This window comes from Electrona antarctica (assembly GCF_951216825.1).
Source record: "Electrona antarctica genome assembly, chromosome: 14".
Taxonomy (NCBI): Eukaryota; Metazoa; Chordata; class Actinopteri; order Myctophiformes; family Myctophidae; genus Electrona; species Electrona antarctica.
This window is the reverse complement of record NC_136795.1, coordinates 21,029,223-21,173,401: the sequence shown is the minus strand read 5'-3', so window position 1 is coordinate 21,173,401 and position 144,179 is coordinate 21,029,223. Positions and strand designations below refer to the sequence as shown.

General features: G+C 42.6%; 11 protein-coding genes across 13 annotated transcripts in view; 6 read left to right on the top strand and 5 right to left on the bottom strand.

Annotated features, from left to right (window-relative positions):
• Positions 1–18,124, top strand: part of LOC306937066 (calpain-15-like) — a gene marked incomplete at both ends in the record, with an annotated part of 24,480 nt that extends 6,356 nt beyond the window's left edge. The window contains 13 exons of the mRNA XM_079520740.1: positions 1,640–1,981; positions 2,324–2,739; positions 3,018–3,505; positions 6,851–7,059; positions 7,679–7,862; positions 8,197–8,420; positions 10,455–10,580; positions 10,985–11,137; positions 14,253–14,414; positions 14,930–15,153; positions 15,771–15,916; positions 16,657–16,835; positions 17,947–18,124. Of these exons, the coding sequence (XP_079376866.1) occupies positions 1,640–1,981; positions 2,324–2,739; positions 3,018–3,505; positions 6,851–7,059; positions 7,679–7,862; positions 8,197–8,420; positions 10,455–10,580; positions 10,985–11,137; positions 14,253–14,414; positions 14,930–15,153; positions 15,771–15,916; positions 16,657–16,835; positions 17,947–18,124 (3,031 nt within the window). The remainder of the gene's footprint in view (positions 1–1,639; positions 1,982–2,323; positions 2,740–3,017; positions 3,506–6,850; positions 7,060–7,678; positions 7,863–8,196; positions 8,421–10,454; positions 10,581–10,984; positions 11,138–14,252; positions 14,415–14,929; positions 15,154–15,770; positions 15,917–16,656; positions 16,836–17,946) is intronic.
• An 8,160-nt stretch (positions 18,125–26,284) lies between these two features.
• LOC306937065 (holocytochrome c-type synthase-like) lies at positions 26,285–27,061 on the bottom strand (the record flags this gene model as incomplete). The annotated part of the gene is made up of 1 exon (XM_079520739.1): positions 26,285–27,061. One exon carries the CDS (start codon positions 27,059–27,061, stop codon positions 26,285–26,287), a length of 777 nt encoding a protein of 258 aa, XP_079376865.1.
• A 2,910-nt stretch (positions 27,062–29,971) lies between these two features.
• LOC306937064 (serine/threonine-protein kinase RIO3-like) lies at positions 29,972–31,687 on the bottom strand (the record flags this gene model as incomplete). The annotated part of the gene is made up of 1 exon (XM_079520738.1): positions 29,972–31,687. The coding sequence occupies one exon, from the start codon at positions 31,685–31,687 to the stop codon at positions 29,972–29,974; it is 1,716 nt and encodes a 571-aa protein (XP_079376864.1).
• A 1,904-nt stretch (positions 31,688–33,591) lies between these two features.
• On the top strand, positions 33,592–47,130 carry LOC306937397 (E3 ubiquitin-protein ligase CHIP-like). 2 transcript variants are annotated; one of them, XM_079521133.1, is made up of 8 exons: positions 33,592–33,738; positions 35,428–35,634; positions 36,855–37,053; positions 38,588–38,753; positions 39,536–39,623; positions 40,270–40,326; positions 40,591–40,707; positions 42,178–47,130. In XM_079521133.1, exons 2-8 carry the CDS (start codon positions 35,515–35,517, stop codon positions 42,301–42,303), a joined length of 873 nt encoding a protein of 290 aa, XP_079377259.1. In that variant the 5' UTR covers positions 33,592–33,738; positions 35,428–35,514; the 3' UTR covers positions 42,304–47,130. The 2 variants fall into 2 exon arrangements, with proteins under 2 accessions (XP_079377259.1, XP_079377260.1); XM_079521134.1 differs by lacking the exon at positions 33,592–33,738 and adding an exon at positions 34,066–34,144.
• Positions 47,131–51,375: 4,245 nt separating this feature from the next.
• LOC306937396 (tryptase-like) lies at positions 51,376–54,593 on the bottom strand. The gene is made up of 4 exons (XM_079521132.1): positions 54,436–54,593; positions 53,260–53,540; positions 52,511–52,650; positions 51,376–51,789 (listed from the first exon to the last, which is right to left on the bottom strand). Exons 1-4 carry the CDS (start codon positions 54,579–54,581, stop codon positions 51,481–51,483), a joined length of 876 nt encoding a protein of 291 aa, XP_079377258.1. The 5' UTR covers positions 54,582–54,593; the 3' UTR covers positions 51,376–51,480.
• An 11,664-nt stretch (positions 54,594–66,257) lies between these two features.
• On the bottom strand, positions 66,258–69,910 carry LOC306937063 (trypsin-like; the record flags this gene model as incomplete). Its single annotated transcript, XM_079520737.1, has 4 exons — positions 66,258–66,653; positions 67,875–68,014; positions 68,613–68,890; positions 69,795–69,910. The coding sequence occupies 4 exons, from the start codon at positions 69,908–69,910 to the stop codon at positions 66,363–66,365; spliced, it is 825 nt and encodes a 274-aa protein (XP_079376863.1). The 3' UTR covers positions 66,258–66,362.
• Positions 69,911–83,161: 13,251 nt separating this feature from the next.
• Positions 83,162–86,736, bottom strand: LOC306937398 (serine protease 27-like). The gene is made up of 4 exons (XM_079521135.1): positions 86,574–86,736; positions 85,412–85,689; positions 84,671–84,810; positions 83,162–83,454 (listed from the first exon to the last, which is right to left on the bottom strand). The coding sequence occupies exons 1-4, from the start codon at positions 86,717–86,719 to the stop codon at positions 83,164–83,166; spliced, it is 855 nt and encodes a 284-aa protein (XP_079377261.1). The 5' UTR covers positions 86,720–86,736; the 3' UTR covers positions 83,162–83,163.
• Positions 86,737–92,717: 5,981 nt separating this feature from the next.
• On the top strand, positions 92,718–121,291 carry taok2a (TAO kinase 2a). Of its 2 annotated transcripts, none has more exons than XM_079521098.1 (21): positions 92,718–93,375; positions 98,264–98,407; positions 99,628–99,699; positions 101,404–101,505; positions 101,622–101,667; positions 102,351–102,447; positions 103,197–103,310; positions 105,044–105,135; positions 106,255–106,348; positions 106,626–106,707; positions 107,206–107,376; positions 108,744–108,953; positions 109,353–109,481; positions 110,066–110,302; positions 111,149–111,277; positions 111,891–112,094; positions 112,695–112,934; positions 113,491–113,703; positions 114,883–115,065; positions 116,243–116,543; positions 116,748–121,291. In XM_079521098.1, the coding sequence occupies exons 2-21, from the start codon at positions 98,273–98,275 to the stop codon at positions 117,506–117,508; spliced, it is 3,612 nt and encodes a 1,203-aa protein (XP_079377224.1). In that variant the 5' UTR covers positions 92,718–93,375; positions 98,264–98,272; the 3' UTR covers positions 117,509–121,291. The 2 variants fall into 2 exon arrangements, with proteins under 2 accessions (XP_079377224.1, XP_079377223.1); XM_079521097.1 differs by having other exon boundaries at positions 113,491–113,712.
• A 1,329-nt stretch (positions 121,292–122,620) lies between these two features.
• Positions 122,621–132,350, top strand: jmjd8 (jumonji domain containing 8). Its single transcript, XM_079521136.1, has 9 exons — positions 122,621–122,857; positions 123,380–123,475; positions 123,992–124,040; positions 124,498–124,594; positions 125,002–125,070; positions 125,774–125,893; positions 126,229–126,296; positions 128,275–128,409; positions 131,518–132,350. Exons 1-9 carry the CDS (start codon positions 122,727–122,729, stop codon positions 131,596–131,598), a joined length of 846 nt encoding a protein of 281 aa, XP_079377262.1. The 5' UTR covers positions 122,621–122,726; the 3' UTR covers positions 131,599–132,350.
• Positions 132,351–133,479: 1,129 nt separating this feature from the next.
• cdipt (CDP-diacylglycerol--inositol 3-phosphatidyltransferase (phosphatidylinositol synthase)) lies at positions 133,480–141,242 on the top strand. The gene is made up of 6 exons (XM_079521138.1): positions 133,480–133,722; positions 134,110–134,244; positions 134,973–135,126; positions 136,258–136,339; positions 137,644–137,725; positions 138,200–141,242. The coding sequence occupies exons 1-6, from the start codon at positions 133,680–133,682 to the stop codon at positions 138,346–138,348; spliced, it is 645 nt and encodes a 214-aa protein (XP_079377264.1). The 5' UTR covers positions 133,480–133,679; the 3' UTR covers positions 138,349–141,242.
• A 791-nt stretch (positions 141,243–142,033) lies between these two features.
• The window catches only part of maza (MYC-associated zinc finger protein a (purine-binding transcription factor)), an 11,022-nt gene continuing 8,876 nt past the window's right edge, over positions 142,034–144,179 (top strand). Inside the window, exon 1 of the mRNA XM_079521107.1 lies at positions 142,034–143,226. Within this exon, the coding sequence (XP_079377233.1) occupies positions 143,194–143,226 (33 nt within the window). The 5' untranslated portion in view covers positions 142,034–143,193. The remainder of the gene's footprint in view (positions 143,227–144,179) is intronic.

Genomic DNA, 144,179 nt, shown 5'->3' with positions numbered 1-144,179 from the left:
TTAATTAAAATGGCATTGATTTCCTGACTGGTGCTTGGAAGGAAGCCCGAACATAAAAACGTTTCCATAGCAACCGTCGTTATGGAATATGTCTTTATGTCCGCCGTTCAGACAAAAGTGCCATGCCAATGCAAGCGGCATCCATCCAGGCAGGTTGTTCCATGATAGCGCTGGAATAAAATAGCTCAGCCCTTCTGCGTCAAAGGAACACCTGGTCTGGTTGGGGAGGCTTGCACCGACTGACTGCAGTAAACTAGCTCGGAAGGTTCAAGGTGCTGATGATGAGAACGGCTTCATGCCAGCCCCTTCCAGCCCTTGCTAGTAGAGACTGCTTGAGTTGCCAACTGCAACTCACCCACACGTGGGCACGCACACACACACACACACACACACACACACACACACACACACACACACACACACACACACACACACACACACACACACACACAAATTGACCTTGTTCGGTCATCTGACCTTCATGAGTGTAATAGCTGGTGGTACACACACACACACACGTGCACGCAGGCAAATGTACATACAGTACACGTGCACGGACACACACCACAGGTCATCAGGTCAGTTGGTCTGGACACATTATATGGTTCTTTCTATGCAATCTGATTACAATACACTACATACAGTACAGGCTATATTTAGTATGACAGTAACATCCAGCATATACAGTATAGTGCATGAAAGGGGTAAATAATAAATTTTTGTGTGGCCAGTGTTTCCAGTGGTGTAAAGTAACTAAGTACATTTACTCAAGTTAAGTAAACTTACTTTGTATATTTATTACTGAACATACTCTTCAGCCCTATACATTCCGGGCCACTTGAAAATAGCCCTTATACAAGCTCGCAATGTGTCGCAATGTGACACATTGCAAGCTTGTAGATCTGCTATTTTCAAAAGATTTGTATACATTTGACAACTTGAAATGGGACATTCTGCATAATGAGTACTTTTACTTTTTGTACTTTAAGTACATTTTGATGTCGATACTTTTGTACTTTTACTCAAGTACATTTTGAATTCCAGACAGGAAGTTTTGAGAGTCCTTGAAACAATGTCTTTTAGAACGACTGATTTAGAAAGGATTTGGTAGAATGGGCTTCAGGTCTTAGTCTTAATGGGTTACGGTCTTTGAGCTGCCACTGGCTACAGTAATAAGCACCGTGACATGCTGATGTGTCCCACTTTTATCTTCCCTGGCTTCTTTTTTTTACCTGGCCTCCCTCTTTTTGCGAATGTCATCAAAAGTGTGATTTTGGAAATGTTAAAACAAAGTTTAATAGTGTCTTTCAGCAATGTTGTTAGTGGTTGAAACCACGTTTGTGAGATGTTACATCTCTTTTGTCTGTCTGTCTGTGCGTGTTTTCTTTGACTGTGTAACTGTAAACAGAAAGGGAGATGATTTATGTAACAAGCTTATGTGTAACAACTAACAAGCTACGGCTTCAACGAACATATTTTCTTTTCTTTTTTGTCACACATGAATTATAACTGTGCTAAATCAATTATTTATGTGTACATTTATTTATTTTCAAGTGTATTTTGAGTATAAGTTGACAAAAGAAATTCAAAACAATTAAATGAAACCAAGTAAGACTCTCTCTCTCTCTCTCTCCCACAGCTTCTCGTCGGGGTCCGTGCCGATGCGGAGCGCCAACCAGTGGTCGTGCGTCTGCTGCACGTTCCTGAACGCCGCCGGCGCGCCCCGCTGCTCCATCTGCGAGGCGCCGCGCCAGAGGCCGCCCCGCTGGACGTGGCACCGCCCCCGGAGCGCCAGCGGTGCTGGCAGGGTGGAGGGGGAGGGGGAGGAGGAGGGGGAGGAGCGGCGCCGCTGGCCGTGCCCACGCTGCACGCTGGCCAACTCCCCCAGCAGCACGGCCTGCTCCATCTGCGGCTATGCCGGGGCCGCTACGCCCCCCCGGTGGGAAGAGACCCCCCCGCAGGGCGACCAACCGCGTCCGCGGTAGGCCATTATTACTGTACATCGCTGTGATTATTATTTGAGATAAGCGCAATTATTTTTAGCATTATCGTCGTAATCGAAAATAGCAGAAATAGCTGATCTACAAGCTATTTTCACTTATTTGTATAATATAATTCAATCATAATAATTGATAAATAATAATAAATAATTAAATTAATTCAGTCATTTCTTTGTATAGTAGTTATTTGTCATTAATGCCCTGTGATTATGAAGCCTAAAAGACCAAACAAGAAATGTATTTTTTTATTCATAACTTTTCAATGTTCCAACATCGTAAAAACACAATTAATTGTTAGGTTAATTGTTTGTGAACGGTGACAGGCCTAGTCCCCGGCGCTCCATCAGCTGCTCCAGCCCGCTGAAGCTGCAGTCCCACCTCCCGCCAGGCGGGGGGCAGCAGAGCCAGGAGAGACGCAAGTCGGAGGGCGGGGCCGCGGACCACCAGACCCCGGCGTGGGACTGTCAACGGTGCACGCTGCGGAACACGCCCATCTCCATGTCCTGCTCGGCGTGTGGCGGCCCCCGCAAGCTCTCCCTCCCCCTGATCCCCCCTGAGGCCCTGCTCGTGCCGGAGGTCAAGAGTCAAGCGTTGACGGAATCGCTGATGACGATGCGGCAGAAGGACTGCCCGGCGGGGGCGCTGTCCCTGTCCATCTCCGCTGTAGGGGAGACCTTACCGACGGACCCTCCGTCCGCCCAGCCCGCCCCCTCTGCCCTTAGCCTGCCCTCCATAGCAGGTACAGTACAGTACCTGCTGCTTTCTGCACGTCATGTCTAACCGTCATGAGCATACTTGCTACTAATTGCACGTCATGTTTAAAATCATGAACATACCTGCTACTAATTGTGTCTAAACTCAAACATAGTTGCTTTTGACCTGTTTCTTTCCTATTGTTTCTCCTTGCTCTCACTCTCTGTCCCCCTTTTTTCCCTGAAAACTACAAATGATTGACCTTGCACAAAACATAATTATCCACCACTTCTTTACACCTAAAGTTGATTCTGATTCTCACAGGACAGAATAACCCGGTCCCTTGCAGCCGCAGAGAGGTCCCGCCTCCGCCGGCTTGTCTCAACCAATCGCATAATTCCAACCCGCCCCCGTCGCCGACCACCACCGCCGACTCAGATATCCCCACCCCCCAGCAGGACGCTGCGCCCGCCGGCAGGAGGCTCAGCATCCTCAAAGAAGAGATGTCGCCCTCGACGCCGCCGTCGGAGACATCGAGGCCGTTCCCGCCCCATGCCGGTGTCGGCGCGGTGGCCGCGGGCGCCCATCGCCGGAGAGCGGAGCAGCAGTGGGCGTGCCCGGCGTGCACGCTCATCAACGGCGTCCGGGCCAAGCACTGCGTGGCCTGCCACACGCCACAGCGGTACCGCGCACGACTGGCGCCCGCCGCGGGGCTCAGGAGGAAGGAGAGCATGCTGGTGGAGGCGCGGCGGCAGAACGACGAGGGAGAGGCCAAGGAACTGTGGGAGAACATCGTCAGCTTCTGCAGGGAGGTCTGTACATAGAAGAGAGACGCTACAGGCCTAGTGCAGGGAGGTCGGTACATAGAGGAGAGACGCTATAGGCCTACTGCAGGGAGGTCGGTATAGAAGAGAGACGCTACAGGCCTAGTGCAGGGAGGTCGGTATAGAAGAGAGACACTATAGGCCTAGTGCAGGGAGGTCGGTACATAGAAGAGAGACGCTACAGGCCTAGTGCAGGGAGGTCGGTACATAGAAGAGAGACGCTATAGGCCTAGTGCAGGGAGGTCGGTACATAGAAGAGAGACGCTATAGGCCTAGTGCAGGGAGGTCGGTACATAGAAGAGAGACGCTATAGGCCTAGTGCAGGGAGGTCGGTATAGAAGAGAGACGCTATAGGCCTAGTGCAGGGAGGTCGGTACATAGAAGAGAGACACTATAGGCCTAGTGCAGGGAGGTCGGTATAGAAGAGAGACGCTACAGGCCTAGTGCAGGGAGGTCGGTATAGAAGAGAGACGCTACAGGCCTAGTGCAGGGAGGTCGGTATAGAAGAGAGACGCTATAGGCCTAGTGCAGGGAGGTCGGTACATAGAAGAGAGACGCTATAGGCCTACTGCAGGGAGGTCGGTACTCGGTACATAGAAGAGAGACACTATAGGCCTAGTGCAGGGAGGTCGGTATAGAAGAGAGACGCTATAGGCCTAGTGCAGGGAGGTCGGTATAGAAGAGAGACGCTATAGGCCTAGTGCAGGGAGGGCGGTACATAGAAGAGAGACGCTATAGGCCTAGAGCAGGGAGGTCGGTACATAGAGGAGAGACGCTATAGGCCTAGTGCAGGGAGGTCGGTACATAGAGGAGAGACGCTATAGGCCTAGTACAGGGAGGTCGGTACATAGAGAGACGCTATAGGCCTAGTGCAGGGAGGTCGGTACATAGAGAGACGCTATAGGCCTAGTGCAGGGAGGTCGGTACATAGAGAGACGCTATAGGCCTAGTGCAGGGAGGTCGGTACATAGAGGAGAGACGCTATAGGCCTAGTGCAGGGAGGTCGGTACATAGAGGAGAGACGCTATAGGCCTAGTGCAGGGAGGTCGGTACATAGAGAGACGCTATAGGCCTAGTGCAGGGAGGTCGGTACATAGAGAGACGCTATAGGCCTAGTGCAGGGAGGTCGGTACATAGAGGAGAGACGCTATAGGCCTAGTGCAGGGAGGTCGGTACATAGAGGAGAGACGCTATAGGCCTAGTGCAGGGAGGTCGGTACATAGAGGAGAGACGCTATAGGCCTACTGCAGGGAGGTCGGTACTCGGTACATAGAAGAGAGACGCTATAGGCCTAGTGCAGGGAGGTCGGTACATATAGAGACGCTATAGACCTATAGCATCGAGGTCGGTATAGAAGAGAGACGCTATAGGCCTAGTACAGGGAGGTCGGTATAGAAGAGAGACACTATAGGCCTTGTGCAGGGAGGTCGGTACATAGAGGAGAGACGCTATAGGCCTAGTGCAGGGAGGTCGGTACATAGAGGAGAGACGCTATAGGCCTAGTGCAGGGAGGTCGGTACATAGAAGAGAGACGCTATAGGCCTAGTGCAGGGAGGCCGGTACATAGAAGAGAGACGCTATAGGCCTAGTGCAGGGAGGTCGGTATAGAAGAGAGACGCTATAGGCCTAGTGCAGGGAGGCCGGTACATAGAAGAGAGACACTATAGGCCTAGTGCAGGGAGGTCGGTACATAGAAGAGAGACGCTATAGGCCTAGTGCAGGGAGGTCGGTACATAGAGGAGAGACGCTATAGGCCTAGAGCAGGGAGGTCGGTACATAGAGGAGAGGTGCTATAGGCCTAGTGCAGGGAGGTCGGTACATAGAAGAGAGACGCTATAGGCCTAGTGCAGGGAGGTCGGTACATAGAGGAGAGACACTATAGGCCTAGTGCAGGGAGGTCGGTACATAGAGGAGAGACGCTATAGGCCTAGTGCAGGGAGGTCGGTACATAGAGGAGAGACACTATAGGCCTAGTACAGGGAGGTCGGTACATAGAGGAGAGACACTATAGGCCTAGTACAGGGAGGTCGGTACATAGAGGAGAGACACTATAGGCCTAGTGCAGGGAGGTCGGTACATAGAGGAGAGACACTATAGGCCTAGTACAGGGAGGTCGGTACATAGAGGAGAGACACTATAGGCCTAGTGCAGGGAGGTCGGTACATAGAGGAGAGGCGCTATAGGCCTAGAGCAGGGAGGTCGGTACATAGAGGAGAGGCGCTATAGGCCTAGAGCAGGGAGGTCGGTACATAGAAGAGAGACGCTATAGGCCTAGAGCAGGGAGGTCGGTACATAGAGGAGAGACGCTATAGGCCTAGTGCAGGGTTTCTTCTGCAGGGAGGTCGGTGTATAGAAGAGAGACGCTATAGGCCTAGTGCAGGGTTTCCCAAAGTGGATTCCAGGGACTCTCAGGGTTCCTTTAGGGGGGTCTAAATTGACCCTTACAAGTCTGTAACTCTGACAGTATACTAATGGACTAACGGGTCTATTTGGTTCCATAACGGGTCCATTTGGTTCCATTTGTATACTGTCAGAGTTAGGGGTGGACCTTGAAATGTAAAGGTTTAAGAACCATTGGCCTAGTGCATTTACATCCACTTAAAGTGTCCAGGTGCAGGACGAAATAGGATGAACATAACACATAAGATGTACTGTACATAGTGCTTGTGTTCTGTTTATTTTGATTTGATTCGATTCATTTAATTCTTTTCGAGGAATGCATGCCTGAAGAAGATCTTTCTTGATCACAAGGTTGCAGTTCTAAACAAAACATGTCGTTGTTTAGAAAAGCTGTCAAAACAAAAACACATTTATGTGGAGTGGTTATTGTTCAAAACACGCAAGTGAAAGATTATATAAGAAAATATTAAAGTAACTTTTGTTTAATTGAAATAGCCGCACAGTATGTCTTTAATATCAAACTAACATAAACATGACGTGCCGTAGTTAATTTTGCACTGAATTTCCATTGTGTAGTATCCGTTGTATTGGGTGGTCTCATCATATCGTTACTGTCGGGCAGAAACCTTATCTCCATATTATAACTTGTGTTTTTCCATAAACTCTCTCTACTCCTACTTGATCATACTACAGCATCACACAAAAGCATCAAAAGTAGCAGTTCAACAAGCTTGAAACACAAATCGAAACGCAGCGTGAATGTGAAGCGTGTAGATCTGCTATTTTTGCCATTTTAGAATCTGAATCCTGATGATATTTACTGTTTTCTCTTTGCATACGTTCACTGTTTCTTTCGGTCTTTTGTGTGTGCTGCTGTGACCGTCCTCCCGTGTGAATAAACAAATCCACTGCATTTATTTGGGATTCTCCCAGAACGCGGTGACGTTCGTGGACGACAGCTTTCCTCCCGGACCCAAGTCGGTGGGCTTCCCTGACGACGACGGGGTACAGCAGCGCGTCAAAAAGTGGCTCCGCCCCCAAGAGATAAACAACTGCAACGTGAGAGACCGCGCCGTGAGGTGGTCCGTGTTCCGCACGCTTCGCCCGTCTGACATCTTGCAGGGACTTCTGGGTAATTGCTGGTGAGCCCAGATCACTGATTATAACTACTGTACAGAATGCAACAGAAAGGTTTTAAACTGTGATCCTCAAGGAATGTGAATATTAAAGGAGAATTCCGGATTAGGCTTTTTCTTACCTTAATCTCATGCTATTATATATCCCAGAAGGAGTGTTACAGGTGAAAGATGTTGTCCATCCTGAGTCCACTGCAGCTAGAGCTCACATTAGACTACAATGTTAGGGAGAGACGACTAGTGGAGAAGAGATCCAGTACAACTAAAAGACAAGTGATTTTATGATTGGTTGCATGCTGAAAATCTGATCTACAAGCTCACACGTCGCAGTTGTAGATCTGCTATTTTCAGCATGCAACCAAGTCAGCCATTACGACGCCATCAAGGCCTGCCAAAATACATTTTAGTCGACTAAATCAACTGTAGATTTAGTCGACTAAATTCTATGTGATATTCAGTCGACTAAAACTAGACTAACACTAAAACATTTCAGTTGAAAACAATGTGACTAAAACAAAATTAAAATGTATTCAAAAGACTATGACTAAAACTAAATAAAAATTTGCTGTCAAAATCAACACTACCGCAGGCTCTTATATATGTGAATGTGTTGGATGGAGAGCAGGTTCCTGAGTGCGTTGGCGGTCCTGGCCGAGCGTCCCGAGCTGGTGGAGCGGGTGATGGTGACGCGCCAGCTGTGTCCAGAGGGGGCGTACCAGGTCCGTCTGTGTAAGGACGGCTCCTGGACCACGGTGCTGGTGGACGACATGCTGCCCTGTGACCAGAACGGACATCTGCTCTTCTCTCAGGTGTGACAGACCACACTAAAACTGGGACAGAAAATGTCCGCCGACTACCCTTTTTTCACAGACGAAAACTAAAACTAAGATATGATAACTAAAACCAAATAGACCCATATAGATCTTTAACTCTTGAGAGTGTAATTTTACACTGGCTTTTTTGTGTTTTATCTTTATCTTTTGATCATGGTGTGACCATGATGTATGTGCAGTACAGTAACTACATAAAGTCAAGGTGAAGATCAATTATATGAAGATGCGGTTGAAAATGGTCTAAGTGCTCTTTCTAATGTGGTGAAATGTGTCCCCTCTCTCTGTCTGTGTTGACGGTGCGCCTGTGTAGTCCCAGAGGAGACAGCTGTGGGTGGCGTTGATAGAGAAGGCGCTGGCCAAGCTGCACGGCTCCTACTTCGCCCTGCAGGCTGGGCGCGCCATCGAGGGCCTGGCCACGCTGACCGGGGCCCCCTGTGAGTCCCTGGCCCTGCAGGTCAGCACCACCAACCCCCGTGAAGAGCCCATCGACACCGACCTCATCTGGGCCAAGATGCTCAGCTCCAAAGAAGCAGGGTGTGTGTTAAAACACTCTTTCCCAAACAGTGAGTCGGGACCATAGAGTTATAAACTAGAGGGCGGACCAAAATGTGGTTCCCAAAATGCGGAAGTGCTACTGCTAACCTCCATGAACGCGCCTGAATCGATTCATGGCCCATTTGTGGGTCACGGACCAATTTTTATGGGTCACAACTCGAGTAAAAATCCAATTTTCTTTTCCTACATTTAAAAAATATATTTTTCAAAGGTTATATATTTATTATTTTTTAATATATATTTAAGAATTGTATACATTGTCACCTGAATTCACATCATCATGTGTCTTCTGGCCCAAGCGCTGCATGGTACGCTTTGTAGAAACCAAAACGTGGAAAAGCCAATCAGTGTCTGTCAATCACAGGGCCCTGAGCGCAGACTCGGATGGGCTCTTCCACTTTTTGGAATGTTTAACCAGGCTATCAAAGTTTTATTATGATCCGTCTCACACCATTTCTGTCTACTCACCGCCTGTGACCTCCACCTCTGCTCGCTGCACGGGACTCGGTCCTATCAAAGTGCTAGATATCTCTGAGGGGACGATCAGCTCCTCAATCCTTGCCTTTCTGTATTGTATTAAAAAAACTCCCGACTGGAAAAGCTTTAAACCGGGTTTATAGCTAGCCTGCTTGTGCCTGTGTCAAAGTGTCCTTCAGCAAGACACAACTGCTCCTGGTTGTGGTTGATTGCATAAGTGCTTTGTATAAAGACGCTATATGCATAATTTTATATGAAAATAAGATTCCAGATTGCAGCTTTATATTAACCACTTAAACCATGTAGAATTCATCGACGGGGTCCCACGGGTGGCTCTGTACTTTCTTGACCCCTTATTTTTTTCCCTCTACACTAAATCCATCCACCGAAAATAGCTCACGGAACATCGTGTGCCCAGAATAGGGATGCTAGGGTTCATGCGGTTTACACTGTGTGACAAAATTCACCCTCTTTTATGTTTTTAACCCGTCTCATAAATAATGCAACGTGTTCCTTTGATGTGCGGCACTGCAGTTCCACTTTGCATCATGACATGTTGATGTAAAGTTGGGTTACATCATTACTGGTATGAGAGAAGCATTCTTCCTGTGTGTGTGTGTGTGTGTGTGTGTGTGTGTGTGTGTGTGTGTGTGTGTGTGTGTGTGTGTGTGTGTGTGTGTGTGTGTGTGTGTGTGTGTGTGTGTGTGTGTGTGTGTGTGTGTGTGTGTGTGTGTGTGTGTGTGTGTGTGTGTGTGTGTGTGTGTGTGTGTGTGTGTGTGTGTGGTGGGATGCCTGAGGGACTTTGAATTGTTACCACACAGTGGTTCTCAAAGCGGGTCTGGGGACCCTCAGGGGTCCTTGAGGGGGTTCAAGGGGGTCCCCAGCTAAATTAGGTAGTATACTGTCAAAGTCAGTTTAACACATTGACAAATACATATCGTTGCTGTCGGGAGGAAACCACCTAACTCCATTTATGAGGTTTTTGATTTACATCTGTGTGTTGGTTAAAAAAATATTGAACCAATGAAAAGTAGTAAAAAGCGCTACGGAAAAAACCTCTTAACTCCATTGGACCCTCAAATTGTCTGATAAAGCAGATAACTCCACCACCTCTCGCCCTATCATGCAAGTAATTGACAATATATAAAGTCACAACACCAACTTTGATTTGTTTTAAAAATATAAGGTTCTCTTCAATTCCTGAAAAATGAAAAATTTGTAGTTAGGTGGTTTCTTCCCGACAGCAGAGATATTATACAAAAGGTAGTTCTGACGAAGCAATCTGATTGGTTGAAATAGCTACCCGTGCTTCAAGCCAGAATAACAGAACACTGCTTCAAACGAGCAGCACACCTAATCAAAATATAAAAAAATGCGCCGTGCTGATAATCACGATAACACACACCCTCTCGTGTAATATTCCTTAATTCATTTGGGGGGGTCCTTGACATGAAAATGTTTGAGAACCTCTATGTTACACTGTGCCTCACTAAAGGACTCCTATAACCTTGTAGTTGACCTTTCTTGCTGCTCTAGGTTCCTGATGGGGGCGTCGTGCGGAGGCGGGAACATGAAGGTTGACGACGGCGAGTATGAGTCACTAGGCCTGCGTCCGCGACACGCCTACTCTGTTCTTGACGTGAGAGACATGGACAGCCACAGGTGAGCGGGGGGGGGGGGGGGGGGGGGGGTGTCATGGATGTATGGGGACGGGGGCTTTCATGTTCTCCCGGGTGAGCTTAATTAAACTTGTTAATGTCAAGGATACCCACATTGATGTATTTAGCAGTGGATCCCACATCTGAAAATGTTTTGTGCTAGGGACCCCCAGAAGAGAAGATTATGTGTAAAAAAAACACACACACTTTGCACTTGAGCACTTGCAGTATTGTTGAGAATGTAAGAACTTAAGTAACTGTCTAAGCCTGAGACAGATAAACATCTCCTTAGACACTAAGGAGTCATACTCCGTCACCTCTTCAGTTCTTCTGGGCTTTCTTGCATGAAATTATTTATTTCTATAAAAGTACAATACAATAGCTGCTTAGGTGTATCATTTCTTTCAGGCTGCTGCAGCTGAGGAACCCGTGGGGCCGGTTCTCCTGGACGGGATCCTGGTCAGACAGCTGGTCACACTGGCCTCTCCACCTGAAGAGGGAACTGTGTGCCCAGAGTGGAGAGGACGGCCTGTTCTGGATGGACTTCTGGGACTTCATAAGGTACAGTATGCCAGTTAGCTGGGTTATTGTCAGATGGCCATCGTTGATGGGACGGAACTCTTAGAGCTGCAACTAACAAAATATTAACTTTTCAGGAAATTATGTGCATGTGTCATTATTATATTATCATCACTTTGACAAATCCAGTTCAAGTGAAGTTAGGAGGTGTTTTTTGACCAGTGAATGTGGAGATAGTTGTTATGTCCATCATTGATTAGAATGATGAACTCAGATGAAAAAAAAAAAAAAAAGTTTTCAATACTTTTCATTGGTTTCAATATTTGTGAAACCCACACAGATGTAAAGGGTCTGTGTGGGGGGTCTCCTCCCTGTGGGACGTGCATAGAGGACCTCCCTAGGGAGACACTCGGGATGCATCCGTACTAGATGCCCGAACCACCTAAGCTGGCTCCTTTCCGAGGGAAGAAGCAGTGGCTCTACTGGGAGTCTCTCACAGCTGCGGGTGACTGAACTTCTCAACCTATCTCTAAGGGAGATGCCAGCCACACCTCTGAGAAAACTAATTTTGTCCGATTGTATCCGCGTCTCCGTGACCCGATTCTGTCTTTCATGACCCACACTTCATACTGTAGGTGAGAGTAGGACTGACGAATGAAGATTGCTCCGTAGATCGAGAGCTTTGCCTTCTGGCTCAGCTCTCTTTTCATCACAACAGTGCGGTACAGTGACTCCAATACCGCTCTGATTCTCCGGCTGATCTCCTGCTCCGTCCTCTTTTTAAACCAAAGGAAAAAAAACATTTACACTACCTTTAATTAAAGCACACCGAACCCAAGTAATAACTAAAAGTAATTTGTCCACAACCAAGCCCCTGGCTAAATGTAACCATACTCCATACAGTAGCACCACAGCCGCGGCATGGGATGAAAATGAGGTCACCTTTCCGCGTGCACAACCTCTCAAGGGTGGCCGTGAAGTGAGATGTTAAACCCAAAAAACTAAACAGTGCAACAGAAGATAATCACGCTGGACTTTGTGTTCCCACCACCAGGAATAGTTGGCACATTTCTTTGAGAATTTGCCTAACGTTACTTCCCCCATACTATTGATGCTGGTGTTCAACTGGTTAAGCCTCCTAGCTAGTAGGAGCAGTGGATGCTACAGCACCTGGGGCCAGATAGGGTTCTCTGTCTTGCTCAGGGACACTTCAACACATAGACCAGGGAATGGGAGACGAACCGAGGAACGGCCTCTCAACCCATGCATCTATGGTTGCCTTTCATTCTAGCAGTGTTTATGCTGCTTCGTTTTATTTAGACCGGGAAAACACACTGCAGTGTGACTGCAACACATTTATTTTTTGCAGTTTTTACCCATTTAGACTAGCCTCGGAAACTGAAAGACGTTTTTATTTCCAGGGAGAAAAAAAAGTCTGGGTCCGAGTCCACTTCAATTCGGTATAGAGTAGCGCAAACATCGCTCACTCTCTGCTGATTTCTGATCGTCTGCACCTTTGTTAAATTGACACACGCACACATGTACACACACTCCTCTCTCTCTCTGTCGCTCTAAGTAATTAGTCTCATGTCGCGCAGCTGCGCATAGTTTCTCCCGGCGGATCCTGCCGGGTGCTGCCTATGCCATAAAAAGCATAGGTGAGTTCCAGGCTACATTTAGACCTGAGGCCAATTCTAAAAACTCCTTCTAAATCCTAACAGTTTCTTTTCTGGAAAAACGTAGGCTATACATATCTTAAATATCGTTGCTGTCGGGCAGAAACCTCTTAACTTCATATTCAAACGTTTGGTGTTTTTTCGTAATACTAAAGCGTCACACAAAAGTACCAGATCTACAAGCTTTGAGCTTGTCGATATGCTACTTTTGCTGTTTTGGAAATTTAATCCATCAATCCACACAGTTTTGGACATATGAGGTTTCCACCTGACAGAGACGATATAGCAAAATGTAAAATGGCACAGATGGTAATTCTCTGATTTAATGTGTTAAATCTGTCTCTAAATAAAACTACCCAAACCAATTAAAATATAACGCGCTCTTCAGAAATTAAGTGCACATTTGTAAGTTGTGCTGTATGACGAAACAATTTCCAAGACATGAAGGAGTAATCTTCTGATCTTCACATGTCGGTCTACATTTATCTCCATGTTTGGTTTTCAGCTGAAGTCGGGGATGACTGTGAAATCATCCATGTGGTTTACAGGTTTTCAACACCATTTTTAGACCAACACTAACACCATTATTACTGTCATTTCTGCACTCTATTCCTGTCTCCATGTCTGTGTCTGCACCTGGGTTCTATATTTGTATCAATAGCATCCCTATTCTGGGGCAAACATTTGGCAAAAAATAGCTGATCTACAAGCACACACAACGTATCATGTGTGCTTGTAGATCAGCTATGTTTGCTGAAGAGAAAATATCAATTTGCCACAGACAAGTCTTTGCCTACAGACATATTGATGACCCTTGTTTTTATCAGCTTGCAGAGCTGAACTACATTTACTAACGACCGTAGTGACGAGGCACTTTTTCATGATTGGCTGCCTCTGCTCAGTTGCTCCTCTAGGCCGCACACAGAAGCCTGTGAAGTGTGAACATAGACATTTCGTGCATAGATGTGCCACGCAATGGTAGTATGGAGGTCTGAGGCCTAGGTCTGAGGCCTAGTATGGAGGCCTGAGGCCTGGTATGGTATGCCTCAGGTCTACCATTCTGAAATTTAATTTAATAATATTTGGACTGCTGGATAGCTGACAGTCGGCTCTCTTTACTCTTACAAATAAATATATATATATACATAGTATATATATATATATTTACATAGTACATAGTACATAGTAAAGAGAGCCTACTGTCAGCTGTCCAGCAGTCCAAATATTATTCAATTAAATTGCAGAATGGCCTACCATACCACAATTGCGTGGCACATCTATGCACGAAATGTCTATGTTCACAGGCTTCTGTGTGCGGCCTAGAGAAGCAACTGCGCATGTGCTGCACTACAAGTCTTACACCACATGCGTTCGAGAAACCCAGCCAATAACATTTCTGTGGAGTTATTTTGTTGCTTTGGAATTGCTGCAAGATGATATAATATAACTTTTTTCTTGTTTTTTCTCTTTGACTCTTCCAGGTACTTTGACTCGGTGGATATCTGTAAGATCCATTGTGACTGGCAGGAGGTTCGAGTGCCGGGCCTGTTCCCCAGAGGAGCCAACGTCCCTGTGACGGTAGTGTCCCTCACGGTGCTGGAGAGGACCACGGTGGAGCTGGCTCTGTTCCAGGAAGGCAGCAGGTACACAACGAGGTCAGGCTGCACCGGTCTAACCTGTGGGAGCAGAATGTAAATGAAGCGGCCACATTCTGAGCAGTCTTTGCTTTTTGGCCTTACGGTTTGGTATATAGGTCACTTAGTCAAACAAGATGACTTGAAGGCAAACCAGTCTATGCTATGGCCTTAAGCTCTAAGCTGGGCAAACGCCACTCCTTTTAGTTGTCAGAGTTGGAGTCAACAAAACATACAATACCATAGCATACTGTACATAACATAGTACTGCCACACAAAAAACACAATTCATTGCTCGATTTTTTTTAAATGTATTAAAAAAGGTCTTAAAAGTCCTTAAATTATCACTTCACTGTCATCTGGGGACAACCACCCACCCCAACAAAATAATGTGGGGGCCCACAGGTTGAGAACCACTGCTGTACGTAACATTAGAGGTAACATACTGTACACTGTAAGATAACACAATGTAACATCCCCGTCGTGTTCACCTTTCCTCCTCCTCCTCCCCGTGATCTCGTCAGGCGCTGGGACACGGCGGAGTCACACCTGCTGGACCTGTGTGTGCTGGTGTTCAGGGCGCGGTACGACCGGTGCGGCAGCGTGACGCTGGGCCGCCTCATGGCCCACAGCAGGCGCTCGGTCAGGAGGTTTGTGGGCTGCGACGTCATGCTGGAGCCGGGCGAGTACGCCGTGCTCTGCTGCGCCTTCAACCACTGGCACAGCAGCATGGAGGCCGACAGCACAGGTTAGCTAACTCTAACCACTGGCACAGCAACATGGATATACCGACAGCACAGGCAAGGACACAGACACCTCCTCATACGTCGCTGCTGTTGCAGATTCACAAGCTCAAAATGCGCCACGAAGCGACGTGTTTTGAGCCTGTCCATCTGCTACTTTTGATATATTTGAATTTGAATCCTGAAAGGTAACAGCTTTGGACATATGAGGTTTCCAACCGACAGCGACGATATGTTCACTGGTCCCTCAAGCCAGTCAACTATTCCACAACTTAGTCCGCTACATAGAGTCTGTAACTATATGCCTTCTGAAAGCCACCAACGGAAGCTTATAATGACATTAAATAGGAACGCCAAGCAAGGTTTAAAATGGTTAATGAATACACACTCATAGCTGTGTCAGTGAAGTGGAATGGTGTTTACAGACTGGCAAGAGTTCCCATACTTGATTGCTAACAATATGTCAGAATCACTCTTAACACACACTGTGACACGAAACGATTAAAATTCAATTCACACAGATTCAAGATTCGGTATTTGTTCTATTCTACGCGTGCACAGGGTTCTTTGACCTAAATGCAATGGGCTCAACGTCACTGATGTCATGTGTATATTTGTGCAGCGGGCGGGTGCAAAGTGGAACCACCGGGTTACACGCTGGCCGTCTACAGCTCTCGCCTGGTGATGGAGGAGCAGATAACGGCCTCCACCACCACCATCGCCGATGCCATCATCCAGCTGACCGAGACCAAGGGCGAGAGACACGAGGTGAGACGCACACACTGCAGCTGGCTCACTGAGTGAGTACACCTGGTAGCCAAAGAGTCACTGGTCGCGTGTCCTCTGTTTGAATCTAGATCCTTGGCCTGTATTATCATCGTTAACGCTACACCATATCACTTTGGGGTTCTTTTTTACGTATAGAGCACTATAGAGTTTCCTAAACAGTGGGTTGGGACCCATTAGTGGACCACTTGTTTGTTTGTTTGTTTGTTTGTTTGTTGTTTGTTTGTTTGTTTTTTTGGGGGGGGTTACAACTCGAGTAAAAATCCCATTTCTTTTTCCTACATTTAAAAATATATATTATTTCCTCTCGGGTTGCGACCCAAACTAGTGTCCTAAACCAGGGGAAATGTCTTAATTTCTCTTGGGTCTTGAGCTAAAACGTTTTGGAACCGCTGTGCTCCCTGCTCTTCTATTGAGACATTTATATCCTGTGGTCTTGTTTGACCACTACTGACTGGGTAACAAGTGGTACTGTCTGAACTCTTAAGGTGAAACACTATAACAAACGTGCCTATTTTCAGACAAAGTATAACATATGGTTAAAGTTGTTGCTCATTATTGTGATTCCATATTAATAACACTTTAACCCCCCTCTTGGGGACCCCCTATAACCACCACAAGGAACCGCTGCGCCCGCTTCCCCCCCGGACCCCACTTTTGAGAACCACTCGTTCTGACTGATGTTTCTAACTCAAAACACGCTGCTCTGCTGCCCTCTGCAGGGCCGGGAGGGGATGACCTGCTACTACCTGACGCACGGCTGGGCGGGGCTCATCGTCATGGTGGAGAACCGCCACCCCAGGCACCACCTGCACGTGTCCTGTGACTGCAGCGACAGCTTCAATGTGGTGTCCACCCGCTGCAGCCTCAAGACCATCGACAGCATCCCTCCTCTTCACAGGTACGCTGCAGCACTGGAAAAAGCACTCACTTTTATTTTTTGTAAAAGTAAAAGTATCAGTGCTGTAGAAACACTCCCATTACAAGTAAAAGCCCGGAATTCAAAATGAGTATCACGTTTTCAAAGTTTTCAAATATCATTTGAAAATCCAGATCTACAATGCGCATTGTGAGCTTGTACAGTAGATCGACAATTTTCAAATGGCCAAAATGTATATAGGGTTGATCAATGTATGGTTAATGTATGTTTTATTTGGTAATAATAATCAGAATCTTCAAAGTAACTAAGTTTTCAAATAATTGTAGTGGAGTAAAAGTATATATTTGCGATGAGATGTAATAGAGTAGAAGTGAAAATAATATATAATATAAGTATTATAGTATTATAGTATTATAGTATTATAGTATTATATATATAATAATATAATAATACTGAAAATGTAAAAAATAAATATCCAAATTGTACTTAACTCTATCTCTACCGCTAGCTGTTAGCATAAACCCCAGTTCCCAGTGCCAGCATACACGTTCACTTTAAATAGTCAGAGTTTGACTGCCCCCCCGCCCCCCACACACTCTCGCTACACACACTGTAGTATCATTGGAACACGCACGCACTCTTTACCTCTCGTCAGAAGCTTTCACATGGCGGCAGCGTTGCGGTACAAAGGCACAAATTAAATCCGAAATGTGGATGGCAGAAAATCCTCCAATAAAATAATTTTACATATAGTAGGCTATATCATCTCTGTCGGGTGGAAACCATCCAAAACTGTTACATTTCAGGATTCAAATTCAAAAGTAGCAAAAGAAGCAGATCCACTTTTGTGTGATGCTGTAGTATGATCAAGTAAAGGCGTTAATTTACATAAAATTAAATATGGACCCTGCTGCCCGACAGCAACGATATATACAGTATATTAAATAAATAAAGGCTCCCAGGGAAGCCCCCACAGTACCTTCGGTTACCTGTGTGTGTGTGTGTGTGTGTGTGTGTGTGTGTGTGTGTGTGTGTGTGTGTGTGTGTGTGTGTGTGTGTGTGTGTGTGTGTGTGTGTGTGTGTGTGTGTGTGTGTGTGCGCGCGCGTGTGCATGTGCGCGCTGCTCCTTCAGGCAGGTGCTCGTGGTGCTGTCCCAGCTGGAGGGCAACGCAGGCTTCTCCATCACCCACCGGCTGGCCCACCGCAAGGCCCTGCAGCCCTCGCTGGGGAACTGGAGCCCCGCCAAGGCCACACACTGTCCCGCCCTCAGCCCAGAGACCGCGGGGCTCCACCAGCCTCGCCCACTATGACACCCACTGCTCTCTTAGAGTTATAGACCTGTTAAGGGTCCATTTGGTTCCTAACTGTCAAGCTAGGGACCTCCTGGAACCCCCCAGGAGTCCTCAGACCCCACTTTGACCATCATTATGACCACTACCAGCCTTAATTGACCATGGGTGGCGGGGGTCTGTTTTGAAGAAGGGACCATCAGGTGGAGAATGTTTCGCACATCCCTTGACGATGACATAATGGGACATTTTGCCGATGTGGAGACCTCCCAACTCTCCAAGTCGGTGGATAGCATACCATCAATATGACGTCATAGTAGTGACATCATAGACCTCCCTGACAAACGGGTGCTGACGTCATACATAGTATATGTCATTGGTCGCTGTCGGGCAGAAACCTCGTATCTCCATATTCTAACTTTTTGTGTGTTTTTTGAGGGGCAATACTCAACGTCAGGCTTTCAGAAATTAAGTCATATGGCAGCCGAGTCTATGAACTTTAATGTTAGTTCAGAGCACTTTGAACAAACATATCAAGTACGATGTTTAAAGTGATCTTTTGTAAATGAATGCCCTACTTGATCGCCACACAAAAGCATCACGACGCATCTGGAGCTTGCAGACCTGCTACATTTTGCTATTTTTTAATCCTGAAAAGTAACTGTTTTGGATATGAGGTTTCCACCCGACAGAGACGATACGCCATATTATGTAATGTCGGCAAAAAAAATACCCTACTGTTCGGTATGTCTTCTGTGTATTTCTCTACTGCTCAATGCGAGACGTGTTGTATCCCCGACGACACCAAGCGCATTTCACAGAGAAATACACAAATGACATATAGGTATTTAGGTATACCTGTATAATATGAGGATCTCCTCATCAAAACAATGTGATTTCCATTCAGGATCGGCAGCGTTTCCCTTTAAAGAGCAGTTACTTGATCACTAACTCCATAATGCACTTTTACATGTTTCCAAAGATGTTATAAATGGTACAGTAGGACTTTACAGCACTGGTCAAATCATTATGTAGCAGCTGTCAGTGTAGACATACTGTACTTAGACTGTCTGTTAGTACGCAACACAAATGCCATATTAGGATAACAGGGTATAGTTCTCAGCACTGAAGTATTAAAAAACCTGTTTAGAACTCAGTCCTTACAGCTGTGGTTCTCTAACGTTTTCATGTCAAGGCCCCCCTGTTAATTTGTATTTAGTGTTTCAAAATGGTTCAAGACTTTCTTTTTTTTTAATCAGCCGGTTGTGAACTTTATTGTATGGTTGTTTGGATGTGGTTTTACCTCGATCGGTTTACCTTATCTTTGGAGGGCTGGATTCAGAGTTGGATCTCACCTGTATTCATATAAGCACTTTTAGCCTCTGCAATCTTGGGGGGCAACATTTTGATATGAGAGAGAGAAAACATCATCAAATTGTATTTACAGTAATGCCAGTTGTGAACTGTATGCCTAACTAACGGTACATGTATTTGATCATTTTGCTAATTAATCTAATTAAAACGTTAATAATAAAACTAAAATCACACCTGTGTGAAGTGAGGGGCGATCTTATCATCGTACATCATCATACATCATCTCATTCTGGCCAATCGGAATTTGCGTCCTCACCTTCGACTTCAATGTTTGTGTTACGCAATGTTTGTGTTTGCACGAACACTCAAAATTGTCCATTCATTGTCAATGGGATTTAATATTTGTGTAGGACAAAGTTTGTGCACATACACCAAAAGCTGGACCTCAAAAACAAGGGCTGAGACCAGAGCTGGGTAGACCAGTTAGGGGAGGCAAATGCCCCCTGGCCTCCCCCCTTATAAGATTGTCACTGCCTGTATCCAAATACAAAAGCTGCTATTCTGCCCCAGTTATGTGCAGGTGCTTATCTCTGGTGCAAGGGAGGGAGTCTCTCAGGTATTTTCAAATGATGACAACGTCGCATTTACAACAGAATGCCATGCCATTGGCAATGGCATTTTAACTGTTCCCCCTAAGTGAAAAACAGTCAGCTAAGTCACTGGTTCCAAAACAGTGGGTGGCACACATTTCTATGGGTGTGTACAATACATTTCAACTCTGAATACAGCCTCAGGGGAGCTAAACCATGCCAGAAAAACACACATCACAACCAAACAGGTTTAAAGTATACCTTCTATTTCTCATTTAATTAAGTGTTAATTTTATTATGGATGCGTTGCCTGGAAGAGGAGTTCAAACTAAAATATAATTTAGTAATAGAAATGCTACGGAAATGCATTGTGCACTGCAAACAGCACTTTATAAACATCAGTGTTTGTTACAATCCTGTGGAGTTTCTATAAAGTCGTGTGAGTGTACATCTGGGCAAAAGGTACCAGGGGTTCTCAAACATTTCCATGTCAAGAAGAAACGGGGAAAAAAAACGGCCACGGACCCTCATCTGAATCGTGTGCCACAGGGAGTCAACATCTGTGTTGTTAAACTGTTTCAAAAGTATTATTATTTTTTTACCCTTTGTAAAGATTATTTTTGAAAATAACAGATGTACAAGTTCACAGCAAGTTGCATCGCCACGCGGTGTGAGCTTGTAGATCGGCTATTTTAACTCGTTTCGCTGGGGACCCCCTAGAACCCCCTTAACGACCCCTGGGGGTCCCCGGGTCTTTTACCATAGTAGGCAGTACAGTATGTTCAGACTGGCAGCCCAAATCCCTTTTTTGTTTGGCCTATTTGGAAGTCAAAACACGAAAGAAACCCAAGAAACCCACAAATAACTCAGTTTTATGTTTTGATTAAATTAATTTCAATATGATTCAAACAGCCTTATAAAGTCTCAGTCTGGACACTGGGACACTGCAGCTTGATTTATTACTGCATGGTACAACAGTGTCACTCGCAGTGGAGGAAAAAGTACTCTAGTAAGTTTTACGTAAGTTAAGTAAAAGTTAAGTAAAAGTATCAATACTGCAATATAGAAATACTATAGTTTTTACTATAGTTTTTACTATACTATAGTTACAAGCGACGTGCGAGCTTGTAGATTGGCTATTTTCAAATGGCCGAAATACATATAAGGCAGAAGTGGTCAAAGTAACTACAGTAGTAACTAAAGTTTTCAAATAAATGTAGTGGAGTAAAAGTACAATATTTTGATCTGAGATGATGTAGTGAAGTAAAAGTATTGGAAATTGGAAATACTCAAGTAAAGTACAAATACCTCAAAAAAGTACTTAATGTACAATAAGTACAGTACTTAAGTAAATTTACTTAGTTACTTTCCACCACTGAACAGCCTCCGATCTAAAGATGTCTCTTTTTGGACACTGAAGCTTGATTTATACTGCACGGTACAACAGTGTAACTCGCCCATAATAGACTCGTTCATTTTAAGAAACACGTCAGATTTGGCTGCATGCAGTGCAGTCCATCTGACTCTGAACACACACCTATTGTTGGGGAGGACAAATCTATGCAATCATTTGAAAGCTTTGACTGCATTTCGTTGCTGTCGGGCAGAAACCTCTTATCTCTATATTCTAACTTTTTGCTTTTTCATAAATGAATGCCCTACAGTAGGGGTGTCCAAACTTTTTTTCAAAGGCGGACATATTAGAAAATATTAAAACACCCAAGGGCCAACTACATAATTTGTACCTTCGGATTTAAACGATTCTATTTAACTATCATGATCAATATTTAATATCAATGGACATGGTCTTTTGTCAGGTGTGTGCTGTGAACAAAAAGTGTATCTCAGCCTTTTGTCAGCCTTATGTCACATTACCAAATGTAACCAAGCAAGCAAGGTAAAAGAAATAAATAAATAAATAAATACAAGGAACACTGACAAATTATACTCTGTGAAATGCCCAGGTTAAAAAACTTTAATGTAAAAATGTCCCATAGTGTTGAGCATAACACAATAATACATTGGTTCATAATACAATTCAGGTATGAATCTGCGGGCCGTATAACATTGGACAACACCTTGGACACAGCTGCCCTACAGCGTGACACAACAGCATGAAAAGTAGCAGATCCGCAAGCTCGAAGTGTGGCGCACTTTTCAGCTTGTAGATCTGCTACTTTTTGCTAGTTTTGAATTCTCATACTGAAATGTAACATTTTTACATCCGACAGAGACTATTTGTTAATGTGTATTCCCCCTCTTCCTCGGTTTTGTTTTACAATCTCAACAACTGTTTGTATCATGAGTTGTGCTTTTCTTGTATAATTTATTCTTGTTTACATCTTTTTGAGTGGTGCAACCATAGGGTGCAGCCACTCCAATGCCCAGCAATGTATGTCCCCGTGGCTCTATGTATGTATGTATGTATGTATGTATGTATGTATGTATGTATGTATGTATGTATGTATGTATGTATGTATGTATGTATGTATGTATGTATGTATGTATGTATGTATGTATGTATGTATGTATGTATGTATGTATGTATGTATGTATGTTTAAATGAAGGTCAACAGTGGCACTGTTGAGCTTCACACTGTGCACAGGTGCATGATGGGAATATTCATATTTTGCCATTATTTCTTCCATTTTACTGTCAGTGTCTTCACCATGGTTGCCAATATCTGTGCTGTTAACAGGGTTGGTTTCACCACTTAAATCCTGTACGTAGTCAACAGGAGTCCCCCAGGGCTCTGTACGAGACACATTTCAAGTTTGAATCAGCTATTTTCACAGTCACAGAATGTTTGTCCCAGAATATGGACGCTGGGTTCCAGTGGTTCACTATTCCCCAAAATGTATGAACAAAGAAAATTAGCATGTGTACAAAATCCCCTCTCTGCTTGGGAGTGGGTGGAGTAGTTAGATGCTGTGGTGCTAATCATTTCACTGAGTGGTGGCTGGGGTCTGTGGTTAGCTTTATTTGCACACCTGAGGCAGGCCTATATTTTTTTTTTAATTTAACCTTCATTTAACCAGTAAAAACCACATTGAGACTAAAGTCTCTTTTACAAGTGTGAACTGGCCAAGAGAAGAGGCAAAATAAGTAACACGTACAGCTCTGCCAGTAACAATAAATACAGGACAATAACACGACAGACATGCAACGTTCATAAATACAGTACCCACTACCGAAGAAGCTCAAAGGAACGTCTAATAACTAATAAATAATTATAATATATAAAATATATAATATAATATAGGCCCAGGTAGAACCGTCAGAGCTCAGAACAAACATTTGGTCTGAAGAGTGAAGTGGTATAACTCTGTGTCTGTCTTGACTCTTGATGCATTACTAATTAAATCATCACTACCATGTATGTATTTACCATCATCATTTACATCACCGATGTTCATCACAGATGTTCATGTTCATGGAGAATAAACCATTTTACCAAACCCTGAAAACCTGGTCTTAATGCTCTAGTTGGCATACTGGTGTAGGAGTTACAATGTACAGCCAGTAAACTTTCCACCAAACCTTTAACGTGGTCCTTTGAGATCCAGAAACTCCGCCACCAGGTATGGCCCAGATCTAGTAATGCTCTAGCCGGCATACTGGTGTAGGACAGTAGGAGTTACAATGTACAGCCAGTGAACTTTCTTTAACAGCAGGGTTGGGGTCATGTCACTATAATCATGATTAAACCTAATGGACCCTAAAAAAAGATCTTCAACTTGTGTGTTGATCTTGTCTCATCACTTACAATTCCACTTGTTTATCTGTACCCTGACTGCGTTCTCTATCCCGACCTGAATATGCCTTTTCAGTTGAATAAAGAGCTGGAGAGACATGGCGACTCATGTTACTGAACACTGAACTGAACACTGATACTGAACACTCTGGCAATGAGTACTATCACAATATAGAGCTGTTTAACACTTATTTTAACCAACAATGAGTACTATCACAATATAGAGCTGTTTAACACTTATTTTAACCAACAAAAATCACTTACCCTAACTTTAATTGTTAGTAGCCTACATATGGCTTAAAGCTGCTATAAGCAATATGTCGACATTTAATGACCTTTATTTTTTTTATTTTTTGGTATTCAGACAGGCAGCAATGGGTAGAACGCTCCCATCATCATATTTCACTACAGTTTAATGCTTCAACCAGTCTATTTAGGCCGGGCATAGTTGTCATATTGAAAAAGCTTCACACAGTCTGTTCACCAACAGAAGCCCCAGTTTAACTGGTTCACTATTTTAAGAATGTTTTATCTTCATGAGTCATGCCACAGTCAACAGTCAACATGCACATGCACGTGGAGACACAACAGTAGCCTATGTTTTGTTATAAAAATCACACCCATGTGAACTGAGTGGTGTAAGGTCTTATATAGACTGATCAGCTGTGGTCTGACGTAATGTCTGACGTAATGAAATCACACCCGTGTGAACTGGGTGACCGTAGCAACCATGCTCATTTGAGCACAGACAGACAGACAGACTAACAAAGCCAGTTGTAGGAGTGGTTTACACCACTCAAAAATAACTGAAAGGTCAAATAAAGAATTTGGATTGATTCAGAATGGTCAGTTGCTGTGTACACTTATAGTGGCTCTCGTGCATTTTCATGTCAAGGAGGACCCTCAAATTGATGTATTTGGCCGCTGCGCAGACCCCCATCTGACAAGACCCAAGAGAAGGTTTGTGTTGTTAAACACAACATTCAAAATGTTTCACAACATTTCAAGATTATTTTCCCCCCGAAAATAGCAGATCGACAAACTCAAAATGTGTTGTGATGCAACACGTTGTGTTAAAATAGGGTTAAGGTTGTTAAACTGATTTTGATGCTATATTAACTAAGGCCTTACATGCCTGTGACAGGGCTGGTAAAATGTTAACATGACATGGCCATGCCACAGTGCTGTGAGAGGGCCCTGATGATTCTACTTTACCTATAGAAAGTAGGCTAATGATTACATAATATTCACATACTAACAGTCCAGTTTAAAATCTGATATCTGGAAATCGATGAGATGTTTTCTAAATTATACAGTAAGACACCTGAGGGCGAGAAGCTGGCCATATATGGAGCGTGTCTTGAGTGTACAGGGTTTGGTGATGTTGGATCAACATATGGAACGGGTCAGCTCCATTTATGGAGATCTAAGGGTGGCAGCGGTGGCAGTGTCTTGAGTGTACAGGGTTTGGTGAGGTTGGATCAACATATGGAACGGGTCAGCTCCATTTATGGAGATCTAAGGGCGGCAGTGTCTTGAGTGTACAGGGTTTGTTGAGAGCACAGGTAGGGCCGGGCCTTAATTTTCGGGCCTGTTTTTGATATAATTCTTGTTTTGATGTCTAAATCTCTGACACAACAATATGGGTTGTGAGTCTCTCGTGAGGAGCTTAGTAGATAATGCTTTCTCCTTCATCTTTAATGTTCTAAGTCTTTATATACTGTAGGGTTCGACTAGATGCTGGTCACGATGACAATGCCAGTCAATTGGATGCGTTTCACAATTCAATTCAATTCAATTCAATTTTATTAAAGTGTCAAATCACAACAAGTTGTCTCAAGACACTTTACAAACCAACAAAGATCCACCCAGAGCAAGCAATATTGCGACAGTGGTAACGAAAATGACAATGACGATGCCAGTCGTTTATATCCATATACCGGTATGTGGTTTCTGATGTTAACACTAAATGTCTCTGTCCGTCGTCTCCATATATGTAGATCTAGGTCTATAGACTTGGATAAGTTAGTAAGATATGTCGGATATCTCGGACCCCCAAAGGTTTAGGATCACAGCTTAACACTGCAGTTGGTGCTGCTACGTAGCCCTCACATCAGGGTCTCATGAGTTGGTGCTGCTACGTAGCCCTCACATCAGGGTCTCAGTTGGTGCTGCTACGTAGCCCTCACATCAGGGTCTCAGTTGGTGCTGCTACATAGCCCTCACATCAGGGTCTCAGTTGGTGCTGCTACGTAGCCCTCACATCAGGGTCTCAGTTGGTGCTGCTACGTAGCCCTCACATCAGGGTCTCAGTTGGTGCTGCTACGTAGCCCTCACATCAGGGTCTCAGTCTCAGCAGCCCAGCCTACAGCCTCCTGTTGGATGGCTTTGGGAATGTCGCTGTTTGGTTATTTCCTCAGTGTCACTTGCCTGTTCCCAGTGGCTTTTTTGGCCCTTAACTCTTGCATTCTATCCGCAGGAGTTTTATCCTTAGGGGAGTAATCTTTCCACTGCTAGCCTTGTTAGGAGGACCAGCGCCACCGGGCCACCTTCATGCGGTCCCAGACCGCCCCCAGGGAGTCTAAAGCCGGACGGACGTCCAGGTTGCTGAAGTGGTACGTGTCCTTGTTGATCTCTCCATCGTAGTAGTCGATGACATAGCGCACCTCCTTCCCACAACGGTCCACGACCCAGTCGTGGCGGTCAAACGGCAGCTCGTACCCCATCCAGTGACGAAGGCGTGCCCTGGGAGAATACTGTTGGGCTTTACCCTCAAACTGTTTGAGAGAGGGACCGCATGGGCACTCATGCGCGTGGAGAGCCTCCCACTTGAGGATCTCCTGCCAGGTCTGCTCGTTGTTCTGGTTGTGCATCTTAATGATGTTGGTTATGTCTTCAGGACACAGGCCGTTGTCACGCCAGCGCCAGCCCTTCCGGAGCATGGCGTTCCAGAAGATCTGTTCGGAGGGGTAGACCCAGTTCTTGTCGGTACCGTACTGGGGTATGGTGGACTCCTGCCGGTTGAGGCTCAGAGGGAAGGGCTGGTCTGGAGCCGGCACCTGGTTAGAAGGAGGCATCATGTTTGTTGAGTCGATGATGTGCTTTACCACAAACTCGTAGGCCCTGTCCTGATGGGTTCGACCTGCTGGTGACGCTGCTTGGTGCATGGGACATTCCGACAGAGATGTTTTGACATGCTGCGGGTGGTCCTGGTGCGTGGGACAGACCTGGGATGGGGCGTTCATCACTTCTTCGGTCTTCAGCGTTGGCGCAGCAGGGGTCGACAGTGAGGCTCCCATCCTTCCACAGTACTTGTACTTGTTTCCAATGTCTCTGCTGCCCTTTCACTACTTTTTCTTTGACTCCCTCTTCTCAACTTGAACTGAATTATCCCTACTTCTATACTTCTACTTCTATACTTCTACATCTATATTTCTACTTTACTATAACTGATTAGAGCTCTGGTCGATCCGATGTCACACCTTCAACAGTACATGTGACTGTGACCTCACGCATGACGTCATCGTGATATATATAGTGCCGGGACACAACCAAATTAGGGTGGTTGCCCTAACAGGCACTGTGCAAAAAACATGGAATACGGTTGTGTATGATAACAAACTCAGGTAAACCCGTAATGTACCATCACCCCAGGGGGGATGGTACATTACGGGCGATTATGCATGCTAAACTTGAGGTGCTGAACTTTGAGGGGAGGTTCATAATAATTACAAATAATAATAATTATTTAACATATATATATTATATCGGTCGGCCTCATGGTAGCGCTATAACAGCCCACTTTACATTTTGGCTTAGCCTATAACTCTTGAACGTAGGTTGTAAAGTAAATAATCACACCCTTGTGAAGTGAGGGGCGCTAATATATTAAAGTCTAACTCATGTTGATTAGGTGATGTAATGGTGATGTAAATCAAACGGTGCAAACATGCACAAACATTAAATGCCATTAACAATAAAGAGACAATATGACGAAAATGACACATGACGTACATTTTCCCTTCATTGTCAATGCGTACAAAACAAACATTGAACTAAAGACGAACAATAAACCTGTGTATAGGAGGGGCTAGCGGCTAGCGCCGCCCCTCAAAAAACAAAATACCTGGATTCCTTGGGTCATTTTTGGTCCTCCTTTTTGGTCCTCCTCCTACAGATTTTGTCCAAATCTCACAAAGGTTTTGATGTGCGTATCGTTCGGCCGTAATCGGCTGCCGAAGTTAGTGGGAGGGGCCAATTTTACAGAAATAGCCACAAATCATGAACCAAACCCCCAATCCAACCCACATTTGAATCACATGGGTGATGGCATCAACACAGGGCCTAAAGCAATTCCATTTGCATCCATAGGGGGCGCTGCGATTGCACATTTTTAACCGTTTTATGTAAAAACATGATTTTTGGGCGATAAATCCCCCCAGAAATACTTACAATGAACACAGGGGTGACGTGACATTGTAATTGGCTTGCAAAATTAGTGGGAGGGGCCTATATTAGCGATCGAGGCAACCACACTTTTTTAGTTAGTTTATTTTTGGACCACATTTCGAGACGATACGAAGATGACGCATGGTTATTTTCCATCGAGAACAAAATCAGCGACCCAGGGGATGAGCGAATAACGCCAGGACTTCGGTACTCTAGTTATGTCCGAAGTCACTATGACTCAGAGATGGATAGTAACTTGTTCTACAGAGGACTCAAACTATGGTTGAAATCAAATCAACTGTGCTCACATGTATAGTTTCTGACTGGTTACCTGAGTGATTATGTTTACTTTTGTTTTGCAGGTTAATGTAATGGGTATAATTTAATAATAATATTTTTACTATATTCCTTTTGTACATGATTGGGTTTTTTAAACTAAAGTGTTACCGTACTTCTAGAAAAGTCCTGTGGCCAGGTGGTGAAAACTAGCACTTGTGCTAACACTGTAAGCAATGCATCTTTGTAGCCTACTATTGTGATTGTGATATCAAATAAATAAACATAACATTACATAATATACCATCACATTCTGTGCTCAGCCAATCAGCTGAGCACATTCCGTGCTCATACAGAAAGCTGTGCATAGGATGGGCTAGAGCCCCTAAAAATATTGAACCAGTGAAAAGTAGTAAAAAGCTCTTCGTACAAAACCTCTTAACTCAATTGGACCCTCAAACTGTCTGCTAAAGCAGATAACTCCACAACCTCTCCCCCTCTCATGCAAGTAATTGACAATATATAAAGTTACAATACCAACTTTGATGAGGCAGTATTGCATTGTTTTACAAATAGGTTTAAATTAGTTCCAGGTATAGTCTGGTGACCACCGGAGAGACGGGTGACAGCCGGAATGTAGACGGCACCCGGGTGAGTAGTATGGGTTAGCGCCCCAGCCTGTGTCCTCCGTAAGGAGGAAGCCCAACAAACCCTCTGTGAGGCCTTTAGGAGGGCCATTCAAGCAGCAAGCGGAGCCCGCAGCACCACCTTCTGCTCGGGTGGAGTCTGCGGAACCATTGCCCACCACTCCTGACAGGAGTCAACCCACAGAGCCTAGTCCTTCCATGCGCCAGAAGCGTACCTCCCAGCCGTGGCAGAGTAGTTCTGGAGTAGCTACAAAGGATTGTGTGGCCCTGGTTTTGCCCTAATGGGACTGATTGAGGGTAGCTACTGGGACGTAACGTAAGTTGGGACTTGATCACCCCGGCTGGGTTGCCTGAGTGAGGGGTATGATGTTCGAGAGACCCGACACCCCGATGACCTTGGGATACATCACTGAGGATACGTACGTCCCAGGTGCATCCATGCGATGTTTTTTGTTAATTAAGGTTCTTAATTTCCTGAGAAATGTATATTTGATTTCTTGAAAACGTTTCTTGGGAGTCATTTCTTTCATTAATATTTTTATTAGAAGTTAGGTACCAAATCAGCTCAACGTGTCGTGTTGTGAGGTGTTGTGAGCTTGTATAGATCGCTTATGTTTTATCAATTTTTTTGTTTTGTTTCATATCATATTTCATATATTCTCCTCATTCAAGGGTGTATCTCGTGTAAAAAAGATCACAGAACATCATAGGTTCTAGAAAGTTTCAGGTTACGAAATGTTCTGGTGTTCTGGTGTTCGTCATTGCTGTGGTGCTATCATAGTACCATATACTGTAGTATCAAGTTTGGTGCTCGCTGTGGTGAACTATGCACGAAAACTATTCACCCACTTCTTTATCTTGTAAACCTAAAGCTGATTCTGATTCTGAGTCTGATTCTGAGTCTGATTCTTTTGCCAGAGTGAACCGGTGAGCTTGTCTGTCACTCATCTGGACATGGCCTTCGTTTATCTTCGCCAGAGCTACAATCTGGGATATGAACTCGCCTTGGTCATCGCCTTCAGTGACGGTGAGGTCCAATCCCGTTACGGCGTTAAACAGATCGTACTCGCTCATCACCTCTTCCACACCTCCCTTCTGGAAGAACGTGGAGACGTTGCGACAATCTCTGAAGAGGAACTCGAGAGCGTGAGGGTGAGTTGGTTCCACGGACTGACTCACATCGATCAGCCACACCTTGTAGTCGTGCCAGAGCATATTGTACTCACTGAGGTCAGCGTGGACCAAGTTACACTGCTTATATAACAACTGCATCATATGTAGGACCTGTTTGTAGGCAGCCTCCATATCGTTTGGTCCCAACATGGCGTCTTTGAGTTTGGGAGCTGGCACGTGGTCGTGGCCGATGAATGACATGACCAGAATGTGGGTCTTCAATGACACCACCTCTGGACACGAAATACCTGCCTTCCTCATTCTGGTCAGGTTGTGCATCTCTTTCTCAGCCCAGAGTTTGATGACCTTCCTGGGGTTGAATTTGCTGTAGTGCTTTATGAAGCGGTAATCATCTTTGATGTACCTCTCTCTGTTCTTAAACTCGTTCAGAGTCGTCTTGAAGACCTTCAGCACCACTTCGTCCGGAACACTCCGGCCCTCCGGGCTCCCGCCATTGGCATGGAATACGACAGACTCTTTCCCAGTGCTGATGCAGCCGTTGATGCGATCCAGGATGCCACTGCTCACCAGCTTAAACATCATCAGACGCGTGCGAGGGTCTACAGCTTGCTCGGCGGTGGAGTGCTCCTTCTTCTCGTGCAGACGTGCCCCGCGTTTCTGCTCGCTGTGACAGTGCTGCTTCAGAGAGTTATACACCGTATTGGACAGCTTCAGATCCATGTCCAGCTCATCGCCTACGTTAACACGGGAAGCAAAGTTGTCCACTCGGGCCGTGTTCTTACGTCCACTAATGACCGCATCGTGTTTGGTTGTGATGTTCTTTCCCTTTCCTATGTAACCCCTCCTGGACATAACCGGAGGTTTAGGTGCTCTACTGTAGGGATCATCCTCCTCCTGCCAGTCGTCCTCGTCCTCATCCTCTCTTTCACTGTTGTCCTCATATGGATGGACCTTACAATATTTCTCATACGAGATGGACAGCTTTCTGTTTCCGTTCAACTTCTTTTCCTCTGCACGCATCCGAGTATCGGACTCGCGGTCGAACTGCATCTGCAGCATCTGAGCCAACACAAGGTCACTGGCGGTGTCTGTTTCTGCACTGGACTCAGAGAGTGTGTTTAGGTTGTGGTTGTCACTCTCCAGGTCCTTGAACTTCCTCTCCTCCTGATGCAGCAGGGTATGAGACTGCTCGTGGTGAAACCTGCGGTCAAACTTAACCGGTGTGTTTTTGTCCTCCGTACGCGGCTGAGTATCGAACTCACGGTTGAACTGCGTTTGCAGCATCTGAGCCAACACAAAGTCACCGGTGGTGTCTGTTTCTGCACTGGACTCTGAGAATGTGTTCATGTTGTGGTTCTCATCGTCCAGTTGTTTGGCTAGCTGTTCGCTCATCACATCAGCGAGTGATACTGGGTCCATGTCCGTGAACCAAACAACAAGCTGACACTGTGAAGTACAAACAATTGATGTATGACACACAAGGTCTTATATAACGTGTTAAAGACAGTAAAGGGTTCAAATGTTACTGCAGGTGTCTAAGAGGGGGAGACAAAGGGAATGATTAAATCGGGGCAATGCTGAGTACTGATATAGACACGGTACTGATGTCATATACTGACATCATGCAGTTGTACATGCCTGATGCCATAGGCTCAGACATCTGTTGCATGATGTCAGATTAAATCTGGCCCATATTTGGGAAATCACATGGCCCTCACACCACCAATCCGACCGATGTCATGGTCAACGTACCTGACTGTCTGTGTCCCTTTTTTGCCCATATATGGAGATCCCGTGCCTGTGTCCTTTTTATACCCATATATGGAGATCTCTGTATCTGTCAAGCCTTATCCATCTTATGCTCATAAGATCCCTGATGACATTAGTATAAGCCATACCCTACATGACTATGGGCACAAGCGTTTCTGGATGAGTTTGAAGTTGGTCTGGCCCACATATAATATGCACATCACCATATTATGGGCATAGCGGTCGGATCTGTGGCTCTGGACAACCGGATCTCCATATATGCCTATGGGCTCCTTTGTTTATGGTTTTGGTGACATGCCTATATGTGGGCATATGTCTATAAGTCATATGAGAAGCCTATATATGGACTTACGGTATCTGGGTTGCTTATGGTTACGTCTGAGTCTGCCCGTATCAGGTTTGTTTATGGTTACTGTATGTCTGAGTCATAGTGACATGGCCGTTGTCCATCCACCGGACGGACGGCTGGCTTGCCCTCCATTTAGCCGTTTTTCTATATCCAGCCTTTAAATGCCATTGACAATGACAAACATTAAATGCCATTGACAATGAATGTTTTTTGATTTTTACCTTTATTGGTAGTGTAACGAAGACTCTGACTAGGACGTTGGGCTATATGACATATGACATGTTTAGTGTGACGGTCCCTGTATTTGGGCCTGAGCCGACCTAGTGCTGATGTCAGATAGATAGTAGAACCATATATGGATAGATCTAACTGGCTTAGTCATCGTGACAAGCCTGGTCGTAGAATATATAGAGGGTCGGCTTCAGGGAGAAGGCAGAAGTCGAAGCATCCTGGTTTAAGTTCTAACCGGACACCACTGCGGGGGTCCTAACCTAAGTAATCAGCAATAGAGCCTTGAGCTATTTTATAGGTAGAGACAGACAGGAAAAGGGGGAGAGAGACGAGGAGTGTGTAAGCAAAGCCGACAATGCGCTGTTAGGCATTAGGAGCCTATATTGCCCGGACCGCTAGGCCGGCCCGGGCCTAGCCAATTTTAATATATGAATTTGCCTCTTGTTTGGGAAATGAGTGCACTGATAGATATATATAGAGTATACTCTGATAGTAAATTTAGAACCATCCATACGTTTTTGTAGCTATTGTATCGGAATAATAAAGTGTGCTGTCACCAAATCTCAAGGCACACCTGGACTGGACACTGTAGGTCAGGACAATTATTGTTCTCAAAGTGAGGTCTGGGGCGTGGGGACCCCCAGGGGTCCTTGAGGGGGTCCCCAGCTAAAATGTTGATAGTTAGAAACCAAATGGACCTTTAATACAGATCTTTAACTTTGAGTGTAGAAATGGAACGAAGTGGACCCAACGGTCTATTTGTACTCGCTCAGAGCTATGGGGGTCCTATGTTAGGACCCCCACAAATCCTAACGATACCCATCCCTAGTCCTAACTCAGTGGACAGTGGAGGTCATGCAATGAATGCTATAGGCCTACAGTAAATAACTGAGGGTCCTTTAAAAAAAAAGTTTGAGAACTACTGCTGTAGTAGGAATGACTATCACTCTCACAAGGTGGCAGTAAAGCAACATAGAGGGTGCAAGCTGCTATCAAACCAAAGCGACAAAAGCTGCTTTGCTGGTTATAGTTGTCCACAGCAGACAGCACAGCAGTTGTATTGAGCACTATCTTCAACAGAGCATACAGACAGCGGTGGCATTAAACGCTAACTAACAAGGTAGCACAACCTTTTTTTATACAAACATTACAACCACTTTGCTATATAGAAATGTCGTTGTCTCTCGCATACAACAATTGAAATGCACGTTTACTAGACAGCGTTTAGCCACTGCTAGACTCAAATCGGTGACCTATCGAATTATGTTATTCCAGAGATCGCTGTTTTGCGATTTAGACAGTCGCAAATGGGGATATTATTATTATTATTATATTTTGTATTTTATTTAATTTTTTCTGGACACTAGAACATTTTCCTCCAGTGCCCACTGCCCGATAAAGTAAAAACGTGAAATGTCGCCGCCTTTCGTTACTCAATTCGATAGGTCACTCAATTCGGCGTACCGTGCACTAGCTGTCATGTTATCTAGTGGCGTCATGATTGGACATCTAGTTAGCGATCTCAGGTTGGTTTATGATTCATGTTAAAGTGTCTGCCTTCTCGACAAACGTGTCAAGGTAACTGTAATAGAAACAATCAACCTTTTAAACGGAGACCGTGCATTACGATGGGATACAGGCTTAGCCTAGCTATATTGTATATCAGAGGCAAAACTCATATTGACTGATTGTAAGAGCCATTTGATTTGATTTGATATTCCATACATTAAAGGTGGTATTATCCCCGGAATATCAACCATGCTAGGGCTACAGCAGGACTCCACGGTCATTGTGCTTCTGGGGTTTCAGGGGGTCCCCAGCCAAAATGATTGATTATGAGCCAAATGGACCCTTACCAGTTACCTTACCATGTCAGTCTGTAACCAAATAGACCCTTACCAGTTACCAGTCAGTCTGTAACTCATACATAATGTACAAATGTGACCAGTGGACCATTTGTCAGTTGTAGCCTGGCCCACTAGGATGTGCACCGTAAATATTGAGGGGGGGGTAGGGGGACGGAATGCACAGAAAACTAATAAACTATGCTATCATCTATCTATCTATCGATCTATCTATCTATCTATCTTCTCCTTTGACAAACAGTACTTCCATCAGCACCCTGTCGGTTAACAGCACTGAACAGTGTTCAGATGGGTCTAAATTTCTCTAAAAATGCTGCCCATCCAATCAGAAATGATAAATGGTACTTTTGTGGTGTTTTTTTTTATATTGGCTAAAAATAAATTATATTCTCCATAACTTTTGATTGGGTGGGCAGGATGCAAGTTTGCCTGTCCCCCCTTAGAACCAGCCTCCCTGAGTTAAATTAACACAGTCAGTGATGGTGATCTACAGTGTAGATTGGGGATTTCCAGAGATAGAAATGAGTATCAAAAGTTGTCTGTGGCCTGATCTACCAGGTTCCTTCCTTCCTTGAAATCTTAATATGAATGGTTTTGACAAATTCCACATAATTATCGTTACTTGAAATTCAATGGATGTAGGCCAGTACGTGCGTGTGTCTCAAAGTGGGGACCCCCAGGGGTTCAGCTAAATAATTGATAGTTAGAACCAAATGAACAATCGCAGGTCTGTAATTAGTCAGAAATGTAAACAGCACGTGGTACAGTAAGACATTAAAGCAAAAGGGATAACACACAAAAAGTTTGGGACGTGTTTCCATTGTGGTCCTATAGGCCTATGTCTATGTTCGACCTGTAATGGTTCATTTGCAGGTTAATAGATATTTTCGGACGTGCATGTGAATCCCCCATGCTTATCTCTCCTGTCTTTTCACGCCATGCAGGTCACCGTGGCACATTTAAAAAGCAGCAGGATAGGGAAGCAAAGCAGAGAGGCAGCTGCCAGCGGTGCAGCGCGCCTGGTGGATAAGATGGAGGGCAGCCCTGAGAAGCACGCCTCAGTGTCCGCACAGGAGGCCAAGGAGCAGGGAAACAGACTGTTCCTGAGCCGCAAGTACTTGGAGGCTGCTGCCTGCTACACCAAAGCCATCGTAAGTGACGCCCTTTACGATTATGTGCAACTTCAGCATAGGGGCGGAAATCTCTAGGTACCTGACGATTACATTTGATTCTGATTCAGAGGGCTACGATTCGATTATAAATCGATAACCGATGTATCACGATGCATCGCGATTCCAATACATACATTTATTTCCCCCTCACTGTGTGACTAATAAAATGCTTTCTATCCATCCATCCATCTTCAACCACTTATCCGTAGTCAGGTCGCGGGGGCAACAGCTCCACCAGAGCGCTCCAGACTTCCCTCTCCAGAGCAACATTAGTGACTTCCTCCTGGGGGATCCCGAGACGTTCCAAGGCCAGTGAGTCAATGTGTTTCCTCCTGGTCTGCCCGGGGGTCTCCTCCCAGTGGGACGTGCCTCGAGGACCTCCCTAGGGAGACGCCCGAGATTCATCCTAACCAGATGCCCGAACCACCTAACCTGGCTCCTTTCCAGGCGAAGAAGCAGTGACTCTACTCCCGAGTCTCTCTCGTGGGGGGAACTTCTCACCCTATCTCTAAGGGAGATGCCAGCCACCCGTCGAAGAAAACTCATTTTGGCCGCTTGTATTCGAGATCTTATTCTTTCGGTCATGACCCACACAATGACCACACCACACCATGACCATAGGTGAGAGTAGGAACGAATATTGCTCGGTAGACAGAGAGCTTTGCCTTCTGGCTCAACTCTCTTTTCGTCACAACAGTGCGGTACAGCGACTGCAATACAGCCCCTGCCGCTCCGATTCTCCGGCTGATCTCCTTCTCCGTCCTCCCCTCACTCGTGAACAATACCCAGATATACTTAAACTCCTTCACCTGGGATAATGCCTCATTCCCTACCCGGACTGCACAATCCACCGGTTTCCTGCTGAGAACCATAGCCTCAGATTTGGAGACGCTGATCCTCATCCCAGCCGCTGTACACTCTGCTGCGAACCGGTCCAGTGAGAGCTGAAGGTATTGGACCGATGGTGCCATCAGGACCACATCATCTGCAAAAAGCAGTGATGCAACCCTTAGCTCACCGAGCCGTATACCCTCTCCGCCACGACTTTGCCTCGAGATGAAGATCACAAACAATCCAAAAGCAATCTGGGAACACATCGGCAAAAAAATTAAAAACAGCGCCCTCTGCTGTTTGTGCAGCTCATAATCTGTTTTTGAGAGATTAATCCAAAAGTAACCATTTGCGCTCCCTCCTTCCAGAGCCACATGCCATCCATCCCGGCATACTACACCAACCGGGCGCTGTGCTACGTGAAGCTGCAGCAGTATGACAAGGCCCTGGCGGACTGCAAACACGCCCTGGAGCTGGATGGCCAGTCGGTCAAGGCCCACTTCTTCATGGGACAGTGTCACCTGGAGATGGAGAACTATGACGAAGCCATAGGCAACCTGAAGAAAGGTGTGTGTGTGTGTGTGTGTGTGTGTGTGTGTGTGTGTGTGTGGGGGGGGGGGGGGTCGGGGGTTGGTTTCCACTGTTAAGTCTAGTTTAGGGATAGGATGGTTAACCCATTAAGAAGACTCTACAAATGCCTTCTAAATCCTAACAATTTTCTGAAAGAACCTGCATTATATCATTGCTGCTGTCGGACAGAATCCACTCATCTCCATATTTTAAACTTTTTGTGTTTTTTCTTAAAATATCCTGTACTTGATCATACTACAGCTTCACACAAAAGCATCAAAAGTAGCAGATCCACAAGCTCGAAATGCGGCACGAAGAGACACATTTTGAGCTTGTAGATCTGCTACTTTTGAATTTGAATCCTGAAAAGTAACACACACAGTATATATATATATATATATATATATATATATATATATATATATATATATATATATATGGTTATATATATGGTTTCCACTCGACAGAGACGATGTACTGTATGTATATACAGTAGCTAAAATCTAAAATGACACAGATACTTTCCTGGTTTTGATGGGTTAACCTAAATGGGTTTTCAATAGCTAAATTATATGTAACCACCAAAAGGGGTTCCCGCTCAAAATGGGTTAATGGAATAATTCACTTAAATATATTAATCTATAATTGTTCCTCTTACAATATTTTACATTACAATTTAAAAATCACACCCGTGTGAACTGAGTGGTGTAAGGTTTTATATAGCATGATCAGCTCTGATCTGACGTAATGAAATCACACCTGGATGTGATTTCACAACTGGCTTTTTTTGTGCAGAGAAAATGACCACGGTTGCTACGGTCATCCAGTTCACCCGGGTGTGATTTTAATTACGTCAGAAATTATTTTGAACATAGCAACCATGGTCATTTTTTTATGCACACAAAAGCCAGTTGTAGGAGTGGTTTACACCACTCAAAAAACAAAACTCACACATAGGACTGCAACTTTATTTATTGATATGATGACGTCATAGGCGTCCCACATTCCAAATGTTAAACGTTTACAGAACAAAATGCCCATCCCTATAGATAATAGATTGTGTTGACACTATAGTCGTATGAAATGTGCTATGTAAATACACTTGACTTGACCAACTCAAGTGCTGTTTGACATTGATAGAACATACCGTGTACAGTATGTTGCTGTCGGGAAACCTCGTACTGTATCACCACCATATTTCAATTTTCATTTTATTTTTTTGCACAAAACTAGTGAAAATAACAGATCTACAAGCCCACAACACCTCGCAATGACACACGTTGTGGCATTTGTCACTTTTTTAAATTTTATTCTTTTCAAGGAACGCTGTTGGACATACAAGGTTTCCACCCGACAGTTCTATAGTGATGTAGTCCTCTTATAAGACACTAGAGATATACTTTATTCATATTCCAACGTTCAGTGCCGAAAAACGTAAATTAAATTGTTCATCGCAAAAATTTGTACAACAATTAATGTTGTAATGACTAAAATGTCTTGTTTGTGACGACAACCCTGTCTGTTGCTATAGCTTACAACCTAGCCAAAGAGCAGCGGCTGAATTTCGGCGACGACATTCCCAGCGCGCTCCGAATCGCCAAGAAGAAGCGCTGGAACAGCATGGAGGAGAAGCGTCTTAGCCAGGAGAACGAGCTGCACGCCTACCTCACCAAACTCATCCTCGCAAAGAAAGAGAGGTGGGTCTTCAACCAGCTACAATTTTCACATGTCTTCCCCTTCTCCGCTCCCTCCATTCAGTCCATTGGCTCCCGATTACTGCCCGCACAAAGTACAAAACACTGATGTTGGCCTACAAAGCAACCAAAGGTATGGCACCTCCATATCTTCAAAGTATAATACACCCCCACCCCCACCCCCGCTCTTCTCCCTACTGGCTCCCAAGCTATGAAACTGCAAAACTGCAGACTCACTCCAAGTCTTCCGCCGTAGTCTGAAAACTCACCTCTTCAGACTCCACTCTAGCCCGTAGCATTTCTATGTATTTTATGTATTTACCTTGTGTTGTTCTTGCTTACTGTAAATCGCTCTGGATTAAGAGCGTCTGCTAAATGCCTAAATTGTAAATTGATAAAGGCCTCCTGTTGTTGTGTTTTTTGTGTTAAAATGGCCGCCGGGAAAAACGTGCCCCTGAGGCCGGGGCGGCGATTAGCGGACCTGGTTATTCCGTCGGCTACCCATTCAGCACGGTGACCCTGGGCCGCGCCGACTCGCGGCCAAAAACTGAGGCGCCTTACGCCTTACTTTGTGTCATGAGTACATCCACACAGAATACTAATATTACACTGTGATAAAGTGACCATATTTCTATTCAAAACTAGGTTTTCACAGCCAAAAATCAACTGTATGAACAGTTTGATGAGAAATATTCACAGACTTTTATTCGGCACACTCGTCGTGTCCTGCAGTTCAAAGTGTTGGAGATGCATTGTGAATGAATTGGTCCATGTCTGCTCCGCAGAGAGCTGGAGGGCTGCAGACACAAACAAGATGACAAGTTGGAGGACGGCAGAAACCAACACAACTTTACCACCATCCAGTCCAAATATGTACGTTATCACCGTGATGCACACAAGTTACGGTCAATTTAGCAGAAAGGGAATGTGAATCATTCATAGTGACATTGCACACCTCTTCCGTTCATCTCCTGAATTGATTTAAAGAGGGTGTAAGTGATATGTTTTTCTTTAAAAAGTGTTTCTTCTTCAGTAGCAGGGGTCTCCCCATCGCAACCAGAAAACACATTTTCAAGGCTGGTATGACACTTTTATCCAATCAGGAGAGAGAACCGCACAGAGATAATTTATCACCTTTTATAGTGTTCCAGTTCCAAGTTTTGTCTGTTAATTTGGTCATGTTCCACTTCTAATTTCACATGTTCATCCTGTATTCTGTATGAGTTCTCTCTCTTTTGATTGGATACAATTGGTATCCTGGACCTAAACTGTCCAGGATACCAATTGGACACTAAATGTGTTTTTTGTTTTTCTAAAGAGAGGGAGAGATGTGAAGACCCCTGTGAACTCACTATACAATGATTACTAGCGGAATATAGAGCTATTTAAAATAACACCTCCTTTAAATCGGACTGCTCGATGCAGCACTAATTAAATAGTGTTAATAATTAAGTTCAGCTTGTTTAAATGATATCATTTCAATAAATTGATGATTATATCGATGTGCTTTCTCCTGTAGGATAAATACATTTCAAACATGGAGGAGCTGTTCTGTCAAGTCGATGAAAAGAGGAAGGTTAGTACTGGTGACTGCTGGTAACTGACACTATTATAGCTTCACTCTCAGCAAACTACTAATCCTGTGCAGCAGGAAAGCTCAGCTGGCTTTAAAAATAGGTAACTGTTCATATATATATATATATATATATATATATATATATATATATATATATATATACTTTTTAAATTTATTTCCCCCCAAAAAAGTTTTCAAAATATAAATTCATAATTGTGTGTGTGCGGGCGGCTGGCTTGCGTGTGCGTGCACGCACCCTGACAGAAGCGGGACATCCCAGACTACCTGTGTGGAAAGATCAGCTTTGAGCTGATGAAGGAACCTTGCATCACGCCCAGCGGTATCACCTACGACCGCAAAGACATTGAAGACCATCTGCAGGTTCTGTACCTATACTGTACCTACACATATTCATCCATTTGAACCATGGTCACAATCTCACTTGTTTGTCCTGTATCCCACATGAGTTCAGTTGTCATTTCCTGATTGGATGAGATTGGTATCCCGACCCAGGGTACTTTTTTTGTTTATTTAAAAAAAGCTGGAGAGATGGGGAAACCCTGTTACATCACTATGTAACCTTCCTGTTTGACCCTGGATTTGAATTTTGACCTACAGTACAGGTCAAAGTCGTGTCAAATCAGAAATGGGATTGTGTCAAAGAAGGTTGTGTCCAACCTAGACACAGGATCTAAATGTTTCAGTAGAAGAGCAGGGACACCAAATACAACCACGCCGATTGTAGTTCTATTGTACTGTACTGTAACTCGACATTTTTTTATTCACTAACAAATGTAATATTTGTATGACATGCCCTCCTAGAGTACACAAGACTGGTGACGTATTGTAGCTGTGCCACAGCGCAAATATAAACATAACCCAACAGAACTACAACTCTAAATTATTATGGAGATATCAGATTTTTGTCCCGCTGCTTCCGGTTCATCGTTTCTGCTTGAGAGAAATACATTTGTGCGACTGTAAAGACGAAACGGAAGTGGGGAGGAGGCTCCACTTCCGCTTTTATATTGTACTCATGACAGCGCTTCCGTTGCTCCAGACTGTATGATGGAAGCATTTGGAAATTGCGAGAGGGAACAGTCTGGTAACGCGAGACTACCCCCAGAATAGGGATGTGGTGGCTTAAGTGGTTAAACACCAATTACTTTCATTATTTTATTATCCTCGTGACATACTGTATCTTAGTGATTTACATATTTACTTACCGTTAAAGGAGAATTCCATGCTAGAAGGCTTTCTTACCTTTATTTGTAGTTGTTACGTCCCCACCAAAGAGTTCCAGGTGTTATTTTGTGCAAAAGCGCATTATTGGCTATTTCCCCTACCATAAGCCCTCAATGAAATGCATTGAATTGCATTGAATAGGGCTATGGGGTGTTATGCTAATTCGCTTATTTCCATCGCTCAAAAATCAATATTTTCTGTACATACAGTATATATCCTCTCTTCATAATGTAAATAGTATCCAGAGCGGCACACTTTACTACTTATTTCAATGGAAAAAAGCAAATTAGCACAAAAACCCAACCCCCATTGAGGGCTTATATTAGGGGAAATAGCCAATAATGCACTTTTGCACAAAATAACACCTGGACCTCTTTGTTGGGGACGTAACAACTACAAATAAAGGTAAGAAAGCCTTCTAGCATGGAATTCTCCTTTAACGGTAAGTAATGAAATTCTCCTTTAATATGACATGAGGTGCTATGAAGTAACAAGGCAATGCAGGGGTGCCGTGGATGAAAAGGTTATTTACAGGGGTGACCTGAGCCAAAAATGTTTGAGAACCGCTGCTTTATAGTCTAATAATTGTTTGATGTTTACTTACAGCGGGTCGGCCATTTTGACCCAGTGACCCGCGCCCAGCTGACTCAAGAGCAGCTCATCCCTAATCTGGCCATGAAGGAAGTCATCGATGCTTTCACGATGGAGAACGGCTGGGTGGAGGATTACTGACCCCAGGTGGACACAAGAACACGCTACACAAAAAAGAGCATCCCTATTCTGGGGGAGAACGTTGGGCGAAAATAGCTGATCATCTACTATATATCTTTGCTGACTGTCGGGCGGAAACTTTGAATCTTCATAATATTTCAACATTTGTATGTTTTGTTGTAAATGCACGCCCCTACTTCATCATACAAGAGTGTTGCACAAAAGTAGTTAAAATAGCCGATCTACAAGCCTGTAGATTGGGCTATTCTCACTACTTTAAATCGTTTTTTTTTAATGGAACAGTTTGGGCTTACAAGGTTTACGCCTGGCGGCTGCTGACAAACCCACAATTCAGTTATTGTTTTAAATCTGGAATAGTTTTGTCGTGGAATAGGAGGCGATACAATATTCTCGGTGGTGAATCTGGTGATGGTTATGCTTTATGTAACATGATATCATGGGTAGAAGTACAATAACACTCATTCAGTGGTACGGTAGTACTGCTAAGAGCACAGCGCAGAAATCATAGTTAATCATACTGTGGCTGCTTCATGGACAACTGAACCATAACAAGATGCCTAAACAATGTCTATTAGGCCTAGTAGTGGAGACATCTAGGCTCTTACAAGCTACCAAATATCACAATGAATGTATTGTATAAGTATCATAAGTGATGGTAAAATATAAAGGTTAGATATAAGCAACCCTATCGTTTCAGCCCATGCATTGGATTTAGACGTCAACACTCAACAGAGGCGTTGCTAGGCAAAAGAATCTCTGATTTTCTTGCTACGTGAGACTAGAGAAGAAGAAGAAGCATGCCATTTTTAAATGAATCAGCCAGCGACTTATTTTTGACATCCATGGAGTGTAAATCTAATATAGTTTCTTATCAAATAAGATGCCTCAGAATATATACCAAACATAAGGTAAAAAATGACACTTGCAGACAATCATTAGTGGGTGTGCCACCCTTTTAAGCCTGAGTAATAGAGCTCCGAAGTCTGACGTCACTTTCAGTAGAGGTCGTCAATCTCCAGGTTCCTGTATTTGTTTATTTGCATTGAGATCCCCAAACGGCGATTTTAGGTCGCTTCATATAAGAACTGTGTTTGAAAAATAAACCGACCACCTCGGCGTTTCTGTCAGGGGAGTGGCTGTGCGTCGTTAATGATGTCCATTCATATTTGATACAGCCAGTTTCTAGAGAAAATGGAATTAATGTGACCGCAAAAGCCTTGAAACTACATATGAATGCAATGTCGCTGAGCATATACGTCACGCCCAGCTGTCAACATATTGCGTTCCTGAGATTCCTCGTTGACGTAAGCTCAGCTGGTGGTGACTCGACTCGTACTAACCACGATACATTATATATCAATAAAATAAAAATAAAAATAAACGTAATTAACGTTCAGTTTCTGTTGTGCGACGGGCTGCGGGCAGAAGCAGCCTACCCGGAAATGTAGTCTCTGGGTTGTTTGGCTCGTTTCTAACGCTTATTTTGTTACTCTTTGGGTATATTTGTACATTTCCACCTTCAGTCGATGCTTCATATCCATATGAGTGAAAAGGCCGGGGTGATCGGTTTATTTTTCAAACACAGTTCTTATATGAGGCGATCTAAAATCCCCCTATGGAGAGTACAATGCTTGTAAAAACATACAGGAACCTTTGAGCTCACTGCCCTCTACTGGTAGTAGAGGGCAGTGACGTCAGGACTTCGGTGCTCTATACTGCACTTTGCGCATGGGTGTCATCATCACGTGAATAGAGCCCATCAACATTAGATCTGCTATTTTGAGTCAGGCATTAGAACTCAACATATGCCCTCTGAGAATGTGTTAGTCAGTTAACTACTAACGTTACTTTTCAAATGTGCTTCTCGCGCCACCTTTGTCATTTGATTATGTAAACCAGGGGTCTTCAACGGGGTCTGGGACCCCTAGGCGGTGGTCCATGGAAATACTGCAGGGGGGGCCCAGGCCACTGATGTAGTGGTCATGGGCATACTGTAAATGTCCCAAAACAAACAAAATAAAATAAATACTGCATGGGGGGCCACCCAAATATTTGTATGATAATTAGGAACTTTATTTAAAATGTTCAACCACTTGAACCCTAGCATCTATATTCTGTGTGGGGGGGGGACATTCACCGAACACCGTAGGCCTAAAGCCCTAACCACACCAAAGGGTCAAGACGTTTTTTAGCGTTTGTCCCTGCGGTGTGATATGTCTTGTTGCATGTTGACCCAGGTTGACCCTAGTGATTCAACGCATGGAATTCAATGGCCCAAACCACACCAAAGGGTCAAGACGGTTTTAGTGCAACCGTTTGGACCCAAGGAGTTGCATGGTGACCCTTTTTGGTGTTGTTAGGGCTTTAGGCTGTAAAGCTTGTAGATTGCGAAGAGGTTTGGTAGAGGGAAAAAAGAGCAGACCAAGTACAGAGCCAAAGGTCAAGTATTTAGGGTTTAATATAAGTGGTAAGGGTAAATGTCTGAAAACTTACTTTTAACATGAATCCAGTAAGTAGTGGGGGTCCTCAGCCTGAAAAACATTGAAGACCCCTGATGTAAACGGCTATACAGTTGCCTATTTTCTGTAAATTTTCCTTAGCGAACGACTACTTAGCCAAGCATACATGCTTAATTTATACTTGGTTGCAGGACAGTGTCTTGTGCCGAAGACGGCGGTTACATTTTTGAGAGCCGTGGAATGACCAAGTCATTCTCTCTAGATCAGTGGTTGCCAAACCTGGCAGGGTGCGCACGCTTATCCGACCTACCATAGGACCGACATGCGGAAAACGATCGGATTAAGGTTGGCGAACATGCGTTAAGGTTGGCGAACATGCTTGCGTATTTTTTTTTTAATAATAAAAGAAACATTAGGAAATGAAAAAGGGATATTTACCCACCAGTGGGTGGGCAGTGTTTGAGAAGCCCTGGTTTCTGTTTTTTCTCCTAATTTGCATGGATTTTTTCCGCCCTCTGTGTGTAGCGTTCAGTGAGACCCTTCCTCCGTACTTCGCTTCCGACTTCAGTCAGTATTACGGCTGAGTTATACTCTGTTGCCCGAGACATAGCAGATCCATAAGCTCGCAACCTATCAGGGCGCAAGCACGTTGCTGTGAGCTTGTAGTTCGGGTACAATCGGGTTAATTTCTAAGCATAAAACTCAGGCTTTTTAGACGTGTAGTCTAAGTGTCTTATGCAGATATGTCTGAATATGAATACAGTGTCTTCTTTGCTAGGGCCAATACTTGCTTCTTTTTGCATGTGACTTCAGCAATTAAAAAAAAAGGAAAAAAAGCAGCAAAGTTTTGACCAACAGAACTGAATGAAAAATACCCACAAGTGCAACAATCCATCTGACTTTGAATGTTAACTGAAAGAAGGCCAAGCTGCCAAAGCACAGCAGTGTTGTTTTAACCCCTACAGCAGCAATTCCTTATTTTTATTTCAAGGACCCTCAGTTTGGTAGACGTTATCCCACGGACCCCTATAAAACTCTTGAGTGTACAGAAATGGAACGGGTCCATTTGGTTCCTACCTATATTGATAATTTAGCTGGGGAACCACTGCCCTGCAGTATATGTATTTACAAGTTAAGCTCAGATAAATGTGTCCCTTGTGATATAAAACATGTGACTGTTTCAATCAAATTGTAAATGGTGTCTGTCTTAGTTCTATTTAGGTATAAGCAGTGCGGTAAGGAATTGCCGCCACCGTCCTTTGGGGCATTGTGCAAGTAAAGCATATCGTCACTGTCAAGTGGAAACCTCAGACTGTCAAAAATTTACTTTTCAGGATTCAAATTCAATCAAAGACAAAAATAGCAGATCTACACGCTCAAATCATGTTGTTTTGCGCCTTGTTTTGAGCATGAAGGTCTGCTACTTGTGATACTGTACTTTTGTGTGCCACTGTAGTATGATCAAGTTGGGCATTAATTTACATAAGGGGGGAAAAAAGTTAAAATATGGAGATTTTGGAGAGCTTTCTGCCCGACAGCAACAATATCATAAATGTAATTTTAAACATAAAACAAAAGATTTTGTAGATTACATCTCTGTTGTAACAATGCTTCTTGGCATTAACTTTTATGCTGTTAGAAAGCCTGTTTATTTCATTATTCAAATGGTGCCTCATTTGTTGGGAAGGGAACAAGCATTTTATGGGACGAGTGGCACAGTTGATTGTTGGTTGTGTCAATGAACAATGTGTCAAACTCCCCTGCCCCAAGTAAAAGTTTTTGACATAATTATTGTTTTCAGCTTGGTCAAATTAAGTTCTGAAACAGTTTTTTTTTAATAAAAACAAAGTTACTCTGTAGATGGGGTAGTAGGCAACTAGGCATAATATGCCTCGGTTTCAGCCTGCACCTCTTCGGTGCCATCTCTTTATTTGTAAACTAAACTGTAGAAGTTATAATAAACTATTCATTCATACTACAGCGTCACACAAAAGCATCAAAAGTAGCAGATCCACAAGTGTGTTTTGAGCTTGTAGATCTGCACATTTTGCTGTTTTTTTATTTGAATCCTGAAAAGTAACAGTTTTGGTTTCCACCCGACTGAGATGATATTCTATTCAATAATGGTTACTGCCGAGAAGCAACAGAGAAATAATCTACAGTAGCAAACAAAACACACTTTTTTGCTTTGTTTATATTAAATGTATGAATATCAAAGTGCTGTATTGGCTGTTGTTGGTTTGTGTTACATTTTAAACTGTAAATGCTTACTGTCACAAGGTGCTGCAAGCAACAGACCGAGCTGAATGCATCACACGTTACTGTTCTAACAAAATGTACTGTATGTGCAAATAAATTCCAGTTTTTACTTGAGTATCTCTTTGGTAACACTTGCCATGCAAGGCATTATAATCTGCTCATGAAACAGGTTAGTTATAGTTATAAGCGCTTATAAAGACACATGATGCTTTATAATAACGAGAAATACACTCTGTCGAGCTGCCAACTTGCGCTTTGCACACAAGTTGGCCATGAATGGCCTACTTGTGTACGAGCAGAGCGCGCAACTTACCTTTGACACCCCTGGTCTATTCTAGACCACCCAACGTGCGAGGATGTCTTGCCTATGTATATTCTCTTTCCCATTGTAAATTGCAAGCTTCTTTGGCAAATGGGCAAATAGAAACAGACAGTATCAGCATCTATGGACCTTTCGCAGGTTGCAATTCCATCATTATTGGCTACTGTTTGCCTCTCCAGTGCCTAGTTAGCACATGACATAGTCTATCTGAGCTCTCCCCCTTTCCGTACATGTTCCAGTAAGTTACCAGTATAACATCAGCATGGCAGTGGTGGCCGTAGCACCAGCCTGTTGGATTCTGACACCTCTGTTCCTCATCAATATGGTGGAATAGAAACTGTACTTTTAGTATAAACGTGTAAAAGGTCCTACCTATTAATAGGGTTAGAAGTTAGAACCAGCTTCTATTTTGTCCACATTCGCCATGGCACAAACTCACTACGGCAAAACACCATGTCCACACCAACGTGAAAACTGCGTTTTTATCTAACTTCACGTTGTGGCAATAGTTTTCCATTTTTTTTTTTCTAAGGATCAAAATATGTGTTAGCAATTAGCATGTAGGCCCAAACGCCAAATCTAACCCATGTCACCAGTGTGGACACGCCGGTGTATCTTGAGTTTACTGAACACGCTGCTGAAGCTCTTCTCACACCATTTACAGGGGTAAGGTTTTTTTTCAGCGTGGATACGCTGGTGTCTGTTCAGGTTAGTCAAATGACTGAAGCTCTTGTCACACTGTTCGCATGGGTACGGTTTTTCTCCAGTGTGGATGCGCTGGTGTGAGTTCAGATTACTTAAATCGTTGAAAGTCTTGTGACATCGCTTACAGCGGAAGGGTTTTTCCCCGGTGTGTATGAGCTGGTGTTTCTTCAGACTACCTGCCTCGTTGAAACGTTTCTCACAGTGTTGACAGTAGAAGGGTTTTTCTCCGCTGTGGATACGCTTGTGTGTCTTCAGGTGACCCGACTGACTGAAACTCTTGTCACACTGTTCACAGTGGAAAGGCCTTTCCCCGGTGTGGAGACTCTGGTGTCTTTTCAGGGAACTCAACTTACTGAAACTCTTTTTACAGGTTTTACAGTGGAAAAAAGGTTTCGCTTCAGTGTGGAGACGCTGGTGTCTATTCAGAGGACTGGACTCACTGAAACTCTTGTTATAGTGTTTACAGACGCAGGGGGGATCGGAGGGGACCTGTCCGTTCCTCAGCATTAGGCAGTAGTGGTCGTTGTGGCTCCTCTTTATGTGTTTATAGAGGAAGGCCTGAGACATGACGGCGTACGAACACTTAGAACAGGAGAAAACCTTTTGAGTCTGGGAAGAACGTGAACTAACTCCCTCCAGGAGTGGCGGTTCACAGCCGAAACTGCTGCTATACATGGACTGTGATGGCAATGGGAGATAGGTCTGTGGGTCCTTATATATGCGTACACACTTTCTCTCTGTCCTTCGCACCCTCTATCCGTCTTTCTTGTTAGCTCCGCTCTTTCTGCATCACAGACATATACTGTACAGTATGTGGCACGCAAACTTATACAACGCTTTAATGATTTATACAAATCTAAAGGCACTTTATCTAAAGACACCTTATATAGGCAGACTAGAGCTCTGGTTTGATTTGGCACAAAATAAACTGTTGCCATGCATGCCTAACAACGCAGATTTGCGCAGGCACCGTAGCACTGAAAAGGAATAGAGGGTGCTGTTTTTCCTTTATTTTTTTACGATGGGTTCTCACATTTTCTGAATAGGTGATAACTAGAAAGATGAATCTATTCACTTGGTAGAGTGCATATCTCCAACAACAAGTGTGGCCACAGTCTATTTATATACTGTGTATATATGCACGTGAGGGCTTTTTCATTTACCGTTTTCATTTATTTTTGATTGGTGCAACCACTCCCTTACGGACGGATGTGTGTGGGTGGGTGCCTGCCTGGCTGGCTGGCTGGCTGGCTGGGTAGGTATGAGCATGAAAACAGCATGGTTGTTTTTCACCACCTGTGCGCAACCTAACACACACACAAACACACACGCACATATTAACTGTATATATGATGATTTCGGGTGTGCCAGTACAGTACAGTACAGTACAGTACAGTACAGTACAGTAGAGGGACCGGCACACAGTAACTGTCATTTCTCAACCGTTTCGGACACAGGGCGGCACGTCGGAACCGGCCCGGCCCCCTGGGCGTGTTCCTGGGGGTCTGGAACTTTTTATTTACGCTAAAGACGAGAGGCTGGTCTGCATTCATGCGAGCGGTGGAAGTCGAGAGTAACATAGCTCTAAATGCAACGCATTAGAGATATGGACCAGAGCTAACTCAGATTTCCTGAGCCCTTCCCCCGCAGGTTTTTGTTTTGAAAGAAAAACGCCTGGGTTCTCGAGGCTACGTTTACTTTACAACTCCCTAATGCTCCCTTATTACTGACTCCCTACTGCCTTATTATTGACTCCACTGCCTTATTCTCGCTTATAACTGACTCCCTACTGCCTTATTTCTGACTCCCAACTGGCTTATTCTCACTTATTACTGACTTATGCAACCTTATTACTGACTTCGTACTACATTATGCTCCCTTAGTACAGCCTTATACAGTATGCTCCCTTATTAATCCACACCCACAACACCAGAGGGAGTGCAACAAACCATGTGCAACCCAGATTCAGCACAAACAAGGGACTAAATTATTTTTCTCATATGCCACCAAAATGTGGAACGCCCTACCAACAGTCATTAAGACATGCGAATCCCTTGACTCCTTCAAAACCGCTTAAAGGGCACCTACGGACGGCTGCAATTCGAAACTGGCCCCCGTAAAATCTGAACTGAAATACACACAAAGCCAATCGCAGACATATGACAGACATTGATGGACATATTTTAATTGGATATTGAACAATATAGAGGTAAGATGGAGAACTATTGCCGAAAGTGTCATACTGGATAACATGTACTTTATCTCAATGTACTTAATCCAGTTATGCACTTTGGGTAGTTGTCCAGGCTTTATCTCTCCATAAGATGGAGATAAAACTGGTTTAGAGTTTAGAGTTTTATTAGGATCCCCATTAGCTGGTGCATAGCAGCAGCTAATCTTCCTGGGGTCCACACAGAACATAAAAACATGGCATTCGACATGAATGACATTACAGGACAATGATATTTAAATAAAATAAAATAAAAAATATTTGATCAACAATTTCCTCATCCACCTTCTGATTCCCCATTTTTCAGAAAAACAAAAAGCATATCATTATATCTGCCTCAGTTACATATTAGCCTTCCATTCTCCTGTATAGAAAACAATAGTAGAGATAAAAAATTGAAAATAGTATCCTAATCATGATCATGACTGCTGTTTGTGTGTGTGTGTGTGTGTGTGTGTGTGTGTGTGTGTGTGTGTGTGTGCGTGTGCGTGTGCGTGTATGCGTGTCCGTGCGCGTTCGAGCGCCCTACAGTCTTTGGGTTTCAAGATGCCTCTTCAATTGTCTCTTGAAACTTGATTTAGTTTTTTCTTTTGTGATCATAGCTGGCAGTTTGTTTAGGGACTTGATAGCACCCTCTTGTGGCATGTCTAGTCTCATATTGATGTAATTTAGAACTATGTGTAAGTTGATTGTATAAACAGGTAGGATGTTTCATTTCATTAATATGTCTCAACAATGTTACACTATGAGGAATGGAAAAAATCTTGAGTATGTTCATGTATGTTAATGTGGGACGACCTCATGACCAATGCCCGTGGCAAATATAACTAGTACATGTGTGCAGTGGTTGGTGGTGGTGTCCTTGCTGTCGGGTAGGACACCAACTGATTGACACAATAACGTTATCTGATGGTGCCCCAGATTGAACACTATTTTCACTATTGTCAGGTTTATTGTAATTTGGACATTGTTGCAATTACCTCTCTCTGTTAGGACAGAGACGTAAAACGTTTGGATTTGTAACTTAAACATCGATAAGCCTGTGTACATATCAGGAGTACCAACATGACACATTGTGAGCATGTACTGTATATCTGCTATTTTTGCCAAATGTTCACCGCAGAACTGGAATGCAATGGAATGCTCCGAATGCTAGGATTCATGTGGTTGCATGAACAAACAAAACGTGCCCATGCCGATGCTTATGACTCTGAGCACAAATAGATAGAAAATACAAGGGGTAAAATCGATACAAGGAGAGAAACGGACATGGAACATAGACTGGATATACCATTGGAGGACACATCACCAGTGACAGCACTGCCGCCAACATAAGGTATAAATCCTGGCTGGTCGCTGGTGATTTCGCTGTTGATCCAAGTCTGGTACTGGGACACTCTGGCATAAACACCAGGGAAGTCAGGTTCCGCACAACCCTGACCAAAGCTCACAACTCCAGCCTGGATCCAGCTGGTATTCTGTTTGGAAACCATTGGGCCACCTGAATCTCCCTGTGTAAGAAACACAAAATGGATATTTGCTATCATTATCTCAGCTATAGGCTAAAGGCGCGGGATGGTGATTATATTTTGACCCTGCCTGTGCATATTTATGTCTTTGTACATATACATTTGGAATGAATCTTGGCTAGACCAATCAACGCCACATTTCTCATACAGAATGCCATTAGGTCACGGAAGTTACTCCACCCCAAAAGTTTCAAATCAGCTGCATGGTGATGCTATACGAGCCCACTTAACATGTCATGCATGACTCCAGTTTGTACAATTAAAAAATGACTCCCCATAGACCACACCTAGCCAAACAGTAGTATCCAGAATGCTCGCCTTAAAACACACTTTCCCTCGTTTTTGTCTGCCGACCTCATACCAACCGCTCGGTGGTGTGGTTCTTGTATTCTTGTATTTTTTTTTTGTGAGAATGGTTTAGGCATAGTTTTATTAGGGTTAGGTTTAGGAATAGGGTTAGGTTTTGGCACCATTTCATAGGATAGGAATAAGCCATAAGGTTATGTTTAACCGTTTAAGCATAGCTTACTTAAGTTACGTTTAGGAATAACAGGCTGAGCAGTTCCACCAGCTGTATGCCCGGGTAACGGGTTGACAGTGTTTTGAGATGAGCTTTCCAGTATTCAAGAGTAGAGGTATATCTGCCCCAGAGCCATTTCAATGGCATTTCCTCTGTACAAGTGTACAAACTTAGATGACATACCTGACAGGAGTCCTTTCCTCCTTCTGTAAGACCAGCACAAATCATGTTGTCAGTGAGGTAGGAATAGCTGACCTTACATTGATCGTTGGACACAACGGGCACATCGACCTCCTGCAGCCTCTGTGGAGAAGGCAGAGGCACTGGAAGAGAAGATATGTTGTTCAGTATAAAGTGAAAGGTATCAATTATTTACAGTATATGAATTGACAATTGATGTGTTGTCCCTTTGAGAACATCTTACGATGTTCCAGACCAACGATTGAGAAACTTTGCCACAGACCGTCTAGCTATACGTTTCATATAATGCATTCTCACATCCAGCTACAGTGACGAATTGGGCAACATCAACCACTTTGATGTGACAGGCTTACTGTTGTGTCACATGTTGACGAGGATGTCATAATTTACAATTCCAAGCTTATTTTTATGCAACTCGAACAGCGCTGAGTCAGCAGAAGTGGACATCGCACCGCTGAGTGTGGCCACTCAACTCAGCTAGTGTCTCACCTCACAGGGCTCAAGTCCACTTCTGACACCTACACCTGCCTACACATTACAAGCTGAGAGTGAGAAGAACGTACAATATGCATTCCATTGTCATGACGTTGGGATGTTGAAAAGTGATGGAATAGGGTTGAAGAGCAATGCGACACAGGAGCCTGAAGATGTTGCCCACCTCATCACCTGACCATATGACCTCAGAGTGAGAATGTGTAGTTTCAAAGTACAATCACTGAAAGATGTCTCACCACCGCTGTTGATATTGCCCCAACCGGTAACCCAGGTGATCGTGCCAGCGCTATAGACGCTTCCGTCTGCCGCCAGACAGACAGGTCGGATGTAATTGGTAAAATCAACCGAGGCGGAGAGTTCTATCAATGCAATATCGTTATCCTGGGTTGAGTCGGCATCGTAGTTAGGGTGATTGATGACCCGGGAGCCGGTTCTGGACTCCTCGTCATTATTGATGCTCTGCTGGGTGTCCCGTCCGAGGTACACTGTGATGTCACCGGCGCTGATGCCGCTGCCCCTGAATGAGAGAGAGATGTCAGTGGTATTAGGAGGAACATAATACTATAGCCTTATACTCTCTATTTATACTACCTCAAAGTATATAATTAGATCATGTAAACATGAACCCACCCAGTTAATTTAACATTTGTGATGTTATACTGGCTCCAGCAAAGGTCACCCAATCACCATTATAATAGTACTGTATATAGTATAGTAGAGCTTTCATGTGTGGACTGTTAAAAAGAATAAACAATCAAACAACACTTAGTTACAATAACATCTCACAATCTAATGGCACAAGTTTATTTTATTTACTTTAATCTGAATTAACACATTGGCTTGATTTAATTTGATTCTCAACCAACACCGTGTGGTTGATTATAATAAAAGGCAAACAGAAAAGCATGCCAGGCCTTGCATAACACATCAATAGGACAAATTTGATCTCTCGTCGTAACTGTTACTGTACATCAATCACATAAATCTTTGTAATAGTTTTGAGAAATGTTTAATAAAACAATGGGGGGTCTAAACCTTCCCAGCTCCTTACAATCTACAAGCTCACATCACAGTAGTGAGCTTGTAGATCGTATAAGGAAGGAGCTATTTTAGCCAAATTTATGTTCACCAGGTGGTTTTCTTGTGACCACCGCTTTCTGACTTCTGGTGTGTTATCCACTCAAAATAACATCATGAAAAACAAAGGTATTGGATCGCACACAGTGGCAAGAGTCACTTTCATTTATTTGTATTACATAAATAGCTGAGAGAGTTTTGGCTATCCAGCCTTCATCAGTGTCAGGTTTTTGCAAAATGTTTGCCTATAATGAGACATGCCCAGAATAATGGGGTCAGACGGAAAAGGAATCAGACAGTTAACATTATGTTTAGAGAGAAGCAAATGATCTCACGGTGCAAAGCAATGAGCAGCAGTCAGGATCCACTGGCTGTTAATGAGGGATCCTCCACAGCGATGGCTTCCTCTATAGTGCAGACTGGCCTGCCAGGGCCACGTTCCTGCTGGAGCATCAGCACCTCCTACGATCTTGGTGTTCATTGGAGCCTGGCCGCACACTACAAGGAAATGCAACGAGATAAGCAGACAAACAACATTGCTGTTCATGTCAAAATAGGGATGCCAGGTTGAAACCGGGTAGGTATGTCTGTGGGTTATACAAATACGGTAGAGGCCTATTTATAACCAATGAAAGCCTGTGCGCTGTGGGTACTTTTCCATTTCCTGAAAATAATGGTTTTGTACATAGGCCTACTGTATAAGAGTTCCACTCAGCAATGACAATTCAAAATGTTTTCTTTTATTTATTTTTTATTTTTTTCCCTTCCCCATCAGGTTTTCACATCATCCTCTTTGTCATGCTTGCGTTGCTGTCAGAGCTCATACCATTAAATGGTAAAAAAAATAGTGCACAGTAAATTAAAATATATGGGAGTGAGAAATATAGACAAATTTTGTCTATATTTCTCACTCCCATATATTTTCATTTACTGTGCACTATTTTTTCACTTGGACAGCCTGCTCTTGTCGTGCTCAGTCAAACCATGACCTGCAGACTATAATTGATGTTTAACCCAAATGTTCTTAATCTTGCAATTGTCCACACACCTTTTTTACTGTATGGTGTGTGGGGAGGTATGTCTGCATGATCTTATCTGTATGCGATTGGCATCATTAGCTGTGTCTTTAGTAAACACTGCAGACATAATCTGCAGCCAAAGCAAGGCATGAACCTCACTTGTGTCAGATGTGCTTTCATAATGTGTTTCTTGTATTGTTTATAATTTCCTTGTTAACATTATTGCTTTGCCTTTCTTTCAGGAGTGAAGTGCTCATGGGTTGGACACAGTTTTTTTCTACTTTGACCCACCACAAGTACAATTTCATTGTATGTACAGCACCTGATTTAATTTGTTTTACAAGCTCACAGCGTGTTGCATTATCACATGTTGTGAGCTTGTAGATTGGCTATTTTTGACAAACACATTTGGTGTAGACTGGGAAGTACAGAGTTTAAGTGGTATTTGACAAAAGGTTAATGATTGAATGAAAGCAGGACTCACCATCCACCTGTGCTTTGGCACCTGAGAAATTGCAAGAAATTATTGTTAGTATCGTAACACAGTAACACCAATACAAATACATACATAGGACTTGACCTGCATGCAAGTCATGAGATTGGCATGTGTTTTATCAACACAGATTATCTTGCAGGGAGGGGGGACAGAAACAAATCAAACAGGTTTTGTTTTCCTGTCATAAACAAGTTCTGGTATTTCATGGAAGACAACAAAGATAAGTGAAAGATAATATTTCACTTGTTTTACTCATATATTGCTTACTGTAACGATACAATGTACCTTGCATTGTTTGTTTAGTTTAGTTTAGTTTATTTGATCATCCTTCAGTTTCAAATACAATATTTAAAGACAATGAATGGAAGCTGTTACAAAAACAAAGCAAAACATGAAGTTGATCAAAAGGAATAGGCAGAAGCTAAAAGCTTATAAATGCCTATCCTACTTACAACAGAACATGATTCGTAATACTCATTACACATTAACATTAACAGATTCACAAAACAAAAGTCAGATACGAGAATTCCACCCTACACCAAACCCACCCCAGTGTCACCGTAGAGATCCACCAGGATCCATATGAGTTACATAGCACTATATAACCATTAGATTACACATTATTATTGTTATTATTCTAATTCACATTACCCTCATTACCAATGATCATTATCATTTATGTTGTTGCTGAGTAATGTCATTTTTGTTCACATTTTGTCACATACAATTTTCCAATTTAAACGTTCTCATGTAGCCACAGAGATGTGTACATAACTGTATACTATGAGAGGTCCCAGTTGATATTGTACATTATAGAATAATGTACATGGATGAACATTTGTCTCATTCTGCTATAGACAGTATCAATAGATAGACATTACATAACCTATTATGTACAAACCTAAGACTTCCTACATATGATTGTTATACTTTTTTTTTTTTTTTTTTTTTTAAGATATTTTTTGCGGCTTACGCCTTTTATTGGTTTTTGAAGGGACAGACAGTAGGCTGACAGGAAACGGGAGAGAGATGGGGGAAGACATGCAGTAAAGGCCGTGTCGGGCTCGGGAGTCGAACCCGCGGCACACTGCGACTGGATTACCAGTCGGGTGCCCAGACGGTTACGCCACCGCCTGGGCATGATTGTTATACCTTACATCAGATATTTTACTTACATTTTAAATGACTATTGAGAGATTAAACTAATATTCTTATAGCATTTAGAATATTGTGACACTTACCGTCAACCAGTAAAGCTAAAATCACTACAACACAAACAGTCAGCGTCGACTCCATCACGTCCCCTTTCCTTTCCCAACTGTGTGTAAACCACATTGCGAGGGGAGTAGTCTCTGTCAGTCAGGTGGAGGTGTGACAGTGTCCTTGCAAAACCTGTCTTCCTTTAAACAGCAATGGTTTCTGTGGTTTCTGTCAATAACAACTAACCCTGATGCAAACATCCGTCATCACTACCACTACAGTAGTCTCTCAGCAAGTTTACTGACCATAAAACAGACCATGACCAAATGTAATCTTTTATTACTTTACGATATATTAATTGCTTAATTACAATTAGGCATTTAACAGATAAAAACCTATCCAGAGCAACTTTCAATTATATAATGAGAAATTAACTGCTAAAAAGTCATTAGGATAGCATCAAACACTCTCATCACATATCTAAATAAAATCTTTTGGTCAAGAAAAAGTATAGCTTTAAAAAATATAAATAACATACATTTAACAAGTAACCTACAAATATGAGTTTAGTACAGTATGTAATTGTAGAGGAGTGCTAGAAATGAGGAGTGCTTCTTGACTCCTGACTGAGGGGTTGAGGTCAGAGGTCATTCCACACTACAGCTTAGGAGCCAGGAGGGAGAATAGACCAGGACACTTGCTGGATTTCGACTGCAGCTTTATAGTAGGGTCGGCCAGAGGCTCCACCAGCACCCGAATTACATTTTTTCGTAACCTGTTTTTTTAGGACCCTTATGGTGCAGTGCCGTTTCCAGGAATTACATTTTGGGCAGGCAAGAATTATATTTTGGACAGGCAAGATGTGTTAATTGTCGTCTCCCCGCACACAATCGTAGCACTAAAGGTTTTCAAAGAGATATACCTGCCAGACGAGTAGTATTCAAAGGCTGAAAGGCTTGCATTTACATTCCAATGGGTGATTGAGGGTCGCGCTCTACCGCGACGGCCAATCAGCTGTCCAATAATAGTTCTCATGTCTTGTTTTTGTCCTCTTTTTTTCTCATTGTATGGATTTTGGCCAGGCCAGAAATGGATTTGGACAGGCGGATGCCTGCCCTCGCCTTATTGTAGATACGCCTCTGTTATGGTGTCTAGTTAAAATGTAATTCGGGTGATGGTGGAGCCTCTGGCCGACCCTATACTATTAGCACCACACCACACGGCACTAAGCCACACATATAACGTAAATTCTCCATTCATTGTCAATGGCATTTAATGTTTGTGTTAGGACAACAATCTCTATAGCTGTATATAGGAGGGGAAGATTTAAGGACGGAAATGTATTGCGCGTGGAAACGTATGGATGTATTGCACGCTGTGATTGGCTGGAATCAATGTGTGCCATTCTGCGCCACGATTGGCTGAGCATCGCATAACGAGTGTGCCACATGGTCCAATATAAGTGGTAGAGGGGGAGAGATTTCATAAGACATTGCCCCTTTTCCTCAGTAGCTAGAGCAGTTGAACTGAACTTTCACCTGAGCATTGACAACGTGGTTGCCTATATATAGGCAATATAATACATATTTTGATTATATAATGCAATATAATGTATTATAACTGTTTAATAATACAATACAAAGTATTATAATGTATTACAACTATAATAATACACTCAAATAGATTATAACAGTGATTATAATACAATAATAATAATCTATTAAAATGTATTATACAATTATGATCCTGGTCTAAATAAAAGTCAGTGAGTGATCAGTCTTTATGAAGTGTTTGGCCATGTTTGGCCTAGCTCAGAGCCTCAGACCTACTCTGGAGTGGTGCCAAAATAGGCACCCATGCATTTCAGACCCCTTTGACATCACCAGCCTGGCATGACATGACATCAGGCCATGGCAGGTCCTTGTAGTAAAAAAGAAACGTTGACGGCGGAGTGGTTGTGCCATGCCAGTGGAATTCCTTGTAGAGTTTGGCCAGGGTTTAGGGAAGGGAGGGACATACATCCTGTGTTTAGCTGATCTAGTGAGCAGGAAAGGATGTAGGGGTGCATCATGTCCTGAAGGTATAGGGTCCCATTCCCTTGATTGCCATGTAGGTTATCATAGTGTTTTGAATTGGATGCGGACAGCAACAGGAAGCCAGTGAAAGAGAGCGGGAGAAGCAGCTGAACATTTAGTATATTTTAAGTTCCTAGTTCTGAAAGATCCTGCAGGGGACAGGGCTTTCCAGGGAAGATGGAAACTCAGACTAGGTTGTGGGAAGACATCCACTGCATATGAGATGCCAGCCAACAGGCAGCAATGTGCTCTTCAACGAGAGTGGTAGAGGGAGTGAACTTTATTTACTGCTGAAGATGATTTGCCTACACAAGCAATTTCATTATGTTGAATTTAGTGCCACCATTAGGACTATTGGCCCACAATGATCATTTGCCATTGGATTGTGCGTGCTTGTGTTTTGTTTATTTTCATCAATGGGACGGTAGATTTTGATTGGAAGAAAAAGTATTAACAACAGCAAGAATAACCAGAAATACAGTGTGCATATAGCTTCCCGGTCTCTTAAAAATAAAATAATACAATTTGAAAATAAATTCTGTAGACACGTTCAGCAACATGCCACAGAACACTTCCTTATTACGATGAGCTGGCAGAATCCTTTGTTTGACATTACATCACTGTTCCATGACGACAACAACAGAGGCAACCCCAGCATGCTGATTAATGACTGAAGAATGAGTGCTGCCATTAGCAGTCAATTGACTGATCATTTCAATTCACAAGTTCACAAGGCTCATATAGCTGAATTCTTAATTGTTAAAGGGATATTTCCGATTTTTTTAATTTAAGCTGTATGAAATACTTGCCATATAGTGGTTGCAACTGTATTAATTGATTGCCCGAGTCCCGTGGTGGGAGTTCTGCTCTGGTTTTGGTGAAATATTAAGTAGTTCTGGTCATTTTGTAGGGGGCACTGGGGCCACACAATAAAAGTAATTTGTATTACAATTTGTATTGTTGACCTATTTCTAAAATATTAGCGCAACTTTCGTTCAACTTTGACCCCTCTATCACATGGAACTATTAAAATAAACAACAATACAAATGACGTTAGTTTTGTGGATTAATTTACTTTTAATGCGTGGCCCCCTGTGCACCCCACAAAATGACCGGAACTACTTAATATTTCACCAAATCCAGAGCAGAACTCCCACCACGGGACTCGGGCAATCATACAGTTGCAACCACTATATGGCAAGTATTTCATACAGCTTAAGTTAAAAAAAATCTGAACTATCCCTGTTGAACAAAGCTAGCGTGTATAGCGTCAAACAAACAACTCAGAGCTAGCCGGAAACATGACGGTCGGAGGATAAATGAAGAGACTCAGAGAGCAGATATGCCTTTGCTTCTTAGACCATGGCTGAGATGCGAGTGTGTTTATTTCACGTCATTATATACATGTCAGACACAATTGGTACATCCGGCATCCAGTCATATGCTTTCAGTATAAAGGTATATATATAAATATACATACAATGATATATATATATATACAGGCAATTAATGATCATCTTAATACATTCCAACACCCCCACTTGATCGTGAATTGGTACACACAGAAATAACAAAAAAAAAGAACCCTTGAAGGAGAAACAAAAAAAAACTTTGGACTGTATGTTACTATCCAAACATGAAACCCTCAAAATTCTTCAATTGACACAGCTTGGCTGGTTTTGTCATAACATCGGCAACCATTTGTTCAGTTGGACAATACTCGAGAATCACTTTACCATCATTGACAGTTGATCTTACAAAGTGGTATCTTATGTCAATATGTTCTGACCTCTGTCTCTGTACAGGATTTTTAGCTAACGCTATTGTACCTTGATTGTCCTCGTAAATCTTTGGCTGCATGTAATGAAATCCATCAATACATTGTAACAATTGAATCAAATACAAACACTCTTGTAGAGTTGCCGCTAAAGCCATGTACTCAGCTTCACAAGTTGAAAGTGCTACGGTGTATTGCTTTTTAGACCTCCATGAAATCAAAGGGCCCTCTGGGTTTAGGCTGACACAATAACCACTAGTGCTACGTCTGTCACTTGCATCTTCTGCCCAGTTTGCATCACTATATGCTATCAAGCCTAGTTCCTCACATTTCCTATAGCATAAGGATTTTTCCCTGGTTCCCTTCAGATATCTCAGCACATGTTTCACTGTGATCCACTGCTCTTCTGTTGGTTTAGAAAAATATTGTGAAAGTTTTCCCACTACAAAACTCAGATCTGGCCTGGTACAAGTAGTCAAGTATATTAGACTACCCACAACTTCCCTGTATTTTCTCACATCCCCCAATGACTCACTGCTGTCAGTGTAGTTCAGTTTTGCCTCACAGGGTGTTGTTCTTGGCTTGCAGTCCTGCATGTCAAATCTAGTCAATATTTTGTCAACATATTTCCTTTGTGACATAGTCACACAATGTTCACTTTGTTCAAAATCAATACCAATGAAATGTTTCAATTTGCCTAAGTCTTTCATTCTGAATTTTGCTGTAAGCATCTCTTTGACATCAATCATCACATTGTCATCACTTGCTGCAATTATTATATCATCGACCCAAAATAAAATGAATACCTTTTGATCCTTCATTTCCCTTGTGTAAACACAATAATCAACTGGGTTCTGAATAAATTGATTTTTAGTTAAAAAGTCATGCAACATCTTGTTCCAATTTCTCCCTGATTGTTTTAAACCATACAAAGATTTATTTAGTTTACACACCAGCATGTCCCCATTCTCAGATGTAACTTCATATCCCTCTGGTTGTCTCATGTAAATCTCAAAATCTATTGGTGCATGCAAATAGGCCGTTTTGACGTCCATTTGGTGTAAGATCATATTCTCTTGTGCTGCCTTTTGCATCAATACCCTCACACTAGTCTGGTTTGCCGTTGGTGAAAAAGTCTCTTCATAATCCACACCTGGTTTTTGATTGAAACCTTTGGCTACATAACGTGCCTTGAATTGTTTAGATTCATCTGCATTTGTTTTTAAAGCATACACCCATCTACCCCCCACTACTTCTTTGCCTTCTGGCAGTTTAGTCAGGGTAAACGTGTAATTTTCCTTTAGTGATTCAATTTCCTCATCCATAGCTCTTGCCCATAACTTAGAGTCAGGTGATGCCATTGCCTGCTTTACTGTGTGTGGCACATCACAACATTTGTGATGTGCCACACACAGTAAAGCAGGCAATGGCAATGACTCTATAACAATAATCAAAGGTTATGTCATCTAGGTCATCAGATTTTACTTGACACTCATAATCCTTTAAATACTGAGGTGGTTTCACTTTTCTTCTGGGATATGTTGCACTCTGGCCACTGTCACCTGCCTGAGCACTGACCAAATCATCCATCTCCCCTGCTTCTTGTTCCTGTATCTCACTGGTTTGGCCATCTTCACCTGCCTGAACATTTGCCAAATCACTCATTTCAACCACAACCTCTTGTTCTTGTGTCTCGTTAGTTTCCCCATCTTCAGGGAGGTGATTTACAGTCCTTCCCCCACTGCAATCATCATCCCAATCTGTTTGGGTCTGAACCTCAATGATATTCCTTTGAATGAACTTTACCAATCTGTGCTTAGTTACCTTCCCAGTGTCGGGATAAAACACTAAATAGGCTGGGCTATTTTTTATCATATCCTACAAATATCCCTTTTTCACATCGTGAATCCAACTTTTTCTTATTTTGTTTATATGCATAGCATGGGGACCCAAAAGTTCTCATTCTTGAAAGGTTTGGCCTCTTTCCTGTCAGCATGTAATATGGGGTCTGTCCTACACGCTTATTGAAACATCTATTTCGAATAACAGCAGCCGTCATTACCGCATATGTCCACAATTCCCTTGGTAATTTGCACTCAATCAGCATACATCTGGCCATCTCAAACAGCGTTCGCCAATTTCTTTCAGCTGTCCCATTCTGATGGGGTGAGTATGGAGCTGAGGTCTCATGTCTAATGGACTTTCCGCTTAACAATGCCTGAAAGTGACCAGAAGTATACTCAGTACCATTATCCGAACGAATACACTTAATTTTCCCATAAGGTGAAACATCGGCAATGTACTTCTCTGTAGCTTGGACTGTGTCACTCTTAGATTTCAAGAAATAAACAAAAGTAGCTCCTGAAAAGTCGTCAGTAAATGCTAAAGCATATTTGAATCCGTCTTTAGCCGTTGGATTGGTCCAGATAAATCAGTGTGTACAAGTTCTAGTGCTGCTTTAGCTCTTTGGTCTGGTTCTCTATTTCGGCTCTGAGCAAATTTACCTTCTATACACACCTCACATGACAACTTGGAAATATCAACCTTGCCTTTAATTTCCATACCATCAGTTACATTCTGCAATTTTAACACATCTTCGTAGTTGCAATGTCCCAGAATCTCATGCCACGTCTTGATGTCATAACACCCATGACATTCATCAACATCAATACTCTCATCAACGGTGTTTACATAAAACAACCTGTCATGTACCTTAATGTCGAATGTCGTGCCGTCTCTCTGGATGAACTTGTTCTGTCCCTCTTTGAAGATGAATGTGGCTCCATTTGATGTTGCTGCGTTGACTGAGAAAATGTCTTGGGGAAAGGATGGAACATACAGCGCCCCCTTCAGCATCGTTTCCACCTCTCGACCCTTGGTATCTCTCAGGTTAAACACTGCAGTACCTCTCTTCAGCACTACGCCAGAGGCCCTCACTCCATCAGCCATCTCCAGAACATTCCTCCGTGGCTCGAAATTCTCATCGAAGTTTCAGAACTTCTTCACGTCGGTCACAATATGTGACGTAGCCCCGGTGTCGACCATCAGCCCTCTGCTCAGAGTATTACTCCGACAAAGTCTCTGCTTCGGTCTCCCGGCGCCGTCCGAGTCGCGGTTCACCTGGCCCACCTTGAAGGCGAACGTGTACTCCTCTTCATCCTGCGTCACATTGACGTTGTCTTTCCGTCTTCTTCGTCTGCAGTTGGTGTCGTTATGTGTTGGACTTCTGCAAAGACTGCACCACTGTCTCTGTTCTTTCTGACCAGCAGCATCTCCGCACTCAAACGATTTGTGCCCTCTCTGGCCGCAGTTATAACAGGACAGTCTCACGTCGTTGTCCTTGCTTCTTAGTCTCATCACGCTGTCATCCCCGGAACTGCTACTGAATCTTTCAGTGATCTCGTAACTCCTCAGTTTGGACTTAAAGTCGGCGAAGGTGATCCTGTCATCACTTTGTGCGATGTGGATGGAAAATGGCTTATAAGATTCTGGCAGCCCCTTCAGAACCATAGCTGTTAGCAAGCCATCACTCAAAGTCTCTTCCACATTCCTCAGTGCCGTGATAGCTATTTCTTCTCGTATAATATAGTCTGTCATTGTTTCATCTGCAGTTTTCCGGAGCGACGTCAGCTCTGTGTACAAACTGATCACCCTCGGTTTCCCCTTGCCCGCATAGTGATCTTTCAGAATCTGTAACGCCTTTCTTCCGTCATACGCATAACCAACGACAAACTTGTATCATCGAGCACTTGAACCAGTTCAGCGTAAGCGTTTTCATTTTTCTCGGCGTCCTCAATGGCTTTCACCTCGGCTGCAGCGTCTCTTGCTGCGGCTTCCTCCGCATCGAGTATTTCCTCGTAGTCGATATCAGGCTCGTATAGTATGGTGTCTTTCAGCCCTTTCAGCCGGAGGTAACCGAGAAATTTTACCAACCATAATTCAAAGTTCCTTTCATCTCCGTCAAAGCGAATTCGGCTCCATTGGTTGTTGTTGCTTCTAACACTGGGCTCCATGACCTGTTAAACAAAGCTAGCGTATAGCGTCAAACCAACAACAACTCAGAGCTAGCCGGAAACATGACGGAGGACAAATAAAGAAACTCAGAGAGACAGATATGTCGTTGCTTCTTAGACAATGGCTGAGAGAGCAGTGTGTTTATTTTCACTTCCTTATATGCGATCACATGATCACGTGACCGGTATCAGGTCACGTGCTCTCAATAAAGGTATATATATAAATATATATACAATGATATATACATACAGGAAATTAATGATCATCACAATACATTCCAACACACACAAAGCCAATCGCAGACATATGACACATGAGGAATAGACATGGACATTGATGGACATATTTTAAGATGGAGAACTATTGCCGAAAGTGTCATACTGGATAACATGTACTTTATCTCAATGTACTTAATCCAGTTATGCACTTTGGGTAGTTGTCCAGGCTTTATCTCTCCATAAGATGGAGATAAAACTGGTTTAGAGTTTAGAGTTTTATTAGGATCCCCATTAGCTGGTGCATAGCAGCAGCTAATCTTCCTGGGGTCCACACAGAACATAAAAACATGGCATTTGACATGAATGACATTACAGGACAATGATATATAAATAAAAAATATATATATATATTTGATCAACAATTTCCTCATCCACCTTCTGATTCCCCATTTTTCAGAAAAACAAAAAGCATATCATTATATCTGCCTCAGTTACATATTAGCCTTCCATTCTCCTGTATAGAAAACAAAAGTAGAGATAAAAAATTGAAAATAGTATCCTAATCATGATCATGACTGCTGTGTGTGTGTGTGTGCGTGTGCGTGTATGCGTGTCCGTGCGCGTTCGAGCGCCCTACAGTCTTTGGGTTTCAAGATGCCTCTTTGAGTACCACAGACGAAAAACAGTCTAAGTCCAAATTTCAGACTGACCCCTCCACGAAAAGGCCTCGTTGTCCTGAACCCTTATCTATCATTTATATATTATGGATCAATAGTGTGGACTTAGACTGTTATTCGTCTGTGGTACTTTTATTGTCTCTTGAAACTTGATTTAGTTTTTTCTTTTGTGATCATAGCTGGCAGTTTGTTTAGGGACTTGATAGCACCCTCTTGTGGCATGTCTAGTCTCATATTGATGTAATTTAGAACTATGTGTAAGTTGATTGTATAAACAGGTAGGATGTTTCATTTCATTAATATGTCTCAACAATGTTACACTATGAGGAATGGAAAAAATCTTGAGTATGTTCATGTATGTTAATGTGGGACGACCTCATGAGTCATGACCAATGCCCGTGGCAAATATAACTAGTACATGTGTGCAGTGGTTGGAGGTGGTGTCCTTGCTGTCGGGTAGGACACCAACTGATTGACACAATAACGTTATCTGATGGTGCCCCAGATTGAACACTATTTTCACTATTGTCAGGTTTATTGTAATTTGGACATTGTTGCAATTACCTCTCTCTGTTAGGACAGAGACGTAAAACGTTTGGATTTGTAACTTAAACATCGATAAGCCTGTGTACATATCAGGAGTACCAACATGACACATTGTAAGCATGTACTGTATATCTGCTATTTTTGCCAAATGTTCACCGCAGAACTGGAATGCAATGGAATGCTCCGAATGCTAGGATTCATGTGGTTGCATGAACAAACAAAACGTGCCCAAGCCGATGCTTATGACTCTGAGCACAAATAGATAGAAAATACAAGGGGTAAAATCGATACAAGGAGAGAAACGGACATGGAACATAGACTGGATATACCATTGGTGACAGCACTGCCGCCAACAGGTATAAATCCTGGCTGGTTGCTGGTGATTTCGCTGTTGATCCAAGTCTGGTACTGGGACACTCTGGCATAAACACCAGGGAAGTCAGGTTCCGCACAACCCCGACCATGGCTCACAACTCCAGCCTGGATCCAGCTGGTATTCTGTTTGGAAACCATTGGGCCACCTGAATCTCCCTGTGTAAGAAACACAAAATGGATATTTGCTATCATTATCTCAGCTATAGGCTAAAGGCGAGGGATGGTGATTATATTTTTGACCCTGCCTGTGCATATTTATGTCTTTGTACATATACATTTGGAATTAATCTTGGCTAGACCAATCAACGCCACATTTCTCATACAGAATGCCATTAGGTCACAGAAGTTACTCCACCCCAAAAGTTTCAAATCAGCTGCATGGTGATGCTATACGAGCCCACTTAACATGTCATGCATGACTCCAGTTTGTACAATTAAAAAATGACTCCCCATAGACCACATCCATTTACACCCACTTGCATTTTCTTCAGAACACACTTTTTGCTATCTGTATTTTGATGGGGGGGGGGGGGTTGTTTCAAGGAAGTGATAGGGAGGGAGGGACACTATTAGCCTGGCTAATAAGCCAGACTCAAATCAATCCGCCGGCAGGCAATTTTTTTTTGCCAACGGCTGATTCGGTCTGGCTTATTAGCCAGGCTAGGACACTATAGCCCAAGCCAATCATAGTTAGTAATGACTTAATTAACTCGGTCAAAGATTAGTCTGTAACATGTGCCAGATTTGCATTTCAATCTGGGCGGCAGTGGCTCAGGGGTAGAGTGGCTGGTAGGGAGGCCGGATGGGAACCGCAAGGTTCCCAGTTTGATCCCGGCTCACCCAGAGTTGTTGTCGAAGCTTCACCACATTGCACAACAACATCCTCTGTGCTAACTAATTTATAAACTCTATGCAAGTGCTTATATCAATCCATGTCATTACTTAAATAAAAGATTCACCTAGCCAAACAGTAGTATCCAGAATGCTCGCCTTAAAACACACTTTCCCTCGTTTTTGTCTGCTGACCTCATACCAACCGCTTGGTGGGGTGGTTCTTGTATTCTTGTATTTTTTTTTGTGAGAATGGTTTAGGCATAGTTTTATTAGGTTTATTAGGTTTAGGAATAGGGTTAGGTTTTGGCACCATTTTATAGGATAGGAATAAGCCATAAGGTTAGGTTTAACCGTTTAAGCATAGCTTACTTAAGTTACGTTTAGGAATAACAGGCTGAGCAGTTCCACCAGCTGTATGCCCGAGTAACGGGTTGACAGTGTTTTGAGGTGAGCTTTCCAGTATTCAAGAGTAGAGGTATATCTGCCCCAGAGCCATTTCAATGGCATTTCCTCTGTACAAGTGTACAAACTTAGATGACATACCTGACAGGAGTCCTTTCCTCCTTCTGTAAGACCAGCACAAATCATGTTGTCAGTGACGGTGGAATAGCTGACCTTACATTGATCGTTGGACACAACGGGCACATCGACCTCCTGCAGCCTCTGTGGAAAAGGCAGAGCCACTGGAAGAGAAGATATGTTGTTCAGTATAAAGTGAAAGGTATCAATTATTTACAGTATATGAATTGACAATGTGTTGTCCCTTTGAGAACATCTTACGATGTTCCAGACCAACGATTGAGAAACTTTGCCACAGACCGTCTAGCTATACGTTTCATATAATGCATTCTCACATCCAGCTACAGTGACGAATTGGGCAACATCAACCACGTTTGATGTGACAGGCTTCCTGTTGTGTCACATGTTGACGAGGATGTCATAATTTACAATTCCAAGCTTATTTTTAGGCAACTCGAACAGCGCTGAGTCAGCAGAAGTGGACATCGCACCGCTGAGTGTGGCCACTCAACTCAGCTAGTGTCTCACCTCACAGGGCTCAAGTCCACTTCTGACACCTACACCTGCCTACACATTACAAGCTGAGAGTGAGAAGAACGTACAATATGCATTCCATTGTCATGACGTTGGGATGTTGAAAAGTGATGGAATAGGGTTGAAGAGCAATGCGACACAGGAGCCTGAAGATGTTGCCCACCTCATCACCTGACCATATGACCTCAGAGTGAGAATGTGTAGTTTCAAAGTACAATGTCTCACCACCGCCACTGTTGATGGTGCCCCAACCGGTAACCCAGGTGATCGTGCCAGCGCTATAGACGCTTCCGTCTGCCGCCAGACAGACAGGTCGGATGTAATTGGTAAAATCAACCGAGGCGGAGAGTTCTATCAATGCAATATCGTTATCCTGGGTTGAGTCATCGTAGTTAGGGTGATTGATGAGCCGGGAGCCGGTTCTGGACTCCTCGTTATTATTGATGCTCTGCTGGGTGTCCCGTCCGAGGTACACTGTGATGTCACCGGCGCTGATGCCGCTGCCCCTGAATGAGAGAGAGATAAATGGTATTAGGAGGAACATAATACTATAGCCTTATACTCTCTATTTATACTACCTCAAAGTATATAATTAGATTATGTAAACATGAACCCACCCAGTTAATTTAACATTTGTGATGTTATACTGGCTCCAGCAAAGGTCACCCAATCACCATTATAATAGTACTGTATATAGTATAGTAGAGCTTTCATGTGTGGTCTGTTAAAAAGAATAAACAATCAAACAAACAAAACTTACTTACAATAACATCTCACAATCTAATGGCACAAGTTTATTTTATTTACTTTAATCTGAATTTTGGCTTGATTTAATTTGATTGATTGATTTAATTTGATTTAATTTGATTCTCAACAAACACCGTGTGGTTGATTATAATAAAAGGCAAACAGAAAAGCATGCCAGGCCTTGCATAACACATCAATACACATACATTTTTGTAATAGTTTTGAGAAATGTTTAATAAAACAATGGGGGGTCTAAACCTTCCCAGCTCCTTACAATCTACAAGCTCACATCACAGTAGTGAGCTTGTAGATCGTATAAGGAAGGAGCTATTTTAGCTAAATTTATGTTCACCAGGTGGTTTTCTTGTGACCACCGCTTTCTGACTTCTGGTGTGTTATCCACTCAAAATAACATCATGAAAAACAAAGGTATTGGATCGCACACAGTGGCAAGAGTCACTTTCATTTATTTGTATTACATAAATAGCTGAGAGAGTTTTGGCTATCCAGCCTTCATCAGTGTCAGGTTTTTGCAAAATGTTTGCCTATAATGAGACATGCCCATTCTGGGCATGTCTCATTATAGGCAAACATGGGGTCAGATGGAAAAGGAATCAGACAGTTAACATTATGGAGAGTTTAGAGAGAAGCAAATGATCTCACGGTGCAAAGCAATGAGCAGCAGTCAGGATCCACTGGCTGTTAATGAGGGATCCTCCACAGCGATGGCTTCCTCTATAGTGGAGGAAGCAAATTTTGTCTATATTTCTCACTCCCATATATTTTCATTTACTGTGCACTATTTTTTCACTTGGACAGCCTGCTCTTGTCGTGCTCAGTCAAACCATGACCTGCAGACTATAATTGATGTTTAACCCAAATGTTCTTAATCTTGCAATTGTCCACACACCTTTTTTACTGTATGGTGTGTGGGGAGGTATGTCTGCATGATCTTATCTGTATGCGATTGGCATCATTAGCTGTGTCTTTAGTAAACACTGCAGACATAATCTGCAGCCAAAGCAAGGCATGAACCTCACTTGTTTCAGATGTGCTTTCATAATGTGTTTCTTGTATTGTTTATAATTTCCTTGTTAACATTATTGCTTTGCCTTTCTTTCAGGAGTGAAGTGCTCATGGGTTGGACACAGTTTTTTGTACTTTGACCCACCACAAGTACAATTTCATTGTATGTACAGCACCTGATTTAATTTGTTTTACAAGCTCACAGCGTGTTGCATTATCACATGTTGTGAGCTTGTAGATTGGCTATTTTTGACAAACACATTTGGTGTAGACTGGGAAGTACAGAGTTTAAGTGGTATTTGACAAAAGGTTAATGATTGAATGAAAGCAGGACTCACCATCCACCTGTGCTTTGGCACCTGAGAAATTGCAAGAAATTATTGTTAGTATCGTAACACAGTAACACCAATACAAATACATACATAGGACTTGACCTGCATGCCAGATTGGCATGTGTTTTATCAACACAGATTATCTTGCAGGGAGGGGGGACAGAAACAAATCAAACAGGTTTTGTTTTCCTGTCATAAACAAGTTCTGGTATTTCATGGAAGACAACAAAGATAAGTGAAAGATAATATTTCACTTGTTTTACTCATATATTGCTTACTGTAACGATACAATGTACCTTGCATTGTTTGTTTAGTTTAGTTTAGTTTATTTGATCATCCTTCAGTTTCAAATACAATATTTAAAGACAATGAATGGAAGCTGTTACAAAAACAAAGCAAAACATGAAGTTGATCAAAAGGAATAGGCAGAAGCTAAAAGCTTATAAATGCCTATCCTACTTACAACAGAACATGATTCGTAATACTCATTACATTAACACCAAACCCACCCCAGTGTCACCGTAGAGATCCACCAGGATCCATATGAGTTACATAGCACTATATAACCATTAGATTACACATTATTATTGTTGTTATTATTCTAATTCACATTACCCTCATTACCAATGATCATTATCATTTATGTTGTTGCTGAGTAATGTCATTTTTGTTCACATTTTGTCACATACAATTTTCCAATTTAAACGTTCTCATGTAGCCACAGAGATGTGTACATAACTGTATACTATGAGAGGTCCCAGTTGATATTGTACATTATAGAATAATGTACATGGATGAACATTTGTCTCATTCTGCTATAGACAGTATCAATAGATAGACATTACATAACCTATTATGTACAAACCTAAGACTTCCTACATATGATTGTTATACTTTTTTTTTTTTTTAAAGATATTTTTTGCGGCTTACGCCTTTTATTGGTTTTTGAAGGGACAGACAGTAGGCTGACAGGAAACGGGAGAGAGATGGGGGAAGACATGCAGTAAAGGCCGTGTCGGGCTCGGGAGTCGAACCCGCGGCACACTGCGACTGGATTACCAGTCGGGTGCCCAGACGGTTACGCCACCGCCTGGGCATGATTGTTATACCTTATAATCAGATATTTTACTTACATTTTAAATGACTATTGAGAGATTAAACTAATATTCTTATAGCATTTAGAATATTGTGACACTTACCGTCAACCAGTAAAGCTAAAATCACTACAACACAAACAGTCAGCGTCGACTCCATCACGTCCCCTTTCCTTTCCCAACTGTGTGTAAACCACATTGCGAGGGAGTAGTCTCTGTCAGTCAGGTGGAGGTGTGACAGTGTCCTTGCAAAACCTGTCTTCCTTTAAACAGCAATGGTTTCTGTGGTTTCTGTCAATAACAACTAACCCTGATGCAAACATCCGTCATCACTACCACTACAGTAGTCTCTCAGCAAGTTTACTGACCATAAAACAGACCATGACCAAATGTAATCTTTTATTACTTTACGATATATTAATTGCTTAATTACAATTAGGCATTTAACAGATAAAAACCTATCCAGAGCAACTTTCAATTATATAATGAGAAATTAACTGCTAAAAAGTCATTAGGATAGCATCAAACACTCTCATCACATATCTAAATAAAATCTTTTGGTCAAGAAAAAGTATAGCTTTAAAAAATATAAATAACATACATTTAACAAGTAACCTACAAATATGAGTTTAGTACAGTATGTAATTGTAGAGGAGTGCTAGAAATGAGGAGTGCTTCTTGACTCCTGACTGAGGGGTTGAGGTCAGAGGTCATTCCACACTACAGTTTAGGAGCCAGGAGGGAGAATAGACCAGGACACTTGCTGGATTTCGACTGCAGCTTTATAGTAGGGTCGGCCAGAGGCTCCACCAGCACCCGAATTACATTTTTTCGTAACCTGTTTTTTTAGGACCCTTATGGTGCAGTGGCGTTTCCAGGAATTACATTTTGGGCAGGCAAGAATTATATTTTGGACAGGCAAGATGTGTTAATTGTCGTCTCCCCGCACACAATCGTAGCACTAAAGGTTTTCAAAGAGATATACCTGCCAGACGAGTATTCAAAGGCTGAAAGGCTTGCATTTACATTCCAATGGGTGATTGAGGGTCGCGCTCTACCGCGACGGCCAATCAGCTGTCCAATAATAGTTCTCATGTCTTGTTTTTGTCCTCTTTTTTTCTCATTGTATGGATTTTGGCCAGGCCAGAAATGGATTTGGACAGGCGGATGCTTGCCCTCGCCTTATTGTAGATACGCCTCTGTTATGGTGTCTAGTTAAAATGTAATTCGGGTGATGGTGGAGCCTCTGGCCGACCCTATACTATTAGCACCACACCACACGGCACTAAGCCACACATATAACGTAAATTCTCCATTCATTGTCAAAGGCATTTAATGTTTGTGTTAGGACAACAATCTCTATAGCTGTATATAGGAGGGGAAGATTTGAGGACGGAAATGTATTGCGCGTGGAAACGTATGGATGTATTGCACGCTGTGATTGGCTGGAATCAATGTGTGCCATTCTGCGCCACGATTGGCTGAGCATCGCATAACGAGTGAGCCACATGGTCCAATATAAGTGGTAGAGGGGGAGAGATATTAGATATTAGATATTAGATATACATAAGACATTGCCCCTTTTCCTCAGTAGCTAGAGCAGTTGAACTGAACTTTCACCCGAGCATTGACAACGTGGTTGCCTATATATAGGCAATATAATACATATTTTGATTATATAATGCAATATAATGTATTATAACTGTTTAATAATACAATACAAAGTATTATAATGTATTACAACTATAATAATACGCTCAAATAGATTATAACAGTGATTATAATACAATAATAATAATCTATTAAAATGTATTACAATTATGATCCTGGTCTAAATAAAAGTCAGTGAGTGATCAGTCTTTATGAAGTGTTTGGCCATGTTTGGCCTAGCTCAGAGCCTCAGACCTACTCTGGAGTGGTGCCAAAATAGGCACCCATGCATTTCAGACCCCTTTGACATCACCAGCCTGGCATGACATGACATCAGGCCATGGCAGGTCCTTGTAGTAAAAAAGAAACGTTGACGGCGGAGTGGTTGTGCCATGCCAGTGGAATTCCTTGTAGAGTTTGGCCAGGGTTTAGGGAAGGGAGGGACATACATCCTGTGTTTAGCTGATCTAGTGAGCAGGAAAGGATGTAGGGGTGCATCATGTCCTGAAGGTATAGGGTCCCATTCCCTTGATTGCCATGTAGGTTATCATAGTGTTTTGAATTGGATGCGGACAGCAACAGGAAGCCAGTGAAAGAGAGCGGGAGAAGCAGCTGAACATTTAGTATATTTTAAGTTCCTAGTTCTGAAAGATCCTGCAGGGGACAGGGCTTTCCAGGGAAGATGGAAACTCAGACTAGGTTGTGGGAAGACATCCACTGCATATGAGATGCCAGCCAACAGGCAGCAATGTGCTCTTCAACGAGAGTGGTAGAGGGAGTGAACTTTATTTACTGCTGAAGATGATTTGCCTACACAAGCAATTTCATTATGTTGAATTTAGTGCCACCATTAGGACTATTGGCCCACAATGACATGGGGCCATTTGCCATTGGATTGTGCGTGCATGTGTTTTGTTTATTTTCATCAATGGGACGGTAGATTTTGATTGGAAGAAAAAGTATTAACAACAGCAAGAATAACCAGAAATACAGTGTGCATATAGCTTCCCGGTCTCTTAAAAATAAAATAATACAATTTGAAAATAAATTCTGTAGACACGTTCAGCAACATGCCACAGAACACTTCCTTATTACGATGAGCTGGCAGAATCCTTTGTTTGACATTACATCACTGTTCCATGACGACAACAACAGAGGCAACCCCAGCATGCTGATTAATGACTGAAGAATGAGTGCTGCCATTAGCAGTCAATTGACTGATCATTTCAATTCACAAGTTCACAAGGCTCATATAGCTGAATTCTTAATTGTTAAAGGGATAGTTCCGATTTTTTAAATTTAAGCTGTATGAAATACTTGCCATATAGTGGTTGCAACTGTATTAATTAATTGATTGCCCGAGTCCCGTGGTGGGAGTTCTGCTCTGGTTTTGGTGAAATATTAAGTAGTTCTGGTCATTTTGTAGGGGGCACTGGGGCCAAACAATAAAAGTAATTTGTATTACAATTTGTATTGTTGACCTATTTCTAAAATATTAGCGCAACTTTCGTTCAACTTTGACCCCTCTATCACATGGAACTATTAAAATAAACAACAATACAAATGACGTTAGTTTTGTGGATTAATTTACTTTTAATGCGTGGCCCCCTGTGCACCCCACAAAATGACCGGAACTACTTAATATTTCACCAAATCCAGAGCAGAACTCCCACCACGGGACTCGGGCAATCATACAGTTGCAACCACTATATGGCAAGTATTTCATACAGCTTAAGTTAAAAAAAATCTGAACTATCCCTGTTGAACAAAGCTAGCGTGTATAGCGTCAAACAAACAACTCAGAGCTAGCCGGAAACATGACGGTCGGAGGATAAATGAAGAGACTCAGAGAGCAGCTCGTTTGAACAACCTAAATACACAACGAATCAAACTACGAAACAGTGTAACTGCCATGACCAAATCAGCTAAAAGTAACTTCATTAATGATAAAGCTCAGGAAAACAAAAACAATCCTCATGAGCTCTGGAAGCTACTAAACAATCAACTAAGCTATGGTCAGAAACTAAAAACCAGATTTTCGAACATAAACATCAAATCTGACAACACTCTCATCACTGACAACCTTGATGTGGCCAACTACTTGAATATCTTCTTTACAAACATAGCAACAACTCTGGTTAACAAACTGCCCTCCCACTCTGGGATCTTTGGTGTAGAGCACATTACAACCTTCTACAAAAACCTAGGTGTTTGTAAAAACGATTTTAAACTAGTTATGGTAACAACTGATGAGATAATTAAGAAACTGAGTGCCCTCCAACCCCACAAGGCCACAGGCCATGACAACATTCCCTCCAAATTTCTCAGAGACTCAGCCATCTCTATAGCTCCAATCATCACCCACATAGTAAACCTCTCCATCAAACAGGGACAGGTCCCCCAAGATTTCAAACTGGCCAAAGTAACCCCCTTGCACAAGAAAGGGAGTAAATTAGACCCCGGCAACTACCGCCCTATTTCTATTCTTAGTTCCATCTCGAAAGTGATGGAAAAAATAGTCTATGAACAGGTTGAAAAGTATCTTGCCACTAATAAATTATTGTACGAGTTCCAATCTGGCTTCAGAACATCCCACTCCACTGACACATGCCTTCTCTATTTGAGCGACCACATCAAACAAGAGGTGGACGCTGGCAAATACTGCGGCATGGTCATGCTGGACCTCCAAAAGGCTTTTGACACCGTGAACCACTCCATACTGGTTAACAAGCTAAAAGCAATTGGTTTCGATAGCACATCAGTGAGCTGGATGCAATCCTACCTGGAGGGGAGAGAACAGATGGTGGAAGTGAACGGAACACTGTCCCCCCCCCTCCCAGTGAGCTGTGGCGTTCCACAAGGAAGCATACTAGGGCCTCTACTGTTCCTAATATATGTAAACGACATGACTTCAGCCTGTGACTGCAACTTGTTCCTGTTCGCAGATGACTCAGCACTGCTGGTCTCGGACAGGGACAAACTGCAGGTTGAAAATGCCCTCAGCTCTGAACTCGGTAGAATCTGCACCTGGCTCGCTGATAACAAACTATCTTTACACCTGGGAAAAACTGAATCCATTCTCTTTGGCTCTATTAGTAATCTCAGCAAGGCAAATGGCTTCTTGGTTAGAGTGGGTGACAATGTTATCACACGTAAAGATGAAATTACCTACCTAGGTTCCATCCTGGAGGCTAATCTTTCCGGTGATAAAATGGCCACCAACGTAATCAAAAAAGTCAACCATAGAACAAGATTCCTCTACAGGATCTCCTCACTGGTCAACAAAAACACCTTGAAGACCTTAACAGGAGCCCTTGTACAGGGTTTCTTTGACTATGCATGCACCTCCTGGTACCACAGCACCTCAAAGGCCCTTAAAACCAGGCTCCAGACTTCCCAAAACAAACTGGTCAGGCTCCTACTTGATCTAGCCCCCCGAACCGACCTCACCCCTGCCCACTTCGACAGGCTGGAATGGCTTAGGGTCGACGACAGAGTACAGCAACTTGCAATGGGTCTGGTCCACAAGATTCGATACACCACCAAGATACCCATGTACCTGTCTAGATACTTCCTTAATGTTAACGAAGTCCACACCCACAACACCAGAGGGAGTGCAACGAACCATGTACAACCCAGATTCGGCACAAACAAGGGACTAAATTCTTTTCGCTCCTATGCCACCAAAATGTGGAACGCCCTACCAACTGTCATTAAGACATGCGAATCCCTTGACTCCTTCAAAACCGCTCTCAAAGGGCACCTACGGATGGCTGCAATTCGAAACTGGCCCCCGTAAAATCTGAATCCCCCCCCCCGCCCCCCCCTTTTTTCCCCTCACTGTATATATTTCTTTTCCCTTTTTACCTCCTTTTTGATGAATTCCTGTTCTGTCTATAGAAGTGTCTATTTGTACGTCTCTAAATGTTTTGATGATTTGAACATGGTGGACCCTGTTGGAAACAAGTGTAATGCTTAATTGGGTCGTCCACTCACAGTTAACAGCCTTTGTATTGAGTTTGTGCTTGAAATGTACTGTAATTCTGCAAACTGTTAATACATTCTTCAATCAATCAATCAATCAAAGCAGATATGCCTTTGCTTCTTAGACCATGGCTGAGATGCGAGTGTGTTTATTTCACGTCATTATATACATGTCAGACACAATTGGTACATCCGGCATCCGGTCATATGCTTTCAGTATAAAGGTATATATATAAATATACATACAATGATATATATATACAGGCAATTAATGATCATCTTAATACATTCCAACACCCCCACTTGATCGTGAATTGGTACACATAGAAATAACAAAAAAAAAGAACCCTTGAAGGAGAAACAAAAGAAAAACTTTGGACTGTATGTTACTCTCCAAACATGAAACCCTCAAAATTCTTCAATTGACACAGCTTGGCTGGTTTTGTCATAACATCGGCAACCATTTGTTCAGTTGGACAATACTCGAGAATCACTTTACCATCATTGACAGTTGATCTTACAAAGTGGTATCTTATGTCAATATGTTTTGACCTCTGTCTCTGTACAGGATTTTTAGCTAACGCTATTGTACCTTGATTGTCCTCGTAAATCTTTGGCTGCATGTAATGAAATCCATCAATACATTGTAACAATTGAATCAAATACAAACACTCTTGTAGAGTTGCCGCTAAAGCCATGTACTCAGCTTCACAAGTTGAAAGTGCTACGGTGTATTGCTTTTTAGACCTCCATGAAATCAAAGGGCCCTCTGGGTTTAGGCTGACACAATAACCACTAGTGCTACGTCTGTCACTTGCATCTTCTGCCCAGTTTGCATCACTATATGCTATCAAGCCTAGTTCCTCACATTTCCTATAGCATAAGGATTTTTCCCTGGTTCCCTTCAGATATCTCAGCACATGTTTCACTGTGATCCACTGCTCTTCTGTTGGTTTAGAAAAATATTGTGAAAGTTTTCCCACTACAAAACTCAGATCTGGCCTGGTACAAGTAGTCAAGTATATTAGACTACCCACAACTTCCCTGTATTTTCTCACATCCCCCAATGACTCACTGCTGTCAGTGTAGTTCAGTTTTGCCTCACAGGGTGTTGTTCTTGGCTTGCAGTCCTGCATGTCAAATCTAGTCAATATTTTGTCAACATATTTCCTTTGTGACATAGTCACACAATGTTCACTTTGTTCAAAATCAATACCAATGAAATGTTTCAATTTGCCTAAGTCTTTAATTCTGAATTTTGCTGTAAGCATCTCTTTGACATCAATCATCACATTGTCATCACTTGCTGCAATTATTATATCATCGACCCAAAATAAAATGAATACCTTTTGATCCTTCATTTCCCTTGTGTAAACACAATAATCAACTGGGTTCTGAATAAATTGATTTTTAGTTAAAAAATCATGCAACATCTTGTTCCAATTTCTCCCTGATTGTTTTAAACCATACAAAGATGTATTTAGTTTACACACCAGCATGTCCCCATTCTCAGATGTAACTTCATATCTCTCTGGTTGTCTCATGTAAATCTCAAAATCTATTGGTGCATGCAAATAGGCCGTTTTGACGTCCATTTGGTGTAAGATCATATTCTCTTGTGCTGCCTTTTGCATCAATACCCTCACACTAGTCTGGTTTGCCGTTGGTGAAAAAGTCTCTTCATAATCCACACCTGGTTTTTGATTGAAACCTTTGGCTACATAACGTGCCTTGAATTGTTTAGATTCATCTGCATTTGTTTTTAAAGCATACACCCATCTACCCCCCACTACTTCTTTGCCTTCTGGCAGTTTAGTCAGGGTAAACGTGTCATTTTCCTTTAGTGATTCAATTTCCTCATCCATAGCTCTTGCCCATAACTTAGAGTCAGGTGATGCCATTGCCTGCTTTACTGTGTGTGGCACATCACAAATGACTCTATAACAATAATCAAAGGTTATGTCATCTAGGTCATCAGATTTTACTTGACACTCATAATCCTTTAAATACTGAGGTTGTTTCACTTTTCTTCTGGGATATGTTGCACTCTGGCCACTGTCACCTGCCTGAGCACTGACCAAATCATCCATCTCCCCTGCTTCTTGTTCCTGTATCTCACTGGTTTGGCCATCTTCACCTGCCTGAACATTTGCCAAATCACTCATTTCAACCACAACCTCTTGTGTCTCGTTAGTTTCCCCATCTTCAGGGAGGTGATTTACAGTCCTTCCCCCACTGCAATCATCATCCCAATCTGTTTGGGTCTGAACCTCAATGATATTCCTTTGAATGAACTTTACCAATCTGTGCTTAGTTACCTTCCCAGTGTCGGGATAAAACACTAAATAGGCTGGGCTATTTTTATCATATCCTACAAATATCCCTTTTTCACATCGTGAATCCAACTTTTTCTTATTTTGTTTATATGCATAGCATGGGGACCCAAAAGTTCTCATTCTTGAAAGGTTTGGCCTCTTTCCTGTCAGCATGTAATATGGGGTCTGTCCTACACGCTTATTGAAACATCTATTTCGAATAACAGCAGCCGTCATTACCGCATATGTCCACAATTCCCTTGGTAATTTGCACTCAATCAGCATACATCTGGCCATCTCAAACAGCGTTCGCCAATTTCTTTCAGCTGTCCCATTCTGATGGGGTGAGTATGGAGCTGAGGTCTCATGTCTAATGGACTTTCCGCTTAACAATGCCTGAAAGTGACCAGAAGTATACTCAGTACCATTATCCGAACGAATACACTTAATTTTCCCATAAGGTGAAACATCGGCAATGTACTTCTCTGTAGCTTGGACTGTGTCACTCTTAGATTTCAAGAAACAAAAAGTAGCTCCTGAAAAGTCGTCAGTAAATGCTAAAGCATATTTGAATCAGTCTTTAGCCGTTGGATCAATTGGTCCAGATAAATCAGTGTGTACAAGTTCTAGTGCTGCTTTAGCTCTTTGGTCTGGTTCTCTATTTCGGCTCTGAGCAAATTTACCTTCTATACACACCTCACATGACAACTTGGAAATATCAACCTTGCCTTTAATTTCCATACCATCAGTTACATTCTGCAATTTTAACACATCTTCGTAGTTGCAATGTCCCAGAATCTCATGCCACGTCTTGATGTCATAACACCCATGACATTCATCAACATCAATACTCTCATCAACGGTGTTTACATAAAACAACCTGTCATGTACCTTAATGTCGAATGTCGTGCCGTCTCTCTGGATGAACTTGTTCTGTCCCTCTTTGAAGATGAATGTGGCTCCATTTGATGTTGCTGCGTTGACTGAGAAAATGTCTTGGGGAAAGGATGGAACATACAGCGCCCCCTTCAGCATCGTTTCCACCTCTCGACCCTTGGTATCTCTCAGGTTAAACACTGCAGTACCTCTCTTCAGCGCTACGCCAGAGGCCCTCACTCCATCAGCCATCTCCAGAACATTCCTCCGTGGCTCGAAATTCTCATCGAAGTTTCGGAACTTCTTCACGTCGGTCACAATATGTGACGTAGCCCCGGTGTCGACCATCAGCCCTCTGCTCAGAGTATTACTCCGACAAAGTCTCTGCTTCGGTCTCCCGGCGCCGTCCGAGTCGCGGTTCACCTGGCCCACCTTGAAGGCGAACGTGTGCTCCTCTTCATCCTGCGTCACATTGACGTTGTCTTTCCGTCTTCTTCGTCTGCAGTTGGTGTCGTTATGTGTTGGACTTCTGCAAAGACTGCACCACTGTCTCTGTTCTTTCTGACCAGCAGCATCTCCGCACTCAAACGATTTGTGCCCTCTCTGGCCGCAGTTATAACAGGACAGTCTCACGTCGTTGTCCTTGCTTCTTAGTCTCATCACGCTGTCATCCCCGGAACTGCTACTGAATCTTTCAGTGATCTCGTAACTCCTCAGTTTGGACTTAAAGTTGGCGAAGGTGATCCTGTCATCACTTTGTGCGATGTGGATGGAAAATGGCTCATAAGATTCTGGCAGCCCCTTCAGAACCATAGCTGTTAGCAAGCCATCACTCAAAGTCTCTTCCGCATTCCTCAGTGCCGTGATAGCTATTTCTGCTCGTATAATATAGTCTGTCATTGTTTCATCTGCAGTTTTCTGGAGCGACGTCAGCTCTGTCTACAAACTGATCACCCTCGGTTTCCCCTTGCCCGCATAGTGATCTTTCAGAATCTGTAACGCCTTTCTTCCGTCATCCGCTGCCTCACGCATAACCAACGACAAACTTGTATCATCGAGCACTTGAACCAGTTCAGCGTAAGCGTTTTCATTTTTCTCGGCGTCCTCAATGGCTTTCACCTCGGCTGCAGCGTCTCTTGCTGCGGCTTCCTCCGCATCGAGTATTTCCTCGTAGTCGATATCAGGCTCGTATAGTATGGTGTCTTTCAGCCCTTTCAGCCGGAGGTAACCGAGAATTTTTACCAACCATAATTCAAAGTTCCTTTCATCTCCGTCAAAGCGAATTCGGCTCCATTGGTTGTTGTTGCTTCTAACACTGGGCTCCATGACCTGTTAAACAAAGCTAGCGTATAGCGTCAAACCAACAACAACTCAGAGCTAGCCGGAAACATGACGGAGGACAAATAAAGAAACTCAGAGTGACAGATATGTCGTTGCTTCTTTGACAATGGCTGAGAGAGCAGTGTGTTTATTTTCACTTCTTATATGCGATCACATGATCACGTGACCGGTATCAGGTCACGTGCTCTCAATAAAGGTATATATATAAATATATATACAATGATATATACATACAGGAAATTAATGATCATCACAATACATTCCAACACACACAAAGCCAATCGCAGACATATGACACATGAGGAATAGACATGGACATTGATGGACATATTTTAAGATGGAGAACTATTGCCGAAAGTGTCATACTGGATAACATGTACTTTATCTCAATGTACTTAATCCAGTTATGCACTTTGGGTAGTTGTCCAGGCTTTATGTCTCCATAAGATGGAGATAAAACTGGTTTAGAGTTTAGAGTTTTATTAGGATCCCCATTAGCTGGTGCATAGCAGCAGCTAATCTTCCTGGGGTCCACACAGAACATAAAAACATGGCATTTGACATGAATGACATTACAGGACAATGATATATAAATAAAAAAAATATATATATATTTGATCAACAATTTCCTCATCCACCTTCTGATTCCCCATTTTTCAGAAAAACAAAAAGCATATCATTATATCTGCCTCAGTTACATATTAGCCTTCCATTCTCCTGTATAGAAAACAAAAGTAGAGATAAAAAATTGAAAATAGTATCCTAATCATGATCATGACTGCTGTGTGTGTGTGTGTGTGTGTGTGTGTGTGTGTGTGTGTGTGTGTGTGTGTGTGTGCGTGTGCGTGTATGCGTGTCCGTGCACGTTCGAGCGCCCTACAGTCTTTGGGTTTCAAGATGCCTCTTCAATTGTCTCTTGAAACTTGATTTAGTTTTTTCTTTTGTGATCATAGCTGGCAGTTTGTTTAGGGACTTGATAGCACCCTCTTGTGGCATGTCTAGTCTCATATTGATGTAATTTAGAACTATGTGTAAGTTAATTGTATAAACAGGTAGGATGTTTCATTTCATTAATATGTCTCAACAATGTTACACTATGAGGAATGGAAAAAATCTTGAGTATGTTCATGTATGTTAATGTGGGACGACCTCATGACCAATGCCCGTGGCAAATATAACTAGTACATGTGTGCAGTGGTTGGAGGTGGTGTCCTTGCTGTCGGGTAGGACACCAACTGATTGACACAATAACGTTATCTGATGGTGCCCCAGTTTTCACTATTGTCAGGTTTATTGTAATTTGGACATTGTTGCAATTACCTCTCTCTGTTAGGACAGAGACGTAAAACGTTTGGATCCGAATGCTAGGATTCATGTGGTTGCATGAACAAACAAAACGTGCCCAAGCCGATGCTTATGACTCTGAGCACAAATAGATAGAAAATACAAGGGGTAAAATCGATACAAGGAGAGAAACGGACATGGAACATAGACTGGATATACCATTGGTGACAGCACTGCCGCCAACAGGTATAAATCCTGGCTGGTTGCTGGTGATTTCGCTGTTGATCCAAGTCTGGTACTGGGACACTCTGGCATAAACACCAGGGAAGTCAGGTTCCGCACAACCCCGACCATGGCTCACAACTCCAGCCTGGATCCAGCTGGTATTCTGTTTGGAAACCATTGGGCCACCTGAATCTCCCTGTGTAAGAAACACAAAATGGATATTTGCTATCATTATCTCAACTATAGGCTAAAGGCGAGGGATGGTGATTATATTTTTGACCCTGCCTGTGCATATTTATGTCTTTGTACATATACATTTGGAATTAATCTTGGCTAGACCAATCAACGCCACATTTCTCATACAGAATGTCATTAGGTCACGGAAGTTACTCCACCCCAAAAGTTTCAAATCAGCTGCATGGTGATGCTATACGAGCCCACTTAACATGTCATGCATGACTCCAGTTTGTACAATTAAAAAATTACTCCCCATAGACCACACCCATTTACACCCACTTGCATTTTCTTCAGAACACACTTTTTGCTATCTGTATTTTGATGGGGGGGGGTTGTTTCAAGGAAGTGATAGGGAGGGAGGGACACTATTAGCCTGGCTAATAAGCCAGACTCAAATCAATCCGCCGGCAGGCAATTTTTTTTTGCCAACGGCTGATTCGGTCTGGCTTATTAGCCAGGCTAGGACACTATAGCCCAAGCCAATCATAGTTAGTAATGACTTAATTAACTCGGTCAAAGATTAGTCTGTAACATGTGCCAGATTTGCATTTCAATCTGGGCGGCAGTGGCTCAGGGGTAGAGTGGCTGGTAGGGAGGCCGGATGGGAACCGCAAGGTTCCCAGTTTGATCCCGGCTCACCCAGAGTTGTTGTCGAAGCTTCACCACATTGCACAACAACATCCTCTGTGCTAACTAATTTATAAACTCTATGCAAGTGCTTATATCAATCCATGTCATTACTTAAATAAAAGATTCACCTAGCCAAACAGTAGTATCCAGAATGCTCGCCTTAAAACACACTTTCCCTCGTTTTTGTCTGCTGACCTCATACCAACCGCTCGGTGGGGTGGTTCTTGTATTCTTGTATTTTTTTTGTGAGAATGGTTTAGGCATAGTTTTATTAGGTTTATTAGGTTTAGGAATAGGGTTAGGTTTTGGCACCATTTTATAGGATAGGAATAAGCCATAAGGTTAGGTTTAACCGTTTAAGCATAGCTTACTTAAGTTACGTTTAGGAATAACAGGCTGAGCAGTTCCACCAGCTGTATGCCCGAGTAACGGGTTGACAGTGTTTTGAGGTGAGCTTTCCAGTATTCAAGAGTAGAGGTATATCTGCCCCAGAGCCATTTCAATGGCATTTCCTCTGTACAAGTGTACAAACTTAGATGACATACCTGACAGGAGTCCTTTCCTCCTTCTGTAAGACCAGCACAAATCATGTTGTCAGTGACGGTGGAATAGCTGACCTTACATTGATCGTTGGACACAACGGGCACATCGACCTCCTGCAGCCTCTGTGGAAAAGGCAGAGCCACTGGAAGAGAAGATATGTTGTTCAGTATAAAGTGAAAGGTATCAATTATTTACAGTATATGAATTGACAATTGATGTGTTGTCCCTTTGAGAACATCTTACGATGTTCCAGACCAACGATTGAGAAACTTGCCACAGACCGTCTAGCTATACGTTTCATATAATGCATTCTCACATCCAGCTACAGTGACGAATTGGGCAACATCAACCACGTTTGATGTGACAGGCTTGTTGTTGTGTCACATGTTGACGAGGATGTCATAATTTACAATTCCAAGCTTATTTTTAGGCAACTCGAACAGCGTTGAGTCAGCAGAAGTGGACATCGCACCGCTGAGTGTGGCCACTCAACTCAGCTAGTGTCTCACCTCACAGGGCTCAAGTCCACTTCTGACACCTACACCTGCCTACACATTACAAGCTGAGAGTGAGAAGAACGTACAATATGCATTCCATTGTCATGACGTTGGGATGTTGAAAAGTGATGGAATAGGGTTGAAGAGCAATGCGACACAGGAGCCTGAAGATGTTGCCCACCTCATCACCTGACCATATGACCTCAGAGTGAGAATGTGTAGTTTCAAAGTACAATGTCTCACCACCGCCACTGTTGATGGTGCCCCAACCGGTAACCCAGGTGATCGTGCCAGCGCTATAGACGCTTCCGTCTGCCGCCAGACAGACAGGTCGGATGTAATTGGTAAAATCAACCGAGGCGGAGAGTTCTATCAATGCAATATCGTTATCCTGGGTTGAGTCATCGTAGTTAGGGTGATTGATGAGCCGGGAGCCGGTTCTGGACTCCTCGTTATTATTGATGCTCTGCTGGGTGTCCCGTCCGAGGTACACTGTGATGTCACCGGCGCTGATGCCGCTGCCCCTGAATGAGAGAGAGATGTCAGTGGTATTAGGAGGAACATAATACTATAGCCTTATAATCTCTATTTATACTACCTCAAAGTATATAATTAGATTATGTAAACATGAACCCACCCAGTTAATTTAACATTTGTGATGTTATACTGGCTCCAGCAAAGGTCACCCAATCACCATTATAATAGTACTGTATATAGTATAGTAGAGCTTTCATGTGTGGTCTGTTAAAAAGAATAAACAATCAAACAAACAACACTTACTTACAATAACATCTCACAATCTAATGGCACAAGTTTATTTTATTTACTTTAATCTGAATTAACACATTGGCTTGATTTAATTTGATTCTCAACAAACACCGTGTGGTTGATTATAATAAAAGGCAAACAGAAAAGCATGCCAGGCCTTGCATAACACATCAATACACATACATTTTTGTAATAGTTTTGAGAAATGTTTAATAAAACAATGGGGGGTCTAAACCTTCCCAGCTCCTTACAATCTACAAGCTCACATCACAGTAGTGAGCTTGTAGATCGTATAAGGAAGGAGCTATTTTAGCCAAATTTATGTTCACCAGGTGGTTTTCTTGTGACCACCGCTTTCTGACTTCTGGTGTGTTATCCACTCAAAATAACATCATGAAAAACAAAGGTATTGGATCGCACACAGTGGCAAGAGTCACTTTCATTTATTTGTATTACATAAATAGCTGAGAGAGTTTTGGCTATCCAGCCTTCATCAGTGTCAGGTTTTTGCAAAATGTTTGCCTATAATGAGACATGCCCATTCTGGGCATGTCTCATTATAGGCAAACATGGGGTCAGATGGAAAAGGAATCAGACAGTTAACATTATGGAGAGTTTAGAGAGAAGCAAATGATCTCACGGTGCAAAGCAATGAGCAGCAGTCAGGATCCACTGGCTGTTAATGAGGGATCCTCCACAGCGATGGCTTCCTCTATAGTGCAGACTGGCCTGCCAGGGCCACGTTCCTGCTGGAGCATCAGCACCTCCTACGATCTTGGTGTTCATTGGAGCCTGGCCGCACACTACAAGGAAATGCAACGAGATAAGCAGACAAACAACATTGCTGTTCATGTCAAAATAGGGATGCCAGGTTGAAACCGGGTAGGTATGTCTGTGGGTTTTACAAATACGGTAGAGGCCTATTTATAACCAATGAAAGCCTGTGCGCTGTGGGTACTTTTCCATTTCTTGAAAATAATGGTTTTGTACATAGGCCTACTGTATAAGAGTTCCACTCAGCAATGACAATTCAAAATGTTTTTTTTTTTTTTTTTTTTTCCATCAGGTTTTCACATCATCCTCTTTCTGTCATGCTTGCGTTGCTGTCAGAGCTCATACCATTTGTCACTTGACCTGCTCTTGTCGTGCTCAGTCAAACCATGACCTGCAGACTATAATTAATGTTTAACCCAAATGTTCTTAATCTTGCAATTGTCCACACACCTTTTTTACTGTATGGTGTGTGGGGAGGTATTTCTGCATGATCTTATCTGTATGCGATTGGCATCATTAGCTGTGTCTTTAGTAAACACTGCAGACATAATCTGCAGCCAAAGCAAGGCATGAACCTCACTTGTTTCCTGGAGAGATGAATGTATCAAAACAAATTCCAGACAAACTACATTCCACGACATAATAACCAACTAGATAAAGTGCCCCTCGGGGAACAGGTCTCCACCAGGGCAGGTCAGGCTGTGGCCTCCTGGTGGCGCAATATTAGGTCAATGTGAAAAGGGTGACATTTCTTCTTATGCCTTGGATGGCTTGGATGATTTGAGGTTTGATTGGATGTTTGAGTTTTGCAAAAGTCCACCTGTTGGTGGCGCTATAACAAGGGTGTGATATATTCCTCAGCCTAGTAGGAAAGTCTGTGAAAGATTTCACGTAAATTGCATGCTCCGTTCATGATTTGAGGCTTTTTGTTCAAAACAGGCCAATCCTGCAAACTTTGAAAGCCAATGTTAGCCAATTAGGATGTCATTTTTGCACTCTCACATGAGAGTGCAAAAATGACATGCAGAGTTCTCCAAGGCTCCATTCTGGGACCTGCTCTCAAATTATGGAAATCAACTAAAATATGTTGTATGCCACAGATATGCACGCGATTTAACACCAAGGGGACTATGGTCCAATTCCCTTTTTCATTTGATAATTTTTTGGTTGTTTGATAATGTTTTTAGTGTTGTCATTAACAAGGGGGCCTCGGCCGGCTTCCCCTGCCCCAGAAAGGTGCACCGTGGGCGAGCAGAGGAGCTCGTCGAGCCCCGCTCCAACCTTCATGTTTCTATGAATTGAATACTCAGGACCCCAATGGAAACAAGCCATAGTGCTTTTTTTTTGCTTTTTTTTTGCAAACTGTTAATAAAGTATTCAATCAATCAATTAATCAAAACCACAGGTCTGGTACAACTCTCCATTCTTTTAAGTCAGAGCTGAAGACTTTAATTTTGGCCATGCCTTTTATTGAGACTTGTGGTTCAGTTCTTTAGGAGCGCTGTAACTTTCTCACATATCGTATTTATTTTAACGGTATTTGAATGTATTCTTATTTTCTTTTCTCTTGTCTTAACTCAACTGTATTCAGATGTGCTTTCATAATGTGTTTCTTGTATTGTTTATCATTTCCTTGTTAACATTATTGCTTTGCCTTTCTTTCAGGAGTGAAGTGCTCATGGGTTGGACACAGTTTTTTGACCCACCACAAGTACAATTTCAGTGTATGTACAGTACATGATTGAATTTGTTTTACAAGCTCACAGCGTGTTGCATTATCACATGTTGTGGTATTTGACAAAAGGTTAATGATTTAATGAAAGCAGGACTCACCATCCACCTGTGCTTTGGCACCTGAGAAATTGCAAGAAATTATTGTTAGTATCGTAACACAGTAACACCAATACAAATGCATACATAGGACTTGATCTGCATGCACGTCATGAGATTGGCATGTGTTTTATCAACACAGATTATCTTGCTATGCAGGGAGGGGGGACAGAAACAAATCAAACAGGTTTTTTTTTCCTGTCATAAACAAGTTCTGGTATTTCATGGAAGACAACAAAGATAAGTGAAAGATAATATTTCACTTGTTTTACTCTTATATTGCTTACTGTAACGATACAATGTACCTTGCATTGTTTGTTTAGTTTAGTTTAGTTTATTTGATCATCCTTCAGTTTCAAATACAATATTTAAAGACAATGAATGGAAGCTTTTACCAAAACAAAGCAAAACATGAAGATGATCAAAAGGAATAGGCAGAAGCTAAAAGCTTATAAATGCCTATCCTACTTACAACAGAACATGATTCGTAATACTCATTACACATTAACATTAACAGATTCACAAAACAAAAGTCAGATACGAGAATTCCACCCTACACCAAACCCACCCCAGTGTCACCGTAGAGATCCACCAGGATCCATATGAGTTACATAGCACTATATAACCATTAGATTACACATTATTATTGTTGTTGTTATCCTTATTCACATTACCCTCATTACCAATGATCATTATCATTTATGTTGTTGCTGAATAATGTAATTTTTGTTCACATTTTGTCACATACAATTTTCCAATTTAAATGTTCTCATGTAGCCACAGAGATGTGTACACAACTGTATACTATGAGAGGTCCCAGTTGATATTGTACATTATAGAATAATGTACATGGATGAACATTTGTCTCATTCTGCTATAGACAGTATCAATAGATAGACATTACATAACTATGTAAAAACCTAAGACTTCCTACATATGATTGTTATACCTTACATCAGATATTTATTTACTTACATTTTAAATTACTATTGAGAGATTACATGAACTAATATTCTTAGAATAGCATTTAGAATATTGTGACACTTACCGTCAACCAGTAAAGCTAAAATCACTACAACACAAACAGTCAGCGTCGACTCCATCACGTCCCCTTTCCTTTCCCAACTGTGTGTAAACCACATTGCGAGGGAGTAGTCTCTGTCAGTCAGGTGGAGGTGTGACAGTGTCCTTGCAAAACCTGTCTTCCTTTAAACAGCAATGGTTTCTGTGCGATCTGTCAATAACAACTAATCCTGATGCAAACATCCGTCATCACTACCACTACAGTAGTCTCTCAGCAAGTTTACTGACCATAAAACAGACCATGACCAAATGTAATCTTTTATTACTTTACGATATATTAATTGCTTAATTACAATTAGGCATTTAACAGATAAAAACCTATCCAGAGCAACTTTCAATTATATAATGACAAATTAACTGCTAAAAAGTCATTAGGATAGCATCAAACACTCTCATCACATATCTAAATAAAATATTTTGGTCAAGAAAAAGTATAGCTTTAAAAAATATATATAACATACATTTAACAAGTAACCTACAAATATGAGTTTAGTACAGTATGTAATTGTCATTCCACACTACAGCTTAGGAGCCAGGACGCCCAGGAGGGAGAATAGAGAGTATGCGCATGCTTAAAGTGAATGGCACATCGAGTGGCAAATCGAGTGGCAAAGCAACAGGCAAAGTGAGTTTAACATCGTTTAATGTTGTTTAATGCAATCAGATATGACTTTTCTGTGTGGATGTATGGGCTGTTAAGGCCAGAAAGTAGTTTTTTGCCACTCAATAGGCGTTCCTGCATAACTTCCTGGTTTGATGATGATGTCACGTGCATACCCTCTATAGACCAGGACACTTGCTGGATTTCGACTGCAGCTTTATAGTAGGGTCGGCCAGAGGCTCCACCAGCACCCGAATGACATTTTTTCGTAACCTGTTTTTTTAGGACCCTTATGGTGTCTAGTTAAAATGTCATTCGGGTGATGGTGGAGCCTCTGGCCGACCCTATACTATTAGCACCACACCACACGGCACTAAGCCACACATATGACATGGGGCCATTTGCCATTGGATTGTGCCTGCATGTGTGCCAAGTTTTGTTTATTTTCATCAATGGGACGGTAGATTTTGATTGGAATAAAAATGATTAACAACAGCAACAATAACCAGAAATACAGTGTGCATATAGCTTCCCGGTCTCTTAAAAATAAAATAATACAATTTGAAAATAAATTCTGTAGACACGTTCAGCAACATGCCACAGAACTTATTACGATGAGCTGGCAGAATCCTTTGTTTGACATTACATCACTGTTCCATGACGACAACAACAGAGGCAACCCCAGCATGCTGATTAATGACTGAAGAATGAGTGCTGCCATTAGCAGTCAATTGACTGATCATTTCCATTCACAAGTTCACAAGGCTCATATAGCTGAATTCTTAATTGTTAAAGGGATAGTTCCGATTTTTTTAATTTAAGCTATAATAATAATAATAATAGCTCAAATTTATATAGCGCTTTTCTAAATACCCAAAGCGCTTGAAATACTTGCCATATAGTGGTTGCAACTGTATTAATTGATTGCCCGAGTCCTGTGGTGGGAGTTCTGCTCTGGTTTTGGTGAAATATTAAGTAGTTCCGGTCATTTTGTAGGGGGCACTGGGGCCACACTGGGTGCTTACTTTGCGTATGCCCCGTTTGATGCGTATGTATCGTAGCAGCATATGACGTCAGGGTATAACTGGTATAACTAGCTCTCAATGATGACGTAATAAAGATGTGGATTAAAGGACCCAATGCCAGGGTGTAATTGGTTTTCGATGGTGACGTAATGACGATATGTTTTAGTGTCGGGAGGATTAAAGGTAATGCCCCTATGTATACATGTATGTATACATGTATGTAATCTGACACCACTGTCATATCAAGCACAAGTAGTCATTACGTCATACGCTGGCACGGCGCATACGCATCAAACGGTGACATGGACGAAAACTATTACTTGCGCGCTCTGCTTGCGCAAGTAATAATAATAATAATAATCTAAAAGAACTCTAAAATCAAAGCATAGAGGAACTGTTGCTATGGCCGTAGGCTACGTTGAAATTGTATGAATGTATTTATTATTGATTGTATTTATGCATTGCATTTTGGTTTATATAACATCAATCAATCAATCAAGATAGAGTGGTTAGAGTGGGTGACAATATTATCACACGAAAAGATGAAATTACCTACCTAGGTTCCATCCTGGAGGCTAATCTTTTTGGTGATAAAATGGCCACCAACGTAATCAAAAAAGTCAACCAAAGAACAAGATTCCTTTACAGGATCTCCTCACTGGTCAACAAAAACACCTTGAAGACCATAACAGGAGCCCTCGTACAAGGTTTCTTTGACTATGCATGCACCAATTGGTACCACAGCACATCAAAGGCCCTTAAAACAAGGCTCCAGACTTCCCAAAACAAACTGGTCAGGCTCCTACTTGGCCTCACCCCCCGAACCCACCTCACCCCTGCCCACTTTGACAGGCTGGAATGGCTTAGGGTCGATGACAGAGTAGTGAGAGTACAGCATCTTGCAATGGGTCTGGTCCACAAGATTTGATACACCATCAAGATACCCTGTCTAAATACTTCCTTAATGTCAACGAAGTCCACACCCATAACACCAGAGGGAGTTCAACAAACCATGTGCAACCCAGATTCGGCACAAACAAGGGACTAATCATATTTTTGCTCCTATGCCACCAAAATGTGGAACGCCCTACCAACAGTCATTAAGACATGCAAATCCCTTGACTCCTTCAAAACCGCTCTCAAAGGGCAACTACGGACGGCTGCAATTCGAAACTGGCCCCCGTAAAATCTGAATCTGAGCCTATATGTTTTTTTTCCACTTTTTACCTCCATGATGATTTCCTGTTTTTGGCTGTATAGAATTGTATATTTGTACGTCTCTAAATGTTATGATGAATTGTAAACAAGTGTAACAGTTTTGTATTGAGTTGTGCTTGAAATGTACTGTAATTCTCCAATCTGTTAATAAATCTTTCAATCAATCAATCAATCTGGGTTCTACAATGAAGAGGAAACAGAACAACAACACTTTCCGGTCCACATGGTGTTTAGCCCCGCCCCTCCAGTGACTGTGTGCCATCTTGTATTTTAGAACAAAAAAAAAAAAAAAAAAAAAAAAACGGCGTCCGGTCCAAACGAGAAACGAAGCGCAGACAGGCAGACAGGACGCGGTGCGCGCGGCGCGGGGTCCACAACAAACACAGACAGACCACCGTTAACAACAACGAGCGTCTGTCCCAATCGAGCCTCATCATAAACAAACCCGTACATCATCCATCCATCCATCCAGAGCGCATGTGACGGCGGCGCGTGCAGCATGTACCGTGGAGAGACGCGGGGAAGCACCGAGGAGGAGACGCGGCAGCAGCGGCAGCCACACCCCGCGGGAGGAAGCAGCAGCTAGCGGTACACAGCAGCCAGCAGCAGCCAGCTGGGCTGCTAACCCCGGAGGAGCCAATCTAAAGCTAAGCTAGTTAGCCGACTGACTGCTGCCTGCTAACAGTGCTAAGCCAGAGGAACAAGGAGCCCGTTAGTAGCCAGGGAGTCGCCGTTAGCCGTGCTGGTCACCCCCGAAAAACCCCGAGGAGAGCTTCGGTGATGGAGACGGACTGAGCGGTTCAGGGACCCGGGCTATGAGGACCGCCGCGTCTCGCTAGCTGCTGCTGCCGCTCGGTGCTAACGCTTGTTTTTCGTGGCGGAAAGAGGAGCGAGTGGCACAATAAGCCGCGGTAAGTGATGCTAGCCTATGCTAACTGCTAGTATAGTTGGGTAGGTCAGCTAGTGGGTTAATGATACCGAGTTTGCTGTGCTATCATGTATCATAAATAATAAGCTAGTAGTTGGCTAATATCACGATGGGTGCCTATACATTTACGACGTTAGGCGTCATCAATACGCGTTTTTATAAAATATATATCAAAACAATATTGTATATATGCTTTCACTGAACCACAACAAGAAGCTAACAGGCTCCGAACCAGCCTCAAATGTTCTCCCATCTGAGATTGTAAAATTATTCTCTTATCTATGCTCACTCACTGAAAGGTTCCGTTGCTCAGTGTATCTTATCCTGAGTGTTTAGGTGTACATGAACAAAACCTAATTTGGTGATGTGTAGACCTACATTCAAATAGTTCCAGTACTGTGTATTATTGTACTGTAACGTCAGTGTAATGTGTTTGGGTGTTCTATGTCAATCCCACCCGGCAAAAGTTACTGTAGTGTACATACTTACTGTACACATACTTAACTTGGGGACAATGTAGTGATTGTGCTTCCAACATCCACTCCACTCACATGAGATTTAAAAGGTCAACCAAAAACATCAGCCACAAGCCCCAATTGCATTATTTTCATGTAAAACTTTATAATCTGACAGAATAAGTCCATTATTAGGAGGAAGCAGTCAGAAGTCATTGGTGACCTTGTAAACTGGAACGAGTCTTCTCTTTTCTAATGAGTTTGTGATGTTGTTGGCTCCAAGTCCAAAAAGCATTATGCAATCTGACATCTCTCCAAAGTTAATCACATGAGCTTTAGCATCCCTATTCTGCAGAGAACATTTAGTGAAAATACCCAATCTACAAGCACACATTATTAAAACGTGACGTGTCGAGAGCTTGTAAATTGACATTTTTTTTCCTGGCCTGGGCATGTCAAAATCAGAATAGTCAACGTCAAACATTTGGGGAAAAAGTAAACCCTGCAAAATTGCAGATCACTAAAAGAGCTTAAAGACATTTTTTTGTCTGACATACAATGAAGTATAGAGTTTTAGTGGTTAAACCAGGCTGACATAATAGCCTTGTTGTATCGTTTATTATGTAGCCACGCTTTTGTTTATCTTTCCCATGATTCTGGGTTGGGTTCGCTGAGTTGGGGTCTGAACATAGAACTGTAGCTTCTCAACAAGGGATGAAGCAAAGTCATTCTCCACTTAGCGGTGGTATCATGACGGAGCAGCTCGAGATATTCCATTATTTATCACCAGATGGTACATCAGTCAGGAGGAGAAGGAATGCTTTCTCCACATTGAGGAAACACTATACTGTCTGTTGCATTTAGCTAAAGTTTAGGAACCAGAGATAAGTCCAATTTTTGTCGGCATGTGTGAGTATGTGAGTAAAATTAAGCTTACAGTAGCAGGCAGGGTATTCATTTCAGCACTCTACTCAGTTCTAACAACGTGCTATTAGCTTATATATCTGTGATTAGGCAGTACAATAGACATAAAATAAAAACGGTGTTAACACAAACAATTACACAAGTTCAACAGACAACAAAAACATGTGTGTGTGTGCACGCACGCATGCATGCATGCACACACTTACATTTCTTTATTTGAGTCCACATTTATAAAAATACATTATCAACAAGGGCACAAATATTTTTCAGTTGCTTCTGATATCCCACACACTCGAAACATCATGTGTCTCAGTGCTTGAATCCAAACAAGCCCTAAATGTACAGAATATAGGCAGCACATGAACAGCCAACATTGGTCATAGTCTGTCATATTACCAACACCTGGGGAAAAAAAATCATGGGTACTAAAAGCGCTTTCTCCTCCAAATAGACCGACTGCCTATAATGGAGGAGATTGAACAGTATGTTGCAAGCTGCTTTGCCTTACACTTAGACAACCCCATAATCCTCAAGCCTCTGACCACCAGCCTGTGGACATGACTCAGGCTGCCAAATATAAAAACAATGAGCTGACACGTATAGCCTAGTTGTATAATGGCTTGTACTAATGGTTGATATTTTACTTGTTTACACGTCACACGCACATATATGTACTGTTACTGTATTTTGTGAGGAAACGGTTATAAGTAGTTATACTACAGAAGTAGTTTCCACTGTACAAATGTAACAACCTTGCTTTCCTCTCTACAATGACGACTCATATCAGCCAGCCACCCAAGTCTGGGAGCTCGGAGTCGGCTCAGCCATGTGATCATGGTCATCAGCCTTCATTGACACACCAAATTATGACTCGCCGTTTCTGTTCAACAAGAAACGTCTCTCTTTCACACTCACACTTATTTGAAAGAATGTTCAGCCACTTGCGGTGGAAAGAGTCGGTTGCTTGCCTTGCAAACGTTTCATGTTTGATTTGCAAGTGTTAAAAGCCAGATTGATGTGCATTTGTCAGTGCATTTGTCACAGGATATTATATATTGTCGCTGTGTATGTTACTCTAGCTATCATAATGATACCATGTATTTATGGTCACAACAAGCTCTTGTTAATACCTTTCATTTAGGGATGCACCGAAAGGGAAATTCTTGGCCAAAACCGAATACCGAATATAGGAAACGGTTGGCCGAAAACCGAATACCGAATATCCAAATATGATTAATACTATATATCTTTTTTCCTACCATTGATGTCATGGCCATACCTTAAAGCTACCTGATTTATGGCAAAATAAATGGTTATGGCAAAACTTAAAATAATAATCACTATTATGGGTTTTACATTTTTTTACCATTTTCTGCTGCCGAATATTCGGTGCATCACTACTTTCATTGGTTAATAATATTTATATAAGCCATACAGACTTCCCTAACTTTCAACCTGGCGGTCCTATTTTGGACATTTCACTACAGGTGAAACCTTTCAAAAATATTTAATGGCAGAACTACCTGCTCACAATGCGGCACGTTGTAAGCTTGTATATCGGCTAGTATTTTTGCTACTATTGCATGACACTAATGCAAAGAAGGGTGGAATATGGAGATAACTTGGTTTCTGCCCGACAGCGACGATTCTTTAAAATGTACCGTCTGTACTGAATGTTGAAGTCTGTGTGTGTGTTTGTGGCTTCACAGTACACACTTGTACAACACACGCCTCTGCTGTGGTGCTTCCTCTGATTTACCACCAGCAAATTACTCCATGATGCCATGAAATTGTTTTATGGTACTTCATGCAGATGCCACGCACATACAGTGGTGCCCTGGCCTTGCATAGTTACGTTTACCACTTTCAACCTTTTCAAGTTCAACTCCCTGTGTTTGGCATCATGTCATTATAGGCAACGATTTGCAGAAGTTTCAATAAATGTTCCTCATAGTGTTGTCTTGTGAGCTTGTAGACTGGCTATTTTTGCTACTATACATACGTCGAATTATATAGGGCTTAAGTGGTTCAAGGAAGTGGTCCATGAAGGATTGCATTAAATGGAAGCCCCAAGGCCGCGTGCGTCTTCATGCAGTCACTGAATCATAGACGCATGCTAATGATGTCGTCTTTGTCGTCCTAGCCCCACGCTTTCTCAACGCCAGGTCAAAATGGACCATTATCGGTCTGTGACTGAGTTTTTGAAACAAATGGAACCCAATGGATAAATTCAGTATTTATTTTCAGCTATAGATGGATTGGGTTCCCAGAGATACAAAATCCTGGGGGTCATTCTCAAAGGTTGAGAATGACTGTCCTAGCCAGCACCTCGCCATACTAAATAACTAGGGTCGCATTTGTAAAAAGGGAGGAAAAAAGAACCAAAGGGAGGGGGTGTTCCTCTTTGTTGTACGACAAATAGCGACAATGGCCAATCTACAAGCTCACAACGGGCTGGCTGTCGTTGCTTTTGAATGGACTGGAGGAAAATCCAATTCATTCTGTGTTCTCACTTCCTGCTTGGTTAACATCCAGCTGTGTGATAAAGACCAAGATTTAGCCAGATTCCAACTGACGGTGTTGAATATCTCACATATACTGTAGATTGTGTCTAGATATCATATACATGACATTGTCTCTCCAGTATGTACAGTATGTTGGAGTTTTATTACTGAATAAGGCAGCCTTCTCTCATAATTCCTATGTATTACATTGGAATGATGGTAATTGTTTGGGACATTATGTTGCATGCTCACACCTGCATGTCCTGGCTTTGATGCCATTTATTTTACACCCAATGGCTTGTGTAAAATAAGCCATTGGGTGTAAAATGTGGGTATGTTTTAATAGGCAGTGGGACTCATTGGGAAGGGAGAGTATGCCTTTAATTCCTCTGTCAGTACCATCAGCTGTAGTCTTTGCAGTAACTTGGAGCAACTTAAAAGGTGAGATTTCACCTGACGACACCCGATCTGATTTCCAGATGTAGTCAGGAGATGTCAGGACAAGACAGCTTAGTTTGTAGAGGCCCCTTAAGGTCTTGCTAATGCATAGGAGCTGTTCCAGACAGTGCTTGGACAAGTTTGTGCACCTCCCTTCCTTGTCACGTATCTTGTCACAGATTCAAATCAGTCTTGTGACATTGCCTGTGTCAGTATTCTAGATAACCTTTAAACCACGTAAACCCTATATATATTAGCCCCCAGGGCTCTATTGTAGGCCAACTCCTTTTCCACCTCTACCGAAAATAACTGATTACAAGCTGGCGTGTCACGAGCTAGTAGATCGGCTAATTTTGACAAATGTGCGTCCCATAATGGGGCCTTGATTATTACATAGTAATGGTTCATGGGTAGGGCATGGTATGTTCACTAGCTGTTTCGACCAGCGGCAGGGTTATTTTGGTAGGTCGGTCATATTTGGCTCCCATGGTTGGTGGATTGTCCAGTACTAGTACCCAGTGTAACCCTGGCCCCTGTCTCTCTCCGCCAGGCCCTGGCCATGCCCGCCAGTGCAGCACGGGCAGGCAATCTGAAGGACCCGGAGGTGGCAGAGCTCTTCTACCGAGATGACCCAGAGAAGCTGTTTGCTGACCTCCGTGAGATCGGCCATGGCAGCTTCGGTGCAGTCTACTTTGTGAGTACAGAAACAGGCCTGTTGGTTCTGAAGGCACACATTGACTGCATTCCCTTAATTAAAGGCTCACTCTGCAACAGTGATAACTAATGTTACAAAAATGTTTCATCTCTTTCTGGGTTGGGGTAAATTCACACCCAAAATTACTGCAAAATATCACACACAGTCTTGTTTTTAGTTTGACAACAATGTTCTGTGAGGATGAATAATTCAACAAATGGTGTGATTTTCACATTTAGGGGAATGTTTCAATGAATTTAGCAGCCTGATCTCATCCTCATATTTGTATGTTTCCTCAATAGCATATTACATACTTACTGTGATGGGAGACCATTAGCCTATTACGGTATTGTTTTCCCCAGCTACTGTACATGCAAAGGAAATCAACATTTCAGGGGAAGGGATGTGTCACAAAAATGGCTTTTTGTGAATTCATTTGCATTCATGGTATAACGTCGCTAATGAATGGAAGTGAATTCTTGGCAGCTTTCAGCAGCTGCTTAGCTGTTTTTCATCACCTACCAAAGAACGAAATAGCCTGAAGACTAAACGCCGGAAAGTTTCTTGATTGAGAGAGTTTAGTTAAATGTTACTTTAAGAGAACACCAAATCCTCAGTGCCAGACATTCAAAACCATCATTGCCATTTGCCTTTACATCTTCATGCTGCATTATATGCTTGCTGCTTTTTAGAATTAAAAACAAAAAAGCATTGAATAAGCCAATATGTTAATATTAAAATCCAACAAAAAATGAGTCAATAATTCATTATGAATATGAAGGTTTTTTATGATTAGCTAGACCGGTTATTACGGTTATTACCTAAACATTATTATACCTTTCAATCCGGGAGCTACCTCTGTGTTATTAGTTGTTGTAGTATTAGTTGTTGCTATGCATGTAGCAACATCATTACTTATTTTAGGTAGGTTTTAGAAGGCGGTTTTAGAATCAGCCTCAGGTCTAAATGCATTGACTAACAGCTCAATCTGATTGCTTGGTATATCATGCATGGTAATAATGCCACCATGCATGTTACTATACATACAGTATGTGTTGCTGTGATGTTTTGCAATACAATTAACATTTATTAACATGACCCAAATCCACCTCCCTAAATTGATTGAATGTTTATGTACTGGCCTGTGAATTAGGATGGCAGGTCGACTGGTTTGCATTTAGATTTGTCTGCGTTTCCACAATCTGTCCATTGTTCCACAGGCCCGAGATGTGCGCAGCAATGAGGTGGTGGCCATCAAGAAGATGTCCTACAGTGGCAAGCAAACGAATGAGGTAACGAGACGAGAGTGTTGTCATAGTGACCACACACATACACAGTGCAATATCAACAACTCGGATGGAATCAACACATAAAGTATAAAGGGGCTATGTCCATGGAAATCGCATATTTGAGTTGCCAGGGCCTTTCTGCCATCCATGTCTATGGTAAAGATGCGCTGTAGCGCTAGTCTTCTTAGGGCCCAGCAATCATGTTTTGGCGACCAACCTGTTTTTATTGGTGGAGCACTCAAGCGCAAGAAGAAAATAGCTCACCTTTTTGGAGAGGTGTGTCGCTCATCAAAGTACCATTTGATCCTCCTGACTGTGTCTCACAACCCAGCCATTTACAACGCTCTGTGCGAGCGCGCTGCCCATGATAGCCAAAGTGCTCCTCCTGATGAACTGCTTTCTGTGGACACAGTCTTTTGTAAACTTCTCGGGGTCGTTCAGTGTGGCACGATCAAGGTTGGTTGCCATTCAAGCCCATCCACGCCGTAGTTCTAGTAATGTCAGACATTTTGGCAGCGTCGTAGCTGGTTTTATGACGATAGTCAATGCAAGAACCCTGTTATAACAGAGAAGGTCATTCATTTTGTTAACAAACGGCTACTTATTTGTATACCTATCAAATACAATACTGCGACAACATTCAAATGTTTTTTATTTTACATGTTTCATTTGTTTACTACTCACAACCTGGTGTCCCTATTTTTGGCATTTAAGTATAGGGGGAAACATTCAATAAATACCCCAAGATCTCTTAAAATGGGCGATCTATAAGCTCAAAAAGAATTTGATGCTGCACGCTGTGAGCTTATATTGTTTTAAAGTTCTGAAATAGGGTAAGTGGTTAAGCATTGTGATGCAATGTGTTTTGAACTTGGTCATCGTCTATTTTTGCAAATAAAAATACAAGTTTTAAAGCACGGGGAATCAATCACTCTCTAGATATCTCTGATATTTACAGCTCCTTTTAGGGTAATTGTCGAGACCGGGTCCCAGTGATTTTGACAGTCACATTTGTATTTACTTAGTTAGTTTAGTTATTAGTTATAGAGCGCAAACATACAATGACTTCTACTGGATCTCTTCTCCACTAGTCCCTCCCTAACATTTTAGTCAATCTTTTTTTCGTTCGATGAAATTGTCAATATATATATATATATATATATATATTGACAATTTCATCCACCGAAAAAAATATTATTTGGTCTTAGTTTTAGTCATCACAGCTTAGTTTTTCGTCAGTGAAAAAAGGTAGTTGGCAAACATTTTTTGTCATAGTTTTAGTTGATAAAATCAACACGTTTTGTTTCGTTGAGCTGAAAATCACCCTGGCATATGTCGGCTCATGCAGCTTGTGGTTTCATTGAGCAATGTGACGGCTGACGGGTACGATGAATTCAACTGGCAACAGTGTGACAATGTGGATACTCATGATTGTACCTTTTACCCACTGCATTGTTTTGACGTGCCCAAAATAGGTCTGCCAGCTTGAAACTGGTTAAAGGAATTCAGACCACACACTCTTATATGAGCGCAGAATCGGAGATGCTCAATTTTATGCTAACCAAATAAACATTTGCACCTTTTTGTGCAATCGATTTTTGCAATCACAACAGAAATATAATTGTTTTCTTTGTCCGGGAGACATGAGGGTGTGTGAATGACTATCAATTTTTGTATTAATTGCTTTATCTTATTCTCTGTCTCCAGAAATGGCAGGACATTATCAAGGAGGTGAAGTTTCTTCAGAAGCTTCGCCATCCCAACACCATAGAATACAGAGGATGTTACCTGAGAGAGCACACAGCATGGGTATGTGTGTGTGAACTCACCCTTTAAAAACTTGAATATACAGTATTCACTGGTACATGTAACTGAGAAGCAGTGGGTCTTGTGTGACATAATTCATGCCACTGCTCTGTTCTCAGCTGGTGATGGAGTACTGTCTAGGCTCGGCCTCAGATCTCTTAGAAGGTCAGTACAACGGTTACTTTCATATGTATTTTATTTTGTATGGCTTGTTGCAGTACATAGTACACCCCAAATGTATTGCACTTCAGACTGGGCGATTAATGTTTTGAGAACCACTGCTGTATACTTAACCACTTAAGCCTTGCATGTTATAATTTGTCCATATATCAGCTCTACGTTTTAAAAGAAAGTACCATTTGTGCCTATAATGACACCAGGTTGAAAATATGAATGTACAATTAAGCATAATCCATTGTGCGTATGCTTAGTTGTACATTTCTGGTGTGGTTTTAACCATTGGAGTGAGCCAGCCTAGCTTTTATCCACCTGTCAAGTTGACCTAGTCTGGAAGTGAAGAGAGGCGGAAAAAAACCAACGTATCATGTGGATTTGAAGGGGAGCAGATCTATAAGCTCTCAACATGTCGTGCTGCAACGTTGTGGGCTTGTAGATTGGCAATTTTGATTAAATTAATTTAAATAATAAAAAACGAATAGTTGAATTTTGTTTTTCACTATCGAATCTTGGCCATCGAACCAAGCTTCAAACAATTTGGATCAGCTCTTCTATTTTTACTGTACGACACCGTCAAAATATAAATCTGGCTTAAGTGGTTAAATAATTATTGAGCTGCTCTCTAGTCTCTGTGTCTTTTTGCTCTAACCTTATGTTTCCTTGACTTGCAGTTCACAAGAAGCCACTCCAGGAGGTGGAAATAGCTGCTATTACCCATGGTGCACTACTAGGCTTAGCGTATCTTCACTCTCACAATATGATTCACAGGTAAACCACTTTTTACAACACCTAGGCTTATGATGCATTGATGTTGTTCCACACGACTACTGCTCTGTATGATGTGATGCAGGTGTTCTTTTACAACACCTAGGCTTATGATGCATTGATGTTGTTCCACACGACCACTGCTCTGTTATGATGTGATTCAGGTGTTCTTGTGACTGTCATGGGGGTATCAATAGATTTTCAAGACAATGTTGACTCAGTGGCGTTTCCAGGAATTACATTTTGGGCAGGCAAGAATTACATTTTGGACAGGCAAGATGTGTTAATTGTCGTCTCCCCGCGCACAATCATAGCACTAAAGGTTTTCAAAGAGATATACCTGCCAAACGAGTAGGATACAAAGGCTGAAAGGCATTCATTTACATTCCAATGGGTGATTGAGGGTCGCGCTCTACCGCAACGGCCAATCAGCTGCCCACTAATAGTTCTCAGGTCTTGTTTTTGTCGCCTCTTTTTTTCTCATTGTATGGATTTTGGCCAGGCAGAAAATGGATTTGGACAGGCGGACGCCTGCCCTCGCCTTATTGTAGATACGCCTCTGTGTTGACTCCTGTTTTCGCTCTACACTAAATGTCCTTGCCGATCTACAAGCTCACAAGGCGACACGACATTGTGAGGTTGTACATCGGCTACCTTGCAGAATATTCGACCCAGCCCAGAATGGGGACGCTTGGGTTCAGGTGGTTATGTGTGCTAACTTGTGACATATTTATGGCGTCTCTATCCACCAGAGATGTGAAAGCAGGCAATATCCTCCTGACAGAGCCGGGCCAAGTCAAGCTGGGTGACTTTGGTTCAGCCTCCATCGTGGCCCCAGCCAACTCCTTTGTGGGAACCCCCTACTGGTGAGTGCCTGTGCTACAGTCCTTAAACTAGGAAAGTGCACCCAGAGGATGCATTCCCTGTAGTGCATTTGACGTGTATGTGTTTTGTGTATGAAAAGGCAATAATGGTGATTCCTGTGTTGGTTTTTCATGTCAAGGCCCATTATTTATTCACTATTTGAGCCATGGACCACCATTGGATGAGATTTAGCCTCAATATTTTGTTACCCTTGGATAAGATTTTGTCCAATTCCATGCCGGGGAGCCACTGGCCCTAAAGCTCAAGGAATAGAGATTAACCTGTGATGTCATGACATACTTTTTATTTCTGTTTTTTCTATTCACTTGGTCATTAAGGTCCACAAAATGAGAGGTCTGCTATGCCGGAAACATCGTGAAAATATATGTATACCACACCATAGACAACCAATATAAGTAGTATATACTTTAAGTAGCAATGTCAAATTAGGGGGTTTTCATGATTCTGAATCCATTTCAAGCATTAGTTTTACGAAAAACACTCCTTGGCCTAAATTCCGCCATATCCACTTGCCCAAATGTGCCCTGGGCTGACCTCATCACATTTGTGATGACGGCTATGGCCGTTTTTAGGCCAAGGAGTGTTTTTCATGCAAAACTAATGCTTGAAATGGATTCAGAATCATGAATCCATTTGACATTGTTTGCCTTATAGATTGTCTATGGCGATGTTTCCGGCACAGCAGACCTCTCATTCTGTGGACCTTAATGACCAAATTAATAGAAAAAACACAAATAAAAAGTATGTCATGACATCACAGGCACTCGCAAATCTTGGGTGACTGGCTCCCCGGCTAATAGGAGACACAGGCAAATGTTGATCAAAATAACAATTATTCTACATTCTCTAATTGAGTAGACTTTCTGTAAATTAAGTAATGCAGATGTTTAACAATAATTTTAACTCTTGAATAAGGGTCCATTTGGTTACCAACTCTCCAGCATTTATCTGGGGACCACCTGGAACCTCCTCAAGGACCACTGGTTGAAAACCACTGAGTTAGAGCATGCAGCCAAATTGTGTAAACCAGCTAATCAGTCAGTCTATGAAGTTATTACAAATTAAAGGGACCTTGATGATAAGACCAGCCTGTGTGATTTGCACGCCATACAGTAGTCACTGAACAAGTTAAGAAAAAAACTTGCCACCATGTCCTGAATTGGCATAAACATATTTGTAACAACACTGGTCTCTCTGTCTTCATACACATCAAGCTCTCTGTCATTCTTTCTGGACTCCAGACAGCTCGAACTGAGTTGAATGTCTGCGGACATGAACTCACTAGTAAATGTGGGGGTTTTGGTTTGTTAACTTGCACATTTATAAATGTTTGTTGGTGTTGATCAAACACAGGCCTTGCATCACAGCCAGTATTTCTAGCTTGCTATTTTTTTCTTTCTCACTCTCCCCCTCTCATCTCTCTCTCGCTCTCCAAGGCACACTCTTGAAGAACACTTACAATGCCGTTATTGTAATGACATGATCATATTATACTTTTAAAAGAAACCTCCACGTTACGGCCACACGCCTTCATCACTAAAGCCATCCAGGTTGAGAATATACTGTAATACAGGACTATTGCATCAGAGGTTAATTCAATTTCTTAAGCTTGCTCTCTGATTAAGTAAACCCACCACAACAAACTTCACGCTGGCTGCCTCCAAACATGATTGTGTCATGTAAAAGTGCTGGCTTCCTGTGTGTTCTGTGTCAGGATGGCTCCTGAGGTGATCCTGGCTATGGACGAGGGCCAGTACGATGGCAAGGTGGACGTCTGGTCCCTGGGAATCACCTGCATAGAGCTAGGTAAGCATACTTGTCACATGAGCCATGTTTGACCAGTCAGTCCTATTACTGCCATTTTCAACTCATTACCCACGTATCCACTGACTATACTGTGACAAATAGTGAAAATAGCAGATATATAAGCTAACACCGCGTTACCCAGTAGTACAAAACACTAATGATGACCTACAAGGCAATCAAGGGCATGGCAGCCCTATACCTCCAGGAGACCAGGACATGATCCAACCACACACTCCTTTCCGATCAGTTAACACACTAGGACGTCTGTGTACCTCCCTTCCTCATGACACCCTGGCCAACGCTCCACTAGACTCTTCTCCCTCCAGGCTTCCAAGCAATGAACACCCCCCTGCCCATCCCCAGTCAGAACTGCAGACTCACTCATGTTCTGCTGCAGTCTGAATACTAACCTCTTCAGACTCCACCCCACCCCCCTAGCACCTCTTAATATTAGTATTCATACTTGTCGCCCATTTTTGATAGAAGCTTGTTATATAATGTCGATCTAAAATGTTATTTAGATGGCATGCTAAGGCAGATGGTAGGTTTGAAGTTGCTGTTTATGTGACTATTTTTACCCCGTTTGTTGACTAGGGTTCATGCCATTTACTCTGATCTTGCACTCTCGATAAGAGCGTCTGCGAAATGCTTAAAATGTGAATGTTTGCATAATGTACCATAGTGTACATACATTTAATCTGCACAATAACACATTGTGGTGATTTTTTTATGTTGTTGGAGCAGATTGTTGAGGGGTGCGTCCAAATGAAAATAAATTAACTACTAAATTGAGTAACTTAAAACTATTGAGTTTCTTGTGACCGTGAATGTATCATGTTGACATTCCTTAAGTAAATGCATACCATTGACATTGTTGCTGCTTCTCAAAATATTCTCCGCTCTCAGACCATGCTTTGTTTTGCGAAGATGCTTCTGGGCAAGTCTAATTTGGTTTCAAACAGATTTCTGGGAATTGCTACCAGTGGTGTTGCTTAAATAAAAGACTACTAATACAAATGTGACTTGAACACTGATCATTTTACAGGGTGCCACCTCTGAATAAAAGAAGGCTGTTTATTCCGATATGTTCATATTGATCTCTGTGCTCCCCCTCTGTAGCTGAGAGAAAACCTCCACTGTTCAACATGAATGCTATGAGTGCCTTATACCACATCGCCCAGAACGAGAGTCCCATCCTGCAGTCCAACCATTGGTGAGACGACACTCACTTCTCTAAAGCCTGAATTCTACTTTGTGGTACCATGGTGTCACACGTCCAAAATAGCAGATCCACAAGCTCACAGCGACGGATGTAGTGCGCTGTGAGCTCGTAGATCTGCTATGTTAAGCACGCCACGCTGCATAACTCCTCTACTACGTCTTTTTTTTCCCCCTTTGTTTTTCCTCTTTGTTCGGCACGTATTTGCTTATTTGTACTTCCTCTTCTTTTTGGAAGACGAATGGTAAAACTCCTCTCCCTCTCTCGTCAGGTCCGACTACTTCCGTAACTTCGTAGACTCTTGTCTACAGAAGATTCCCCAAGACCGGCCTACCTCCGATGTGCTGCTGAATGTAAGCACGTGCACACACACACACACACACACACACACACACAGATGTTTTTTGTATTACATCTTACACACACACACGTTTTTATTATTACATCTTGTGTACGCTTGTCCTCGTGGCCCAAACATTAATGCTTGATATGGTTCCATATCATCACATTTTCTCTCAAATTCCTTGACTACATGAATAAAACGTACCTCTATGGTATGTCTTTATTTACTGAAACCAACTAACTGTGCTAAGAAATGTTGACAAATAATGTTCCTGTCATACTGAATGACATTTGAAAAAAGAATAGAGAAAAAGAGACACGCTGATGAAGAGCTTTCACGTTCAAAACAAGGCAGTCGCCTTCGCCGTTTCCTCCATTTTTACTGTGCCCTGTTTTTTTGTTATGAGCACCTGTTTGCATTGGCTTCTCAGAAATAACAATCATGATAATGTAGTATATTTCCCAGCCCTACTCGCTGTGCTAACATGCACCAATTCCCCACCACCCAGCATCGCTTCCTGTGCCGTGAGCGTCCACTGACAGCGGTGATGGACCTGATCGCACGCACCAAGGACGCAGTGCGCGAGCTGGATAACCTGCAGTACCGTAAGATGAAGAAGATCCTCTTCCAGGAGACGCAGCACAATGGCCCAGTGTCCGAGGGAGGGGAAGATGAAGAGGTAAGGCACTCTAGGGCACAAAGGGAGGGAGAGGGTTGCAAGGGTATGAAGACAGGGAGAGAGCATAATAATGAGGTCACACTTCAAAAGCTAGCCCAAAGTTAAGTTCACATTTGCTGTAGTTTGATTTATATGAACATGTTCATGGTTTGCAATTAATTGAAATTCTTTATTGGGAATAACCCCTTGAGATGAATCATCTTGTTTTCAAGGGTCCACAGATAGCGCCTAACCAAATCCATCGTGGGAGGATCGCCGGCCACCCGAGGCATGAATTATATAGATGGGCTGTCAAAAACGCGTGTTTTGATTTGAATCGTAATCTGTGATTTAGATTCAGAGAAATCAGCGGGAGAAGATTTCGGCTCCCGTTAAAGGGGAATCATTTCGCAGACCGACCAACGACTTCCGGTTTTGAATGTCTGCAATTGACAGTAGTGTAGTGCTCGTCGATAACAAATATAAAGCAGTAAATAACGGAGATCTCCGTCTATGACAGATGGGCTAGATAAGACGGAGATCGTCATCTTCGGCAGTTAAAAGTGTTTTAAACAAACTGTTAAACAAAATAAATGGAGAAGACAGTGGTTGTATTATTTAGCTTGAACCAAATTATGCAGGACTTCAAATGCATAAAATATGGCTCCACCCTGTGGTTACATCCTGTATGTCATTTAGTAACCGGAAGAGTCATTATCAGTGTGCTATATGAATGTGTAGTATTGTGTACACATACTGAGGGTCCAAGGATATGTTCTACAGAACTACAGAAACTATTTGTTTACAAAACAAACAAATTATAGAGGAATGTTGTTACATTGAAAATGAGGGCCTGTCCCTCAACTGTACTCAAGAGTTGAAATAATGGTGATGATGATACAATTATTTATTATTTTTTTGCTGTGCCAGTTTTAACTGTGAATATATATATATATATATAATACCTTTTGTAAAGCTTTGCCTTGACAAATACCACAAATACCACCGCATGGTTGTGCAATTAATTAAACCTAACAAAAAGTCTAAATTAAATAAAAATTAACCTGCTGTTTTGAGTGCAATCGCATGACAAGATGTGTTCTCTCTGCTCACTTCTTTACGATCTTGGTATTGAGAAAAGGCGACAATTTGTCTAGCAACTTGAAATAATGAGTGTCGTTAACGCTTGCAGAACTTAACAATGCTCATGTTCAATAGTTAAAAATGTTATGTTCACCAAAAGATGAACATGTTAATTGAGCAAAAACTTTGGTGGTCACAGCACTCGTGTGGCTACAATTTTGTGAATGTCTCAAATCTTGTCCTTTCCGTAATCAGTGAATTGCCTCAATGACGTTCTGACGCGTTTGTGGTGTTGTTGACGTCAGGATCCGGAGCAGTACGTTCTTCGGACGGGCACAGTGAACAGCATGGAGAGCTCCCAGTCGGTGCCCAGCATGTCCATTTCGGCCAGCTCACAGAGCAGCTCCGTCAACAGCTTGGGGGACGCCTCCGATGACAGCAGCACCGAGATAGCCATGATGCAGGAAGGAGAGCACACGGTGGCCTCCAACAGCTCCATCATCCACCGGCCCACGGTAACGCACGCATGCCACCAGGGCGGTCGGTCTGTGTGACCAAAATTAATTTTCTGCATTAGTTAGCTGTAAGTGAAGTCAGTGCGCATTATTCCTTTTTGTCTTCTTAAGCGTCGCCTGTCCAGTCCTATGCACCTGTCCTATCAATTAGGTGTGCAAAATGGCTACTCTCTCCAGTACACAAATGGTTACTTACCCATCTTTGTTCTGGTTGTGGGAATGTTCTTGAAATATTTACTGGTACACAATCCCAGCCTGTCCCCAATCTGAAAAACATTGTCCACACTACAGTACATTTTTTATTTCAGCAGGAGGAAAGAAAAGAAAATAACCCAGTACATTTATTGATGTGTACTGTATGTTTGTTGGACTCATGTATTGCTCTTCTCCCTCTGTCAGGGCCAGGACAACATCTACGATGACCCTTACCAGCCAGAGATGGACCAACCCCAGGCCCCCTCGGCCGGCCGGCGCCGCGCCTACTATCGCAACCGTGACCACTTTGCCACAATCCGAACCGCCTCCCTGGTAAGTAAGACCCCCAGTCCTGGTCTTGAAGGTCAGTTCATGCTTTGCGTCAAATGACGGTGGTGTCGCTGACATGGATTCAAGTTCTCAGTCGTCACGACTGATTTCAGTCATTTGGATTCCATAGCAGCCAGAATGTCTTCTATGGCTAGGGTTCCCTAACTTTTCAGGCTGCAACCTTCCCAAAAGAATGATATTTGAACTGAGGGCCCCCCACCCTGAAGCATGTAGTTTGACTGTTCCACAGATACATAATGTGACAATAGCTACAATAAGTCTCACATCATCATTTAGTGCCCCTAAACAAACATTAAAAGTCCATAGACTTAGCTGGCAAACGATTTTTGTGGAAAGTGCTCTCAATAAACATTAAAAGTCCATAGACTTGGCTGCCAGACAGAAAAGTCATTAAACTGTAACTTAGGAAAAGTGCACATACCCTTATACTGTATCTTGGTTGGTTTACTGTTGAGTGAGAAAACAATGTTGCACAAGTTTGGGGAACCACTGCTATGGAAGCATGTCCCAAGCCAAACATAGTGTAAAGTGTCCTAATGGTGACCGCTTCTACTACCTGTCTGCAGGTGACCCGTCAGATCCAGGAGCACGAGCAGGGCTCGGCGCTGCGCGAGCAGATGTCGGGCTACAAGCGCATGCGGCGGCAGCACCAGAAGCAGCTCATGGGCCTGGAGAACAAGCTGAAGGCGGAGATGGACGAGCACCAGCTCAGGCTGGACAAGGAGCTGGAGAGCCAGAGGAACAGCTTCTCTGCCGAGGCCGACAAGCTGGTGAAGAAGCACCAGGCCATCCTTGAGAAAGAGGTGAGCCTGGCACAATCCTATATTAAATTGACTGGCCGAGTGTATGGCATCCATATATGGGCACAAAAGGGACAAGGACCGACAGATAGAGATCGGATTGGCGAAGCGACGTAGGCGTGAGGGAAGCCATTATTTGAGGTAATCGCAATTATTTTTTGCATAATCATCATAATCATTACAATGTTGATTCGAAATAGCCGATCTACAAGCTCAAAAGTGACGCGCCTTGAGCTTGTCTTTTTGTTTATTATTAAATGATTTAATTAAATGATTTGTCATATCTTCCCTGTGGACCTTTTTGTTTACGAAGCCTAAAAGTCAAAGTAATGTAATTTCTTTTCAGAATGTTCCAATGTTCAACTACAGAAAAAGCAATTCAATCGTTAATCATAATTATTTGAGCGACAATTCATCGTCAAGAAAAATGTCGGCGACCCTATACACGGTCACATTTACAGCATCCCATTGTTTCTGTTCCAAAGAGTGTAACAAATGGAACCAAATGGACCCCTACGCTTCCATGTTACATTTCTAATGATGAAAGGTCAGAGTTGAGCCCAAACCACACCAATGGGTCGCCGTGCAACTCCTTGCAACTAAACGGTTGCGAGTAGACACATGTAGTTGCAAGCAAACATTGAATTGAATCAGTTGTGTCGACATGCGCCAACGTGCAACAGGACATATGACACCGCTGTGACGAATGCTAAAACCGCTTTGTTGCGTCTCAACTCTTGACCCATTGGTGTGGTTTGTGCTATATTCTGCTTGTTTTAACTGGTTGGATTGACACTGAACACAACCATAAACATTGCTGTGTGTGTCTGTGTCTCTGTCTGTCTGCAGGTGAAAGCTGCGCTGGCAGAGGAGAAGAAATTCCAGCAGCACATTCTGGGCCAGCAGAAGAAAGAGCTCACCAGTTTACTGGAGTCCCAGAAACGCCAGTACCGCCAGCGCAAGGAACAGCTCAAAGAAGTACGATGTTTCTCAAACTTTTTATTTTATTTCAAGGACCCCAGTTAGTATGCATGTAGGCCTTGAACCCCCATACCTCTTGAGAGTTACATACCTGTAAGGGCCCATTTTGTTCCTAAATTTCAATCAATGTTTTCAATCATAAACATTTAGTTGTTTAGCTTAAGACCAACACCGATTTACGCCTTTTAAAATCCCAACGCTTCACTGCCAAAGGCAATGGATTGTGCAGTTTTCGCCAATGTATGAATAGTTCTGGGCTGCTAAGCGACAGATACAACCGGAAGTGAAACCATCCGCCTCAAGGTTATCAGATTTAGAAAAATACATTTGTCTCTGATTCTTTTTCCAGATTGCGTTTTTTGTCAAAACAAGCTTTATTTAACAGCCCATAACTAAAAGAACCAATGATCGTGGTTACGAAATATATTTTCCAGGTGAAAGAAAATACGATCTTCTGTCACTCAACACAGTGTTTGTTTACATCCGGTTCACGTCTCGGGCCTTCAAAATAAGGGTCTTCACTGAAAAACACTGGCAGTGGCGGAAGAATTAATTAATTATTACCTGGCAGTCAATGTGTTGACTGTTGCCTCCTTGTCTGTGGGAACAGGAGCTGAACGAGAACCAGTCGACCCCAAAGCGAGAGAAGCAGGAGTGGCTGGTCCGTCAGAAGGAGTGTCTGCAGCAGATGCAGGCGGAGGAGGAGGCCGGGCTGCTGCGGAGGCAGAGGCAATACTATGAGCTGCAGTGTCGTCAGTACAAGAGGAAGATGCTGCTGGCCAGACACAACCTGGAACAAGACCTGCTCAGAGAGGTACTATGTTCTCCATGTCAGCGTTTACCAACGGGGGGAAAAAAATAAATATATAATAGTCCATACCCGGGGATGTGTGCAGTCAAAGTAGAGTTACAGAGTTAAAAAACAACAACAAGAAAACGAATGAACAGCTTGAATTTGGTGTTTGACTTCGATTACCGTGAACTCTTCCAGGATGAACAGTCTCACACCTGGGTGAGCGCCTGCTTGTGAACTCGGCTCATGCTGAACCCCACACTCAAACGTTTTCCTCATTCGTTTGTGCATGGCAAATGTTACACCAGAAGTGTTTTGACAAGGAAGGTTTGAGAGAAAATGCTATGTTTTGGAAGTATTTAAGACACAGACTGGATGCAAGCACTTGGATTTTAATCTGAGAGTACCGGTATAGATTATGTATATAGTCTTTCTATATTGCCTAGGAGCGGCAATGGAAAGTCTCTCTTAATGTCTACTCTGTGCTTTTTACTGGCTTTGTCTCCTGCCGCAGCGATGAAGGCAAGGGCCTCCCCCTCTCCTTAGACGATGCATGTCGGGCTCCAGCAGCAAGTATCAGCCCACTCATATTTGGCTCTTATTAATGTCCCCCCTCTCCAGGACCTGAACAAGAAGCAGACCCAGAAGGACTTGGAGTGCGCCATGCTGCTGCGGCACCACGAGTCCACCCAGGAGCTGGAGTTCCGTCAGCTGGGCTCGGTGCAGCGCACGCGGGCCGAGCTGATCCGCACGCAGCACCAGACGGAGCTCACCAACCAGATGGAGTACAACAAGCGCCGGGAGCAGGAGCTGCGGCAGAAGCACACCGTCGAGGTCCGCCAGCAGCCCAAGAGCCTCAAGGTAAAGGAGGGAGTGACCCAGAGCCACTGTTTATAAATCCAGTCCTGGGGGGGGGATTCCGGTGCTGCATGTCTTATGTAATAACCTACCTATTCCATTTCTCCCCCTCTATTTCCCATTCCAAGTGCATTTGTCTTATATGTAATGCCAGCGCCTCTATTCTAAAGCACCCTCCGGTACATATTTAAACTATTTTCAGGTGGGTAGATCTTGTTGAGCTGGTCATTTGAAAGTAGCTCTTAAGTCAAAAAAGGTTGGTCACCCCTGACCTAGATAGTAATAGTAATGGTCACAGAAACAAGTTTTAGTCTGCAGTTACTTAATACACAACTCTCACAACAACTTATGACAAGTTACCTGGACCAGCATGGCAGCCTCATTTACTGTAACGTAAAATCAAGTGGCCAATGTGACATCGACGTACTATTACGTCCAGGTTCTATTTTTTCCTACCACAAAGTTTATGACATTCAATCGTCTTCTTGCATATCCCTCGTCTGACAAAATGGCATTGTTCATTGCTAACGCCACTCTTTTTGTCCTCGCCTCCGCTCAGTCCAAGGAGATGCAGATCAAGCGTCAGTTCCAGGACACGTGCAAGATCCAGACGCGGCAGTACAAAGCCCTCCGCAACCACCTGCTGGAGAGCACGCCCAAGGCCGACCACAAGGCCGTGCTCAAGAGGCTGAAGGAGGAGCAGACGCGCAAACTGGCCATCCTGGCCGAGCAGTACGACCACTCCATCAACGACATGCTGTCCACACAGGCTGTGAGTAAGGCAAGGAAACTTCCGCGCACCGGGCACAAGCACACCACCGCAACAACATGACACACACCACAGCACATTGGGGCGCACATAGTTACAATTAACACTTTGTTATGCCAGGTATTAATTATGAATGCCTTCCATTCTGAGCGGATTTGCTTGAGGCAAACATTACCCCAGGTCTGTGTACCGAAAGTGAAAGCCACCAACGCTAAATCTATCGGATCGCATATCTAAGTCACCCGAAACATAAACCTTGCAACTGCGACTTGTGACGCTGCCAAAACCGGCCTTAATCTCTTGAGCCCAAAAATAGCAGATCTACAACAAGCTAACAACGCACGTTGTGAGCCAAAAACCGGAACTGGATGTTCTTCTGACTGGACGGATATTCTTCTCTCACTCGGAGATCACAAAGGCTTACCGTGGCCATTACTACTTTGGCTTTGACTGTCGAATAAAGATTGTTTTGACCAGAAATGCCATCTGGGACAAGGAATCTGAGATAAAGGCGAGAGAAATGAACAAACAGTGGCTGTTTATATCTTCACCTAGCAACCCAGTGCTAATGTAAGTAGCATTACTACTCGATCGATCATAAGTAACCAATATTAAATTATATAATGCCTAAATTAAATTGTAAATTGTATAAAGGACCATAAGCCGTAGATCTATGCCAATTGTGGGGGCTCAGATTCATTTATAAAACGTAGATCTACGCCAAACACGGCCAATGTGTTAATTCAAAAATCATTGTTTCGTTAATGGAATGCCCAAAATAGGGATGCCAGAGTCAAAATGATTAGAGCTTTGTGCTCGAAACATCGCAGATTGTTTTGGTGCAATAAAGCATCTGTCGCCCTCGTGTGGGAGCTTTTACTTATTATTCTATATAGTCAAAATGATAAAAAAATACATTTTAGGGTGTAGAATTTGCCTCTTTTTTTGAAAATTAGTGCGTCCAGTACTGATACAGATAATGTATAATTTCCCATATTGCAACAATACTATGTGGTTATCACAAACACCATCACAAGGCACACCTCGTGTCACACAACCACTGATGTACATTGCACATTCAGGATATAGAACCATCCAGAAAACCTTTCTCTTAAAACCCCAAGCAGGTTGTATTCTACTGAAGGCTTTTTTTTACCGCCTCTCTCTTCCCCATCATCACAGCTGCGGCTGGATGAGTCGCAGGAGGCAGAGTACCAGGTGCTGCGCATGCAGCTGCAACAGGAGCTGGAGCTGCTCAATGCCTACCAGAGCAAGATCAAGATCCACACGGACTCCCAGCACGAGCGGGAGGCCAAGGACCTGGAGCAGAGGGTGTCCATCCGCAGGGCACTGCTGGAGCAAAGGGTACAATGCACGGGAAACCAGTTGTTCTCAAACCGTTTAATGTCAAGGACCCCCCCAAATTGCTGTACGGTACATTTGGCTGCGGACTCCCTAACCACCTCATGTGAAAATATATGCGTCACTGACTGTGGTTTATAATCCGCCTCGAGTCTGTGCTACTTCCGCGTTGCATAACATAACAGTGACTTCACTGTGGAATCCTTGGTATCTTTACCGTTCACTTGCCGCCCTGCGCGACCCAGAGTCGTATAGATGAGAGAGTTACGACAACTCCATTCACTTCATGGGGCCAGTCCAATGGCGGCTCTTCTACATAGACTTCTATTGGTGAAGAGTGACAAAGGACTGAACCAGAAGTTTTCGGAATTGGAGTCTAAAGCCAAATTCCAATACCTCAAATCATGGTGGTGTTACGGTGAAATGGGTGTCCTGCTGAAATATGTCACAATCGTGTTGACATCACACGTCAGTGTCCGAACATAAATCATTGCAGTTTGTTCATTAGCAGAGTTCAACCTAGCAGTATTTAGTCCACGCATTTAAAGACTTCCATGTAAGTTGTGTGAAGTCCACAACATGGTCACATATTTTGGCAGGGCACCAATTTCACCATAATTTGCCATGCTGGAGTGACCGAGTGTGAGTGAGCGAGTGGCCGAGATTTGGGGTATTGGAATTTGGCTTATGGGCTTTAGAGTTACATGAACCATGTGACCGGGCTGTTTTCTGCCCCCTCAGTGGCAAAAATTGACATATCTCAACTCCCCATTTCTTCCGTAAAATAATACCTACCACTTTTGTTTTCATTATGATTACCCCTCGCACTCGTATATTAAAATCAATTCTCAAACGCTCCAAGGACGTCCGTTGCGCTTGGGTCACACTGCAAGTTCCGTTTTGTTCAGTTAGATATGCGACTTGGGTGGTTAGAGCAGGTTAGAGTGTTCAGACTGAGATGCACCTTTAGAAATCAGATTTCATTTGAAACCACCTCTAGTTAAAAGTAACTAGAGGTAAAAAATATGGCTAAAATGATATGGATGCTTTCCCGGTTGTGGGTTAAAAAGGCATTTTGTTTAATGGATTTCATTTTGATGAATTAAACATTAATCCCTATCCTAAAATCCTCCTAGTATCCTACCCTAAAATGTTTCCATGTCTCCTGTCTGCGCCTCAGATCGAGGAGGAGATGCTCTCCTTGCAGAACGAGCGCACGGAGCGTATCCGCACGCTCCTGGAGCGCCAGGCCCACGAGATCGAGGCCTTCGACTCAGAGAGCATGCGCCTGGGCTTCAGCAACATGGCGCTGTCGGGGATACCCGCCGAGGCCTACAACCAGGGCTACCCCAATCCCAGCCCGTCGTCGGGCTCTAGCGGCTGGCCGTCGCGGCCTGTGCCGCGCTCGGGCAGTCACTGGACCCACGGTGTGCAGAACTCTGCCGCGCCGCCGTCCTGGCGCAACGCCACGGGTGGAGGAGGTAGGCCCGTCTAGATTATTACATAATTTTTTAAGATAATCGCAATAATTTAAGATAATCCCAATTATTATCGTTTCCATTGATTCCTCTGTATAAATTCCACATGTTCCAATGTGCAATGCCAAATCCACAATTAAGTAGTTTATCTCGACTATTTGTACACTTAATTGTCCACTAAAACGCCATGCTTGTGACAACCCCTAGGAGGAGGCAACTTCAGCCGTGCCGAGTCCATCACCTCCTCCCACGGCATGGGGAGGGACAGCGAGATGAACCCCAGTGGAAGGGGACACTCTTCCTCGGCCGCCTCCTCTCATCACCACCAACACCACCACCACCATCATCATCACCAGCAGCAGCAACAACAACAACAACAACAACAGCAGCAGCAGCAGCAGCAGCACTACCTTCCACAGCATTACCAGCACCACCAGAGCACGCCGCAGCTGTACCGAGACGACGTGGTACGGGAGCAGCAACAGCAGCAGCAGCGCGGTGACCGGGGGGGCCGCGAGTGGGCCGGAGAGCAGCGCCACCACTACTCCTCCTCCTCATCGCACCACCATGGCGGCCACCAGGGTCACCCCTCCTCCTCCTCCCACCATAACCACTCCCACCACCACCACCAACATCACCACCTGTCCTCGCACGCCTCCTCCCAGTCGCTGGCGCTGCTGCCGCCCCCGCCACCGCCCCCCATCTCCCTCTCCTCCTCCTCGCCACCCTCCTCCTCCGCCTCGTCCTCCTCCTCGTCCCAGGGCGGTGGGGGCAGCGCTGGTGGCTACGTGGGCCTGGGCTTGCGGGGAGGCCCCCCCTCCGGCCTGATGGCCCTCAGGAACAGCCCGCAGCCACTGAGGAGGACGGCGTCCGGGGGACCCGGGGGAGGCGGCAGCGAGGGGGGCCTCAGCCGGAGCACGTCGGTCACCTCGCACATCTCCAACGGCTCCCACCTCTCTTACTCGTGAAAGGGCTGGTTTATACTTCTTCGTACGATTATAGTGGCAATCGCTGAAGATGGCCGATCTCGGAGCTCACAGATCCACGACACATTGTGGGGCTTATCGATCTGCCATTTTTGGGAAGTTTGTACGACGAGGTATAAATCTGGCTTTAATTGCGCACCGGTGTCGCACACAAGAAATAGCCAAACTGTTCTACGAACTTGCGACCATGTTACATATTAATATTTCCTATAGATAGCTTTAACAGGTGGTTGCTTTTTTACGTTCTTGTATCTTATTTTCTCAATTTCCTTCAGCTGGTTCCGCTGTGTTTTAGAAGAATTGTCGTCAAAGTCAAGGTAGTCCTGTAATAGATGGAGAGCGGTCTTGGTCACAGTTACGTTACAATAGAAATGTAGATCGCTATTTCTGGTGCACGACACCGCTGCCCCGTGTGTTGAGTTGTGCTTCTGAAACGAGGCGGTCGGAAGGTATCATGTGGGTGGAGGGGAGAGAGCAGAGGCAGAACTAAGCACACACAGAGGGTGAGAGGGGTTAGCTCATTGCACCCTCTTAACATGGGACAGTTTTACCTTTTTATTTGTTCTTTTAACAAGTTTCATAGGGTTTGAGCAAAGCAACCTTTATTCAGGACATTTAGATTACTGGCAAACACTGATGACGCTGTCCTCTGATTAAAATATAATAATCTTACAGTGTCCTTTGTTGAACAGTGCAGGGATTTTCAAGACGGAGACAATGCGTTGAGTTGTGCGTCTGCGTTTGAATGGGGAGATGCGGTTTATTCAAGAGCTGGTTTAAGCTGAGATGTAGGCTATAGCACAGGGTTCAAACTAAATGGTCCAAAAGTGTCAGAAACACTGTGTCCAGAGAGGGAGTTTTGGCATCCATGATCCTGATCTTACAAAACAAGTAGATTGGAATTCAGTAAATTATATGTTGAGCTTTTTGTAAGAAATAATCTGTTGTTTTTTTGTTTACCCTCTTGGTCTTTTTGCACAGTGTTTTCTATGTTGTGGGATGATGTATGATTGGACAGCAGACTCCCAGCTTAAACCAGAGCAGAAACCATTAAGTATTATTGTTTGTTTTTTTTGTTCAGAGTGCCAGTGTGGCCGGATGTTTTTTTATTAAGATGTGGGTTTTAGATTCAGAGTGGAGCTCAGTGACACATTGACCTGAGCTAGAGTGAGTGTGGTGTTGAGGACAGCCTGTGACAGCTTCCACTCAGCTATAGCGGTGCTTTAAAGAACCACTGTAACTATGTAAATAACGCTAAATTGTAAAGCCTAACTTGCTTCGAACTGCTCAGTGACCAAGAGGCAACGACAGCACAGGACTTGACAAAGGGCAGATTTATTTTTTTCTTTCTTTTCTTTTCCCCCCCTTATTTGTAGTTAAATCCTAAATGACAAATTTAAAACACTGCCATCTATTTGTTGGGTTGACCCAAAACAACTCTACCACTGCCCTTAAAGTCCACTTTAAAGGGATGCTGCCAGAGTGTTGTTTTGCGTGAGCCAAGCACTACATGTACCGTGTGTCTGAAGAGTGGGCCGAGTGTACAGAGCTCTTTTCAGAGTACTTTTCACCAACAACTTAAGCCTCGTCTATACTTACTTAGCTGTGTGTTTGTCTCGCACCAAAAACACAAGACAGTCTTGTAGATCTGCTATTTTTGGTGTGCGACGCTGCAACATAAATAAAAAATAAAAGTATAAATCAGGCATTATTCCCCATCCATGGCTGTGTGTAGATAAAAGTTGTACATGTGCATACAAATTAGTACAATTGAGTGCATGGACCCTCTGTACAGACTGCATTTGTATTGATAACATGCACACTACCTATTTATATAGATGCATAAATGTAACATACCTGTGTAAAATGTAACAGGTAAAGCTCAAGATTGTTCACTGTCCAACACTTTTGACTTACATTGTACTTAACGAGTGTACATAATAGGCACTAACTAAAAACTGTTAGTAATAACAATGATTATTTTGTCACGTGAGTTATACAGATTTGTAATAGATGCAGACAAAAAAAAGGTTAGACGCTATTCATTATTATTACTACTACTGCAGTTGTAATATTTATGTTGTATGCTAATTTTAAGGGTTTTGTTTTATTTTATTTTTTTGTTGCCAATTTTGACCACTAGGTGGGAATTAAGAGCAATGTTACTGTGAGAGTTATAAAAATGTTACATTTTTTTTAAAGGAGGAAAAAGGACTACCTTTCCCAGCATTCCTGTCTAGGTCTCAGAGTCTGAGTCTACTGGGCAGGACATTGTTACTTTTCTTTTTTTTTTGAGCCAGTATTAAAATGTGGACTGTACTCGTCCATGGTTTCGCTGAATAGATGCATTTTTCACAGTTTGATTCGTTTAGCCTGTTTGGTGCCATGTTTTACATGTTGTCTTCATGTTTTATTCATTTAGGCTGTTTGGTGCCATGTTTTACGTTGTTTCTCAGTAAGCACAGGAACAGCTTGGACTCCCTGCCTCGAGAAAAAAAACACTGTACCTTCCAACCCCCCAGCCAGCCTCAGTGCTGTATGAATAAACCTAACCATGTTTGGTCTGAACGGTGAGAAAAGCAGTCATTTGTAAGATATTCCCCTTTTCCAAGCATTTTCAGTCCTTCGTCATAATGGGATGGAAGAATTTATTCATGTCATCTAAAATAACACCATTGCTGTCAGAGAGAGAAAGATTGATCTAGTACTATCTCAGTTGTCGTGTCTACCTCATTTGCACTGCTGGTAAAAGAATGAAATGGTGAAAGAGGTTTCGTGTATGTGGACCTGGCTTTGATAATCGTTTAGTTTTTCTTTTAACTAATCCACATCTGTGCAAATGTTGGTAAAAGGTGAGTGAGTATAGGGCACAGAACCGCTTCCTTTAAAGGTATGTCGTTCTTCAGCAAGCTTGCAGTGTTGGCCTGCCCGGAGTGCCCGCCCATCTCTGCGTGGTGATGTAGGGATGGATTTTTTTGTTGCTTCACCGGTTTACCCACCACTGTTTCATACTGTAGTCTTGAGCCTAATTTATACTTTGTTGCATAATAGGGTCACCATGTAATTGATTTCTGGCGTGTTACAAAGCATACTTTAGTCTTACTCTATAGAATATGAGATCCATGGAAGAGTAGATTAGTGACTGATCATCTGTTGCGGTAACTCTAGTGTCTAGTATGTTAAGTGGTTTGTAATCAAGGCAAGGTTTATTCACATCTATGGTTTTCCCTGTTGGGCCTCAGATGATCCAACTTAAGTTGGAGTTGAGTTATTGTTGACTACCTAAAAGGAAATTGACAGTTAACATTTCATATGAACATTAATTTAATAGTTTGAATCTTTCCTATGCATTTGATTTTAGTGCAAGAGCCCAATGTTGAGTGTTTTCTTTTAGTTTTTTTCCATTACAGAATAACTATCTCTTTCATCTTTCCTCACAAACGGCACAATTTAAAAGTCTGTTTGTTGCGCTGCTGGCACCCTAGCCAGCAGAATGAATGGAGATGCCACTGGATATCTGACATGCTCCAACTTGACTTCTAGAATAATTTAAAGAGGACGATGGCAATGAGGTCGATAGTGGTCAAAACGTGTCTAGGAGTGGATGTGTGTCTGGAAGTGGTGTGGATTAATTCACAACCGTTATTACAGAGAGGCCAATTCAATGTTCAGGTTCAATGCAAAACGTGAGGAGGAGCGTCGCAACATTAGATGTACAGAAACATTTAAAAATAATAATTTTGAAAAATAAATGAGGGAAAAACATGCTTGTGTTATTGGGTCCGTTATTTCTAACAATAGGCTGATGTTGATGTATATATCATTCTACAAAGTACAGTTGGTAGTAATATGCATACTTGTTGGTAATATAATTGATTTTCCAAAGGTTAAGAGGTATAATGTTGATACTGGCATTTCTCAAAAGGAAAGTGTTTTACAATCAGTGTTACAACAATACATAACTATACAGACAGATATCAATACACTAACATCATGAACAACAATGCATTTTTCCAATTTTTACCCTGTAGGTCAGTGGTTCCCCAGCGTTTCATGTGAGACCCAAGATTTAGATTAGATTTAAAACGATCCATTCTTCAGTCCTGAAGTGATACAAACTCTGCTCCTCTGATCATCTCTCCTGTCATGAATCATGATCATCTCTCCTGCCATTCAGGAAGTAAAAATCACACCTGTGTGAAGTGAGTGGTGCAACTCCGTGTGGGGGTTCCCGTCTCGGTTCCGGCGAGCCGCCCCGCGTCCGAAACGGTAGAGAAATGACAGTTACCATGTGTGTGTGTGGGGGGGGGGGGGGGGTTCCAGACCCCCAGGAACGCGCCCAGGGGGGCGGGCCGGTTCCGGCGTGCCGCCCCACGTCCGAAACGGTTGAGAAATGACAGTTACCGTGTGCCGGTCCCTCTACTGTACTGTCACTGTACAGTACTGGCACACCCGAATTCATCATATATACAGTTAATATGTGCGTGTGTGTTAGGTTGCGCACAGGTGGTGAAAAACAACCATGCTGTTTTCGTGCTCATACCCAGCCAGGCAGGCACCCACCCACCCACACACATAGCTCCGTAAGGGAGTGATTGCACCACTCAAAAAACTCAGCGCTCATTGAGAAAGATATAGTAGCTGACTCGTGTGTGCATGTCCACTACTCTGATGAGCTGCATTGAAAAGCACAAAACGACAGACACAGGCTGAACACTTCATTAAAGAGCTGGAAAAGGAAATCAGTGATTCATTCTTGTGTGTGTGTGTGTGTGTGTGTGTGTGTGTGTGTGTGAGAGAGGGAGAGAGAGAGAGAGAGAGGGATGTATCTCTTTATTTTAGATACTAAATAATTTTCTACAATTTAAAGTTGAGAGTGAGAGAGAGATTATTATTGTTATTCACTTGTATACGTATGTCATGCAATGACTTGTTTTTTGTTATAGTACGCTTTGGCAAATGGCAATGTAAACAATATTTCATGCCAATAAAGCATATTGAAATTGGAGAGAGACGGGGGCGTGGTTTGTTCACGCTAGGTTCACGCACGTCTCAGTAATGTGGTCTTTTCTGATTGGGTATATTACAGGAAGAAGTGACGTTGGGGTGAAGGAATGAATAGACGAGTAGAGTTAGTAGGCTACGTTTGTAGTGAATGACATTCATTTGCAGTTTGCGGGTAAAACAAACGACGTTTTGAATGGAATATCAGGGTACACTGCACATATGCCTACACTTTATTGTACTCCTGAGAAGTACACTGAGCACGAAGAGTACTGCTGCTGCTGGGCGGATGGTGGTGGATGATGATGATGATGGAGGCGGCTGGTGGTGAGCAAAGTCGCAGACTCTTCACGGTGTCTCTTCCCGAGTCTTCCCCAATGAACAGAACTTTAATAGACACAGTTTACAGAATACTTGTAGACCTGTTATTTTTATTATAAGTGCCCAATTTGATTTGAGCTCATTCTGAAAGCAATATGGGCTTGTTTTTGACAGTGTACCTGTATTATTAGGCTATTATTATTATTATTACCCTTATTAACTCAATTAAAAGTATCATTCAATACCACAGTTTGGAAATGCAAAAAGATTAAAAAAAATAATTGCCAAACATAAGAGTACTCATGCAGAATGGCAAATTTCACTGAAAATATGATTTGGAATCATTGACTGCTGTGCATATGTTTTCTCACTAATAATATTGCCTTCGAAAGTGTTACTGTAAATGCTACAGTGAGCGCATAGCCAAAATTGCCACTGTATGAATCACCCCCCATTTGCTTTGTTGGGAAAACTACATGGACAGCTAATGCTTTGTTCTAATCTGAATATCTAATCCTTTGTGTGTAGGTCATCAAATACAGAGCATAGGTTACACGATGAAGGTCCTTGCAACATAGATATCCTGGACCGCACATCGCTGTCACATCGCAAGTTCATTGAACAGTACGTATGTGCTCAGTCAGCTTTATTTTTGAGTGGTGCTAGCCATTCCAAGGCCTAACTTTGTGTCTGTCCATATGTCGAGCACCACCCATTCACATTAAGTGAGCCAGTGTGTAGGTCTCTGTATGTATGAGCATGACCATTGACCCTGATGTTTAGAGACTACGACCTATTGACCCTGCAGTTTCACAGAATTTTCACACACACGCACACACCCACTGCAACACAGACACACACACACACACAGCACCACTCAGTTCAGACAGGTCTGATTTTTATAATAGTGTGTATGTAAAGTCAAATTATAAGATACACATTTGAGGATAGTTTGATATGAGGTCAGGTGTCATATATTTCCCAGTATCTCACACCACAGTATTTGTTAAAGGATTTTGAAATATGTCCACACTGCTATACCACAAATATAATGCAGGCTTTAATCTATCTAATCTGACCAAGCTCCTGCTGATTTGCCAACACATGATGCATTCGTTTTGTTTTCTTTCTTGGCCCTAGATACGCATACAGAAGACCAGTCATTCTCAGAAGCCTTACTGATAACACGGTATGTTAGGAAAGCCCTTCAGCATCTCACAGGCACAGCGCTTGAGATCCACAGCGTTTGGTTATCATCATTAATTATGCCTGCATAGGGAGCACTGGGCCACCCCGGTCAAATAAGTATATTAAGTGTTTAAAAGCTACATTAGGTTCAACACATTTTTATGGTGTCACCGTGTCACTCTGTAGGATGCTGGCCATCTATAAGAGTATGGGTGTCTTGAGTAGCCGGAGCTAATCTCGCAAACCGCTGGACCGACCACAACCAAATTCTTTGTGCACACGCCCACGTTTAATTATATTTTTCGAAGGATTTCCTCAAATACATTTGCCATAAACATTTGCTTCAACTCACCTGTATCTGTAGTGAACTGTGCATTCTGTAGACAGATGATACACAAAACTATGGTGTGTAGTGCATGCATGCAATGCTTTAATCTTACACTGATTTCTGGTTTCAGAAGTTCAGGTCATTGTGCTCCAAGTCACATCTGCTAGAAAAATATGGCGAGCGGAGAGTCAGACTGAGTACAGCCAACACTTACTCTTACAAGAAAGGTATTTTCCCCTTTGCCATCAACATTTCAGTGCCGGTGTGAGAAATAGACAATCTTTCTGTTCCCCTGGACAAATAGACAAGTGGAATATATATGCCTTCTGCCTTTTTGCACATTCACACTGCACCGAAAGATACCATATCATACCTGCTGTTGTTTATTTGTGTGAGGTCTAATAGTGGTCTTACTAGTTGTCTAGAGAGGTCTGATTTTGAGTACCTTTTGAGTAACACGAGGTGCATGCATAGTCAAGATGACATTGATGATGATGAGTGCTCCAGCTATTTTTCCTCTCCAACAAAGATTTTCTTTATTACTTTTGTTTCCATTTTTTATCACAGGAAAGGTTGTTATTTAAGGTATCTAGATCAATTTCTTGATTCTTTATTTCTGATGCATTTGTTGCAGTTGATGTCCCTTTCCAAGAATTTGTGGATTTGTTGCTGAGACCTCAATCTTTGAACACTCTGGGCAGTGGTGAGTAACACCCGATCAAAGTTCTCAGTCGACACGACTGATTTCTATTGAAGCATGTCACGCACCGAAAATAGGCTATCTACAAGCTTAGATTATAAGTAGATATATTTCAAGATTAAAGAGTATTTGAAGTGGTCAAATAAAAAATAGGATACTGTACATGTTGAGTCTTCAAGAAAAGCAAACGCTGATTTATCTCTGTTATAAGAACCGATCTACAAGATGACCGGTATCCCCCGCTGCTCTATACGTGGTGGTCTGCTCATTTTTCCCCCTCCACACAAATACTATCTGCCAAAAAAATACCTGATCTAAAATACCTGATCTACAAGCTCAAAACGTAGCTTGAGTTTAGAGATTGGGTATTTTCGCCAAATGTTCTCCCCAAAAGTGGGACCCAAGTGTTTGTGTTGTTCTAGTCTTCTAATGCTATCTAGGGTAGTTCAGGGGATCCCCAGCAACATTATGGTAATATAGCATCACAATTATTGTACCACTTTACACATTGGCTATTTTTTAAACCTGTTGAATAATTTAGAATTTATTAACACAAATCTTCTCTTCTTGGGGTCCCTGGCAAAAACTATTTTCAGATAGTTTTCCATGCCCAATTTGGGGGTCCTTGACATGAAAATGTTTGACAACCACTATCAGGTTTTTTTTTTACTGTGTAAAATAATCACCCTGTATCTTTCTTCAACAGACACACTGTATTTCTTTGGGGACAACAACTTTACTGAGTGGAAAGCCTTGTTTGAGCAGTACAAGTCTCCTCCTTATGTCCTCCCCCACACCACAGGAGTGTACAGTTTTGGCATAGCAGGTCTGTTTTTACATGACATGAGAGGGTGTGTGCTTTAATGTTGATATAGGCTCTATGCACAGCAGCCATATTGGAAAGAAATTGTTCCTCTTCCTTTCTTCCTTCATAGGTCTTACCGATTATACTAAGGTAGTTAATATAAAGGTTTTGAGAACCACTGTGCTACACTAAATGGAACTTAATTAGACTTAATTAGTATAACTGTGAAGGAAGTAAGGAAACTATAATATGAAAATACTCAGTTACACGTAAAGGTCTTCAAAAGTTCACGTTCAAGTTCAAGTTACTTTGTTCACCACTGCTGTGTTGGACTGAGTTGTGTTGTGTGTGTCCAGGTCCAGGGACAGGTGTTCCGTTTCACTGGCATGGCCCCGGCTACTCTGAAGTTATCTATGGCAGAAAGGTAAACACATAGCTCACCTTCTCTTTACATTATTATCATTACATTATTTCTTGTTATATTGCAATGTTGTTTTTATCTTTGTATATTGTGGATTCTTCTGTCAGGAACTCTATTCTTAAAGATCACACTTGAAGTGAAGTGAAGGGCGCTCTTATCATCATACATCATCACATTCTGTGCTCAGCCAATCAAATCATCACATTGTGTGTACCAATTTAGGCATTTAGCAATTACAATTTACAATTTAGGCATTTAGCAGACGCTCTTAATCCAGAGCGACTTACATTAGGCAGGAACAAAAGTATGGGAATACATCACATATATAAAATGCATTTATCAAGAAACATGCGTAAGCTAAGAATGTAACTAGAACATATCTATATAATGACACTATACATATTAACTATACATATATACTATACTATGCTATACATATGTAGGCTACTATGATGTGCTATGACTATATACAATGCAATTATTGTGCTGTCTACATGACATGCTATAAGTCTGTTTCAAATGCTATCTAAGTCTAAAAAGTGCTATCTAAGGGGGTAGGATAAGTGCTATGGGCCATGATGGAGTCTGAAAAGGTGGGTCTTCAGACTACGGCGGAAGATTGGGAGTGATGCCGCAGTTCTGACTGCAACGGGGAGTGCATTCCACAGTTTTGGGGCCAGAAGGGAGAAGAGTTTGGGACGTGTGGAGCGTTGGCCCGGCGTTTTTAGTGAGGGTACTTCCAGCTTTCCTGCGTTGGCTGATCTGAGTGCGCGGGAGGGTTTGTAGGGTTCAATCATGCTTGCAAGATATGGGGGAGCCATACCTTTGGTTGCTTTGAATGCCAGCATCAGAGTTTTGTATTCTGTGCGGGCAGCGACTGGGAGCCAGTGCAGGGAGCGGAGCAGGGGGGAGACATGTGAGAATTTTGGCTGGTTGAAGACCAGACGAGCTGTGGCATTTTGGATCATTTGGAGAGGCTTAAGTGCACATGCCGGTAGGCCAGTAAGGAGCGAATTACAATAGTCAAGTTTTGACAAGACTGTTGTCTGGATTAGGAGCTGGGCTGATTCCTGGGTGAGGAACGGTCTAATTCGTCGTATGTTATAGAGTGTGAACCTACAGGATCGAGTGACAGCTGTGATGTGAGTTTTAAACGAGAGCTGACTGTCCAGGACAACACCAAGGTTCCTGGCTGTTGGGACAGACGTTACCAGGGCGTTGTCTACGGAAATAGTTAGCTCCCGCATAGGGCAGGACTTAGCTGGGAAGAAGAGAAGCTCAGTCTTGTCTGGGTTCAGCTTGAGGTGGTTGGAGGACATCCACTGTGAGATGTCAGCCAGGCATGCAGTGATGCGCTCTTCCACCTGAGTGGCAGAGGGGGGGAAGGATAGAAACAGTTGTGTGTCATCGGCATAGCAGTGATAGGATATATTGTGAGCAGAGATGATAGTGCCAAGGGATTTGGTGTATAGTGAGAAAAGGAGGGGACCAAGTACAGATCCCTGTGGGACCCCAGTTTGGAGGGTTCGGGGGGATGATAGCAGACCTTTCCAGGAAACCTGGTAGGTCCGGTCGGTGAGATAGGAAGAGAACCACTTTAGTGCTGTCCCGCCGATGCCTAGATCCGCTAGGGTGTCTAGGAGCAGCTGGTGGTTCACTGTGTCAAATGCCGCCGATAGGTCTAGGAGAATCAGGACAGCAGAGTGGGAAGCAGCCTGGGCAGCATGTAGTGCTTCTGTGACTACCACACACAGAGACACACAAAGCTGGGCATGGAAGGGGTTAGCGCCGCTCAAAATGTCACACTTGTGTGAAGTGAGCGGTGCCTTTTTAGATGATGAACGTCATCATACATCGCTTTTTAGGCCCACAGGGGACATGCACATGACATCATCATACATCCCTTTTTAGGCCCAAAGGGCCCTAAAAGGTGTATATGGAATAACAGTGACCATGGTGAAATGACTGTGTCTTTGTACAGCGGTGGTTCCTGTACCCACCAGAGAAGGAGCCCCACTTCCACCCCAACCACACCACTCTGTCTTGGGTGACTGACACCTACCCTTACCTGCCCCCGGAGGAGGCACCACTGGAATGCACCATCCGACCCGGAGAGGTAGAACAAACATGAACTGCACTGTTTGACTGGCTATTTATTGTTGTTAAAGGAGTATTTCTCTTTAAAACAGGGTTGACACTAAGGTCTTAGAGGCACTTGCCCATCGGGCAAGTACAAGTCATGTTCTACTTGCCCAAAGGTCATGCCCACTTGCCCAAAAAGTTAATTATAAAATGATAGGTAAAGCCCTCTCATTTCACACAGGTGTGAATACCTCAATTTCTATGACCAAATACTAGGGGTACACCGATTCTTGGCTGATACCGATGTTAAAAAAATAATCTAGCCGATACCGATGCCGATGTTTGTATATATACCGTATTTTTCCAAATAGTAGCCCGGGCTGTTAATATGCAAAATCGATTTGGACCATTTATAAGGAACTAGGCTGCTATTTGCAGTAGGCGGTTATTTATTTTTGCACCGGTCTGCACCGGGCCATTATTTGGTTACAGTTCCTGTCGAGCATGTTTTTTTAGTGCAAAATTAAAAGTTATGATAAACATACATAGCAGGCAAAGTCTTTTGTCTTTTTGATTTAATATTGAGAATAGGGGAGTTTATAGGCAGCTCCTGCTGCTTAAGCTTAATTGATTTGACCCAGATTCGTGCAAACAGACTGACATGATGTAATAAAATTTGTTTGGTACCACAGCTGTGTAAAATTCTAATATTATAAACATTTTAAAAGGCTGTCATATACTCTGAATATATTCTTTCAAATGAGGTTTGGCCTTATAGATAAAAAATACATGTGCTCAGTTTTTTAATTAATACATTTGCAACTATTTGAATAAAGGTTGTACACATCAGTGAAATTGAATCCCTAATTGAGAGAGTGTAGGCCGCACCACAGCTCATGACATATAGGCTGCATGGCTAACAGGGCTTACCCTAACCCTACCATCTTCTCTCTCCATGAAAGGCATATAAAAAACATGGGACTTATACACCCAATGAAAAAATACACTTCACGGAGTATAGATCACTTGGAATTATAACAATAGGTTGAGGATTGGCTGAGTATGGCACGAGTTAAATCTCAACTTTTTGCGCAACGGCCATTGCGCTGAGGATTTTGTGGTGGCTGTGTTTTACCTATACTTGTGAGGACTTCCGCTTGGATTCATGGTGAGTGCGCACCGAAAATACTCAAAATAGTACGCTCATAATGCGCTGCATGTGGACGCAACACGGCATGACAATAAACATTTCACAGAATATATACTGTATATACCACTTGGAATTAAAACAATCGGTTGTGCATATAGACAGAGTATGGCACGAATTATTATTTTGGGGATGTGGAGTGCTGTTGTGAGAATAGGAGATCTGCAAACTCAACACGCTGTGTATATATACGGTAGGCCTACGGTAATACAAATGAGGCTGACTAGGGCATATCACTGCACTCAGTGCACTGAGCGACACGCAGCCGCTCTATACATCTCCGTACAAGGGTGTATTACCGGATTTGGCTGCAGTAGATCATCGGCCATTACCATCTGTGAAAGTAAAGTTTTTTACCGATGCGCAGATGGCAGTTAACAAGGCGAATATCGGCCCCTACCGATTGTCGGCCGATACATTGGTGCACCTCTACCAAATACCTAATGTATATCGTATCTATGAATATGACTGGGTTCATACATATGTTTAAGTGTAGCAGTGAAAACCGCACATTGTAATTTGTAGGTAAACAGTGCTCTTATTTTACATTCCACAGACCAGAATACAGAGCGATCAGGTGTTTAGACAGATATCTCCTGTTTATATAGACGCCTTAACAGACGACGTCTCACTGATAAGCAACAGCATGCGCGCGCATCACGGCAGCAGAAGAACACCACCTCTCATAAGATGCAATGGAAAAGTTCTAACTGCACTCGCGTGTAAAAATGCCCCATCAAACTTTCAGATGCTGTTTTTATCCCAGTGTGGAGGAAGAATGATTAGGATTTTTATTGTGATTGAAATATATAATCCTTGGTTTCTGTTGTGTTTGAACAATAATAGCAATTCAAAACAGTTCTCAAAACCACACCTCCAGTTGCTGTCATAAGAACGGGAGGTGCGCTCATGAACACGGCAGCAGAGCCTATTTGTGCATGGCTTCGTCCCGCGATGATGTTGTGCACGCTACGCTCGCAACAGTCGCATCTGCGATGCGATGTGAGCTTGTATATCAGCTGTTCTCTGTGTGCAACACTGTTGGGCTTTGAAGTATAAATGTCTCCTAGGGTGCATCTCACTAGCCAACTCACAAGAGGAGGTTGAATGGACTGAAACCAGCGCTCCCCAAAACAACAGGTTTGGAGATCTGTTGGGAATTGATTACATGAAACGGTCACCCGTGCGCCCAGTCCCAATGTTTGTAAACAATTGGTCTATACAGTTGCTTCCCCTCTCAAACAAGCACTTGCCCGGTCGGGCAACCTGAAAGAAAACCCTAAAGTTTTATTTGCCTGCCAGGGGCAGGTGGGCAACCCTTAACTGTCAACACATGAAACACTTCTCTGGTCATCATTATGTCTAATATGGCTTTTGTTGTGCACCCCAGACAGTTTGTGAGTTGCTTGATTCAAAATTTAGATATTTGATATTCGTTTGATGAGGCATTACTTTATAGAACATATTTGATAGTCATTTGATCATACATTACTTTATTTTACTGAAACAGCCCCGTCATGCATTGATAAGGACAATATCAGTCACCAGAACCAGGGATGCGTGTTTGAAATGAGTCTAACATGATTATAACTGTAGTTTGAAGTTGAATGGGCTTATATACGTAGAAGGGGTGTATGTCATTTGGCATTCTGCTTTTGCATTTAACCTAAAATCCAAGTATTTTATTCATATTTCCTCCAACTCCATGTTTTTGCAGATTCATCTGATTGTACTGTAGATTGTTATAGACACTTGTTTTCTTTTTGCAACCATACTTTCATTAATTACTTTTAATCTGCACGTCCTATTTTGGACATGTCATTACACTTTTTTTCTTTTTCTTTCCTTCAAAAATCTTGGCTTTGCTTTTTTTTCTTTTTTTCTTTAATCCGGCTTAACCCTTTGCCACACTTTTCTGTGTGTCTGTGTGGACAGGTGCTGTATTTCCCAGACCACTGGTGGCACGCCACTCTCAACCTGGACACCAGTGTCTTCATATCTACTTTCCTGGGTTGAGCTGGTTTGCTCAGGTGACTGGCTAGAGGCAGACTGCTTCCCACGCATCGAATGTGCTCTTACCGTGGATTTAAGAGAACAATGCAAAATCCACAAAGTGTTCATTTTAACTCTTGCTTTCATGAAGATGGACAACATGACTCCATGTAACATTCCAATAGAATGGTGGAACAAAATGATTTGACATTTGCACTTCATGAACTGTAATTGCTTGAATGTGACCAAATGAGCAATATAGAATGATATATTTATATTGATGCTAATTCTTGATTTAAAACTAGGAATTGTGACTTTTCAGTACCGATCTGGGATTTCATGGCTAGGATATCACTGATATGAAGAACTTAATTTAAAGTACATGAGGGATGTATTAAGTACAATTAATACAACATGTACGTGATAAGTGGGAACTGCAATGGTTTTTTTGCTACTTAAAAATACCTATTCTGTAGGAACAAAACGATGCTGATCTACAAGCAAATTTAGTGTAAAGAGAAAAATGCGGTCCAAGTAAGTATGGTTGCAAGTAACTCAGGTCCAAGATTGGAGGGTTAAATCAGAAACATATCTGTTCCCACTTGGCATGAATGCACCTGTTGCATCATGTGCGTCATGTGTTGTTTTCTATGAAAGGTTGCCTTTTGCACATCTGAATTAAGAATTATTATTATATATTTTTTTAATCATATATGGAATTGATTTTACTGTTAAATGTTCACATTCTGCATTTAATTTAATAAATTAATTAAAAAGAAAAATGGTGTATTAATCAATGAACAGAGTCAAACTGAAATGTTTTTGAACAGTACCTACAGGTAGTACAGTTGAGGGCCATTTTACTCATGTTATGCATCCCATATCTATAATTTGTTATAAACATAATACAACAGTAAGACGCCCTGAGGGTGAGAAGTGAGGTCACGCCCACGCATCCGCCTAGTGGTGTGCTGAAATATCGATATATATCAATACGTCCTCCCGCGATAAATAATCGATAACGATTATTAAAATATCGATATAATTTTTTTTTTTTGTATGAATCGGCCCTTATGGTTATCCAGAATTAGATGAGGTCAGTGTCGTGATCTTCATATATGGAGATGGCCATATATGGTGGTGTATGTGTCACGAGGCTTGATGTCACGAGGTGTGACCATATATGGAGGCGTGACCATACTGTATAAATATATATGGAGGCATGATGTCATGAGGTGTGACCATATATGGCGGTGTGATGTCACAAGGCGTGACCATATATTGAGGCGTGACTAATAGGAGATGCAAGTTTTCATAGTAAATGCGACCTACTGTCGCAAAAATTATAATCTGTTTATGACACTATAATTATAGTCTTAAGCACTCATAGTCATAATGCTTTATAACAATAATCATAACATAAAGCATAGAGCGCTAGCGGTGCCCGTTCGGCACTGGCCTACTTGGAACGATGCAAGTTGGAAATGCATGCCCATATATGGAGTTCTTTGTCAGGCATGCCCAAATATGGAGTCTATGCAGATGTCAGAACATATTTCTGATGTCAGAACAGGGCAGGCCAGCTCCATAGCCTGGGCAGGGGCCCTGTCCAGAGCACTTTGAGTTTGAGGACAAAACCATGAAAAGCACAATACTTGTACATCAAGGTCCTCCATTCTTTTCAATTCATCATGAATCTGTATTGGCATATATTGCTTGACAGAGTGGCAAATTTCCATTTTATGTTCAATTTAATGGACAATAAAGATGTGTTTATTTTTAAACAGCCGACCTACAAGCTGCTATTAATGAATCTGAGGCTGCTATTTTCGACGCGCGAGGCCCCCGCGCGACGAAGTATAAATAGGGCTTTAGGCTTTAAGCATAGGGAAGGCGTGGCCTTCCTGTGCGTCACACCGGAACTGTCCGCGTCACGCTGTAGGAGCTAGGAGCCCAGAGAGCAGAGAGGAAGTCAACATTCGATGAAGTATTAAAAAAAAGTGTGTCCAGCAGCTAAATAAATCTACACAAACCAGCTACGCTGCTGTCCTCCTCTGTTGCTGCCGAGTTGAACAGCTTTACGGAGCTTCGAAAGCACCCAGAAGATGGCCGACGAAAACATATTCCTTTTCGTGCCGAATGTGATCGGTGAGTGTTATATATATATTTGTCTGTATGTATGGTGGGTGATAGCCCCTCTTGGAACCCTCGTAAAAGGTTTCTGACATTTGGATGTTTCCTTTAAACATCCAAATGTCAGAAACCTTTTACGAGGGTTCCAAGAGGGGCTAGGTGGGTGACCGCTCTCAAAAAAGAAAATATTCTATAGTCTGTTATATTTGTACGACACACGTACGGACGGAGTAGTGAGTACTTAGCCTTTTTGATCAAGACAATCATAGATGTATTTAATCTATTTTGACATTTTCTATTTTTGATATTTTTATATAAAAATGTCAAAATAGATTAAATACATCTATGATTGTCTTGATCCAACGCTAATAGTGCTAACATGTTGTTGATGTTGTTGTTCAGGGTATGTCCGCATCGTGCTGGCCTTGCTGTCATTCTACCTGATGCCATGCTGCCCGTACCCCGCCGTGTTCTGCTACCTGCTCAGCGCTCTGCTGGACGCCTTCGACGGCCACGCTGCCAGGGCGCTCAACCAGTGTAAGAGAGACGTGTGTGTGTGTGTGTGTGTGTGTGTGTGTGTGATCATATAACTCTATGGTGATAATATGCTGATAACTGTATGGTGATAATATGCTGATAACTGTGTGTGAAAGAGTGACACAGAGAGAGAGAGAGAGAGAGAGATGGCGAGTATGCACCTCTTACTTAACGTCATCTGCCCCACATTTTGACATACATTAAATCCAACTCATGTGAGTTGGATTAATTAAAGCATAAATTAATTAGAGGGTACATTCTGCAGAGAGAATTCCCACCAGAACATATACTGTGCCTGCTGAGTGTACATCATCATCACACTGCTCCAGTTCAAACGTGGCTTCTCCTCTGTAGTCACAATTCTTACATAATCATCTAATCTTTGAGATAATGATAATCACTATTGTTTTTTTTTGCATAATCGTCACAATCATAGATTTGCAAACATTTTAAAAAAAATAGTGGAAATAGACACTATTCAGGTTTATATTTTTAAGTACAAAGTTATTAAATCATGCAATCAAGTTATTTGTCATATCTGCACTGTGCAACTTTAGTTCACAAAGACTAAAAGCCAAACAGAAATGTTTTAATTTTTGATCATACTGTTGACAAAAACGACCAAAAAAATTAAATTAAATTGTTAGTCACAATGATTTGAGCGACAATCAGTCGTGGTTTCAAATGTCATAACGGTGACAGCCCTTCTCCTCTGCTCCGTGAACCAGCTACAAAGTTTGGTGCCATGTTGGACATGTTGACGGACCGCTGTGCCACCATGTGCTTGCTGGTCAACCTGGCCCTGCTCTACCCTTCCTATACCTTCCTGTTCCAGGTCAGCATGTCTCTGGACATCGCCAGCCACTGGCTGCACCTTCACAGGTACAGCACCCAAGGTCCCTCCCTATTCTGGTCATGTCATAATAGGTGAACACTTGGCCCCAAAAATAAATAAGCCAGTAATTTGGTGAACGTAGAAGATACTTACTACAAGCATTGTTGGCTCGCTATTTGACATACAATGAATTATGTATGTAGGTGTTAAGTGGAAGATGGGCCAACAAAAGAGATGAAGACCATGAACATGCCTAAAATTGTGTTTTGTGTCAAGACAAGTAGGTTATATGATTATAACACAAGGGTAAGTAACTAAGGAGTTGTAAAGTATTTTTAAATAACCTTTATAGGTGTGCACAAAACTGCATCAACACAGACATACACCAATGTCTGTTGATGTCGTTTGTTTTGCAGCCTCAAACACAGACATTCGCTACTAGAATGACCATAGACTAATCTTTGCTGTCGGGTGGAAACCATGTATGTCCAAAACCGTTACTCTTCAGGAAATGGAAATAAGAACCTTTTGTTCCAATGGATCCAGTGTAGTTATTTAGTCACAAGCTCTTAATACGTCCCTATTTGGGCATGTCGTTATAGGTGAAAGATTTTTCAACTTTTCTATTTCTTCATAAATAGACAGAGAGACCACTTACAGACCACCCACAAAGGTGGCACTGCTTTGCGGCGTGCCCTGAGCTTGTAGTTCGGCTAGGATTTATGAAATAAACATAGGATGAAACATGGAGAACAAGGTTTCTGCTCGACTGAGTCGACTGCAAATATAATATATAGAATTTGGAATGACATCTTCCCTGAGTTACTGAGGTATGTTGCAGCCTACGGAAATAAATGTGACCTGCCCTTGAAAGATCGGTTTGACATGCTGGAAGCTGTTTTGAAACAGAGCGTTGCTTTGACTATTGTAGGATGTGGCATGGACTCAGGCCTGAAGGAATCATCCTGCTTTACTCAGTAGAGTTGAATCAGCCCACAACACCAGCCAAAAAAAAAAAAAAACGGATTCGCCCAGGGGCTCAAGAGAGAGAGAGCTTGTAGATCTGCTATTTCTGGTGAAGCGATTTGGTATAGAAGGAAACTATAGCAGACCAACTTGACTACGTTTGACTAAGCATGGTTAAGTCTTGTTCTCTTTCTCAACAATCTCTCCTTCAGCTCAATGATGACGGGATCTGCCAGCCACAAGACCATTGACCTCTCTGGCAACCCCATCCTCCGTCTTTACTACACATCCAAGGTAAGAGGAGGCAGCACAGACAGAAAACACTCAAAATACACAGATCCTTTGTGTTATTATAATCTACTTCATCAACCTTCCTTAGTTACTAACTTACTATGTACAGTAACAGTCATTACACAATTGTGCACTGAATGCATATTTTTTTAACATTGTCATGTGTAGTCCACTTTCACAAAATTGCTTGCTCACGGTGGTATCTCTATCGGGTCTCTGCTCTACATGTAAAGTGTCTTCAGGCAACTTTGACACATTTGATACCATAAAATTGGATTTAATTGAATTACTGTACAGTCCACACATAATGCAAAATATAATGTGCCGAATCTGCCGATAAAGTGACAATATTTATTCTGAAATAATGGCATCAACCTGTATGACTATATTGATATGAAATAATATTCATCATGCCTCCAGTTTGTAAAGTTCTTTGAAGATTGTCGCCTATAAGGGCATGCCAAGAATAGATCTACAAGCTCTGCGCGCCTGGTCATCAAATTATCAAATTCTTACTGGCTTATCGGTCAATATGAGAATCTGTATTAGTGACTCCGCCTGTCATCAAATTATTGGCTTAGGAATGTGACAAGGCTTCATGGGCTAACCAGACAGTGGCCTTGTGGTTAGAGTGTCTGCCCTGAAACTGGGAGGTCGGGGGTTCGATCCCCGCCGGATTATACCAAAGACTGTAAAAAATAGGACCCAATGCCTCCCTGCTTGGTACTCAGCATCAATGAGTTGGATTAGGGGTTTAATCAAATCAACTAATGATTCCCGGGCGCGGCGCACGCTGCGGCTCACCGCTCCAAGAGATGGGTCAAATGCGGAGAACAAATTTCACTGCGGTAATGTGTGTGACTAATCGTATGACTTTGACTTTGGGGTGTGTAATTGAAAATATATTTTTGGAGGTGAACTTCAACTACTCTTTTAATTAAAGTGTGTTAATGTTGAATACCTACAAAGTCGCCCTTTAACTAACTTGTGCCGGGCGTACAGCCGACGGAACTGCTCAGCCTGGTATTCCAAAAGTAACCTAAGTAAATTATGCTTAAACGGTTAAACCTAACCTTATTCCTAACCTTAACCTCAGTAAAACGATGCCTAACCCTAAACTTATTTCTAACCTTATTCTCAGTAATACAAAATACAGAAAACAAGAACCGCCGCACCGAGTGGTGAGGTCGGCGGGAAAAAACGAGGGCTAGATGGATTATGGGCGACGGTACCTGTTACCTTTTAATATCCAGTAAAATGTGCAATGATGTATGTAGCGTACTGGTGTTGTCTCCCTCTGTCTGTAGCCAGTGCTGTTTGTCATGTGCATGGGGAATGAGTTGTTCTTCTGCCTTCTCTACATCCTCCATCATATTGAAGAACCAGCAGGTAAGTCTTGGTACTTGTGTTGAGCCTATTTTATACTGTAGTATGAGTCTTTAGCATGTAAATCATTATCATCATTAAAGTAACAATATTTGTGCAACTGCCTAACCTCTATGGACATTTCTTTATGTTATGATGTTGTGCGAACATTCCTTCTTGACTTGATGTTGTTGTTGTCATGTCAATGAATGTTAGTCCCTAGGCTTAGATTTTTTAGGCCAACATACTACCAACCAATTTACGAAAAACCACATGGCTTTGTGTAAACCTATTTCCGTTAACTGTTTTGTGGACATAATTTTGTGAGATGTCATGCATCAATAAATAAGCTGTGTTTAATATTTGATGAGTGAGTTGAAACCTCACCAGTGCTGTGTACTGAAGCCGACCTGTGTGTGTGTGTGTGTGTGTGTGTGTGCGTGTGTGTGTGTGTGTGTGTGTGTGTGTGTGTGTGCGCGTGTGCGTGCGTGCGTGCAGGCTGGCTGTACTGGCTCCAGGGAGCCTGTGCAATCATCTGTCTCCTCAAGTCCGGCATCAGCCTCCTCCACCTGATCACCGCCTCTCAGAACATGGTAGCGTTTGACGAAGCGGAGCGTGAAAAGGCCAGAAAGGCCAAGCCCGAGTGAGGAGCCGAAACCGATTATACTAAGTTGACACACTGCTTGTTTTTGTTTGTTTGTTTTTGTTTGTTTTTATATGAGGAGGTGGACTATTACTCACATACAGTATACAGCACATTGATTCAATCAGTTTGAAACTGGGGTGCATTGCTCCTTTTGTCTTGTAGGCTGAGCTCTATAAAAACCAAAGTCCCAACATGCACAAAGTCCCCTCTGCAACATTTTAATTGCACATAGAGGTGATTCTGTGCGCACAATGGACTTCTTATTTCTCTTTTTTTGTATATGAACTAGGGGTTGAGATTTTCTCGGGAGCATACGTAGCATTGTCTATTTAAGCCATAATTAATTTAATATCATTCCCGCTAAGTCGAATCTACCCAGCGCTGTACACAAGGCCACCGATACCCAGGGAAATGAAATAATCATCTTGCAATAGTCTGAAAGGGTTGGATAGGGGAAAATGCAGGGCACATGCCACATACATTCCTCTGAGACAGGTTGTCGATGCCTATCTGATAGGTGTACAGGCACAGGGACTGACAGTGAGCTTGGGTCAGAGGAGCGTGCTTAATGAGAAAAATGTCTGTTAACCACCTAAGCCCCATTTTAATAATAATTTAGTCCCCTTTTAGTTGTTGGGGTATTTGTCACTGTACATTTGCACATGTGTGACATTTGTCCTGCATTTACCCATTGGAACTATCAGGAACAGTAGGTGTTATTAATATTTTCTGTATTTCTGAAGTTCTTTGAAGATTGTCGCCTATAAGGGCATGCCCAGAATAGATCTACAAGCTCTGCGAGCTGTATATAGGGATTAAGTAGTCATTGTTGGAGAACTTAATCAAAGTCTATCATAACTAACCACTCACAGAGAAATACCAAGCTTAGGTAGGGGTATTGATTTCAAAGGAGGCAATGTATGATAATGAGCGGATTTTATTAGATTCTAGTATTCTAATGTACTGTATCGGTTGTTCATATATAGTTCTATTAATTTAGGGAGTATGTCTATTGTGATGTCTGACAATATTAGACACTTATTTGACTAAATATTGACCACCGTTGAAATGCATACAGTGTGATTTATGTTCCAACATTCAACTTTATTTATTGATTACCCTGATTACCCCCACATATACACATAACATAATAACCATACAGAAAACTAATGCTGATCTATAGGATTACTTAATAAGGTCACATGGACATGCTGTTGAAACATTTTAAAAGGGATTGACACCAACTATTATGTAATTTGCTGTATTTAAAATTGAGTTGTAGTAGTAAGTAATGTGTCGGTCATCAAATCAACTACAAAACAATACAGGCCAACAAACGCAAAAGGCTAACCTAACCTATTCCCTTTTCAATGTAGACAATCTAATGCTTTTTGTTGTTTTTATTTGCTATACTTTGTTTTTTTATTTATGCTTACCTTTCACTGTAAGTTGACTTTATTACAAGTTATGAGTATACAGTATGTTCCTAGCTCTAAGATCCGAGCCACTATCTTTAAAGCTCTTACGTTTTACTTTATGAAGATTAATAATTATATATTATAGTTGGGTGTTATAGGTTGAACTTGTTGCACTGTTGACTGTAAGTCGCTAAATGATATTTTATGATGCAGATGTTTTGTTTCGAACTGTGGTAGGAGTGGTAGAAGAGACTTTTTTTGCTATTTATATTCCAAGTATGTTCAAAGTTATATAGGGCACAATTCTTACCTCATATGAAAGACAGCTGAGTATTAGTTTGTGGTATTGTATCATTAATTTGACACACGTTTTTCTTTTCATCACTGTCTGACCTTGAGTGTATATATACTGTATGAGTGTAGGTGCTATGTGCACCATGCTGCTGATTGATTTTAGATTAAGTTCTGTACAGTAGTGGTTCTCAAACTTTTTTTACTTTCATAATTGGGCCACAGACCCCATATCTTGTGAGTGTACAAATGGAACCATTTGTGTACACTGATTTGGTTCCTATCTGTAGAGGACCCCTGAACCTGGAACCCATAGATATAAAAACCTAGATGTCTCATTGGCCGCTGCAGTTCATTGGAGCGACCTGTATCGCACGGGAAGGAGGAAGTGCGGAAGGCCCGCTGCCACTCAAGTGACTACTGGCCAATCGCAGTGCCTCTTTTCCCGGGACTCATCAATTCAATTCAAAGGAGCTTTGTTGGCATGAGAAAATAAACGTTTACATTGCCTCTGATTGGCCTAACGAACGTCCCCTTCTGCGTCACAGACGCTTGCCTTCCCTCGAGATACAGACACCCCAGAGCCGAAGGAGCCATCTACCTTTCTATGTCTATGCTGGAACCCACTAAACGACTAAAAGACTTCCCCAGGCCATACCTTGAGAACCACTGCAGTACATAATTGTGTGAGAAGCTGAATTATAAATATTCATTTGTTTTTGGTAAACCCATTTGCTGAAATGTACTGTAAGATATTCTACATCCTAACACCAAGAAGCAGTTAAGCCCCCCACACACACACATTTTAACCATTTATTTATGTCCACACAAAGGATATGCATACAAGGACACAAATATTATAGGTGCATTAGTTCTAATCTGCAAAATGGCATGTGTTTCATGATACAATAGGCATATCACTCAGTACTCTATGGGTATAAGTAACTGCGTCTCGCCATATATGCCGGCTGCGAATTATAGCAGAGACACCACAATACTTTGCCAGCCTTTTTGCCTCCTTTTTGGGCATCCCAAGTTGTTGGACACACGAAATAAATCTTAACAGATCTAACAGTATCATGCCATAATGATTGTATTGAAATATTCAGGCCACCACTTCCCATGCAGTCCCTCTGCGTTACATTCACCTGAACGGAGGTACATAATAAAGGTGTTAAAACCAAAATTGTGAATAATGCTTCTTTTCTATGTCGTAAGTATGGTCGTTTTCTATCACTGGGAAGCAAAACATTGCTGGTCTTTTGTTTCTGTTTCTGTTCTTATAACATTTCAGTGACAGATATACACCACCATGTAAAGAAAGAAAGAAAACTTTTTTGTATTATATTGGATGTTATTACAGTTTATTACATTAATTCTGTTTAATCACATAGCTATACCAGTATTGAAACAGATACAGGTCTGGTCAAGCCTAAATTATACAGGTGAAACCTGAATATATCAAAACTTTTGAACAGTGTTTCTCCCCTCAAGGACCACCAGGGGTCCTCGAGGGATTACCAGGAGGTCCCAAGCAAAATGAGGAACAGTTTAACCACTTATTTAAACCCTATTATTTTATAGTTTGCAAATATTTGAAATTAGACTGATCTACAAGCTCAACGTGTCTTGTCATTTATAGTGCTTCTATTTTGAAACATTTGGATTAATTTTGAAATATTTTAACAACACAAGGCTTCTCTCATAGGGGGTGTCTAGCTGGTGGGTACATCTTTTCCAGATGTGGGTCTGCAGCCATGGGCCTACCAATTTGGGGGTCCCACTCCCTGGGGGTCCTAATGCCTACTTAACATGAAAGTATGGATTAATGGAAGTAATGCTTTATAAAATGTAGTGGTAGGCCTACATGTTTGTGTGTGTGGGGGGGGGGGGTCCCAAAACAACATTATTGTCGTCATTGTAGCTTATCCAGCTGTTGCACTTGCGCGCATCTTTACCTTTAAGGTTGAATGGGACACTGTTGCTTTGTTTTAAAACGACACACACCACCATCTTAGATTGTGGATCATCATTGATATGATCCGCCGCTCGGCGGGTTCCGTGTCGTCGGTGGTTCCGCGCGGTACATCGGGCTTTGTAGCGGCACGATCTGGTCCGGGGATCGGGGAATTAGAGATTATTTGTCGGCCTACTGAGCGGGTCGGCAGGCGGGGGCGAGGAGGGGCCGGGACGGGACGGCACGCGCCGAGGAGGCGGAGGAGGACGGGGGTCCATACATACACAAAAATACTTTCCCTTTAAACTAGGGGGACAGCGGCGGGGGATACACACAGAGGGGGAGAGGAGGAGAAGAGATAAAAAAAAGAAAAGGAAGAAAGACAGTGAGGGTGGGAGGGAGAGAGAGCGAGAGAGGGAGAGAATTTGAAAAAAAGAGAAAGATGTCATCCTCTCGATTGAAACGCCGAGGCGGAGCCATGGATCGCGGCCGAGGAGGAACTCTCTAGTTAGGGGACACGGTTCACGCAACATCGAGGCTTTGGGATCCATCGTTTTCGGCCTTTCGGAGCTATCATCGAAATAAATGACTCCTATCCCCACGCAATCAGCAACAGCTGCCGGCTATGATTATTATTACGTTTTGACTATATGTTATTCATCTGTTTCTGTGTAATAGTCTTATTGTTTTTTTTGTTTTTTTGCATGCACTTCACCGATTTTGTTTTGTTACAATAGATGCAATTGCAAAATAAGCAACTATATTCAAATGCACCATTAAAAAGCATGGCACTACCAACCATTTTGTCGCGTTTACAAAGCATATTGTCAGTGCCTGTAGATTGCCAACAGATTATTATTATTACTAGTATTATATGAAGAAAAAAAATCAAACTCATAGAAGAAGCCTGATCACAATACAACGTCTAAACAGTGTTAGATTATCAGTACCTACCGAATATTGTTACTGGACATAATCACCAGCTTCCACTAACCTAACAGGCGTAGAACAACAACTATTGACACTGAACGGGGCCTCAGACTGTGCTTTCATAGCGAGCAGATTGGCACGTTCGTTGGGTTGTGCCCCCCTCCCTCCTTTACAGCCCCTCACTGCTCCCAGGCTGAGGGCTGTTTAGTTTCTGCTGACTGAGTGAGTGACTCCCTCCAACCGGTCCGCCATGGATACCTCCTGGAGTAACTTTCTATTTCAGGTAAGCCAGTGTTGAACAACGTGCACCCGACTGGCTTGTGTGTGTGTGTGTGTGTGTGTGTGTGTGTGTGTGTGTGTGTGTGCGTGCGTGTGTGCGTGTGTGTGTGTGTGTGTGTGTGTGTGTGTGTTGGGGGGCAGAGTTCAGTGGGGTCAGGGCATCAGTGTTGTTGGTTTGCACAGTGCACACACACCAATGATTCTTCCTCATCAACCTTTTCCTTAATTCCAAGGACCACGATATGCATTTAGCCCCAATTTTATACAATTTATCATGTTTTGAGAATTGTTTTATAGACTGTAGGATAACGGTGGAACTCTGATAATTAGCTGTTCTTGTATGTTCTCTCTGTATGTACTTGTTCATGTAGATGTAGACATGTAACCACCAGTCACCCAGGCGGTCCCTAGACCCATTGAGGACCACCAGTCTAGACTGTCAAATCTTGAATGTTAATTTAGCATCTGGGATGGGTCTCTGATTTATTTTGTTTCATTTGTACAGTGAGTTACAGAGGATTTTAGTGTACTAGTGCTGATGATGCCACTCTGGAAAACTATTCCTACGTTCAGTTCCTGTCTTTGAATAGTATGAAACAGACCATCTTCAGTTCAAGTGCAATTCAATGAAATTGTGATGTTTGTGTGTGTGCGCGCATGTATGCATGCCTGCTGGGGGTAGGGGGCATATACATACAGTAATCAAGGTGATGATTCCTTTGAGTATATATTATATCCAAGGCTTCACAGCCCATGATCCTGGCTAATTCCTTGCTGAGCAGCCATAGCTGAGTGAAAAGAACCAGAAGGTCCCAGGTTCAATTCCCATCCCCAGCTATGTGTCAAGGTGTGAGTTATTGATTATACAACCTAACTGACCATTCAGGGGGACCCCTGAATGGTCATCATCTGGACAATGCAGAAAACTGAATTTCTCCAGTGGGATTAACTAGGTCT

Bases quoted from the DNA above. Each gene is read 5' to 3' on its own strand.
- LOC306937397 (XM_079521133.1), top strand. From the start codon at position 35,515: ATGGAGGGCAGCCCTGAGAAGCACGCCTCAGTGTCCGCACAGGAGGCC. The intron at 37,054-38,587 runs GTGTGTGTGTGT...CTGTTGCTATAG, and splicing joins CATAGGCAACCTGAAGAAAG to CTTACAACCTAGCCAAAGAG. The intron at 40,327-40,590 runs GTTAGTACTGGT...GCACCCTGACAG, and splicing joins AAGTCGATGAAAAGAGGAAG to AAGCGGGACATCCCAGACTA.
- LOC306937396 (XM_079521132.1), bottom strand. From the start codon at position 54,581: ATGAACACCAAGATCGTAGGAGGTGCTGATGCTCCAGCAGGAACGTGG. The intron at 52,651-53,259 runs GTGAGACATCTT...CTTCTCTTCCAG, and splicing joins GGGCAATATCAACAGCGGTG to TGCCTCTGCCTTCTCCACAG. The intron at 51,790-52,510 runs GTATGTCATCTA...TTTCTTACACAG, and splicing joins GAGGAAAGGACTCCTGTCAG to GGAGATTCAGGTGGCCCAAT.
- LOC306937398 (XM_079521135.1), bottom strand. From the start codon at position 86,719: ATGAACACCAAGATCGTAGGAGGTGCTGATGCTCCAGCAGGAACGTGG. The intron at 85,690-86,573 runs GTGAGATCATTT...TCTCTCATTCAG, and splicing joins GCTGCTCATTGCTTTGCACC to GGGCAGCGGCATCAGCGCCG. The intron at 84,811-85,411 runs GTGGTGAGACAT...CTTCTCTTCCAG, and splicing joins GGGCACCATCAACAGTGGCG to TGGCTCTGCCTTTTCCACAG.
- taok2a (XM_079521097.1), top strand. From the start codon at position 98,273: ATGCCCGCCAGTGCAGCACGGGCAGGCAATCTGAAGGACCCGGAGGTG. The intron at 107,377-108,743 runs GTAAGGCACTCT...TGTTGACGTCAG, and splicing joins AGGGAGGGGAAGATGAAGAG to GATCCGGAGCAGTACGTTCT. The intron at 111,278-111,890 runs GTACGATGTTTC...CTGTGGGAACAG, and splicing joins GCAAGGAACAGCTCAAAGAA to GAGCTGAACGAGAACCAGTC.
- jmjd8 (XM_079521136.1), top strand. From the start codon at position 122,727: ATGGAATATCAGGGTACACTGCACATATGCCTACACTTTATTGTACTC. The intron at 126,297-128,274 runs GTAAACACATAG...GTCTTTGTACAG, and splicing joins AAGTTATCTATGGCAGAAAG to CGGTGGTTCCTGTACCCACC. The intron at 128,410-131,517 runs GTAGAACAAACA...CTGTGTGGACAG, and splicing joins GCACCATCCGACCCGGAGAG to GTGCTGTATTTCCCAGACCA.
- cdipt (XM_079521138.1), top strand. From the start codon at position 133,680: ATGGCCGACGAAAACATATTCCTTTTCGTGCCGAATGTGATCG. The intron at 133,723-134,109 runs GTGAGTGTTATA...GTTGTTGTTCAG, and splicing joins TTTCGTGCCGAATGTGATCG to GGTATGTCCGCATCGTGCTG. The intron at 137,726-138,199 runs GTAAGTCTTGGT...GCGTGCGTGCAG, and splicing joins TCATATTGAAGAACCAGCAG to GCTGGCTGTACTGGCTCCAG.